General features: G+C 32.6%; 1 protein-coding gene across 2 annotated transcripts; it reads right to left on the minus strand.

Annotated features, from left to right (window-relative positions):
- Positions 1-32,352: 32,352 nt before the first annotated feature.
- On the minus strand, positions 32,353-80,841 carry LOC143052593 (signal peptide peptidase-like 2A). 2 transcript variants are annotated; one of them, XM_076225652.1, is made up of 16 exons: positions 80,716-80,841; positions 77,043-77,183; positions 71,798-71,980; positions 71,202-71,291; positions 69,900-70,045; positions 68,355-68,551; positions 67,536-67,629; positions 58,368-58,475; positions 57,517-57,598; positions 49,928-50,002; positions 45,365-45,394; positions 42,304-42,363; positions 41,630-41,729; positions 39,040-39,117; positions 37,018-37,178; positions 32,353-34,000 (listed from the first exon to the last, which is right to left on the minus strand). In XM_076225652.1, exons 1-16 carry the CDS (start codon positions 80,773-80,775, stop codon positions 33,854-33,856), a joined length of 1,752 nt encoding a protein of 583 aa, XP_076081767.1. In that variant the 5' UTR covers positions 80,776-80,841; the 3' UTR covers positions 32,353-33,853. The 2 variants fall into 2 exon arrangements, with proteins under 2 accessions (XP_076081767.1, XP_076081768.1); XM_076225653.1 differs by lacking the exon at positions 45,365-45,394.
- Positions 80,842-108,210: the final 27,369 nt, after the last annotated feature.

A 108,210-nucleotide genomic window follows, 5' to 3' on the forward strand; every position in this document is an offset into this window, starting at 1 on the left:
CGTTTCGTCTACAAAATACTCATCAGTGACGCTCGCATCTAAAAATGTTAAAAATGCCAAATAACGTACGAAGTTGGAGAGCATTTAGGACCAAAAACATTAATGATTTTGACAAATACAGTTAAGGTAATATATTCATGAGGTAGAAAAGCCCCAGTCTTTCAAAAATTTTGATAACATTTTAATAGGCTCGAGGGTACAACAATTTCAGAAAAGTTTTAATTTTTTTTTCATAATAAATTTTATTTCTTACATTACTAATTAATATTTCATGATATGGTACAAAATACAACCAAACAAATCGGTTGGTTTTGGTCCCAGAGGACTTTTAAAATGTTTAGATCGTTAACAAAATCTCCAAATTAACCCCCTTTGGTGCTGAAATGCCTCTTTTTCGCATAACAATTGAACTATCTTTTTTAACTCATCGGTAATCTATATGTTTTATTGTTATTTTCAAATAAATGTTATAAAAATCGGAAATAGGAGACAATCGGATTAGACGACTATTCTTGTACGTAAAGCTCTAAGACTAAGAAAACAAATCACTAGTAAGTGTGAACAGATACATCAGTCATCAATCTAAGTCTAAAGTAAATTTACAAAAATACTGAACTCTGAAGAAAATTCAAAGCGGAAAATCCAAAATCAAAAGGCAGAATCAAATGATTAAAAAATCAAACGAATGGACAACAACTGTCATAACTATTCTGTATAAGAGGCTTATGAAGTAAGTCAAGGATGAACATATAGGGAAAATGGTACTATTTATTCTGCCATAGGCGACAATATTAACATTTTCTAAATTTACCACTTTTTAAGATAAAAACCTGGAGAAAACAGTTATATATTGTGTTAGTACTTTATTATTCTGTTTTAGAAATTAAAGCCAAATAGTATCATGACCAACTTCCAACGGAGCTTGTTTATGTTATTCATGCCCACCGTCATTTTGCACCAAATTTATAAAATTTTGAATAGTTCTCTAGAAGGTATTTCAATCGGTTTCAAAATTTATATTATAAATATACACACTGCAGTCATTCATAGATAAATAAAAAGATATAGTGTACCTTAACATCCAATCCCAGCGCTCCTAATTTGACTTCCTTCACCTGCCTTGGGTACACAAAAGGCCAACTAATGCTGGGAAAATTTAATACTACTGTTTTCCTGTACGACCGTAAATTAGTAATTGAAGAATGAAAACGACATACGATGTGGCAGGTGATATATTTCCTGAAATAGGAAATTGACAATTGTAAAAGAAAAGGTAGAATCTTCACTTTTTTCAAAGATATTAGTTTGTGTTGATATAGAGAAAAGTACAAGTTATATGAAGCACAAATAATACAAAGTCTTCTTAAAGACAACCATAACGAGGAAGCTTCTTGAAATGTCCTTGATTTTCCCTTTTCAGATATATTGATAATGTCCCCTTACTAGATAATTCAGAATTAAGCGAATGCTTATATTGCATATATCTACACTTAATTTGAGATTGATAATAATAATGGCAATTGAAATATTGGTTCATAACTTGTACTTTTCTCTATATCAACACAAACTAATACCTTTTCTTTTACAATTATCAATTTCCTATTTCAGGAAATATATCACCTGCCACATCGTATGTCGTTTTCATTCTTCAATTACTAATTTACAGTCGTCAATTGCCATTATTATTATCAATCTCAATTACCAATATATCTACAAGAGAAATAAAAGAACATTTCAAGGTTTTTGTCTTTGAGAAGGTTCTGTGTGAGGTTACAAAAACAAAACCGCTTCTACACATAGCGTACCACATATCGAACATGATCTGCTTACTCTTCCGCCGCACCTGTCATAACCACTTGTTTTTGTTGGGCTCAAAGTTTAGTGTTTTATCTTGTATTTTGTATACTTCTGTTTGTTAATTCGTTGTTTTTAATTTTTTGTTTGCCATGGCGATCTCGGTTTGTCATTTACTTTATGTTTGAATAAACATTCAATTTTGGAAATTTTAACAATTTCTTTATAAGGAGTTAAATGTCCATAATGATATATAAAGACGCACACATATTGCCTCCATTTAACTGTGAAAAAGGCAAGTAGATTTGGAACGACACACCCGTATTGTTCTATGTCAACAAAGACAACAGTAGTATACCGCTGTTCGAAATTTATAAATCGATTGAGAAAAAACACATCTAAAACTGAGGGAAACACATCAAATGTAAAAGGAGAATTAAGACACAACAAAAACACAACATTAAAATAATTTATTAATTTATTTTTTCTTAATTTTCGGAACACGTTTTAGAAATTTAAATGTGACGTCACTTTGGGCGTTGCGTTGACTATGGGTAACAGGGCTGTGATTTTGTAATGTATTTGTTTTTATTCTTTAGCTAGTCACCACTTCAGTTTAATCATGTACATCAATTATATAGTCATTTTATTAAGTTTACTGTTTGCAAAACTATGTATTATTCTTGATAATAATGATGCTTTTGTCCTAGGCAGATTGATGTTTTTGTCCCGGGCGGATAAACCTAGCCTCACAACTTTTTGGAACTTTTGGTCCTCGGCGATCTTCAACTTTGTAATTGTTATGACTTTCAACTTTTTACATCTGATCATAGTTTTGTGTGGACGTAGCGAGCGTCTGGCGTATAAAAATATTGTTTAACCTGTTACCGTTTGATGGCTATTAATCGTTTGTTTCTCTGTACTATATTATCTCCTATTTATCTGTTTATTTATTGTAACTCTGTCGTGTAATATTGTCATTGTAATGTTATAATTAACACTGACATTAAAGCGGGAGGTTTGGCATGCCACAAAACCAGGTTGAACCCACATTTTTTTCATAAAATACCCTGTACCAAATCAGGAAAATGACCATTGTTACATTATAGTTCGTTTCTGTGTGTGTTACATTTCGGTGTTGTGTCTCTGTTGTGTCATAGTTCTCTTATATTTAATACGTTTCCCTCATTTTTAGTTTGTAGCCCGGATTTTTTTTTTTTTTTTTTTTTCCTCTATCAATTAAAGATTTTTTAACAGCGATACATGTATACTACTATTGCCTTTATTCAACGCCATTTCAGCAGTATTGTCCATATAGTTGCAACCTTAAGTTTAGATAGGAAAAGCGGGAATGGCCAAAGAGAAAATAAACATGCAATTCTAGGCGATTGAGGTTGGAGTCGAACGCACTTGACACGTGCTGTTTCCAACTTTAAATGGAAGCGATTGCAGGCTTATGCTACTATATATGAACGACATTGACCGCTTTGCAAACCCTTTGGTTTGTATTCGTCTTCTATTCAGTGCCTCAAAGTCAGGAATATGACAATTGTTTTTATATTTATTCCCTTGAATATAGTCGAACTTGTTATTTTGTCATGATTTAAAGGCTTTTCAGGTTTTTAATTAACCATAGATTTTGTTATTTTTTTTTAAACTGTTTTTCCTTTTCAAGCATTTGAAAGCTTGTTCGTGACCTTGTTAGACAATACACTAAATCGCTTAAAAATGCCGTGAGGAATTTATATGTCAACAAAAGAAAAGTATCTTTCTTTCACATATTTCACTAATGCACACATGAGAAAAATTCATTACCGAAAACCCAAAATTACAATTAGGAAAACATATTCCTGCAAACTTGAGTATATGAAAGTTTTTCAATTGTCATAAAAGTGTAAATCCGTATAATAGAAAAAGAGTCTTTCTTTGAATAATCCTTGGTTCCTAGTAAAATGTCACGATAAGCGTTTCATCGCAAACTTAAGTTATTGTACGACATTTGGGAACATGTCAGATTCTTCATAAATCAGTCCCATAACCAATGAATTATACTGCATGAGTGCCAATGAAAACGCAACACTTGTGTACATTTCCAATCTTTAAAAAAACATATATATTATATGAAATGATTACCTATATACATAAAATATATCGGTTTGAAAATGAATTGTCAGACTTAACGCTTGAATAATTTTAGAAAAAAAAGTTGGTTACAGAAAAGGGGAAGAGTCGATTGCACCACTATATTACGCACGAGTGATTTTCTCATGTTTGTTTTGGAAACCTTGCTTAAGAATTGAAATTTCCCATCCTTGTGTGTAAGCAACTACATAAACTAAGACTTAGATGCCTAAACTTGCAGACTACCAGATACATGAAGTTTGGGGCATGGTACAAGGAGACATTTAAGTCGTGAAAGTTCTCGCAGAATGAAGTGTTCGGCCTCAACAATAACCAGACGCATCCAATGATTCAACCACACTTGGTATTTGAATGATAGGCCATGTCCCGGAGTGCAACTACTGCCCAAAAGGTCCGATATATTCGTCTTCAGCACCTTCGAGATTGTTTCCGTACGACTGTCCAATCAGCATGAGAAATTGTCGGCGTCCAGGGGAGACAAATTGGAGCACACACGGTAAGACGCGGTTTGCCTAGCAGTGGGTTAAGAGCAAGGCCCTTTCTGTGGTAACATGCTGACAGCAGTACGACACCAAAATCGCCTTAGATGGACACAACAGCTTCAAAGATGGTCACACAGGCAATGGACAACTTTCTTATTAACGGACGAATAAAGATCCCATCTCCGCCGTAGTGATTGACGAACTCGTGTGTGGAGGAGCTACATTGATGAAGTTGTATGACCAACTGTTATACCGTTTATGGCTAGACATCGTGATGTTAATCTTTTTCAACAAGATGACGCTCGTGCACACTCCGCTGGACTCACAGCTGCGTACATCAATGACAACCATATTCAGACATTATCATTATCATGGCCATCTTTTTCGCAGGATTTGAGTCCAATTGAACAATACGTAAGACGACGACAGCCACCACCAGTTACGCCGCGCCAACTTGAAATTGCATTGTGGAAAGAATGGACAAACATTCCACAACACCGTATTCCACGTCTTGTAAGGTCAATGCCACGTCATTGCAGAGATTGCCTTGTAGCAAGCGGTGGACACATTCGTTATTGAGACTGTGAGTTAGTGAATTGTAGCGTTGTGTTGCATGAACATATTGCATTCAAATCGTGGTCAATTCCTGTAAAGAAACTATTACAATTAACTAAAAACAAAGTGTTGCGTTTTCATTGGCACTCAGTATATTAAATTTCATATCAACATCGACACATATAGTAAATGCATTTCAATTGGCTGGCATAACTGCAATGATACAATACATTACATAACATAAACACAAATCACACTGTACACTTTTCTCATAACACGTATACTATTTTTCCTAATTCTAATACATCCTTACCAACTGGAAATAAGGCACGGAATCAGATAATACATTTACCGAAATGAAATATTCATTATCAATTGTTAGACATAGCTGATGTCTTTGTGATGTGGTTATAGTCAATATCACAAAGGTAAGAGTATTATGATTGTTAAGAAGTCTGATATAATAAACACAATATGAATTTACATAATCAAGTTTCATATTAGTTGCAATCCAGTTTTGATATCCTTTTTGCTGCTGCGATACTAGATTGGAATCTATTACGTTCCAAAGCTTCCTCGTAACACTGATATGCTCTGTCTTTATCACCAGATATCTCGTAACATACACCAAGTATTAATAAGGAAATATACATATGTGAAACTGTAAATGAACAATTGTCTGTCACTATTAAATATAAATCACGTAAAGCCTGTTGTGTGTTGATCAAATCACCAAGATGACGAAAGCATAGATATCTTAGACAATGAGACATTACATCAGGTGGTACGTGTATGTCTTCATCTTCAACCTCCAGCTTTAGTTCTGATGGAATTAATGATGAGTGCTTTATGTATTTGACATTAGCTATAGTCGCCATTTTCATCCTTTCATTCAATGTCATTAACGAATGCACATTTTGTTGGTAACAATTTCTGTGTTTTTCACAGTTGTAATCATCGTCCTTACACATCATGTCAGGTGAACATCTTGATAGTACATAGTCAGTAAGTCTTAGTGTAACATTAAACTGTCCAGTTATATAATAAAACGAAGCGTATAGCAACCAACCCGATACAGCATCTGTCTTGATTCCATCCATTAAATGTTTATGATAACGTTTGTGTATGTTGTACGGGTTACTGACTGACTTTGCTGGGGGTAGTAATTGTGCTAAAATTTGACTGATTTTAGCATTATGATATTTACATACATCGGTTATAAATGTAGATAGTTCGGACATTATTAAAGATTCGGTAAATGATAGATATTTATGACAAACAGAAATATCATTAGGTACTGTCATTCTTTTTGAAATCTTGTAAAATAAACAGTCCAAAATAACGAACGAAGATTCACGTTTTGTACGTAATAGATAGCCGATCTCATTTTCTATCGGAAATAAACTTATTAGCAATACATCAATCCCTCCGTGCTTTATATTATCAAGAGCACGCATTAATGTCTTACTGTTACTCTCATTGATCGTTCCATCGAACATATTGTGTCCAGGTATAAAATAGTTTGGACAGTAGCATATTTTTACCCATGATATTAATTTATCAAGACAGAGTGAAAAACAATAAAACAATTTAGGTAATTGAAATGTTTCAATATCAACCTCCTCCGAGACCCAGAATAAAGCCGTCTTCAAAAAGTAGGAACACACTAAGTCCTTGATATCATTGTCTGCGTTAACGATGCGCTTAAATGTTAGTTTGAGTAGCCCATAACATAAAAGTTGAGTGAAATTAAACGAATATACAAGTATTTTCTCTGCTACAGAGAAAGAAAATCTCCATAAGTAAATATTTGATATAGTCTTAGGACCAATAGGAACTAACAAGCATCCGTAACTTATGATCTTGTCAATTACTACATTAGGCGGCCATTGCCATCGATGACGAGTTGCCCATGGAATGGCATCGTGAGGCAGATGTTTACTCCTTATGCAGTATGCAATGTCTTCAGTCTTACTTATGTTCGATATGCATGGACCGTGTATACAAACTTGACCGTAGAATTGCATATAGAATTCAAGAATTTCATTTACTGATACATATATTATACCGCTACATGTACAAAATGATGTATTTGGAGGACAGAAACAATCTACATTAAAGAAGGAATTGCGATCGGTTTGTGCTACCAATCTGATTCTAGTAAATCCAGGATGATCATTGTCTGTTTCCATAACCAATACATCACGGTTTATTGGGTGTTTGATATTCCTTTCATCCTGTACTAATTCTAACTGATCGATAACGTACATTGTGTCAATGTCACTGTCTTGCAAAGCCATTCCTTCTGCCAAACTTCCACTTGATATTTGTGTAAGACTAGGATCCATATCACATGCATTGAAGATTCTATCATATATGATACAAAGTCGTTGTTTGTTTCGTATATCTAGTTCTGTACCAACTATTTCTACTAGCTTCTCATATAAGTGTTTCTCCCTCCAGTTATTTCCAAGCAAAAACAACGAATCTATAAAAAATAAATTTGTATTTTTCTAATCACCTTCAACTACATGACGTTGGTACATGAATTATTATCACCCTTAGAATTATTGATTTGTTTCTGTCTGATGGGATCGCCAATAAGTGCTAAGGAATGGTCATTATTTATCGGTTGAGGGGCTTGTTTTAAATTTTTCACATTCAAAAGGTTTGTTAGCAATGCAAACTTTAATTGTGTGACCCCCCTCCCCTAAAGTAAACAAACTATTTGTTGATCGCAAACACACCATCACCCCATCTATATGAAACATTTTTCGAATGACCCCTTCAACTGATAAATAATGATTGTTCCCTTTTTTGCGTCGAATATGTTTAGCCAGGTATGGCAATTTAACCTTATATACTTATACCTTATATATCATAATAGCAATTCCGTTCTCGGTGTATCATCGTCCAAATTATTTAAATCTATTACTTAACATAACATAAAACAATCAATCGTGTGGCTGTATGTAACTAAATAGTAAATTGTTTGTCGTAAAAAGGTTGAATGTTGAGATGAAGTATCCTAAAATACTTTTATATTTTGTTAGTTGACTCTTAATCAACAGTTGAATTATCCTAAACAAATTGTTTTCAAAGCATTAGCTGTATTTCTACTTGAAATCTTGGATTTATAATGTGAGGGCCCTCATGGGGTTTTTGATTATGTGATTACTTGGCCGTTTTTTTAATGATTATTTGATTATTAAGCCAAATATTTCATGATTATTTGATTACCTAGGACTGTATTTTTAGTTTATGATTATTTGATTACTAAAGATAAGCAAATATTTAATGATTATGTGATTTTATTGGCAAAAAAATGGTGATTATGTGATTACTAGGACCCCCCCATGAGGGGCCTCTAATGTTAAGCGCTTCTGATAAAGTTTTTGTTAAGAAAAGCGGTTTAGCGCACTTAATGTATTAGGAGTTATTTCATAACTCGTACAGATTGTATTGCAAGCCTAAGTATTGATACAATTTGTAATCAAAGTTATTGTTGAAAATCGACCTATAATTTTTAATCTCATATCTAAGTCATGGTGTTGTCTGTTTGTCATTTCAATTTCTTGATAATTTTGTTGTCTTTTTAACAAGTTTTAGAAATTAATATTACAACTGTTTTACCTTTGTTATCGTCTGTACAATTTTGTAAGTATTCCAGATATTCATTTGAAGATTTATCAGGATATCTAAGGTTCATTATCCACTGTTCTCTAGATTTCCTTCTTTCTAAACATGCCTTATACGTTCGTTCAAACTGCCTTATTTTTAGTCCAATAACGTCATTAGTGATCATCATTCTACTACTAGTATCTAAAGATTGGTATAATAATGGTGTATATATAACCCCTTGAAATTCCGGCATAAGTCCGTGAACTTCGGCACGGGTTACATTAAAGTTTGTAGGTCTATAATTGACACTATGGCTGCTTTAAACGCAAGACCGTATAAAATATATATACAAATTTATTAACACAAGTTTACAGTTCGAAAGCTAGGGGAAGACTGCCCCAGCAACAGTTTACAAAACATAAATTAAGTCAAGGATAAGGGTATTAAAACATTATAAAAGGTTCTCATAAAATATACATTTTGTAAATATAATTGTCCAATGTTATGTAATAATAATAGGATTATTGTCCTCCGGCTCAACTTAGCAAAATAGCGATAATTGCTTCTTTTGAAGTTGAGTGTAAGTTTCGCACTTTTGACAGCCATCGGATTAAGTTGTAAAATAGTAAATCTATAATTAATCTCTTTGAGTATTTGAAATAAAGAAACATTATATTTAAGAATAAAGAAACATTATATTTAAGAATAAAGAAACATTTAAAACAAGAAATATTCAACTTAAAACTAAAATGAGAAATATTCAATTTAAAACGAGAGTTCATATATATATATATTCAATTTAAAATGAGAGTTCATCTAAAGCACTTTGCGAATTATTGCAAAAGTTCCTGAAGTCACTTTTCTTCCGGTTATATTCTCCACTACTTCCCCGAAGTGCTCGTCCCGAGCACAAATTGCTACATTTCGTATTTGGGTTGGTAATGTTCTTTCATCTGTAGGTAATTCGTCCTTGGGTAATTCGTCTTTGGGTAATTCGTCTATGGGTAGTTCGTCTTTTAATTGGGTAGTTCGTCTTTGGGTAATTTGTCTTTGGGTAATTCGTCTATGGGTAATTCATCTTCCTGGTTGCTGAAAGTGTGTACATACTGAAAACATCACGAACATAGAAAATGCACATATTGGACCTTTTAATAGATATACAAAGGGGTATGTGGAGGGGGATACACATAAATATACTAGATATTCTGAGGAGAGGGACTATCATAAATACACTAAAATATTCTGAAGATGGGGACTACTGACATGAATTTACTAATACCGTCTGAGGAGGGGGACTCCTGACATAAATTAACTATACTCTGAGAAGGGGGACTACCGTGACATAAGTATACTTACTCTGAGGAGGGGACTACTGACATAAGTACAACAATACTCTGAGGAGGGGGACTGCTGACATAAGTATACTATACTCTGAGGAGGGGGACTACTGACATAAGTATACTAACTCTGAGGAGGGGGACTACTGACATAAGTATACTAACTCTGAGGAGGGGGACTACTGACATAAGTATACTATACTCTGAGGAGGGGGACTACTGACATAAGTATACTATACTATGAAGAGGGGGACTACTGACATAAGTATACTATACTCTGAGGAGGGGGACTACTGACTTAAGTATCCTAACTATGAGGAGGGGTACTACTGACATAAATATACTGAAATATCTATTTCAACTTCACAACTCAAAAGAGCATGGCTCTATTATATGTATAGATATATAAACAACAAAGGGTGCTTTTATCATAATCATACAAGTAGAACTAAGTATCTGAGTTGTTACGGCCAGAAATCGCCTTTAAATTGTAGCCAACAAAAGACACAAATCAGTTATAAAAATTAACAAGATTTATTATACAAAAGTTTACAAGAAGTATTACACAAATATTACTGTCAACTTAACTGTCAAAATATGAGTCCAATCTTTTATCTTTATCTGTAACCGGATATCTTTCGGAATCCAATCTGAATATTACATTCACTACTACGGTCACAATCCAGTATGATGTTGTTTGTAGAATTAAAGTGTCAATCCAAATGCGGTGAATACTAATGTCTATCGATGTCTAAGTCTAAGTCCAAGAGTAAGAGTGAGAGTTTTACTTTAGTGTCTGTATATATATATATATATATATATATATATAGTTGTCATGGAAGATTCTAGAACAGTCTATAATGGAACATCCTGGAAAGTTACAACGGAAGTTTCTAGTAAAATGTAGAAGTTTATATAACTCATCTTTTATTAGGATTATTCTGGAAAGTTCCAATCATTCTGTAATTGTTCCAGTGATTTCTAAACTGCACAGTTCTAAGATTATTCTGTAAACAACTATCAGGCCACACAACACAAATCAGGCCAACATAAATAAATACAATAATTACAATATCATAACACCTCCCCCCTTAAAAGAAGTTTTAGTGTAACAAAAACTTATCATGAATAATATGAACAAAAATACATAGTATATACAAAGTGTTTTAATAAGCTCTAGATAAAGCATCTGCTATTACATTATCTTCATGCGCGTAGCTACGTTTACGTCAAAACGCCCGGGCGTACACTTGAATTTTGAAAATAAAACAAATAATCGATATAGAATAAGAAAAACTGGTCAAAAGCACACCAGCCTTGTGCTTCTTTTTTTTTTTTTTGGATTGTAATTTTGAATAAAAAGGGACTAAATTTACTCAAATAGATCATTTAATCAATTTGTTCGAATCTTTTGTAAAAGTCTGAATCTACTATGAATTCTACGTATTTTTCTTATATTTAAAGCAATTCACTATCTGGTCAGATTCCTGAGTCAGATTCGATATGCTGTTTGTATTTTTGTCGAGCCTGTGATTTATGTCCCAAAAGCGAGACAAAGCGGCGTCAATATTTAGGTTCCGAATGTGGACAAAGTCTTTTAAATGACTCTCCGTGAAATTTAACGAAAGTTGGACAGAAACTGTTTATGATCAAAAGAGTATTCAGAGCAATATAATAATGCAATTATGATATCTTTAATTTTCTCGCATTTTAAGGACAAAATGTATTTCGTTCTGCAATTAATAAATGGTCGCAGTTTGGGCTTACATTTTGATATTTCTCAATTACCATAACTACTTGTCGAACCTTCATCGAATTTTATGAAAATGCCGAAGAAGCTTTTTCTATGACTAATGTCTTAAAAGCTCAAATTTTGAAAGCATGTTCATTTTTCTGTTCTTTTCTGATAGACAGATAGCCGGACTCTTCTTTACGCAATTAATTGTTTTACTTGCTCAATTTATAAACCTTCATAGATTGTCGTGAAATATTCCAGATCAAGAAAAAAATATCAAAGGAAAATTTAAGATTTTTTTTAAATCCCTTTAAAGAAATGATAAATTGATTCACTTTTTGTGGGAAGAAATCCTAGATGTTCCAGAATTTTTTATATTGAACCTCTTAGAAATATTTTTTCCCGTGTTCATTAAAAGGTGCTTTTGTCGATTGTATGCCCACTCACGGCACCCTTTAAACTTAGTTAAACGTTATATTGGTTTGGACGTTTAGATTCTAAAATACATGTATGTTGCTATCAATGATTTTTTACTGAAAAGAATCATTACGGTATCTTATTTTCGATAGCTTTCGGGGGCTACGTCCCATTCGAACCCACTTCCAGCAGATGCTTTAACATTGAGCGGTTGGCACCCCTCATATCCCTCGCCAGATTCGGGCGTACACGTAAAAATGACCCAGCTACGCCACTGATCTTTACCCTTAATGTGTTTTACAATTACATCATATTCCTGTAACAATAAACTCCACCTAGTCAACCTCTGATTCTTGTTTCTCATTTTATGTATGAAGGTGAGAGGATTATGATCAGTACAAACAAGAATAGGATATACAGTAGGATTCAAATATACATCAAAATGTTGAAGTGCTGACAACATTGCAAAACACTCTTTTTCAATAGTTGAATAATTTTTCTGATGTTTATTTAATTTCTTAGAAAAATATGATATAGGTTTCTCAACATTATCATCTGTCTCTTGATATAAAACAGCTCCAATTCCTACATCGCTTGCATCAACGGCAAGTTTAAATTGTTTTTCAAAATCTGGAGTAATCAGAACTGGACTATTAATTAAAAGTGATTTGCTATTTTCAAAAGCGTTTTGACAATTTTCACTCCAGATAAATTTAGAATCTTTTCGTAAAAGATGAGTCAATGGTTGAACCACAGTAGCAAAATTTGAACAAAATTTTCTGTAAAATCCAATCATGCCTAAATATCTCATAAGTTGTTTTCTATTTGTAGGAGGAGGAAATTTGGAAATGGCTTCTACTTTAGCCATAATAGGTTTCACTTGACCTTGGCCAACTGTATGCCCTAAATAATCAACAGTGGCCTGACAAAATTCACTTTTATCAAGATTCACAGTCAAATTTGATTGTGACAATCTATCAAAAGTATCATACAAATGTGTTAAATGCTGTTCCCAGCTATCACTACATACAATTAGATCATCAATATAAGCATAACAACAGTTTAAATCTTTTATAACATTATTGATCATTCTTTGAAATGTAGATGGTGCACTTTTCATGCCAAACGGCATTACAGTATATTGAAATAAGCCATCTGGTGTAACAAAAGCTGATATTTCACGAGCTCTCTGTGTCAATGGAACTTGCCAATAACCTTTCAACAAATCAAATTTGCTCACAAATTTTGCTTGACCAATGTTATCAATACAATCGTCTATCCTTGGAATTGGATAGGAATCAGATTTTGAGACTGAATTTACTTTTCTGAAATCAGTCACGAAACGAAAAGTTTTATCTGGTTTTGGCACAAGGAGACAAGGAGAGCTCCATTCACTGTTACTCGGCTCAATAATATCATTGTCAAGCATATATTTAATTTCTTTTCTCATAGCTTCAAGTTTGAGTGGATTGAGCCGGTAAGGATGTTGCTTAATTGGAGAAGCATCTCCTACATCAACATCATGACAAACAGCAGTGGTTTTGTTTGGCACATCTGGAAAAAGATTTTTAAAAGAAAATACCAAAGCTTTTATTTCTTCTCTACGATCAAAAGACAGATGTGCAAGTTTTGAATCTAAATTTGACAAAATTTCTGAATTTTTCAATCTAACTGTCTCTTCTATAGTTTTACAACTAAAAGGTGGTTCAATTATATCTGGTTTGTCATGATTGTTCTCAAATTTAACCATGCCTAAAGTGGCAACTGGTTTACTCTTACATTCATTAGTACGCTCAAAATATGGTTTTAACATATTAATATGACACACTCTGTTTTGTTTACGCCGACCTGGAGTTTTTACAATATAATTCAAATCATTGATTTTACTCTCTATTGTATAAGGACCACAATATTTAGCCTGTAAAGGATGTCCAGGGACTGGCAAAAATACAAGTACCTTATCACCAGGCTCAAAAACTCTATCCCTGGCATCTTTATCATACCATATTTTCATCTTGTTCTGTACATTTTTCAAGTTTTTCTGAGCAATTTGACAAGCAGTATACAGTTTTTCTTTAAATCTAGATACATAGTCTAAAAGATTCAAGTCAGTATGTTCAGTAAGCCACTTTTCCTTAATCAATTTTAACGGTCCCCTTACAGTATGGCCAAATACCAACTCAAAGGGACTAAATCCAAGGGATTCTTGAACAGCCTCTCGGACTGCAAAAAGTAGAAAGTGAATTCCATCATCCCAGTCTCTGTCAAATTGAAGACAAAAAGTTCTAATCATGTTCTTCAATGTTTGATGAAAACGTTCTAAGGCACCTTGAGATTCTGGATGGTACGCACTTGATCTATACTGAGCAATCCCTAACTGGTACACGACTTGCTGAAATAAACCTGACATGAAATTTGATCCCTGGTCGGACTGTATAGACTTAGGAAGTCCTACTAACGTGAAGAATTTGATAAGAGCTTTGACAATAGTAGGTGTCTTGATATTTCTAAGCGGAATAGCCTCAGGAAAGCGAGTGGATGTACACATGATTGTCAATAAATAGGCATTTCCAGTTTTAGTCTTTGGTAAAGGTCCAACGCAGTCAATTAGAACTCTGCTGAAAGGTTCGTCAAAGGCTGGAATAGGCAGAATTGGTGCTGGTGGTATATTCTGGTTAGGCTTACCAACAACCTGGCATATATGGCATGATTTGCAGTATTTTGAGACATCATTTCGAAGTCTGGGCCAGTAGAAATGCTGCAAGATCTTAAGGCAAGTCTTCCTTATACCTAAGTGTCCAGCCAAGGGGGTGTCATGGGCAAGACCAATAATTTCTTGCCTATAAACTTTAGGCACCACCACTTGGTATACCACTCTCCATTCCTCCTCTGGGGTAGCATCAGGAGACCTCCACTTCCTCATTAAAATGCCGTCCTGATGGTAATAGCATTCGGCCACTTTGTCTGCTTCCTCCTGTGGTTGAGCCCGCTGGTTGAGCTGAAGAACCTCAGAGTCTTTATGTTGTTCTTCGAATAAATTCTTTCGGTCTAATGAATGGCTGTTTACGTTTGGCCATGGCATAATAACATTCTTGTTAACACTAGGTGGTCTTATTATGGCCTTTTCTGAGCTACCAGGACCTTCAATGTCAGCTAGGAAAGTGTCAGAAAGGTCCATGTAATCAAACTGGTCTTCTTGCAAATTCTCATCTTGTTGTTTTCTAGCCATCGCCCTAGTAACAACACAAGCTGGATAGAATTCAGCATCATCTTCAGGTGATTTAACATCCACCACTGGTTCACTGGTAACAATTGGTTCAGCAACCACTTTGTTCCTAGCTAGATCATTTCCTAGCAATAATGTAACACCCTCTACAGAGAGATTAGGACGAACACCTACAATAACTGGTCCAGTTATCAAATCTGACTTCAGATAAATACGATGGAGAGGAACATCTATACAACCTAACTCTACACCTTGTAACAAAACGGAGGCACCAACAGAAGTCTTCTCGGACAAAGGCAACACACCTTCTAACAATAAAGACTGAGAAGCTCCAGTGTCCCGTAAAATCTTAATAGGCTGAAGAGTGGTATCATCAACAATAGAAATAAACCCATCAGACATAAAGGGTTTATATTCCTCCATGTAATCACAAAAACTGGACTTAAAAGCCTGACTCGCAGGACATTCCAACGTACTGGTAATATAAGGTGTCGTACACGCACTGGACTTCGGCTTATTATCTCGTTCATTCTTCTTCTGGAGTCTAAAACAATCAGCCATCAGGTGACCATTCTTCTTACAATAAGCACAAATCAGTGACTTCTTCTCAAAAGTATCAAATTTTGGACTAGACATATTAAAACTGGACTGACTCTTATTCTGTGCAACAGGCTTACTATCAGTACGCTCAGTGCTTTGATTTTTGTAATTTCCACTTGAATTATTAACATTTTGACCCTTGAAACTTCTTTTATGTGAAAGGGTATAATTATCTGAAATTACAGCTGCATCATGTATTGTCCCAACAGTTTTGTCGTCTAAATGTGTTTTTAAGTCTAAATGAACACATTGTTTAAACTCTTCTAATAACACCAATTGTCTTAGGTTATCAAAATTGTTATCTGTTTTCTTTGAAGTAAGCCATTTATCAAATAGATCTTCTTTTTCCCGAGCAAATTCCACATAGGTTTGCGAATCAAACTTTTTATAAGATCTAAATTTCTGTCTATATGCTTCTGGTACTAGCTCATAAGCTGTCAAAACTTCCTGTTTCACCATGTCATAATCAGAACTTTTTTCTGATGGAAGTGCGGAGTATATTTCAGCGGCCTTACCCTCAAAAACACTTTGTAGCATCGTAGTCCAATACTGCATTGGCCATTTCAAATTATTAGCAATTTTCTCAAACTGTGGAAAATATTTATTTCACAAAATCTGGGAACCAAACGTATATTTTTTGCTGCATCAAAATATTCTGATTTCGGCTGGACTTTAGTGTTGCTTTCTTCCTTGACCATTTCAATTTTCATTTTCTCCATTTCTAGCCTTTCCCTCATTTCAAGTTCTTTTAATTTCTCCATCTCCTTCATTTCCAGTTCTTTTAATTTAAGTTCATGTTCTAATTCAAGCTGTTTTAATTTAAAGGCGTCAACATTTTCGACCTTAAGTTCAAGAGCCTCTTCACCTAAAATTTCTGCGTCAACTAATTTGTCTATTACCAAATTTTTTATAAATTTGTTTTCTCATAGATACTTTAAAATCTAATTTCAGATGTTTAGCAAATAACACTAATTCCTCTTTCTTTAAATTATCAAACCCCTCCAGGTCTGGCGTTTTCAAAAATTTACCGGCATCAAATGCCATTTTGTAGAATTTTGTTGGCTAGTTATACTAAAAATACTGAATAAATTTTGAATAAGATATTTTCAAGATCCCGGACGAGCCCCCAATTTCTGTTACGGCCAGAAATCGCCTTTAAATTGTAGCCAACAAAAGACACAAATCAGTTATAAAAATTAACAAGATTTATTATACAAAAGTTTACAAGAAGTATTACACAAATATTACTGTCAACTTAACTGTCAAAATATGAGTCCAATCTTTTATCTTTATCTGTATCCGGATATCTTTCGGAATCCAATCTGAATATTACATTCACTACTACGGTCACAATCCAGTATGATGTTGTTTGTAGAATTAAAGTGTCAATCCAAATGCGGTGAATACTAATGTCTATCGATGTCTAAGTCTAAGTCCAAGAGTAAGAGTGAGAGTTTTACTTTAGTGTCTGTATATATATATATATATATATATATAGTTGTCATGGAAGATTCTAGAACAGTCTATAATGGAACATCCTGGAAAGTTACAACGGAAGTTTCTAGTAAAATGTAGAAGTTTATATAACTCATCTTTTATTAGGATTATTCTGGAAAGTTCCAATCATTCTGTAATTGTTCCAGTGATTTCTAAACTGCACAGTTCTAAGATTATTCTGTAAACAACTATCAGGCCACACAACACAAATCAGGCCAACATAAATAAATACAATAATTACAATATCATAACAGAGTATTCAATGATTTGCGGAAAAAGAGCGGGGGGGGGGGGGGGGGGCAATAATAATCATTGACCCGTTTGTGATTCTAACAAAAACTACACTATACTGAAAGGGTTTCGGAAATAATATCAAGAAGTTGAACCGATTATCAGATTATCAGGGGCTATTTGTACCTTGTAAGCAGGTTTTGATCAAACATAATAATAAATTTTCTGACATGTAGTATACAGGTCGTCACTCCTGTACACCCAACGGAAACAAGACCACAAGACAGATGACGAGTCCATCTTGCATTCTTGTTTCGCATTAAAATTGTATTATAAAATGATTTTGTTACACCACCGATAATCTATGTATATACAATCTTACACGTATAAAGTCACCTACTTATAGCATGTTGTATTAAGTGATACAATAACGACAACTAAAACAATAATTGTGGTTATTTCAGTATACTATAGTCAGTGATCCTTTTTCAAAGCTACAACCTTCACTTGTGTAAAACACTAGGTTCTATGATACAACACGGATACACTGACTTTAGCTCGATCTATTGCTTATTTTCCAAATGTCAGTGACAAATATCCCAGAAAAAAAGTGAATATTCATAGTAGAATAATGAAGTTTTCTTACTGTTATTCGCAAATATTTCAACAACGTTGATGTTAACTAATCTTAGAAGTTTTCTTAATAAGATAGATTCCAAATGTGAAAATGAAAACCAAAAATAGAACCTATTCTTACATTTATTTTACAATCGGCTTTTGAACAGTCTGTATTTGCAAAACAATTTACAATATTCGGATTGGGGAACTATTTCTAGAATTTATAAACCTGTCTTTGGTTGATTTATATGGAACTTGTGGAACTTAGCACTACTATGATAATAATTGAATTTTCTTTTCTGAAGCATTTTATTTAAGGGGCGTTTCTGTTGTCTATAAACATGATTGTACATTGACAGGGGGGACATAAAATTGTGCATTCTCAAAATGTTCGTAACTATGACAGTATGTATCACACTTACCATTACTTCTGGGTTGGTTCTGCGGTGTAGGATTGTCCTTAATAGCACTGGTGACTTGGTCTGGTTCCGGTTTCGACTTCAACTGAATTGTCATGTCTGCTAGCAATGCAGCATCGATAGCCTCACTTATGGTAAACTTTTGTTTGAGACCAGTTGCGGTTACAAACGGAACAACAAATTCTGGTCTAAGTCATTGATATATAAAACGCTCCATAAATACGGTTTGACCTGCTAGAAACATAGTCTCTCAACCCTAGATATGAATTGTGAAACGGTTTCATCGTCTTTTTGTTTCAGATTGGCCGCTTCCTTCCAAAATCCAACTTTTTGCATACAATTTCTACCAAAACGGTCCTTGAACTTACGGAATAGTTTATCTTTGCTGTTCCTGTCTTCGTCGTCAAGTAGCATATACCATGCTAAAGCATAATTGTCTATGAAACACATGAATGCTCTTGTGGCTTGTACGTCATCCCACTTTGAAAATTCACACATTAGTTCGTATCTCTTTATCCAAACGTCTGCATTTTCTGTTTCGAACGCGTTAAAAAGTTCCAATTTCGGTAATTCCATTTTTAAATTTTCGTATACTGGGACTAGTTCATAAGTAAAACACTCGCTTGGCTGCAAAGGTTACGGTAATCGAGGGATCCTTCCCAATTATAACCCCGTGAAATTCCGGCATAAGTCCGTGAACTTCGGCACGGGTTACATTAAAGTTTGTAGGTCTATAATTGACACTATGGCTGCTTTAAACGCAAGACCGTATAAAATATATATACAAATTTATTAACACAAGTTTACAGTTCGAAAGCTAGGGGAAGACTGCCCCAGCAACAGTTTACAAAACAAAATTAAGTCAAAGATAAGGGTATTAAAACATTATAAAAGGTTCTCATAAAATATACATTTTGTAAATATAATTGTCCAATGTTATGTAATAATAATAGGATTATTGTCCTCCGGCTCAACTTAGCAAAATAGCGATAGTTGCTTCTTTTGAAGTTGAGTGTAAGTTTCGCACTTTTGACAGCCATCGGATTAAGTTGTAAAATAGTAAATCTATAATTAATCTCTTTGGGTATTTGAAATAAAGAAACATCATATTTAAGAATAAAGAAACCTTTAAAACAAGAAATATTCAACTTAAAACTAAAATGAGAAATATTCAATTTAAAACGAGAGTTCATATATATATATTCAATTTAAAACGAGAGTTCATCTAAAGCACTTTGCGAATTATTGCAAAAGTTCCTGAAGTCACTTTTCTTCCGGTTATATATACTTATTACGACTTCCATGGTACGGAAAACGTTCTACATCAGTACGTTGTTTTCTTTATGCAAAATAGATTTCATCGAAATAACTGTCTGGGTTGCTGATGCCTATAGAAAAGAAACGATAACATAGATTCACTAATGGATTAAAACTGTATATGCAATGAATTAAAAGTTTATGTTAATGTTTAAAAAAAAGCATAGAATACATACTTACATTATTGAAAAGTGACAAACTAAGAACAGGGACTTCGTTAGGTGTTTAAGTCAAGGCAACACTATTAAGTAATATCAAAACCAATAACGGTAAAGTTAAATCAGTTTAAACAAAGTCATGTCGTTTAGAGGCTTCAATAAATTGAAGCATTCGTATATGAAATATAAAGTATTTCTTGGTTAAAATTCTAGATAATTAGACATATATTTAAACAAAATATTGGTGGATTAAGAGAAAGGACGGGTGACCGACCCTCCCCATTTGTTAGACAAATTTTGTTTATTATCAAGGGACCAAAAAAGCATGACTTGAGACGGTCACCTCCTATGGCAGTCAGTGTGTCTCTTATGAACATTTCTAGATCCACTACTAAGTAGAGTGTTTCTGATTGAAACAACATTCTATCTTTTTCTTGAAACTTAAGGACTGCTACACGTATTTTAATTTATTATCATAAAATTATTATTATAAAACCAGGTTTAATTCATCACTTTTTACATAAGAAAATGCCTGTGCAAAGAAAGAAATATGACATTATGTTATCCCTTCGTTTGATGAGCTTGAGCTTTAAATTTTGCCATTTTCGAAGGGACTTTTCGCTTAGATTTGCCTCTGATATAAAAAAGATGTGGTATGATTGCCAATGAGACAACTGTCTACAAGAGACCAAAATAACACAGTCATTAACAACTATAGGTCACCGTATGGCCTTCAACAATGAGCAAAGCCCATACCGCATAATCAGCTATAAAAGGCCCCGATATGACAATGTAAAACAATTCAAACGAGAAATCAAACAGCCTCATTTATATATAAAAAAAATGAACAAAAAACAAACATGTAACACATAAACAAACGACAACCACTGAATTACAGGCTCCTGACTTGGGACAGGCACATACATAACTAATGTGGCGGGGTTAAACATGTTAGCCTCCCCGTAACCTGGGACAGTGGTATAACAGTACAGCATAAGAACGAACTATAAAAATCAGTTGAAAGCTTAACACATCAGATGGACAAACATACAAGTGGACGTGGCCGGGTACTTGTACATCCCGACAACAAAAAGACACTAGGAACAGACCTGAGAGTACTCGCAGTTATCTGACACCTAGTTCAAAGCCACTAACAGCTAATAAAAAAGCATGCATCTAAAACTAAACAATCAATCCGTACACATCCAACATCCAATGGATTTAGTGTAAATACGTCATAAACAGTCAGAGAAAAACATGACCTTGTCCAATGCCAAGTTAGTTCAGTATTTATTTTATTTTACTTTTTAAAAAGATGTACATTTTACCTTTTTTACTTGGCCGCTTGAGATACACTTGTTGCTTCACACTATCATTCGAATGAATAGAAGTTTAGAAAAGCTGAAACAAAGAGACAAACACTTTCTATTAAAAAATTTGTAAATACTAGTATAGATGCTATCTAATTTTGTTTGTATCAAAAACAGGATGAGCGGCCACTTAACAAAAGTGTAAAGTAAGATTACAAGGAAATCGAAACAGAACGTAAGTGAATTTCATATCTCTTCTCTTAATTCTAATACATATATTTCCCAGTGGTCATTTGCAATTGATAACGTGTACAATGCATTTACGTACTTTATTTGCGTACTAGTATATAAATGATTGAGGTTATGGAATAGTTTTTTTTACATTAAGTGTAAACTTATAAAAGACCGAACATATATAATTTGGTATGATTTCAAATGTGGCAACGAGACTGGTCAAGACTGAGAACTGGATGGTCATTTGTAGAGACCATATAAAGACTATGCCAAGATTATCAAGTACTCAATCAGACTTATTGAGTAAAGTCGAGAGCAAAGTCGAGTACGGTTTAGAAAGTTAAATACTGTCAAAATTAGGTAGAGTATTATCAAGTAAAGTATGTGCTCGAACTTACTTGTCGAGCACAATAAAAGGTCTTTTCAGAATCTGAGCTGTTTGTATTGAGACAACTTAATACCACTACGCTAATAAACAGTTTCATACTATTTTTGAAAGACCCCCTTTAAATGCGGACAGAATTTTGTCAATCTAATAGCCAATTCTTTCGTCGATCATGCAGATTAGACGGCAATATACCGTTGTATGTACGTAAAGTTAAGGTACAAGTTAAGTCACCCGATTTGCTATTCAATGTTATGGTCATTAAAGCAATGAAGGACTTATGATTTGCCAAGATCTCATCCTTGTTAAATTATATAATTTTTTGTATTTGGGATTACCTGATTGCTCATTTATTCCGAATTCGTTTTAGAGACAGTCGTAGTAATACGATTTAAACAAAACAAAATAATATTTGAAGCTTTGTCCGCAGGTACAACAACATACTTATCGTGAAGAGCTTTCACAGCCTTTTTGTCTTTGAAAACGGACTTATCATGGTCGATCGTTCACACATGTTTGAACTTATGAATGCGACGTTTAATCAGAGACCTGATTGTTTTGACTCATTCTGACAAAATATCCAGTTCGACTTCCAATCGTTTAGCTCATGCACTAGCTTAGTCCTCAATGGGATCCAAACTTTTTTGAAGGGTAAGTTCCAATTGATGGGTAAGATTTCTTTAAACTTACGATCATAAGATATCAACTTTCGGAGATGTTTGATTTTTCTACGGTTTATCAATACTTAGGGGACGACCATTTGATATTCTGGTGGGGCCAGGAGGATTTGTTTTTGATCGGTTATTTATTTTTGTAAACTAAGAGGACAGATTATTCATTTTCTGCACTATTGAAGCAAGATTTTTCATTTTCATTAAAGCAAGGGACTGATTATTCATTTTCACAACTATATTTATGATATTCAAAAACATACAATTTTTAAATGATTTGTTTATTATAAATAATACATGTATAGTCAAGACATTAATATGTACCATTTTAATCAGAATTAATCATCATCCTATGCAGAAATGAATCTTTTATATTCCCAACTGCATATACATGTATTGCATACATTCATTGTATTAAAGTTTGGTTGTAAGGCCTTTTTTAAAAGTATTGGCAAACATATTTCGCCGAGCGGAGCGAGGCAAATTTTTTAAAGGGTTTTGGAGCCACTGAAGGCCCAAGAAGCTATAGAACAAATGATGCAAAATCAAGTTTTCTGAGTGTTTCGAAGACCCTTTTATAATTTGAAAATGCAAGTTTTGTATTAATAACTTTTTGACAATATTTTGGTCTCAAAGCAAAATGTATAAATTCAGTGTAAGACTTAAGTTTCTAGGGACAACATCAAAAGACCAATGTGCATGATAAAGTAATAAACAGCTGCGCCATGAGCGCATGATACGCCCGACGTCTTATGTGGAAGTCTTATGCAATAATCATAAATAGTTTCTGAGAAATTTTTAAGCAATAACCATATATTGTTTTAGAGACACGGCGGGACATGTGAAACCCCCCTACCTGTTTTACAAAATACTCAATAACTCAAAAATAAAATTTTGAATAATCACCAAAAAGTATACAGATCTTTAGATTAATAGAACAAAGAAGTGTGTAAAGTTTTAAGCAACAATCATAAATCGTTTTTGAGATACGGCACAACGTGTAAAAAAAACCTCCCCCTTTTTTACAAAATACTAATAACTCAAAAATGAAATTTTGAATCATCACCAAAAAGTATACAGATCTTAAGATTAATTCAACAAAGACATGTGTAAAGTTTTAAGCAATAATCATAAATAGTTTTTGAGATATGGCGCGACATGTAAAAAAAACCTCCCCCTTTTTTTACAAAATATTCAATAACTCAAAAATGAAATTTTGAATCATCACCAAAAAGTATACAGATATTGAGATTAATATAACTAAGAAGTGTTTAAAGTTTTAAGTCATAATCAAGAATCGTTTTTGAGATACAGTGAGACATGTGAAAAAAACACACCCCTGTTTTAGTTATAAAGTGCCGTAACTCAAAAAAAGTTTAAATCTTATTTTCACCAAAAAGTATACAGATCATTTGACCATCATAAGAAACAACTATATTAAGTTTCATGAAATTTGGATAAGTCGATCTCAAGTTACGGTGCGACATGTTTACGACGGATACACAGACAGACGGACGGACACCGGACATTTGTATACCATAATACGTCCCGTCAAAATTTTGACGGGCGTATAAAAATGGAATTCACATAGTTAAGTCTGTGGCTGCCGTTTTTTTTTTAAACTTATGATCAAGTTCATAACAAAATTACTAGATTACAAAAAGAATGCAACACTAACAGAATACAGAAGGGCAATCAATGAACAAAAGACAAATAAATAAGAAATATTGATCCCGAAAAATCAGGGCTACGTCTGAGGGAAAACAGAATTTGCTTCTTGCAAGGCACTCGCTGTGAACACAATTTGATATGGAGACAAGTGTTTAGTTTGAAATTTCCTACATGAAGCATTTAAAATATGTTATAATAAGTGAGGTAAGGTTTCCTGAGACAAGATACCTCAAGTTAAATAAAACCAATTTTCAGACATATCAAGTATATTTAAATAATATTTATACTTTTATTATTAAAAAAATTTGGAAAGTGTTTCGCGATTATTTTTTTTTTTTTTAGGAAAAGATGAATTTACGAAGAATCTGGTGCCATCTCATACTTTCGATTAGACCTGCTGAGTTATTTATTTTCAATACATTGCCAGTCAGGTAATTTATTTTCAAACTACCACAGAACAACAAACCATTTATTTTTATGATTATCATGGCTGAGTTATCTATTTTCAAAATCCTCCCCCCCCCCCCCCCCCAGAATATCAAATGGTCGTCCCCTTACATCTCATATATCCAAGTGAACTTGAAATTAAGGGAGTTCGCTTCTCAGTTTCAAAGTAATTAACTTTTCAAAACACTAGTTTATATTGATAGGGGATTAATAAAGGAATACAAAGAGCTAAAAAAAATATAGGTCACCATGCTTGTTTTCGATTTATTGGCCATTGAAATTTTGGCGGGAAAATGTTCTTTCTTGAATTTTCATAGTTTTATAATTGACAAGTTTAAGTCCTTAAAACTATTAAAAAATAATAAAAATTCTATAAGACTTTATCAGACAGCTTATCATTATACATTTAAAAGAATTATAAAAAAAAATGGGGGTCACCGGGCAAAATTTGTTAAGGCATTAAAATGGATAAAACCAGAGGATTCCGAAAATCTGACCAAAATTCCAAAACATGCCAAGCAAGCTTCCTTAAGGATACTGTTGATACATGAAGGACTCCTTCATACGTTGATTTTATCAGCAATATTGACTTCGCAAATAACATATATGACAAACGAGACGATTTCAACTTCCCAATTATCAATTTTCCCCCTTCTCACGGTAACATACCCTCTTCCCCATCGTATGGTGTTTACATATCTCAGTTGATACGTTATACTCGTGCATGTTCACACTATTCGAACTTCATATACAGGAGTGTGCTCCTTACGCAGAGACTGCTCCAACAAAGTTTTGAGGAGAAAAGATGACACTCCGTAAATTTTATGTACACCATCACGAATTGGTTGGTCCATACGATATGTCTGTGTCTAAACTAACTAAGGACATTTTTATCACGTGTTATTGTGATTTACCAATAACGTCGTCTGGTCTTTTACGCACAGAACATGACTTATTCCCGAAAATGACTGTTTTGCTGAGTGTGAATTCGCATTGCTAGAAGACGTGTCACGGTATTTATTATCCAACATTCATGTATTTAGTTATAATATTGTATTTATAATTGATAAATGTCTTATCGTTTGTAGATGTAATTCTACTTTTTCTATTTTCTATTCGTATGTACAATTGAAGATAATCAATCACCCAGTTTATTTCTAAGATTTTAGTTTAAAGCAACTATATGTACACAATTTATTTGTTTTACAGTTCGATCTTCAAAAAAATACCGACATAGCTAGACAATACAATTTAAATTATCTAACTACTTAAACAAGTCTTGAAATTTACTTATGACGTCATTTTTGTGACGTTGACCCAGTCGTGTGAAAGACAGTTCGTAGTTCTGTTGTACTGTTTTGTGTGCTGTCCAATCTTGTTTTAAGTGTTCGTTTTCATTGTGTGGTTAGCATGTCAAAATGTACTAATGTATTGTTTAAGTATGTATTTCTCTGTCCTGAATGTACTTGCATTTATTTGTACTGTATTCTTGTCATGTAGTGGTGTCCTTTTAGTGTTATAGTTAACAATGCCATAAAAGTGCGAGGTTTGGTTAGCCACAAAACCAGGTTCGACCCATAGTTCGTGTATGTGTGTGTTGCATTGTCGTTTTTTTTTTCACTTCAGTGTTCCTGTTGTTTTCCTCTTAAAGTTGATGTGTTTCCCTCGGTTTTAGTTTGTAATCTAGATTTTTTATGTCTCAATTGATATGTGACTTTCGAACAGCGGTATACTACTGTTGTTTTTATTCGTTTTGGATTTTTGTTAGATCACCAGTATAATAACATGGCCAGAGGGGCTGAATAAAATATAAGGCGAGTGGGAACAATCAAATGTCAAAGGTTTTGTAAGGTATTGTGCTATATCTAGGTCCTAAAATGCTTGCTTTTACTTAAATACTTAACCTGCAATGGTTTGGTGTAACTGTAGATTACAATAGTAACAGACTGATGTTGCGAATAAATATTTTAGAAGTTACCTCCTTGTGATTGAAATCGTTGCTGATGTTGATTGCATCAATTTCTTTATTTGTTAAACTGAACAGGAGGGAAATTCCTCTTTTTGTCATGTAAAAGTTCCGATCTAGCTAGTTAAAAGAGACGAAAAAGAGCTACATCACAAGTTTTACTGACCAGACTGTATATCAGGGAAAATGTATTCATGCATCCTTTGTAAAGTGCATAATCTCTCAAACATTTTAGATTATTATAACTCAGTATGTTTTTTCTATATACAAAATAATGAAATAGTTGTGTTATTTCATTCCACAGAATATTTGCCAGTCAATAGTTTCAAAGACTATTACCCCGGTTAATAGTTTCATTATCATCTTTCCCGTAGTTTTTCATTCTTATTTTTCATTGGGCAATACAATAATGATGTAATTGACGATTCAGCTTGGATTGGTGTGCTTGGCAACGTCAAACTGATACTGATAAAAAATAAATATTATTATTCAACAAATGGTGAATAACTTGAATAGTTTTACATATTAATGGTTTTGATGATCTTAAAGATACTACTCAAGATTAGGAGTGCCAAAGGCGAAAAATATAGTTCAATGGGTTCACTTTTTCAAAGTATTTAACTGCACACCTTTTCTTATTACTGTCAATTAAAACTGAATGTTTTACGGAGGGGACCAACCTACATTTCCATGTAACCGTAGCCGGTGCCATTTTATTAACGTCTCAAATTATAACTGAATTAAAATATCTTGATTACGGTCTAACTGTCTTCCATTACTAATATCATAATAAAAAAAACATTTATTTAAACTTTAAGTAACTGTAATAGTAGAAATTAAGAAAAACTTGTTTGTAACTTCAACTTGTTGAAAACATAAACGTTTCTCGAGCCTCGTTAGTCGTTACCTTTTTATCGTATCATGCGATTTCTTTTCACATTATTTTCATTGGGGAAATCGTTTACCTGCATAAATTTGCTGAAGGAACCGCATAGAATTGATTCAAGAACACTTAACGAGTGTTTAAATGTGAAAAATTATAAAAAGAAACATATTACATATTCCTGGATAAGTTTTACTCAGTATTTTGAGTTCATTTCCAGTATTATACAGATACAGATACAGATACAAAAAAGTCGTATTTTTCTGTACCAGAAATCGAAAAGTCCGATTATTTATCGATTATTTTTACCTTTGTCTTTTTTTTTCTAACCCATATTTTAATTAACTTTTAAAAATATAAAATAAATCTTTGATTTACCCACTCCTGTAAATACTCCTGATTACCCAGTACGGGGTGTTCCTTAGATAGGAAGCTCATACACAAGAAAGAAAGAAAGTCCTTGTAAATCAAAAACAATTACGGTGTGATACGCGTCACAGATTCGGACTTAATATTTTACAGAATATGCGACTTTGGAAGTTAAATAATGCCGTCCTTTAGAAAACAGTTGTTAAAGTTTTAATCTCAATATTTATTGAAGCACATTGGGCTAAATCAAAGCACGTGTAGTATTATGTTACATTGTAACACCAAAGCGAAACAATCTTAAAATGACCTTGACATCGACCAACAAGCATGAAGGAGGTCATTTGCTAGATAACGGAATAATATTAACAAGACTACAAATGAGCATACATTTAAGATTACTGAATTAAGATGTTTTAAATAATCGCAATCATTTCAGACAAAAAACGAATAAAATGATTAATAATAAACTACCTATGTATCATCAGAATCCTCCCAATTTAAAAGGTACGTAAATTTCGTCTTCTATGTAATTTGAAATTGCCGCCAACTTATATCAGCTGATTAATAGACTACTGACGTATGTAATACGTATCGATGACAAACAATATTCCTACGACTTTTGCCATTTGGGAAATGTAAACGACTCATCTTTATAGATTTTCGGCGATCAAATATTTCATACAATTGTTCTTTGACATCTTAGCCAACAGCACAGGGGATAATAAACTATAGAAGGATTTCTATCGAGCACTACTTCCTATTTGCAACTTCAAAACTTTTGGGTAAATCGACGACCATTTAACGTTTTTATGGATATATTTTTTATATTCCAGAATAAAAAGTATGAAAAAAGTGTCCAATTAGTTATAAATAACATGATAGCCAGCCAGATAAGAAAAGTGGCACATATTTCAGCATTTATTGGGTAGAACATAAATCTAGGGTGCTCGCATAAAGCAGCTTAACTGCTTAAAAAACTGTATAGTAAATTAGTTCATCTTATGCATGTCAGGTTATGTGACATTTTTCATTTTTTTCAGATGATATATCTACACTTTTAGAAAATTTGTTAATTTGGTATATGAAAACACTTAATGACTGTATTGTTCAGTATAATAAAACACCTAATGACTGGCTGTGCGGGTAATAGCGAGTTTTTTTCCCTTCGCATACCAACTATTGCTCTCGGCTTTGCCTCGAGCAATAGTTAGTATCTCAGGGATAACAAACTTGCTATAACCCTCACACCCAGTCAATAGGTTTATAATATTAACAGGCATTAAATAAGAATAGTTATAATGTGAGGTAACCCTAATTGATGATGAAAATGTGAAAGAAAGTCTTCAAAGCTCCAAGATAGCGATCTAGATCTGAAAGACTTTTCTTACATTAGGCCAAATGTAATGTTTTTCTCCTGTATTATGTTACTAGCTTTCACGGGTGCCACATGTGGAGCAGGATCTGCTTACCCTTCCGGAGCACATGAGATCACCCCTTGTTTTTGGTGTGGTTCGTGTTGTTTATTCTTTAGTTTTCTATGATATATCATGTGTACTATTGTTTGTCTGTTTGTTTTTCATTTTTAGCCATGACGTTGTCAGTTTATTTTCGATTTATGAGTTTGACTGTCCCTCTGGTATCTTTCGTCCCTCTTTTAAGTAGTATTAAATAAGCTCAAGGCTACACTTGATTAACTAATTATGAAATGAATTTATATGCCCAAGGACAATAACTCATGACAAACAAAATCACCAGACGGTCTTGATCTCGAACTTTTCATGATAAAACTATATACACGTACATGTAGCAATTATTAAATCAATCTTTTCAAGCATTACAAATAAAATAGTAAAACTGTTTATTGGAGTGAAGGGCAATGACTCTGAACCAGATCAAAACGGAAAAAAATTGTAACTTGATATAACTTGTTTTGATAGAACCATTTAACAATTTTTAAATCTTTATCAAAAATCATTAAGCATGATAAAAAATAGAAAACTTATTTGCCAGACTTACAGATGGACAGAAGACAGATATGCGAAAAGAGTGTAAACCTACGTCCCCTTCTACTTTGTCCGTAGAGTACCTTTTGTGTGAGGTAGGGGCAGCAAAAATAAAGGTCAAGTATTGGTATTATATGAGTGGGAAATGATGGTATTTCAATTCAACCCATGTAAACATACAATATCATCGTCAATACTTATTAGTTATAATTATCACACCAGTAAGCTTAAGATGGTGACAATAAAATATTGGAAAATAAGAAAATTTTATATAGGTTAGATGGGGCTTCCAAAACGGTCATATATTTCGGACAATTGTATAATGTCCGGTAAAAGTCTGGCTGGGCAAAGCATGAAACAGTCATCTACTTTTAAGTTTTCAAGGCTTTTGTATGGACGGTCATTTTTACATAAATTGCGATCTTTTTGACCCAAGCTTTTGCCTTTAACAGCCACACATTTCCGGTCATAAAAGTGACATGATGGTTATTTTCTTACATTTCAGCGGTTTGTATCTAATTGATTTAGTCCAAAAGATTAAATTTATAAGAAATACGTTTATAAAAATGATTTGATGAAAAATTTAAAAAGGTTTTAAATGAAAAATCATCAGTCAGAATTACGTAGTATGAACTAGAACATGTGTGCTAAGACTAATTGGTTTTCTTGTTTGAATGATTTTACACAAGTCATTTATGCAGCCCTTTATAGTTTGATGTTCGGTGTGAGCCAAGGCTCTGTGTTGAAGACCTATGCTTTTTACAATTTGTGACTTGGTTGGAGAGTTGCTTCATTGGCTCTCATACCACAAAAATACCGAACTCTGAGGAAAATTCAAAACTGAAAGTTCTTACCAAATTGCAAAATCAAAAGCTTAAACACATCAAACGAATGAATAAAAACTGTCATATTCCTGATATGGTACAGGCAATTTATTTTTGATGGTAGTTGTTTATCATTATTAGACTTTGTATACTGTAAACCAACTTATTTTGTGGACACTTCATTTTGCCTATAAGCATTTCTAGCCCTCTTCGCGGTGACTTAATTTCATGATTTTTAAATTCACTTTATTATAGTAAGAAAAAGTACGATTCCAATTTTTGAATTTTCTTCTACTTATCGCAAATATAAATCAGTCCAAAATTTAGTAGGTTTACAGTAATTCTATAAGAGAAATACTATAGTTAAGTCTTTCCACTTTTACATGGAAATACCATTTGGTTTTGTTCTAATTATTTTTTTTTTCTGCCAAATTTTTTTCTTGCACTGTATTTTTTGTTTTAAAAATTGTAGCTTAGTTTTTTTGTATACAATATCATACAGTCTATAAGTTTTTGAATTGACCCTGTTTAACCAAACACTTTTCTTGGCAAGAGCTATCTCGCCAAACAGCTTTTTTGATATGAGATCTCCTTCGCAACCGTTCAAGAAAGCGACAAATTTATTTTTCCAAAATGCTCATTATATCCTCAGGATGTTACTTTTCATTTTGATCGAATCTATCTGGAGACTCCACATGAGAGTTATTACCCCTTATACATTAGATAAAAGTGATATGCATTTGTAGCTGGTAAACCATAAGTGATAAAGATATAGGGTCTATTGATTTCAGGTTCTTGGTCCAAAAAATAAAGAGAATTAGTTCAAGGTTATTTTTTTTTCCCTATTTTGGCTTATTCTCACCTATTATTCATTAACCTAACAAAATATCAACAACACATTTTTGTCATTTGTGACACGTCGAAACTCATAAATTTTGGTTGAAAGGGTTAGTAGACATATTTAAGTCCTAGGTTTTTTGAGTTGAGGTCCTTGGTTAATGATCTTAAAAATGAGGTCAAGGTCATATGTGAATTTGTCGTTCTAGATTTTGACCTTTGCTTAAAATTTGTGTTTATACATCATCAAGCCTTAGGATAATGTGCATTAGATTACAAGCCCTATGATTTTGATTTATGATTGCTGGTTGCTTAACGTCCAGTAGAAAAATATGTCATGCATGTTCAGGATGAATAAATGATCTTGAAAATGCAAACCTGAAGTGGCTTTTTTATACTTATTTCATGTAAAACTATATAGAACAGTATATTTTTAAAAGCAGTATCACATAAACTTTCATATAATATCAGAAGTGACACTTTCAGACAGGAAGTAACAAATTACCTCACTTATTTCAAACAAAATTGTATAGAAACCATATGTTTTTGGAATCCGCACACAATTTGTATCCTTTGACACTGGCAATGACATTTTAAACTGAATTTTAATGTTATATATTTTATTTACCATTTGAAAAACTTTTAAAATTTCAAATAATATGCATGATACAAAATGAAATATATTTATCATTAATACCATACAAAATGAGATGGTGTGCAACCAGCGACCAAAAAAGTGTGGATTTTAGCAGATATATGTCACAACATCCATACCCTTATGGCAACAGAACAATGCTGGAAATTATTGTAAAATTCAAGTACCTTAAAAATCATAAATAGAAATTTCCACTGTCAGAAAGAACCAGTTAAGCAATAAAAAATAGAACTTAAATATACAACTTTTAAAAATATATATCTCATATCTCAAGTTTAAAATAAAATGAACATAAAGACAAAACAACATACAATTAATTGATATAAAAACTAGAATATTTAATAACAACAAACTTAAGATAATATATTACGTGGATTCAGTTATTTCAGTATTACCAATTTAGTGGAATAAGGAAAAATTGTATTTTTATTAAAAAAATTTTCATAGATTTGCCAAAGTCTGATCTATTTATTATAAAATTTATAAATCATTGAACATGAAATACATATGCATCGTTTAACTATTCCCACAAAGTCTATGAAAATCAGTCCAACACAAATAATAACGAATTTTCAGTCATACATAAAATAGAATATAAACAGAGATGTTTCCCATCTGTATAACCTAAACACAAACTTGAACATGTTTAACATCAGCTGATGTCAACATCAGTGTTATAATAGAACACCTTATTAAACAAAATAAACATGAACAAATTACTGGTGAAATTTATTAACAAAAATATAACATTTTGTATGATTGCAAATAGTTTAGTTTAAACATATTTAATTGTTCAAAAATGACAAATGTTTTAGACACAAGTTTGCAAATGATAAAACAGTCAGCTAAATGTTGAAAATTTAGGCAACTGGTTTATAGTTTTAAGTGTTTTCATAGTTTAAGTGACGCACACTTGGCCAATTTTGTTTCTTTGTTTGACAAATGTGGCTTTTTGAGAAGACAAATTCTTCATTTAAACAGAAATGAATGTTATTATCTTCATAAATTTTGACTCATTTCAATTAGTTATACACAATAAAAAAATTATTTCAAAGAAACTAATGGAGGGGTTTCTGCTATTCTATTGCCTTGAGTATATTGAACATCATATCTTAAAATTTTCACTAATATATTTGTCAATTATGCAAAATAAAAAATGTTATGGTAATAATAATATTAATATGCAGAATATGAAATATCTGCAGCTAAAATAAAGGTACACAAACCAGAAGATTATTATGAAAATAGAATTGACTAGTTGAACATTTTTCTGTGTATACTTAAAAAAAATTTAACATACATAATCTACAACAAATCTATTAAATATGAAAATGAAAGACATGAATAAAATGGATTAACTTCCCTCAAGTTTTAGTATAAATCAAAACCCACTAGTTATAATATTTTAAGTTTCCCATAATTCTTTGTTTCAGATTTGCTGCGACATAGTCACTTCCTGATTAGACTCCTGTTTTCACTGTCTATTGTGGATGTGCTAGACATTTCTTCATTGACATTATTTACAGATGCTGTATCAGGGCCTGAGGTAACAATGTCTGGTTGTGGTGGAGGACTCTCACTGTTCTCAGGAACACCCTATCAAAATGAAATATTTCATAAACAAAATGTCTTATGCAGCAAACTTAACAATTATTGATGCCAACTATGTTGAAGTAATCCCTTTGTCTGGATTTCCAGAACTTTTTGTAAGAGGCAAGGCAATACATAACATTCAAAATTCAAATCATTTTTCAGATAATTTCAATGACATTTTGAAGCAATCTATTTTTCTAGGGTCTACCTATATGATGATTGATAACCAATAGACAAACAAGAATGTGTCCATAGTACACGGATACCCCACTCGTACTTTCATTTTCCATGTTCAATGGACCGTGAAATTGGGGTCAAAATTTTAATTTGGCATTTACATTAGAAGGATCATATCATAGGGAACATGTGTACTTAGTTTCAAGTTGATTGGTCTTCAACTTCATCAATAAACAGCTGCGCCATGAGTGCATGATACGCCCGACGTCTTATGTGGAAGTCTTATGCAATAATCATAAATAGTTTCTGAGAAAGTTTTAAGCAATAACCATATATCGTTTTTAGAGACACGGCGGGACATGTGAAACCCCCCACCCTATTTTTTTTTTTACAAAAAACTAAATATTACCAAAATAAAATTTTGAATCAAAACCAAAAAGTATACAGATCTTTAGATTAATATAACAAAGAAGTGTGTAAAGTTTTAAGCAATAATCATAAATTATTTTTGAGATACGGCGCGACATGTAAAAAACCCTCCCCTGTTTTACAAAATACTCAATAACTCAAAAATAAAATTTTGAATAATCACCAAAAAGTATACAGATCTTTAGATTAATATAACAAAGAAGTGTGTAAAGTTTTAAGCAATAATCATAAATCGTTTTTGAGATACGGCACAACATGTAAAAAAAAACTCCCCCTTTTTTACAAAATACTCAATAACTCAAAAATGAAATTTTGAATCATCACCAAAAAGTATACAGATCTTTAGATTAATATAATAAAGACATGTGTAAAGTTTTAAGCAATAATCTTAAATGGTTTTTGAGATATGGCGCGACATGTAAAAAAACCCTCCCCCTTTTTTACAAAATACTCAATAACTCAAAAATAAAATTTTGAATCAACTCCAAAAAGTAAACAGATATTGAGATTAATATAACTAAAAAGTGTTTAAAGTTTTTTAAGTCATAATCAAGAATCGTTTTTGAGATACAGTGCGACATGTGAAAAAAACACAACCTTGTTTTAGTTATAAAGTGCCGTAACTCAAAAAGTTTAAATCTTATTTTCACCAAAAAGTATACAGATCATTTGACTATCATAAAAAACAACTATATTAAGTTTCATGAAATTTGGATAAGTCGTTCTCAAGTTACGGTGCGACATGTTTACGCCGGACAGATGGACTGACAGACGGACGGACACCAGACATGTGTATACCATAATACGTCCCGTCAAAATTTTGATGGGCGTATAAAAACTACAGTGAAAATAATGTTGTTAATGTCGATTCAGATTGTGTTATTATCACCGCCATCTTCTTCACATTGGTTACGATAAGAAGTCCGGTTCTCGTCGTCTATTTAAATATAAACAATGTCAAGCACAACTACCAGAAGTTCTCTCGACCAATCATATTAACGGTTTCCCCAATATGCAAATCATATTAGAATTATTAGAAAATATTTGTGTCTTAATTATTGAATAACAAGAGTTAAGTGATCATGACTGTAAATATTGACTCAATTTTCCTACTTAAGTAAAATGTTTTCATTTCATCCTTGGAGCAGAAGACATTTATTTTTTTTAGGAAATCACATATAACACCAGGGGTTAAAAAATCCACTAGCCCGACGCCCGGGACTAGAGCCTTTAGTCCTCGGGCAACCAAAACTTGTAACTCAATATGCCCGAAGGACTAGTAACAAAAAAATATTGGCGCTTCCAAAATAGAAAGTGAAAAATTCCCTCATCACTATTATATCTTAGCCAATCAGATTCGACTACGTCATCTGGGATTCCCAGAATTTGAACTGATTTTGTATAAGGATCCCGTACTTTCAATATCGATTTTTCAGTACAGGGGGTATTGTACATTGTTTATGCAAACACAGAAATATTTTGTAACCAGATTTTACCTGCTTATGAATAATTAATTGCAATATAAATGTGAATCCCTTTGAACAGCAGAAACCTGACTTTTGTCAGATATATGCAACATGTTTTTGTTTTTTGTTCTAGAACTATGACCTAAACATAAACAACCTTCAGAAATCTTAAATTTGATTCAATAATATTTCATCAGTCATGGTTATCTTCATTGATATTCAAATGAATTTGATTTTTTAAAGGAATAAAATTTATAACAAAAACAATTTCAGTTTAGAGACTGTGCTCGGTTTGTAATCTATATAGAGCCCACAATTATTGTACCTAATATGGATATTACTGTACTTCGTTTATAAAACAATTATAAAAGACACAAAGTATGGATGGTGATATTTATTCACATAAATAGGTCATTTGATTTATTTTAATAAATAGGATTTTAAAACTGAAAACAAATATGAGCATTACATAATATAACCAGCTGATATTTCTTTTACACAAAAGTGATGATGTATCTGATAAAATTACTCCAATCCTTTTATGCAAGGCATAACTTTTAATAACCATGTTTAGACGTGGTCAAAACTTATACCATCTCGGGATTTGGTCAACTCATTATTATAGTATATTTAATGAATATTCAATTATCGATTAATTGAATAGATCTGCTAACGGGATATGTTTTTAATGTAAGTTCTGGGTATCCAATTTGAAAAAATCTACTGTACAACAGATAAAAATTGATATAAAATTCATTGTATATTGCAGTAACCTCTGAATTTTTCAGGCATATTTCAGTCTAGTAGGATAGCTTTGTTGGGCTATTAGTTCTTCCAACAGGGCTAGTAAAATCCTTCTACCAATAAGTCCTGGGCTAGTGAGCTATAACAAAATTTCTTAACCCCTGAACACTCAGTTCAATATAGACTTAAATAAAAATATTTTACCACTTTTTTAATTCCATTCCATAACAGTTTAAATTCTCCTCTGATACAGCCAATCACAAAAGTTGTTATAAGTGTACAAGGCACAAGGTACAATAAAGCTGGTTGGCCAGTCTGCATCAACTCCAAGGCAACAAATGTGATGATCATTCCTATTCCATAGGCTGTAAATACATACATACATTTATGGTACAATATTAATCATGTCTATAAAATTACATTACATGTATATTTCATTATATTACTTTATTATGATTGGCTAACAGGAATCTCGTGTGATGCTGAAATCAACCTGCATTTCAAATTTAAATGTAATTTATAATGACACAAGCTTTTGTGGTGTTTTCATGATCGTAGCAAAAAATGTAGTTATAAGAATTGAATGCTTCTTTTAGTAATTTTATAGGGTGGTAAAAGTGTTGACTGTGTGTCAATTTGTTTTGTTATTGCAGAAAGACTTTCATGCAATTTTGCAGTTAGGAATCTAATGCATAATGGGTAGTATTTTCAAAAGTGTACATAAAAACGTTGTGATTGGTGGAAGATATCCTAAGCAATGTATATTCGACAATTGATAGAATTACCCCATAGTCCTCCAGATTTTGAAACAGCAATTGAACTGATGTATTACTTTGAGAATTCCTGAGTTTTAATGTTAATTATCAGACATCACGTGCACGTAACACCACACAGCATTACACAGGCTTTCTAATAGGTGTGCAGTGGCGGATCCAGAAATTTCAATAAGTGGGGGCCCACTGGCTGCCTAAGAGGAAGCCCGATTTCGTCATGCTTCAGTGATTCCATATATAAGCAACCAAATTTTTTCTCGACAAGAATGTGTCCAAAGTACACGGATGCCCCACTCGCATTATCAGTTTCCATGTGCAATGGACCGTGAAATTGGGTAAAAAATCTAATTTGGCCTTAAAAGTAAATTGATCAACCAAAAGGAACATGTGTACTAAGTTTCAAGTTGATTGGACTTTAACTTCATTGAAAACTACCTTGACCAAAAACTTTAACCCGAAACTCACACTTTTAATTTCTATGTTCAGTGGACCATGAAAATGGGGTCAAAAGATTAATTTTGTTTTAAAATAAGAAAGATCATATCATAAGGAACATGTGTACTAAGTTTCAAGTTGATTGGACTTTAGCTTCTTCAAAAACTACCTTGACCAAAAACTTTAACCTGAAATGGGACGAACAGATGGACGGACGAACAGACGGACAGACCAGATGGAAGGACGCACAGACGGAAGGACGCACAGACCAGAAAACATAATGCACCTCTACTATCGTAGGTGGGGCATAAAAATCCGCCTCTAGTGTGAATTTTTAATGGAGTGATTATTGCTTAAGCATATATATTATTGGTTTTCAGTGATCAACCAAACCATGGGAGCAATCAGTCTTATTGTCTTAAATTTAATGCTGATTTTACACATCAATGGTTTAGGGTACATATCAAATGTAAGAAAAATCTATGGTTTAAATAAAAAATTTTAAAATAAGTTTGGGATGATTTGGTTTGAAATGTAGATCCATTGATCAGAACTGTTTATTATGTGAAACAAGTTAAATGAAGAAATTGTTTATTAATATGTGAAAAAAACAACTTCAGACCATGTTTTCAAAGGTGCATCACATTAATCTTGACTCGCCAGAAAAAAAACTTGGTATTAACTTAATGCAAGTAATTTGCAATCTATGGTTCTTGTCAGTTTTTGCTATAATTTTTAAATATCAATACTCTGTAAATCGTCAATCCAACCAACAAATTAAGATGGAAATAATGAAAATATTCAAATATTTTCATTTTTTGTATACATTTTTGCTGGGGGAGTAAATCTAAATTTTGGTGAATCATTAATAATTTCATTCTGCACTATATCATTGTTTCTTTCTACGAAGTAATTAGCTAGGGATGATTTTGAACATTTCATGAGATCGCAAGATTAGTGAAAATAACCTTGGCCCTAACTATGCATGTTTACAGCAAGACATCAGGGTTGAACTTACCTATTACTGTAGCTATGTAATATATCTTTTTACTTTTGACGTTTAAATCTATTCCGTGGTTATAACCAACCAATAAACCTGCAATACATCAACAAAGATTGGATGGATTAATATATCAGTAATGTACAATATATTTAAATGCATTACTCAATAAATACATATTTAGCCTCTCATGATGAATTTTGATTACTTTTTTTTTACTTCTTGTGATATTTCAATGGCAAATAATGTTTTTATGAGTAAGGCCAGGGTTTTTTAATTTGTTGGTTTACGGATTTTACCAATGAAAAAGTTGGGTCAGTCGGTCAGCAAAAAAAAGAAAAAAAATATGCTATTTTGTCATCATTTCTTAGATTTTAGTTCGATGAAATCAGCTGTCATAAACATCGCATGACATTCTAATAATTTCCCGTAAACAAAAAAGTGGACGGGGACTGCACGGATATCGTCATTTCACAAACATGAAAAACAGATTCGCGTAACTCTTAATCAATTCCCGATAACTTGGTGGGCTTGGTGAATTACGATCTTCAAGCACGAAAACTGATAAGGAAGAAAAAATGTAAAAACGTCGTACGAAAATAAGTTTCAACACACATGTCAACAAACGTAATGGACTCGTCCACTGGAAAAACGAGAATATCGGATTAATCTGTTGTCATGCATTCCCGTTTTTTTTGGCCAAATGGACGATATTTTTTTATGATCTATGAAGCAAGAAAATTTCAAATGATTTGTTAATATTTAGTACTTTAACTTGACGTCTTCTACCTGTCCACATTTGGACAAGTCTATTTCTATCAGATGATGCATCTTACGGACTGATGACAAATACAGTAAACGAATTGATTTTGTAATTGGTTTTTAACACAGGTTTCGTTTCGCAAAATTATTTGCGCAAACCACATTTCAAGGTCAGTTATAATTGATTTGTCTATTTTTAGAAACGTAAACTGGAAGTTTTATTTTTTTCACTACAGAAAGTAGTGTTATCAATTTTAATAGTGATTAATGCATTTCATTTCATAAAAAAACGAGTATTTTAATTATTTTTTTAGGGATAATGCATTTGTTATGGTCGGCGGGAATAAAAAAGCATGAAAAGTGAATTTTATTTTTATTCTGGAAATCGGCAAAATCGGATCGGCGGATCCGTAAACCAACAAATTAAAAAATTCTGGCCTAAGGTGTAATTTTTTTTAATTTTTGAGATCTTTCTGTAGTATTATGACTTTGTACATTCATAAACATTCTCACAAAACATGTCACATTCAAAATTGATTAAAGACTTTGAAAAACATTAAAAGCTCTCAAAATTTTATATATGATAATTTGAATTTGACTTTGCACATATTTAGTTCATGTGTTAAAAATCTTTTTGTGTCAGGTAATGTGTTTTCTTTTATCATGTTTATTTCTGCTGTTTACTTGATATGAGCTGTGTTGGATCTACCTTATGCAAATGATTATCAGTAAATCTGTTTACTTTTTCAAAGTGAAAAAATCCTCTATGCAAAGTTTGTAACTGTTTGAAAATTGAAGCGATATATAGGTTGTAGGAAATCTATACAAAACATGCCAACAATCACCTTTATATTTCATATTTGAATGTTCCAAAATTAACCAAAGTTTTATCAATGTTCATATATACTTGCATTAGGTCCATTTCTATCCTAAGCAGCTCATATATTAAGGTGGTACCTTACACTACAGGGAGATAACTCTGTAGAATCAGCAAAACGTTTAAATTACGTTGTATTGTTAAGGAAATATAAAGCTTCTCAATGATCAAAATTAGTGTTTGTCAAACTGCTATGTAACCAGCGTAAATTTTCTGATAAAATGGTTGGTTCAAATATTTTGAAATTTTTATATATATATCAAAGGATCAAAATAAATACTTTCTTTTAAATAATTTTATGAAAACTAAACAAGCCAAATTAATTTCAGCCAAGGTGTTGGGTACCACCTTAATTACAAATATTATGAAGCCAAATATTTTGCTAAAATTTAGACTGTTAATTGCTGCTGTAACCTTGACATATCCTGGGGTCACTTCTTATATATATACAAGGTGATAGAACATGCTGCTGGAAAAAGGCCTTTTCAAGTTTGAAACAATGTGAATAGGTCGGGAAAACTATTAATAGTATATGATTAGGTCAACAAAGTTCCCATAAATTCTTTGTCTGTTATCTTTCGGCTGTTTTTATCAACCAATTTTTCTCTTTTGACACTTTGGTATTCCACTCTTACATTACAGACAATTATACACCACATGAAACCCACACAATATTAAAGAAGGTTACATTTCTACCTACCCAATATATGAAAAGGTAAAAATTTAAAAAATCTAAATTATATGAAAAGGGTCGGGTAACAGAACCCAAGGGGCACACCCTATTAATTAAGTATTGGAGTATATAGAGAGCCCCGAAAATGACTAGTGTAAAAGAATTTAAACAGTAAACCAACAGTCTAATCTATATAAAAAAATGAGAATGTTAAACACTTCAGCTTATGAACCACATCAACAAACAACAAACACTTGTTCAGATAATAAAATTACTTCATTACACATAATTCTTACCTGGAACTATCACATCTCCAAATCCTAACATGGAAGGCTGATTTAAACAGGAACTATAGGGAGAATAATTCAACTTTGGTACAACAAACACCATCGGCAGCTGAAAAATATACCAATATATGTCATTGGATACTAAACCACAAACACTGTAGGCAGCTTAAAAATATATGAAAATTGCCTGGCAGATGTGAAGATCAGGTATAAAATTTCAACAAATGGAAGTTTTTAACCACCTTGACTGGCTATACAGCCCTTGCACGGTGGGCATTAAATGATTTAATTTTTACCATGTGGTAATTGACATAATTTAGAATTATAAAATTTCAATAAAATTATCAACATTTTGTAAGACAATTGGCAATATTTGTTTGACCAAACCAATATTTGCCTGACATTACTAATGATAAGCATACTGCATGGATCGTAAATACTTTACCTTACTACATATCAAAATACTGATCTTGTGGGTAGTTCACAAGGTAAAAGTCTATGAGAAAACCTAGAAAACATTTCAAAAGCTTGGCAAGCTTTACTTTTCTTTCAGTTTCTAAAGTTTATACAAATACATTTAATTTTTTTAGTAACACACATATATTTTATATGTAACTTATATAGTTCACTTTTTAAAGTGTTGTTGTCAATCTAGCGGTAACTTAAATGAGTAAATCTTTTACCCTTTCTTTGGATTTTGATGCTCCTCCAGTAGCAACTTTAACCATTATACTTTCACCATTCTGTTAAAAATTAACATAAATTCAATATACATGTGATTTTAACAGTCAAAAAGTAATATAACATATCTAAATATAATTATCAACAGATGGAAAAAAATAACAATGTATTTGCTGTGCACAATTCATTTATATAAGTTCTTATGCCATAAATTTGAGCACCCATGATTCTTTTAACTCTGAAACAGCTGGTACCAATAAAGATAATAGAAATGTGGCATTTCTAAATAGATATTCACTCATGACAGTATGACTATAACAGAAAAAAAGTTATCTTAAAGTTTATTTAACAAATTATAATTTTGATCTTGCACAATGAAAAAAAAAATAATCGTCTCAGACTTGGGACATGAATTAAATTTTATTCAGTTATTTGACCTTTTTCACACATATATAATTCATTTAAAGTGTAAATTTTATTTTTCAAATGTCTTTTGCATTTTTTTTCTGATAAGATAATACAATTAGAGTCACAGGCCATTGCAAATTACAAATGCATTAAATGTCAAATACAGCTTTTTAAGAATAACTTATGTATTATAATACATGTAGGTCTAACAATATAAATAAAATGTAATGTTACAAGTCTAGTCATCTCTATCATGGCTTTGCATGTGAATATTATGGTATTCTACACTCAAATGCAGATATATATATATATATAAACATTCTATATATCATGTATATAAATGTTATATCATTTTTATTCAAAGGTAGCAAAATAATCTATATTCCTCCACAAAAAGTTTGGTAGGATAAAATACCAAAGACATACCAGTACAACTTTTTGAGCTCTCAAAAATAAAGTTTCGACCCCAAAAAACTATAAACTAGAGGCTCTAAAGAGCCTGTGTCGCTCACCTTGGTCTATGTGAATATTAAACAATGGACACAGATGGATTCATGACAAAATTGTGTTTTGGTGATGGTGATGTGTTTGTAGATCTTACTTTACTAAACATTCTTGCTGCTTACAATTATCTCTATCTATAACAGTACTTTCTGTGGAAAATGTTATTGAAAATCTTCAAATTTTAAGAAAATTGTTAAAAATTGACTATGAAGGGCAATAACTCCTTAGGGGGTCAATTGACTATTTTGGTCATACTGACTTATTTTTAGTTCTTACTTTGCTGAACATTATTGCTGTTTACAGTTTATCTCTATCTATAATAATATTCAAGATAATAACAAAAAAACAGCAAAATTTCCTCAAAATTACCAATTCAGGGCCAGCAACCTAACAACCGATTATCCGATTCATCTGAAAATTCCAGGGCAGATAGATCGTGACCTGATCAACAATTTTACTTCCTGTCAGATTTGCTCTTAATGCTTTGGTTTTTGAGTTATAAGCCAAAAACTGCATTTTACCCCCATGTTCTATTTTTAGCCATGGCGGCCATCTTGGTTTGTTGGCCGAGTTACCGGACACTTTTTTTCACTAAATACCCCAATGATGATTATGGCTAAGTTTGGTTAAATTTGGCCCAGTAGTTTCAGAGGAGAAGATTTTTCTAAAAGATTACTAAGATTTACGAAAAAATGGTTAAAAATTGACTATAAAGGGCAATAACTCCTAAAGTGGTCAACTGACCATTTTGGTTATGTTGACTTATTTGTAGATCTTACTTTGCTGAACATTATTGCTGTTTACAGTTTATCTCTATCTATAATAATATTCAAGATAATAACCAAAAACATCAAAATTTCCTTAAAATTACCATTTCAGGGGCAGCAACCCAACAACGAAATGTCCGATTCATCTGAAAATTTCAGGGCAGATAGATCTTGACCTGATGAACAATTTTACCCTGTCAGATTTGCTTTGGTTTTTGAGTTATAAGCCAAAAACTGCATTTTCCCCCCATGTTCTATTTTTAGCCATGGCGGCCATCTTGGTTGGTTGGCCGGGTCACCGGACACATTTTTTAAACTAGATACCCCAATGATGATTATGGTCAAGTTTGGTTAAATTTGGCCCAGTAGTTTCAGAGGAAAAGATTTTTGTAAAAGTTAACGACGACGGACGCTGGACGCCGGACTCAAAGTGATGGGAAAAGCTCACTTAGGTGAGCTAAAAAGAATCCCAAAAATGTTGTAAATGGTATTTTCATATACCTGGTACGTAATTAACATAAGCCACACAATATTAAATCATGAAGCAGATGGTCTTCTTGAATATCTTTAAATCTAAGGTTATTTTATTTCAAAATATAGCATATTACTGGTACATGCTTAAGAAAAATTTAAGCAATGAAAAAAGTTGCAATGAATCTAAAAAAATCCATAGAAATAAATAAAAATTCAACATCATAAAACATTACTAAAAAATAAAAATACCATTTAAAAGCTTATTTTCAAGTTCACCAATTTTGATTCTGAAAGGTTTGTGATATTCATATATTTCTAAATCAAGTCATTTTTTGCTTGAATTTGAAAATTTGAAAATTAAGAATAATAAAAAATATGTCAGGAAAGTCCATGAGAAGAATGAGAAAAGTGATAAATTGTCTTAAATTATTATCTTACAACTTAAACCAGCCTAATAAATTATTATTAAATTTCTTCAAACCATCAATCTGATGATCTTGACACACCCAGAATTCATTAAGATAGGAATTGCCAGTAAAAAAGGTTATAAATTTGCTTATCTAGATTGTTCTTCAACACACTTTCTGTTTTTATTTTGTATTTATTCATTTCATACATATACCATGTATACATGATATATGCATATTTGGACCTATAATTCAGGTAAAAAATATGCATGAGATATTTGCCACCAGACATTTAATAATGAGTTAATTGAGCAATCAATTATCAGAAACAGTGAAACCAATCTGAATAAATGACCAATATTAAAAATAATCTGACATCTTTATTTAACATTTCGAAAGTTTGCAAAAGCTTAAAAAGTAAATGCTATTCCAAAATGAAAACTAGTGAACTTGAAATAAATCCTTTTTAAAGTAATCCCACATGCAGATATAGAAAGCCTTACTCTTTTAGTCACATCAAGAATTTCTTCATCCTAATCAACACAAAAATTAATTTAATTAAAGGTTCCATAATGGACAAGGGTTTCTCTTCTTATAAAAATATCTAGAAAGTATTTGGGCAGCTTATTTAAAAGTTAATTTGTGATTGTGAGCTTTCAGATATTTATATTGGAGTCTGTAACAAGGCAAAGTTAGAGATGTCCTGAAAGGAGTAGGTCCAGTAAGACCCCTATTTGGCTCAAAAATAAAGCAGTTTTACAAAATTGTTAAAATGTAAACTTTAAGTTATTTATTGGAAAGTAGAATGCATCTGCTTCATAAATATGGGCTGTTTTTCACAATACAATGCACAAATATCAGATACTAGCATCATTAAGTTATGCTAAATTACTGAAATCTTCACAATTTGAAACATTTTAGTTAAACTTATGGCGGTTTCCGTCTTAAAGACAAATCCTTCTATTCAGATCTACCAATAATATCTTCTTTATATTTTATTTTTACTTTAGGCTAGGTAAAAACTTTAAAATAAGCAAATAAAAAAATGGGGTCACCGACCTCGTTTTCGATTTAAAACGCCATCTTTTTCACGGAATTTGGAAATTGGGACTTCTAGTCAATAGCAGTGTAATATTTTTTTTTAAAGTCCGTATCCAATAAAAACTTGTCTGTTTTGTTAACCTAGTTGTTAATACAAACTATTTTGATAATATCACCCTTTACTGAATGGAAAATAATAATGATAAGTCGCTATAATAGTTTTCCCGCCTTTTTTTATTGTGAAATACCTATAAAAAAAATAAGTTTAAAAAAAATTAACCAATAATTTCTCCATGAGTCTTCAATAGAATATGCGTTGTTTATATCTAAACAAAATAAGGAAATAAAAAGATGGGGTCACCGTAATGGAAAAAGAGATATTTCAAAAAAGGGGTTAACAATTTGAATTGGCGGGAACACATTGCGCCAATTCTAAAAACAACGTCGAAAAACGTTCGGCCGTTTTAGGCTATATTCTCACAAATTAGAGACAACCCAGTTCTCGTTATTTGCTGTTTTGTTGTTTGTTTGTTTTAAACTACGATAAATTCACAGTAATCTACACATGATAGTACTTAGTTTTCAGTCAGTATCACAGACACGTAATATAAATGCGGTGGTTGGAAAACAATGCGTTGTACAAAAGTACACACGAATGCTTCTGTACATTTCATTTCAGGTTATTCATAGTGCTTACGTGTTGAACAGAAATTCTTTTTAAAATAGTGAAGACATTTTATATAATATCATTGTTCAATCAAAGTACATCTGAAAGACAAGACAGAATTTTGCTTCCGGTATCATGAATTTTAATTTCGTTTAAGAATGTTGTTCCTTTTTATTTTGATGATAATTACTTAAAATCATTAGAAATCTAAGACTCTGTTTCCAATAACAATAAAGATCGATCATTTCTGAGATCGCCGATCTTTAGTATTGCAAAAATGAAAAAGATCGATCTTCAATCGGACGTAAACAAGCCATCCCCAGACGTAGTTTTAAAAGAACGATTTTTTTATGAATCGATTTTTCTTCAAGTGAAAACCTTTAGATACATCGCGATCGACTTTTCAATCAATCAATCGATATAAAATTCCAAGTGTTTTATGTAGATATGAAAATAAATCTGCGCATGGTCAGTTTAAAAATGTTTTCAGTGTTTATTCTCAAATGATTTGACAAAACGTGCCATGGAGATAATAAAAACCAAATTAATATATTCGACGTTTTTTGAGTCATTCTTCTGAAAATATATTAATAAAAAAAGAAAATGTGGTATGATTGCAAATAACACAATGCTCCACAAATGACCAATTGACACTGGAAATTATTAACTATGGGTCACCGTACTGCCTACAACAATGAGCAAATCCCATACCGCATACACAACTATAAAAGGTCCCGAAAGGACAAATGTAACACAATTCAAACTAGAAAATAATAAAAAAAAAAAAAAATAATTAATGAAAAACAAATGTGTGACTCTTTTGCAAACAACAACCACTTTAAATTACATACTCCTGAGTTGAGACAGGACCCGTTACAGCGCTCGACTGATACCGTTACTTATTCGTTCCTTATACGTTGAAACACATTGCACCTATTACGAAACAAATCTTTTCAATTGTTTTCTTGTCTCTGGTGTTAGCTTTAGGTTCTTAAAAGTGAAATATACCTATTAGCGCGTATGTTCCAATTTTAGCGTTAGACCGATGACCTGCTACTTATTCGCTTACAATATGCTTGTTATAGGTCGCACCTTTTTTGTTCTTGTCTCTGATGCTATATATTGGTTCTAAGAGATAAAATAACCCTATTCTAAGGCGTAAATACTCGTTTCAGTGATCGACTGATGCCCTGTTACTTATTCGTTCCATATTCTCTTACTATACGTGTGATATTCGGTGCACCTTTTTAAAACAATATCTTTTCAATTGTATTCATTCAGTATTTTTTTTTCTGTAGATTACTCATCTTCAAACGAAATGAGCGTTATAATTAATTTTTTTCTGACATTTTTTTTTTTTAAATACTTATGACATATGTAAATCAAATATAATATTAATAAATGCAGAAGCATATAATTATCTAATGAACCAAATATTTCCTTATTCAATTTTTTACGATTTTTTGTCAACGAAATGGTTAGGCTGATTATTTAAAATATGCAATGTATACTAAATGTAAACGCACAAGTTCTTTTAAAAAGATCGAAAACACGAGATGCTCTTCAGAGATCGATTTTATTTCAATTCCGTTCAAGTGTTAACGGGGTCTAATTAACACCATTTCTGTTTTGATCACTCATCCTTAGTCATCTATGAATATCGAAATATTCCGTAATGTTGCTAGAAACTCAGTCTAAGTATACTCATACAGCTGTCATACCGTGAGTATGAATAAAACCTAGTCCGACCTCTTTTCTCAAATCTCCTTTTAATTATTTTTTTCCCATATGCATTCTTCTGTAATTCTTCATTCCGACATCTTTTTAACACAGACACGATTATGTTTTTTTAAACAAAAAATGCGCACCTTATACATAAATATCAAACAATCGGGACAAACTCGGAATGGTCATATATAAAAACCTACAATGTTAGAAGATTATATGTTAACTTCTCTAGATGTACTTTGTTTTACATGTATGCGTCATTAGGTTGAAATCTAATTACCATATTCATGTAAAAATGTAAGTGCAGTACACATTCAAAATACGTCAGTGCAATTTGCCATATCCATACCTATTGCTAAAGATACAGTGAATTTTGAGGACATGATCAGAAAGATTGATGATTTTCGTACTTTCTAAATGATTTGTAAAATATCAATGTAATTAAGAACCTACAAAAGTCTCTACATGTAGAAAATTAAGGAAAAAAGTATTATATTATAATTTGATTGGCTCATCTTGTTGTCGAGTATCCAGATTCTATTTCGTTTCTTTACGGTCATTTTTGTGTATTTTTTGTTGTTAGATTGCTGTATAGTTGACTCTCTTTTCATTCTCATATTTTATCCAATTCTGGAACATGTCTATTATTTAAAAACAATTTTCATTTTTTTTTCTCGGCAAATTAACCTATCAAAACGATTGTCACTCTCTCCATCGGCTCAAAGAGGAATAACTCTAATAAACGTTTCCAGTTCGCGGAAACCGCGACGTCATAAACCACTGACGGCATAGTACTGTTGCGCTTGTATATGCGCATAAACAATAGAGGGATTTGTCTTTAAATGAAAGTGGTCGCATTTGTGTTCATTCTTAATATTGAAATGTAACAAATTTTGGCATATTTGATAGAGTTTTCATATTTAAGCTTGAATCGGAGCGTTTTTAAAGACTAAATCAGTTAAAATCTTTCACTTAAACTAATTAAATCAATTGAAATAGACACTTAAGTGTTTAAAAAGTGTCAAAATTGCATCAGATGAACCTGAAATTTGAGGCCAAAATTGACCCTTACCCAACCAACTCCTTTGATCTGAGGAAAGTGATAACCTCTTAGAATTTTTTTTTGCGCAGCATTTTTCTTGAAGAAAAGGTCCAAATATGCATTTGGTCTTTCAAAACAGACAAAATTTTATCAACAGACTTTTTGAATTAATAATCTGTATTGGAAAGTTTTTAAATATATGATATCCCTCTTGAACCTTTATATTAAATAAATTTGAACTGACGAAACCCAGTTTGGCAAAAAGAATCATTAGTTTTTCTTAGCATTTTACACGAATTTATGTTTCATACCAACTACTGTAAAATTCAGAAATTATTGCGTGCACTTATTATTGCGATTTTATCATTTTAGACTTAAATGTGATTTTAATTTTTACGATTTTTAGAAAAATCCTGTTTAATTCATATAAAATATTATATTTCAAAATGCGAGTTTAAGTTATTGCGTTTACAACTCTGTCGCATTTTTCGCAATAACTAAAACATTGCAATAATTTCTGAATTTACAGTATTGATAAAGTGTTATTCTGGACAAGTGAATAAGCTGACTTAATTAGCCATATCTTACCTTAGTAAAATAAGGTGTGATAAATACAAAGAAAATATCATACAGGAATAACAGTATCAGTAATATTGAGCAGATCTGTAAAAAAATAAATAAACATTCAATTCTAACTCATGATCTTAATAGACATTTGCGGAAACTAGGTCTATGCATAAGATTACACTTTAGACTTACGATTACAGGTGAAAAAAACAAGGGGTCATCTCAAAAAACAAAAACAAACGAACAATACAGAAACAAAATATCAAATGGTGACTTATATATAAAAAATAAGATATAAGCAACACGTTAAAATTTTATGTGTCCGAAGCGCTTTTCTGGATTTATCATCAGGACCATATATATTATCAACAGGAGCAATATACTTTCCCCACTAAACAGGGTACTTTTAATGCAATGGTTAGTATACGAAAACCAGCAAAAATATTGTTCAGAGGATACTCTACAAACTGTTTCATTTGAAATAGTACTGTAGGTTTCGTTTTTGTTTTGCACGATTACAACTTTGTATCCGTAACTTTTGCCTTGCCGACTAAATCAGTTTGTGATTATTTTTAACAATTTCTTCTCGCCTGCTACACTTATGCATTGTTTATCCCTAACAATCAATTGAATAGATTTGCGTATAAACTTTGTGTTGAAATGAAGAACGTCGCAGTGAGAGATCACCCCTTTTCTTGCCGATCCTTGCTTTTGAATAATGGCATATGGTCTGATCCCCCCTTTTATCTTTGGTTGGAATCCCCTTTTAAAAATTGCTGGATCGACCCCTGCGTCGTCAGTACACTCTATATTACAATTCCATGAAAAAAGTACCAGTCTCAGATGTTCGGAATGGTGATTAAGGCTCATGTTTCGAGCATACCACTACCACTCATGTTCATGGGGGGTAATTATCGACACCGTGAAAAAATCAAAGCACCAAAGGCGCTGTAGGCAGTTAAGTAAAAAAAAAAGGAGAGGCAAACTTGACAGAAGTTAAGACGAATATTGTTGAAAAATTGGTGAAAATATTATCTTGGCTATTTCTCAAGTATTGAATAATGTTTGTACCCTAAAGTTTTCACTATCCAATCCTGCCACTTTCAAAAGTTATGTCCAATTATTTTTTTTAATATTTAATATCTGCGATTATGCACATACTGTACACTGTCACATGTAAGGGAAGAGTTAAAATTGTGCCTGTCCATATTGAGGACCCAGTAATTTGGTAATTGTTGCTGTATATCATATCCATTTTTCATAATTGTTTTGTACATAAATCAGGCTGCTGTAGTTTTATTGTTTTACATTTGTAATTTTCTGGTCTTTTAAAGCTTACTATGCAGTATACATGTAGGTTTTTCTAATAGTTACAAGCTGCATGGAGGATTATTCTTATCAGATTAATAATTTCAATAATGGGGTCCAGCAGTGGTGTATGGTTTAATTCAACTATATTCTAAAGTATGAATATGCCATATTAGCAGTTTTAGTTGCATCAGTTGGTGCGCCTACATTGTATGTACAATCATCAAATCATAGCTGAAACTATCTTAAGTGGTGTAATTTTCTTGTAAGTTATATTACAATAAATGCTGATGTTGTTATAATGGCCTAGCAATGATACAACATTTTTTGAAGCCTGTATCATGTGTATGGTTGCCTAACTATAATTGCTTACTTTCTTCATTTATTTTGGTGGATATATATATAGTTGTCTCATTATGATGCATTGGCTATCATTCCACATACATGTATTCTTATCTTTATAATAATTGTACATTTCTTATCTATATATATAGCTATAATCAGCTTTTAATACAGAGACATGTTTTGCCTATTTGTTATTTTGATAATACAAATAATACAATTAATATAGAAATGCATTAACATTACATGTAAAATATATTCAAAGACAATGATCCATGTACAGAGCTGAACAATCCCTATGGAAATAAGATGTGCAAACACTTATACAACTGCTTACCAAATAACGTTGACTTTTCATAAGTTGTCCCCTTTAAACAAACCCTAACACATAGATTACTGGTATCTTAAACTAACATAATTATAGTCAAAGTCAATAGATCATGCATATGACCGAGGGGTAAGGACCAAATATCCTCTATGGAACTGAAACGTACTAATGCTTCTTCACCTACATGGCAATCATCATTGACTTACAACGATTGGTTTCCTTCATAGTAAAATAATCAAAAGCTTTATGAAATTTCAAAGTAACGTAAGTTTCCAAGTAAAAAGAGAATAATTTAGGGGGCAGGGTCAAATATCCTCAATAGAAATTGAAAGTGACAAAGTTTAAACAACTGCACACCAAATATCATTGACCATTCACTAATGGTTCCTCAATAACTGACCTAATCAAAAACTAATACATGTAAACTAAGTTTCAGAGTCAATTGACTATGACAAAGGGGGTGGGGCTAAATATTCTGGTAATCAGGTAATGAGATATACCTATGCTAACACAACTGCGTACCAAATATCATTGACCTCCCATAAACTAGATCTAATCACACAATCACAAACTACATTTTTGTAATACATTGTTGATGCTGACCATGCTGACAAAACAACACAACTATATATACATGTATGCCTCTCTTTTTGACTCTGTCATCTTTGGCAAGACAAAAATTCCAACAAATTTAATACAAATATTTTGTCCATCTTTTTTTTAATATTTCTTTATTCTTAATTTCTTAAATAAATCAATGCTGCATTTACACATAATTCGATATCAATTTGAAACGTTTAACATGTTTAATGTCTACTTCAATACGTGTCAAAATCACTTCACTGTCCAAATGAGCTTAATTTTTAACTCAATTAATAATATTCATTTGTTGTAACTGCTGGCAAGTTTATAAATAATTCCTGTCAGAAAGCTGAATCAAAACTTGTTGTATTAGTTGACATGATTACACCTGGCAAAAACAATCTTCAAAATTGATCATGTATGTAGATTAACATGTAGGTATATGTAAATATTTTCATAACATCGTACATGTAGTAGTCTAGAGTTTCATTGTTGTTGTGGAACTATAGGGGTGAATAGACAATCCAGTTGCTACAGAGAATCATGTATTGTACATCTACATGTACATGTATGCCTTGCCTCTTCTTGTATTAGCCATTGCAAAAGATTGGAATCAAGCTGAAATAAAAACAAATACAAATAGGTATAATATTCATTATTGCTTTAAAATTTTTACATATACAATGCAGCATAAAGGCTTCATGTCACGTCCACTTGTATTTTTGTCCATCTAATGAGTTAACCTTTTTCAACTGATTTTTATAGTTCGTTCTCATGTTGTACTGTTATACCACTGTCCCAGGTTAGGGGAGGGTTGGGATCCTGCTAACATGTTCAACCCCGCCACATTATTTACGTTTGTGCCTGTCCCAAGTCAGGAGCCTGTAATTCAGTGGTAATCGTTTGTTTATGTGTTACATATTAAATTTGTTTTTCGTTCATTTTTTTATATAAATAAGGCTGTTAGTTTTTTCGTTTGAATTGTTTTACATTGTCTTATTGGGGCCTTTTATATGGGGTATGGGCTTTGCTCATTGTCGAAGGCTGCACGGTGACCTACATGTACATTGTATAGTTGTTAATGTCTGTGTCATTTTGGTCTCTTGTGGACAGTTGTCTCATTGGCAATCATACCACATCTTCTTTTTTATATATTCATGTCTAAAATCTTTATGTATTAGTTTTGTCCATGTTCATGTTCATTGAGGCCCTTATAATTACATTTGTAATGCTTAAATTCTCTAGGGTCCCAAGTCAGGATCATCTGGCCTTTGTTAGTCTTGTATGATTTTCAATTATAGATTCTTGTGTATAATTCTAACTTAAGTTTAGTATGACATGAACTCCATAATCATTGAACTAGCAACTTTTGTTTAGGGGTCAATTGAAGAAAGCCTTCATGTTTGAGAGTTTCTCGCTGCAATGAAGACCATTTGGTGGCCTTCTGCTGTTCTCAGCTCTTTGGTCGTGTTGTTGTCTCTTTAGCACATTCCCCATTTTCATTCCAATTTTATTTTGAATTGTTAGTGAAATATCTTGATCACGGATTCGCTGTCATCCATTGCCAATGTTATAATAAAATAATATATCTGTTCTATAAATAATTGATGTAGGAATTAAGGTAGCACAATACAAAGATTTTTTTACTTCCAATCACTAACCTTTGAAATGCTGTAACTTTCTTATGAATGCATAAAAAATAATAAAAGAGGTATATATTGATAGATAAAAGATTAATCTTTTAAATAAATGCAATATTTTTATTATGCAATCATTATGTAATCAATTATTATGTAATTAGTGGCAAAATCTGGGTAAGTTCACTTGAATGATTTTAGCTCTATCATCTCTTTAACTATACAGAAAATTTTAACGAAATCTCAATCAACACATAATGGGCTTCAAAAGGGTGTCTCAGATTGTCTCTATGGTATTCCATTCTCTCATAAATCTCTAATTAGTGTAAACATCCTAACCACATAAAAGAAGATAATGTTTAATTAGGTGTAAAATTTGTTCTATACATTCTATCTGAAATCTGAGACACCCTTTTGTAGATAATGGCCATAGGAACAACATATAATAAAATCAACCCTCAAGGGATACATATGTAGAAGCTAATTTCATTTGAAAGTGGAAATTTGGTGAAAATTATTTTAGACACAGTTAACATTATAATTGGTTACATAATTGTTGCATAATACTAGCATTGCATTTATCTGAAAGAGTAATCTGTTAGCTATCCAAAACTACCACTTTTATAAATTTTCAAGCATTATTAAGAAAGTTACAGCATTTTAAAACTTGGGAGTTGGAGTTATAAAATCTTTGTATTGTGCTACCTTAAGAAAAATACTGTTTGTAACTTGTTAAAAACGTAACTTTGTAACGCACAACGTTACCTTCTACAGGCTTCTTTTCGTACCATGCGAGTTTTATTTCACAGTAATTTCATAGAAAAGTGGTTTACCAGTATCAAGTTGCTGAAGGAAATGAAAAGTTATAATTCTTGAAAATTTCACGAATGCTTTTAAAATATCCGGAAAATGAAAAGTGCTTGTAAATCCAAATCAATTACGGCTTGGGAAGCGTCACAAATTTCGTACTTAATATTTTACAATTATATACTTTTGAAGTGAAATAATGCTGTCCATTAGCAAATTATTGATAAAGTAGTAATCTTAATATTTTTTAAGCGCCTTTGGCTATATCAAAGCACATGTAGCAGTCTGTAACACCAAAGCCTTAATTAAAACACGATGAAGGAAACCATCTTAAAATGACCTTGACATCGACAAAATCTATAAATACGTATTCAAATGAGGTCCCGATTAAAATTGCAAAGGCCCTGATCGAGTATAATGTTTGGGGGTTTCCACGATACATAGCAAGTACGGAGAGACACGATGACAAATAATAATAACATCAGCTTGCATTAAATAATTAAATAAAATACATATCTTCATACAATGTAGAAATAAAATAATCAAGTATTCTTACAAATTCAAGACTTATACAGAGAGGAAGTAAGACAATGCTTTTAAATATTTACCTTTATTGGGATGGAATCCACCAAATTCAACGGCGTCACTGATTAAAAATAGCCGCAAAATTATATCCATGCACCATTTGGCAAACTTAAATGCCTTCATTACAACCATTTTCGGCAATGAAATTATTCTTACAATAGCTCACTTACATCTTCATCAAAAGCACAGACGATAAAAAGCTATGCTTAACTTTTTAATTAGCACTTTTTCAAATGGGGAACATCAATTGTTTTGGGAAAATCGACGATCATTTAAGGAAATCTTCCTTATATTTATTGTTTTTCATAACAAAAAGTGTGAAAAAAATGTCTTATTAGTTATAAATAATCTATCAGACCTGCCAGATCAGAGAAATGTCACTTTTTCAAAAATTCCCAGAGGGGAACCAAAATCCAGGGTGCTCGCATAAGGCAGCTTAACTGCCTAAAAACGTTCATACTTAATGATTCCTAAGATTTCTATTGTAATAATTGCATAAAAGAAAAACAGCTTGGATCTTGTTTATCATTTTTATATGTGTTGCTGTTAAAAACATAGATAGCAGAGTTTTAACTATTTGAGTACACCTATTCTTAAATTTCAATTGAGTCTGGCGAACATTCTAAAATATATTTCCGACATAAAGAAGTTCGTTGATAACTGGTTTTCTTTGGGGGTTTTTTCTCGAATACTTGTGATTTTTTTTCTATTGAAACCAAAAACGTAGACAAAAGTGTTTGTCCTTTTCAGGAAACATTAAAAGATCTCAGAATTAAACCGAACGGCAAAAGAAGTTTCATGAAGAAAAAATAGCTAAAAAAACACCCGTTCGCTGTATTTCCTCATTCTCTTTAAAACAAAATAATAGAGAGAAAGTATGTCTTAGAATAAACATGCTAACATGATCCATGGTTGATTGCACCTTTCCTAACAAAGTATTACTGACTTTTTTCAGCAATTGTCCCAATCTAGCTACTGCAACGACAATATCGACATTTTGTGTGTCTCATGTTAAATTTATTTTTAGAATAATGTGAGTTCATTCTATTGTACTTGGTACAGTTACATCATTTTCAACCTGGATAACACCGTATACAATAATGAATGTTAACACATTGCTGCAAATATATTAGAAAAAAAACTACTGAAAAACATCACTATCGTTACATAGTTTTTGATCGACAGTTTATTTTTACACTTTGAGAAAGCCCAAGATTTAAATGCTACTTTTAAGTGTAATTGTAAACCTAATCGTAGGTGTATGACAGTTTCCGCAAATGTCTAATAGTACAAGATGTATTCATAATGTATTTTACAGTTTATAAATGTATAGAAAACACGGTTTCCATGATATAAATTATAACAGTTTTAAACATTTGCTGTTTGATTGACAGGTATAAACATTGGGCTATTCCATTATATATGTAGGACGGTAGGAAAAGAAGTTCAATTATTGAATGTGGGTCAAGGGTCTTTTTTTCAGTATGTGTCTATAACCATTATGCAAAATTATCTAAAAAATGGTTTCGTTTGTAGGAATATTTTAAAGTCCCTTCCTACCCTCACACATACATTCTAAGGTGGTAGACCTTGGTCCAGGGAGATAACTCTTTAAATCAGTTATGCGTTTGTAAAAGTCAAGTTTCATCAATGAATTTTAAGCATTTACCTGAAACAGATTGGAAATAATCTATGTATCCAAGAAGCTTAGAACATATTTATGAAAACAGCTGACACAAACGTTCTGATGACTTTAAGAGTTATTTCCCTTAACCTAGGACTACCTCCTTAAGGGAATAGTACTTATAAAATTAACATATTTAGTCTTGCATTAATTATTTAAACTTCAGTGATTCTGAAAATAGTTTAAATTTACTTTCATATATGAACACCTTGTTTGCAAGGATACTTATCCAATACCAAACATAGGGTCAAAATAAATTGTACAACTGAACAAATTATAAATGATGAAACTTTTGAAAAAATGTATAAAAACAATACCAGCTTTTGTACATACTCACCTTTAAATTGGGTACTTGAATAGTTTTAAGCATGTTGATACAGAAAGCCAAACCTAATATGTCTTGTAATACCCAAGCATAGCTGAAAAATATTTGAGCACATAAATTCATACAAAAAGTAAATATGTTATCATAAATTAATTGTTATATAAATAATTGGACTTCAATTTCATCAAAAACGTCCTCGACCAAAAACTTTAACATGAAGCGGACAGACAGACCAAAGAACGAACATCGATTGGACAGACAAACAAACAGAAACACAGACCAAAAAACATAATGCTGCTAGGTAGGGCATACAATCTTGTATTGTACATTTTAATAGCATTATTTGTATACAGTGAAACCTGTTTAAACCAAACCTCTTCAAGACTTAAGATTGTGTTTGGTTTGGCCGATATTTGGTTTTATCAGGTTTTATCAGGCTCACAATGCATGCAATTTGATATGACGGTGCTTAAGAACATGTTTGGTTTAGACAGGTTTTCAGTTTATGCAGGATTCGGTTAAGTCAGGTTTCACTGTACAATCTTTGTTAAAATCCCAATTATAAATCTCTCATTAATGTTCACCAATGACAACAGTAAATGCATGCAACAATTCTTGGCTTTACAATATTAGTCTTTGTAACAATCCTATAATCACAATCAAAATTAGTGTTTGTCAAACTGCTATATAACCAGTGTAATTTTTCTGATAAAACAGTTGGTTCAAATTTTCTAAAATTTTTATATTTTTGTCAATGGGTCAAAGTAAATACTTTGTAAAATTTTTAAGAAAATTAAACGAGCCAAATTAATTTTAGTCAAAGTGTTGGGTACCACCTTAAAACATTAGCTTGTTATTTTTACCTTTCATGTCGTTCTACAGCCCAAACAATGGCGAAAGTTAAACATAAGGCATATAATATCAAATTCTTGACCTCTAACTGACTTTTACAACATGGTAACTTTGGTGTACTACAATATAGAAATAAAAAATATATAGCATTGTTTTATTTGAGGCATTCAAAATTTAAAAATATGGGATTAAGGGCATGGTAGGTACTTTTATTAGATCCTAATTCAATCTTGAATAATATAAAGTTTCATTATACTTATACTTCTTTTGAGATAATTTAAACACACCCAATTTTATTCACTTGAATACTGTCATTTGTAATACACCTTATTGCTATTTGTCCGCCATTGCTGGATATCACACAGGTTCCCGTACTATATTGACATCATAAAACAAAATATCTGACGCCACAATGGAAAAGTGATTGTTGTTGACGTCAAAAGTTCAAGCGGCCGGGTGAGCCGGGATTAGAGATAAGGTGTATTATGTCCTTGGGTTGAGAAATCATTGACATATACTTCAAATCTCCTTATATTCATATTGCAACAAAAAGAAACATTTAAGCTGCCATATTTTTTAAGTGCCTGTCTCAAGTCATGAGTTGCCTTTGATTGGTTCATGTCTGTTATATTTGTTTTTCATAAATTGTTTTGATATAATTTAATTCTGGATATAACGCGTCTTCTGATTGGCTGACGTTATTTTGTTATCAGCCCATAGACATAATTGAGTCATGTGACCGTGACGTCATCATCGTTTTTTCATGGTTTTCTACGGTTTAAAATGGAATTTAGAATTAAATTATAAAAAATGACTTGAAATATTTTTTCTGTCTATTCGAAATAACATAAAAAAATGTGGTGCACACTGTTAAATAACCTGCTACGCGGGTTATTCAGTGTGCACCAATTTTTTTATGTTATTTCTTCATAGACAGAAAAAATATGACAGTCATTCCTTAAATATAATTATATTGTGGCAATATTGGAATTAAGAGTTATTTATTAGCTCCCTTTTTAGCTTGAGCATATTTACATTTTTATATAATTACTATTGTTTACATGAAAACTTTCACCTGTGTTTATGTACACAATAACTTTACTCCTTTTCTAAACCGGTTATTAATAGTTAAAGGTAAGATTGTGTTGGTTAAATTGCAAATCTTATTTCAAGAAAGTACCATTTGTTAAGTCATTTAGTTATTAATTATATACTGAATTCACATTTTATACAGTGTCCAGAATTCATACTTTCCTCGAAGGTAACTATCAGTAGTCATTACAGCCATGCTGTTTACTATTACTGTTCTGGACCAATTCGTCTCTTAAATGTTTTGGCTTCATTTTGGGTCTTGGGTATGAAATGGTTTAAATGAAACAGTTTAAAATCCCTACTTAAAGTAAGACATTTCCCCCACTTTATTTAACTTCTGTATTGTTGTACAACTAACTGCCATAATATTAGAATGAATATCTATTGTGTATTTTGGTATGAAATAAATATGATTATTGAGGTATTATTTCTTTAAGACTTCTTTTCCTAGAATGCTGGCTTATACTTGCCCAAATCATTATCCGGTCAAGTATTAGCTTTGTCCTCCCAGAGAATTGTCCGTTATGTCGGTTGTTGTAGACACTTGTCCCCTAGTGTGACAAGGTGTCCAGGGCAGAACTGGTCTTCATTGTTTATGTAAAGAACCTGGGTTTATTTGGTATTTCGTGGCTGCGCTAGCATTAAGTAAAAAGGTATCCGGAAAACGTTACTTTTACTTGAATGTTAGATCAGTCCGTTCACATTTTGGTGCCGTGACCATACAAATTGCCCTTAACTTTTCTGTTATTTTGTAAAATGGCATATTCAATGGATTATGCAAGCGGTATAAGCCAGCATGATAAAGCAAAAATTGAGCATTCTGATAGATTTTCAGATAAAGATGAAGTTAAGTATAGACATGAAAAAGATTTCAATTTTAGTACTCCATTAAAATCATTTGTTACTTTATCTGAAACCTATGATGATTCTGTAAGGGATAAATCTATATTGAAACATCCAGATTATAAAGTAGATAGAAAATTTACTCCAAAAAGATACCAAGAACCACATTTTAGTAGGAGACCAAGTTATGAATTGTATGATGATAGGGATAGATTAAATAAGAACCAAGGATCAGATTATCCCCCAAACAAGAGATATGTTGATAAGGATACATTTTCAGAGGACTATCAATCCTTAAATAGGTATTCAACTGACAAATACCCCAGTTATGATTTAAATAGGCATGAAGGGGTTAAGCACACATCTTCTCTTGCTAACTTGCCAAAACCTGTTACCTTACATGAAAAACGTATAGTAAGAAGAGAAAAAGAGCCTCAATCATTTGATGGCAAAACTATTGACTGGCAAGACTATTTGGTTCATTTTGAACAAGTTGCAGAATGGAATGAATGGAATGATTTAGAAAGAGCTAAACAAATTGTTATGAGTCTAAGAGGTCCTGCTCAGAAAATTTTGAGTACTTTAAGTAAACAAGACCTTGGAAATTATAATAAAATTAAAGAAAGTTTAAATAATAGATTTAATCCGAGAGAAAGAGAAGCCGCATATGTTTGCGAATTTGAAGCAAGAAGACATTCTAAAGACGAAACTGTTTCTGAGTATGGCCAAGCTTTAAGAAGGTTAGGTTACTTGGCTTTTCCAAATGAAAAACAAGATTCTGAAATGATGGAAAAAGTTCTAATAAATAAATTCATTAGAGGACTAAATAACTTGGATTTACAAAAGCATGTCCAGTTTCAGCGTGCAAACACGTTGGATACTGCAATTTCATACGCAATTGAATACGAAGCATTTATTAATCCTCAAAATAATATGAGAAAGCCAATGCTAACTAGCAATGAAGTCCCCATTCAAGCAATTAAGGATAATAAAAAGGAAAGTACAGAGTTATTAACTCTTGATCAAGTTGCTAAATTAATTGATGAAAAATTAAGTCAACTTAAACATTTAAATACAGAAACCGAAAATAGGAACGGATATTATCAAAATAGGCCTCCTAGATTTAATAATAGGGGCAGAGGAAGGTTTTATAGGAATCAAAACACCACGACTGACAGAGTCTGCTATAAATGTAATGAGATAGGACATATTCAATACTATTGTCCATTGAACAATCAGGGAAACGATTAAAAGCTGATTTAGAGGCCAATACTTCAGCTGTTAAAAATTTAGAAAGGCCACAAACCAAAATTGAAAGTTTGATATCAGATCCAATTAAGAGAGTTCAAATAAATTTAGTGAATCAAAATTGTCTTTTTGCTTTTTGCAAAATTGATGAAATTGATGTTAAATTTCTCGTTGATACTGGATCACCAGTTTCTCTGATTTCTTTTGATACTTTTGAGAAATTAAAACTAAGTTCTCAGTTGATTAGCCTAGATAGTATTTTAACAACTGCCAATGGCAATGCTTTAAGTGTTAAAGGCAAATGTATTTTGAATATAGCAATAGGTCCTTTATTAGTTAAACAAGAAGTTATTGTAGCTGATATAAAAGGGTCATCTGGGATCTTAGGAATGAATTTCTTTGAACAAAATGAAATTGATATTCAAATTAAAAGCCAATGCTTAAGTATCAATGGTCAGAGTATTCCTCTTTTTAAAGAAAATAGTTCCCAGTGTTCAAGAATACAGATAGCTAGGCAAGTTTCAATTCCTGCAAATAGTGAAATGATTATTGAAGCTTCTAAAAGAGATTCATTTGTAGATGGTATTGGCATTATTGAACCATTAGAATGGGTGAAAAGTAAAGGTCTTTTAGTGGCAAAAAGCCTAGTTGATACAGAAAATACAATTTACCTAGCTATCATGAACTTGAATTCAAAATCAGTTAAACTTAAACAAGGTGAACAGATTGCACACTTGATGACAATTGAACAAGTTTTTGATGAGGATAATGTTCAGTCACAAACAGATTCAAAATATAATGACATATCAGAACAAGTTAATACTGTAAAAGATGTTGACATGCCCGAGCATTTAAAATCTATGTTAGATAAAGTATCATCAGACTTAAAAGATGAAGAGAAGCAAAAACTGTCTTCACTTATACACGAGTATAAAGATATATTCGTTGGTCCTGATGGTTCTCTTGGGCGAACTGATAGAGTAAAACACTACATAGATACTGGTGATGCAAAACCTGTAAAGATATCTCCACGAAGAGTAGCTTTGAAACAGAGGGATGTTCTTGAAGAAGAATTGAAAAAAATGATTGACAAAAATTTAATTGAACCCAGTTGTAGTCCATGGGCAGCACCAGTGTGCCTTGTAAAGAAAAGGGATGGGTCTATTCGATTCTGTGTGGACTTTAGAAAATTAAATGAAAGAACAGTAAAAGACGCCTACCCTTTACCGCATATTGATGACACTCTTGATACCTTGAGCGGCGGAAAGTGGTTTTCATGCGTTGATTTAGCCAGTGGTTATTTTCAGGTAGAGGTTGCCGAAGAAGACAAATACAAAACTGCCTTTTCGACACATAAAGGCTTATATCAGTTTCTTGTAATGCCGATGGGTTTATGCAACTCTCCCGCAACATTTAGCCGGCTCATGAATCAGGTTTTGGGTGGTTTACAATGGCATCGTTGTCTTTGCTATCTGGATGACGTCATAATTTATGGAAAAGACTTTGAAACAGCTTTTGATAATTTGAAAGCCGTATTTCAGTGTTTTAGAGAAGCAAATCTTAAACTGAAACCGAGTAAATGCTCGTTTTTTCAAACAGAAGTCAAATTTTTGGGACACATTGTCTCTGCAGAAGGCATTAAATGCGATTCAGAAAAAATTCAATCAGTTCAGAATTGGCATACACCATCAAATGTCAAAGAGTTACGAAGTTTTTTAGGCTTCGCGGGTTATTACCGCCGTTTCATACCAGATTTTGCAACTATCGCTCATCCTCTGACACAGTTAACTCAAAAGAATAAATCATTTATTTGGAATGATAAATGTAAAATCGCGTTTGAGACGTTAAAAGAATGCTTAACAACTGCACCAACATTATCATTTCCAAGTGAAGATGGCGCTTACATACTAGATACAGATGCTAGTCAAACAGGAGTCGGAGCTGTTCTTTCGCAAATCCAGAATGGTGAGGAACATGTCATTGCATATTCCAGTCGAACTTTAAACAGAGCACAAAAACAGTATTGTACCACAAAACGTGAACTGCTAGCGGTCATTATTTTCTTGTGCCAATTCAGACATTATTTATATGGCCAGAAATTTACTTTACGTACAGATCATGCGTCGCTCAAGTGGCTAAAAAATTTCAAAAACCCGGAAGGTATGATCGCGAGATGGATTTCTATCATAGACACATACGACATGGAAATTCAACACCGCAAGGGTTCATTGCATACAAACGCAGATGGTTTATCGCGCACACCAAAACGGAAATGTAAACGAATCAATTGTCCAGAATGTACCGAAATGAAAACAGATATAGAATATTTTGAAAATGTCAAAACTACGGATTGTATTGATGACCTGAATACCGTCAAGGATGGCCATGCCTCCTGCTTAAGTATTCAATCAGTTATCAATGATACGGAAACTGACGGCGACACTGATAGCGTCAGAGGTTGTCTTGCGACCCATTTAGCTATCAGACCGGTCAATGTCAATACAGAAGAACTTAGTTTTGACATAACATCAAACTGGCTCAGTTATTGGTCGAATTCGCAATTAAGAGAAATGCAAGAGAATGACCAAAATATAAGTTTTATATTGAACAATTTGTTACAATCTGACGAAAAACCCCAAAAGTCCGAAATTCAAAACAAATCAAAAGAAACAAAAATTCTTTATGGGTTATGGGAATCCTTGACCATTCAGAATAACCTGTTATGTAAATTTTTTGAAAGAGAAAATCAGGGGCTGGTTTATCAATTTGTAGCTCCGGAACAGATACGAAATTTCATTTTTCAACAGTTACATTGTACAAAATATTCAGCTCATTTTGGAAGAGACAAAACTTTAGATCTCATAAAGAAAAGATTTTATTGGCCAAATATGTCAGATTCTATAAAGTTATGGATTAATAGTTGTGATCTTTGTGCTAAAGGGAAACCTGGACCAGGGAAAGGGAAATCACCTTTAAAATCCAGTGTTTCTACGTATCCTTTAGACAGAATAGCAATTGACATCATAGGTCCTTTGCCCATTACTACGGGTGGAAATGAATACATTATGGTAGTGGAAGATTATTTCACTAAATGGACAGAATCTTATGCAATACCAAATCACCAAGCTCTTACAGTAGCTGATAAACTTGTTACAGAATTCATTTGCAGATTTGGCTGTCCATTCCAAATTCATACAGATCAAGGCCGAGAATTTGAATCTGGCCTATTTGCCGCCATATGTGACAAATTAGGAATTGACAAAACGCGAACATGTCCATACAGACCCCAGTCTGACGGAATGGTTGAACGTTTCAATCAAACTTTACAATCAATTCTACGTTTATTTGTTAATGAACATAGAAATGATTGGGACGATCACATTCCATTCATTAATATGGCATACAGAGCCACTCAACATGCAAGCACAAAATGTTCTCCAAATCTCTTGATGTTTGGACATGAATTAAGATGTCCAATTGATGTTATGTTTGGCTTACCTCAAGGATATAAAAGTATACCTTGTCCAATTGCATATGTTGAGTGGGTTCAAGAAGCTCTTAGAAATGCATTTCAGTTAGCACATACACAATCTGGTTTAAGTGCAAATAGACAAAAGGAAAATTATGATAAAAATTTGAAAATAAGAAGTTTTGAAGAAAACTCATTTGTTTGGAGATGGTATCCTCCAGAAGCAAATAAGAAGCTTGGATTAGGCTGGACTGGTCCATACAAAGTTATTAAGAAAATTACTGATTTGACATACAGAATACAAAAAGACACAAGTACTAAACAATTAGTTGTACATGTAGATCATTTGAAACCATACCAAGCTGCACATACTCCAACTGAACAAGAGCAAATCGTTACACCACACGAAAATGTACAAACGTTAACTCCACCAGTGACAACTCGCTTTGGTCGTGTTATTAAACCCCGACAAATATTAACACTGTAATTTTGTTTTTATTTTTTCGCTCATTTACTGTTAGTACTTGTCTACATTACTGTTTGTGATGTTGTGATAGGGCCCACACGCCATCATAAATGGTATTGTTAGAAGGTATGCATATATACATAATTTTTGTGTTTGTATATAATATATACCGGAATAATGAATATTTTTTCTTTACTGTAGAGTTTTGCAGATTGAAGTCAGTGACTTAGATATATATAAAAATATATATATATTACTGTGAAAAGATTTATTGAAAATAGACAAATTTATATGTTTATTAATTATATATTTTCAGAATGGAGTTACAATTACATGTGTGTGATAATGAATATAAAAGTTTTCAAAATGATCACTTGAGAGATTTATGGCCAGCTGTGGGGGCGTATTGTAATATAGAAGAATGTGGAAAAAACCAATTCTTCCGCTCATTTAACGAGTACAAGTCACACTTTGGTAGTGTACACAAAGAAAAGCTGACCTTATATACCTGTCAGATATGTGATTTGTCTAGAAGGAAATTACAGGTACTGAAGAAACATCTCGTTAAGGACCATAAATGCTCTGAAGATAGATATAGATGTATAGAGGTTGCCAATAAAAATTTCATTGACCCGAAGGATGTTTTGCCTTATCGAGTGGGAGACGTAAAGGAAAGAGAAGAAGCAAAACAATTGAGGGAGAAAGTTGAGGAAAGGAAGCGAAAAGCCAAGGAAGAGGCTCAAGAAACCCGTAAACAATATGTTGAGAAGGGGAAAAAACCAAAATTAGAGGACAAATACTATAATTCGAGGGACGAACATTTGAAGTTTAATTTTGCGAAGAATACTCTGACAAGGACAATAATAAAAGCGAAAAAACATTGACATTAGGTGAACAATTTTTGTTTATATTCCGTTTATATATTGATGGATATTTTGATGCATATTTTTTTTTAATATTTTGATACATATTTATTGAACTTTTGTATACATATTTATTGAACATTTTGATATATTTTTTTTATATACATGTACTATTACGTTTACAGATTGCTTCATATATTTTTGTTAGATAAAATGATGACATTTGATCTTTAAGTGGGGAGGAATGTGGCAATATTGGAATTAAGAGTTATTTATTAGCTCCCTTTTTAGCTTGAGCATATTTACATTTTTATATAATTACTATTGTTTACATGAAAACTTTCACCTGTGTTTATGTACACAATAACTTTACTCCTTTTCTAAACCGGTTATTAATAGTTAAAGGTAAGATTGTGTTGGTTAAATTGCAAATCTTATTTCAAGAAAGTACCATTTGTTAAGTCATTTAGTTATTAATTATATACTGAATTCACATTTTATACAGTGTCCAGAATTCATACTTTCCTCGAAGGTAACTATCAGTAGTCATTACAGCCATGCTGTTTACTATTACTGTTCTGGACCAATTCGTCTCTTAAATGTTTTGGCTTCATTTTGGGTCTTGGGTATGAAATGGTTTAAATGAAACAGTTTAAAATCCCTACTTAAAGTAAGACATTTCCCCCACTTTATTTAACTTCTGTATTGTTGTACAACTAACTGCCATAATATTAGAATGAATATCTATTGTGTATTTTGGTATGAAATAAATATGATTATTGAGGTATTATTTCTTTAAGACTTCTTTTCCTAGAATGCTGGCTTATACTTGCCCAAATCATTATCCGGTCAAGTATTAGCTTTGTCCTCCCAGAGAATTGTCCGTTATGTCGGTTGTTGTAGACACTTGTCCCCTAGTGTGACAAGGTGTCCAGGGCAGAACTGGTCTTCATTGTTTATGTAAAGAACCTGGGTTTATTTGGTATTTCGTGGCTGCGCTAGCATTAAGTAAAAAGGTATCCGGAAAACGTTACTTTTACTTGAATGTTAGATCAGTCCGTTCACAATATAATAGTGTTGCCTTTTGTCTTTTTCCAAATTATGTCCATGGGTTGTCAACTCAATGACATACCTCAAAACTACTTTTGTTCATATTGTTATAAGAAACATTTGGCTTAAACAAATTTTGTAGACATACCTTGTATTTATAGGAATATATTTCCAGACTGGCTGTATACAATAATACAGTCCCATACTTCCAGCTATACAGAACAAACTTATGATAACATATACTGGAAAATATAATACAGTCATAAATGGTCAGACAAACTAAACAGATAAAATATGAAACAGTTCTATTTATGGGGATTTTCTTGATTTACCTAGCTATCAAGTATAATCAAGAACCCTCAAACCTAAGCATTTTTAAGAATATGATACAGTGTCATCTACTGAAGGCAATGCTTTTAACAAATACTGTAAATTCAGAAATTATTGCGTGCATTTATTATTGCGATTTTGTCATTTCAGCCTAAAATGCGATTTTAATTTTTGCGCTTTTGAGAAAAAGCCAGTTTTATTCATATGAAAAAATTAAAAATGCGAGTTTAAATTATTGCGATTATAATCCTGTTTTTTTTTTTGCAATAATAAAAACATCGCAATAATTTCTGAATTTACAGAAGCAACAATAATACGTGTTCCCTACTAACAATTGCAGTGAAGTCTTTTTGTGTTCCCTACTAACAATTGCAGTGAAGTCTTTTTACTCGTAAGCTTTTTGTGAAAGAGCCGTTGCCTTAGGACAGGCACATATTGAAAGTGGTCTCATGTATTGTTTTAACTGATAGAATGATCCGGGGGTGGGTGGGGTTTAGAACCCATCTTTTTTTTGGATGATCAATGCATTTGAATGGGGACACATGGTGGGAACCTCCCTTTCATCTGGGTTGCAATTGGGAAAAAGCTGGATCCGCCAATATCTACAAGAAGACCATTCCAAAATTTTCATCCTTACCAAGATAGTCATAAAAGAAGTATAGCAGTACTAAGAAAGCACAGACAAGGACAAAAAAGACAATAACAGCTGGTACAGTAATGTCTAGATGTTCTTCATCCTCTTTTTCATCATCTGTTTCATCTTTTCCCTGATCAGATGATTGTACATATTTCTTCTCTCTTTTCTTCTTCTCTTTTTCTTCTTGTTTTTTCTGCCTATTAATCAATTATAAAGGCATAATAATAAAGTTGCTTTGTACACATAGCAATCAAACAAAAAAGCCTGCTTAAGTTCATTCTCTATTTTTGAATTTGAGTTAGCTTTCTTTGGTTTGTCTTTATATTGTATACTGTAAATCAATTTGAATTTACATATTGAGGAAGAATTCATTTTCTTTTCTTGGGGGAGGTGTTTGTTGTTGTGTATGCATTTTTGTAAATAAAATTGAGTATGGAAATGGGAATGTGTCAAAGAGAAACAACTTAACCAAAGATCAGAAAACAGATGAATGCCACTAATGGGTCTCCATTACAGGGAAAAAATACCCCACTTAGAGGTGGGCCTCAGCAGGCCACTAAATAAAATGTGTATTACAATGTACTAGTTCAGTGAAAATGATCAACATAATGAAACTTAACAAACGTTTGTGTGTACTTCTATGTATATATTTGGGTTTAATCCGTAAAGAAATATATGTGGTAATGTTGTAAGACTTTATAAATGTACAATGCATGGGTCCATTTAGTGTACATTCACTGAGTCTTAAATTGGGATTTCTAAAACATTTTTTATTCATATGTTGAGGTCCTTTTTTTTAAATCCTGCACCCTCCCCTTCCCCAGTATATCAAATGGCCATCTCTTTATACTGCACAACATACATGTACATGCCAAGTGAAAAAGTTTTGCACATGATTGGTTCAGATTAGTAATTTTATTTGTATGTCCATTTGATGTATGCAACATCAATTTGGAGATTTTGGTAGTCAGTTTCTACCTCTCCCTCTTCTATTCTAATGAGGGGCCTCAATGACAAAGTGGTCTAAGTAGTCAAAGTGTGTCAAACTACTGTATCACTAGCCTGTTAACAAGGATTTTGAGAGTTTGAATCCAGCATCTGGCCTATGCTATTGACTCCAATCTTAATTGACTAGGATTTTCAGCTTTCCTCCTACCACAAAGTATCACAAAAGTGTTGATAGTGGCTTTAAAACTCAAATCAATCAATTTATTATAATGATATAGCCCTAACATGTATGGTCAGATTATACATAGATATAGGAAGATGTGGTGTGAGTGCCAATGAGACAACCTTCCGCCCAAATAACATTTATAAAAGTAAACCATTATAGCTATAGGTCAATGTACAGCCTTCAACATGGAGCCTTGGTTCACACCGAACAACAAGCTATAAAGGGCCCCAAAATTACTAGTGTAAAAAGAATGTGTTTTCCTACATCATATGATTTCGTACTATGGATGCTTTTTCAATGGAAATTGTGATGTCACAATGCATACTTAATAGTACGAAAACCCATGAGACAATGCTATTTTTATATTTTACCTCTCAATCACTGTAAGTCCTGACCAGAATCCTCCGACAGCAACACATACAACAGCCAGCAGAAATATAACCACCATACACGGATCAAATAATTTGTCTGACACTTCTGGAGCATAAATCATCATTTCAATAGTCTTCCCAAGTTTCTTAAAAGAAAATAAACATCATTAACAAATAAGTGATAATTGAGAGTTGCATATATATATACATCTCCATGCCTTATATATCATGTACTGTAGTACAACGCTAGATTAAAACTGACGTGGAAAGGTAACACCCGGCCACTGAAAGCTTCATTTTTATGAAGCCCAGGTGGTCGTGTGGTCTAGCGGGACGGCTACAGTGCAGGCAATTTGGTGTCACGATATCTCAGTCGCATGGGTTCAAATTCCAGCGAGGGAAAAACAAAAAATTTGCTTTTTACAGATCTTACATTTTTGGGTTGATGTTTAGACGAGTTGTATAAATATGTATATATATACTGTTGAATTGATATCCTTATTGTGCTGGGCTTCTAAAATGTTGTAAATTACAAATTATTCAAGAAAAAAATATCTTACAAACAGGCTTTGAAAATTTTGGCAAAATGCATGCTTCCAAAATGTTGTATGTGAACTTGAACATTTTTGTAAATAGCAGTGAAATAAAAACTTTGACATTTCTGGATTAACCAAGAACTTAAATTATTTTCACAAAAATAAAGAAATGTACAATTATTTTTTTCCCAAAGCCATTCTACATTGTACAACGATTTTCAAGTTTTCATACAACATTTTGGAAGCAAACTTTACAAACAACTGACATTGGCAATTTCGTAATATGTCTTATTTCACACATTTTGATTGGTCTAACTGTATGCTATTTTGTAATACCAAAGATTTCCTCCCGCCAAACCATTGGTGTCAAAAAGTATTTTTAGCCAAAAAAGTCATACATGTATACAACATTTTAGAAGCCCAGCGATGTTATTTTTTGTGGGATACCAACTTTCCTGGGTACCAATTAACCACAAATTGAAATGTTAAAAAATGTACACATCTTTTATAAGTGTGTATGCAGAATTTTTCGAAACAACAAAATAAATTATCGATTGCAATTATTGCATTAATTACATTAAATCATCATATTTTTCAAGAATTTACAATAATAAATGCACACATTAATTTCCTAAATTTTCAGCATACAAATTTTAGTGCAAACACTTCCCTTTCTCAAACTGATTGCAATGAACAGGATGAAGAATTATCAAAATTTAGCCTGATCTTTCACCTTTCTACAAACTTTGTATAATATATAACTTACCTGTATTTTGATGAAGTCTGACTTGAGCATTGTTCCCGATGGAATGGTAAATCTATGTATATCTGATGTCTGGTTAATACCTGGCGAAACCTATAGTGACAGAGAGCAAAATTAACAATGATCATTAACACTATTTCAATTCTACAACTGCTGATTCAAATTTTTGTGAATTTCTTCACAAAAGGTTAAACATAAATTTGAATGTTCAATGAATGACAAATGTTCTATTGCAATATGTAGGTTGTATGTAGACATACTTAAAAGTATTGGTTTTGCTCATTGTTGAAGGCAGTAATGAGTATCATGACCTATAGTTTCTCAAATGCCTTTAATTTGGTATTTGAGTGGATAGTTTAGAAAATTTTAATGTATCTCCTTATCTTATACTAATTCCTTTCTGCAATCATGCAATCTTTTCCAATGGCATTATATATATACCCATGCATATTTAAAATTTACAATTTATGACAAAGTTAAAGCATAGATTAGATAGAAATTGATGTATCAAATTGCTAAGAAATTAATAAATACCCTTCATCCATCTACTGGTAATAAAAAAAAATCCCCTAAAAAAATATAAAAAATTAAGAACGTACATATGTACTTGATACAACTATGACAGCTTTAGCCTGGTGTTGTTCTGCCATGTCTGTTTTCTCTACAAATGTACAGTTGCCCCTAGCAACAGCTACAATTTTGTTAAGTGCGCTTCCACCATCATACGCTCCGCTGTCATCACAACCATAATCTGGGGTGAAATCTTTGAATAATCCTCGAATCTGGAATAAACACATGAAGCATGTAAAGTTTTCAATTTGAAAATAAAAATTTCTTATTTCCTTGAGTTATTTTTGCTACTAGGACAATACATCACTAGCCATATGAATTATTTTAGATACCAGAAGTTGATTTCATAAAAAAAAACCTTAAAACTAAGATTGATCATAAGTACGAAGTATACCATGTATACTGAATTGTTCATCAAATTTGATAAAAAGTGAGTAAAATAAAGTGCCTCAAGGTTTTATTTTAAGTCCCCTGCAGTTTTAATTTTTATCAATGATTTATCACTTCATGTTAAACAATACAACAGGGATTTATATGCTAATGATTTAACATTGCAATTTCATGATAAACAAGAATGTGTCTAAAGTACACAGATGCCCCAATTGCACTTTCATTTTCCTTGTTCAATGGACCGTGAAATTTGGTAAACAAGAATGTGTCCATAGTACATGGATGCCCCACTCACCAGGGGTTTCATTATCTTTCATGTTGACTGGTACTTTCCACGTTTCTAGGTGGTACTTTTCAATTTATTCCATGAATATCTTATATAAAAATTCCTACATTTAAGTGGTACTTGTCAATAGCATAGGAGGGTAAAAGTACCGGGTACCGCCTCCTAATGAATGGCCTGACTCACACTATCATTTTCTATGTTTAGTAGACCATGAAATTGTGATAAAATCTCTTATTTGGCATTTAAATTAAAAAGATCATATCATAGGGAACATGTATACTAAGTTTCAAGTTGATTGGGCTTCAACTTCATCAAAAACTACCTTGACCAAAAACTTTAACCTGAAAGGAGAAGGTCCGGTAAGGACCGATTTTGGCCTCAAATTTCAGGTTCATCTGACGAAATATTTTGACCACTTTTTAAACACTTAAGGGAATACGATACAGTAGCAGGGGCAGATAATAACGTTTTCAAAACTGTTTCGCGACGTTGGTAACCAGAAGGTTGTAATTTCGCGATGTTTCTAATAAGAACGTTAACATTTCGCGACGTCGCTTTAAAAGAAGTCATATTTCGCGGAATATTCACTGACGTAATTAATTTCGGTTGCGCGAATTTCAAAAAAGTACCTGCTAAAAAAGTGGCCATTTCTAAAAGACGGAGAAATCCGCCGAAAAGCAGTGAGATTAAAGGAAATACTCGAGATGAACAAAAATAAATCAAATACAATTTTGCATAACAAAATTGAAGAAATAGTATAACATGGAAAGACGGAAGAAGAATTGTGGAGCTTTTTAGTCTGGTACCAAATAACTGTCAAAACTGCACGGCCCAGCGGAATCTGCTCAACGTAGAGAAAGAAAAATTGCAAGGAATTGGGGTCTATCTTACTATTCGTTGCTTAAACTGTAACATGCTGAAAAACATTTTACCAATAACACAATTCGGAACAAAACGACCTGCAATAGCTAATTATGAGTATTGGTAGCTGCTTAACGTCCAGCGGCAAAAATATAATTGCACATTTATGACATCCAAATGTTATTTTAATGAAACTTAAAGAAATGAGAAAACGTATGAACCCGTGATTCATGTGAAAAAATTAACAAAATCTATATCGTGTAGGGTGGCCGAATCGGGTCTGGTGTTGAAATTCATACACAAAAGTCATTACTACGGCGTGTTGTACAGCTGTGCAATATTTTTCATGACGAGAAAAGTTATTTTCATTTATTGATAATGAATTCGAAGTAAATAATACTATCTTGAATTGAAAAACATCCGAATCAAAATAGTTAAGTTTGTGTCTTTTTTTTCTTTTCTTGTTAAGCATTTGGCAGTCTCCAAATTTTACGGAGAATTGTCATTGTAAGGCCAAATCTAACAGACTATCAACGAAAAAACAAAACCGACTTCATGTGCGAGACCCTCATTGGTGGACAAGGTCGTATAACACCCCTATTCGTAAATAAAATAATAAAAAAGAGATTGCCCCATCCTGTTCTGGACTTGAAATTGGTACATAAAAAAAATTGCCGATTTTAATTGATATTTTAAAAACATATAATATTGTATGTGTATGTAGAAAAACTGTCAATAAAAGTCCGTTAAAAAAGAATTCAAAAAAATATATTGGTGTCGTTTTTGGTTTGAATTTAAGCAAAATATTACCAATAGATGCAGAATTGTCACACGTTAGTTTGTTTAATTGGTTGTATTCTTTTTGTATATGAAACTGGATGTAATAGACCAAAACAAAAAAAAACGCCCGTACACATGCTGTTAAAAGGGCTTGTAATTAAATGGTGTCTTTTGGTATTGTTCATCATATTTGTATTTTGTTCATTGTTTTGTACTTAAATCAGGCCGTAAGTTTCCCGTTTGAGTTGTTTTGCATTTGTCATGTAGGGGCCGCTTTCATAGCTTACAATGCGGTATGGGTTTTACTTATTGTTGAAGGCCGTCCGATGTCCTATAGTCGTTAAGCCATTTGGTCTCTGATTGAGATTTGCCTCATTGGTAATCATACCACGTCTTCTTATTTGTATTAGCAAGTCCCTATTGTACTTCAATGTACTGAGAGATAAAAATTGAAGTATCGGCAAATGTACACTAATTGCAGACAGACAGATCAGAAAGTGTACACACGTTAAAACTCGCCGTATAGTTAGACGATCGGGCAGACGAACAAAGTATTTTCAATATAGCTCTACTTCTAGACAAACAAGTATGCCAGTATTCATACGTATACGCCGTAAAAAAGGTTATGTAACTTATCTATTGATAAAGACATCGTTCAATATTATTATCTTATACCAGCTGCTGTACTTCCTATGAAATATTATATTACAACTTCATTTTCTGTCGATTGAGGCAATAATGGCATGAGTTAAATTGCACGAAACAGCTCTTATTATAAAACAAGAAGTACTGCTTATAATTTAAATTTGAAAGATGATTATCTTTTGAATGTAAAAAAAAAAATCAAAGTACGTCGGGACCTTTTAAAATTGACGATACGGTATCGGTTTTGTCATTGTTGAAGGTTATACTGTTGTCAATTTATGGTATCGCCTCACTTAATTTATAGTTGGTTCACATTTTGTCATGTCAATAATGTTGTCTATCCTCTTACAGTACATGAAGTAATTTAGAACTAATGTCGGACGGAGATGCACCTTTATAATTCTATCAGATTTTCTTTTTTGTCGTACATCTGACAAAGCAATCTGCTAGAATCCTTTTTCATAGTCTTTTTTATTATCATGAAAAGGTTCCTGTCCAAATTTCGTTTCGTAAATGTTTAACACAAATGTTTTTCCATTTTATGATTTTATGATAAGTATCAACGCTTTGAAAAACACCTACATATACTTGACAGCGAACTCGTGTACGGCGGGAATGATTACACGACGTTGTTGCGATTAAAACTTAATTTAACGTAATTTAGCGCCATACTGACAGACGTCGTAAAAAATTAAGGTATATGGCTTTTATTGAAAAAACAAACACATGGACCCCATTTTTTTTCTTTTGCAATCAATCAAGTACTGTTTCAAGAACACTCTGCCAAAATTTCAAGAAAAAATCAACGATCAAATTTTTTCTGCACTTCCGAATAGACGCAAAACTATGGTCAATTTCTTCATTTCGCATGGAGCAATCTTAATTCGGAATATAATAATTTGGTTTAACCTTAAACTTGTTTCAGGATGTTGATGCCATGGATCAAGGGAACATTTTACAAAAAAAACGGATTAGTTATGACTTTTCGTTCAAAAGTATTGTTACTTTCTTTAAAAGTCCTTATTTATGAAATTTCAAGGATTTTCTTCCAAATTAATATGCAAATTTCGAACCAAATTATCTCAAAAAGTAAGTCATGAAGGTACTTTTTTCTTTGCATATTTGAAAAGTACACATTGAAATTGACCTTCTATCAAGATTTTAAGAAAAAATCAACGAGGGATCTCTACTGTATCGTATGCCCTTAAATGTCTATTTCATTTGAATCAATTAGTTTATGTGAAAGATTTGAACTGGTTTAGTCATTAAAAACGATCCGATTCAAGCTCAAATATGATAAATCTACCAAATATGCCGAAAAATGTCATTTTTCAGATGGTTTTTGTCAAAAATGAAAGTGGCCGCATCCGTGTTCATCCTCAACCTTTACATATGTTATGTATTATCAAAAAATACAAGTTAACTTACATTTCAATATTAAGGATGAACACGAATGCGGCCACTTTCGTTTTACACGAAAACCGTCTAAAATTTAACTAAAATGCTAGAATTTTGAAGATTTCAGTAATTTAGCCTGACTTAATGGTGCTAGTACCCAATATATGTGCATTGTATTGTCAAAAAGAGCCCATATTTATGTAGCAGAAGCATTCTACTGTCCAATAAATAACTAAAAGTTTACATTCTAACAATTTTGTAAAACCGTTATATATATTTTGGGGCCAAAATGAGGTCTTACTGGACCTACTCCTTTGCACTCTCATTTTCTACATTCAGTGAGCTGTGAAATTGGGGTCAAAACTGTGATTTGGCATTAAAATTAGAAAGATTATATAATAGGGCACATGTGTACTAAGTTTCAAGTTGATTGGACTTCAACTTCATCAAAAACTACCTTGAACAAAACTTTAACCTGAAGCAGGACATAGACATAAGAATATGTAAGTTGTCCATAAACAGGAAATTGAGAAATCATTGTGGTATTTTGGGTTTTTTTATTGGTGAAGAAAGATGAAGTGCCTGGAATGAACCACAGACCTTTGGTAGGATTTATATAAAGGACAATTCAATTCAATTAAGATTGAAGTCAATTGCACCTGCCATGTGAGGAATTCAAATTAGCATTCTAAGTGTTGATAGGCTAGTTGTCTCATTGGCAATCTACCATACATGTATCTCCTTATTTTTATGACTCAAAGCGACTACACAGAACCATAATCTGCTCATTATGTCATTTGGTCTCTTGTCGAGACTTGTCTCATGTCGAGACTTGTCTCTTTTGCAATCATACCACATCCTCTTTCCTATATACACACAATCGAAAATCTGTATCATGTGACCTTATTACTTACAGCATATTTTTCCTCTGTAGGAAGAGGATTGTGTATACTGAGGTATTGAGGATTATATGTCAGACAGATGGGATCTGACCATTCTGTTTTTCCTTCCTGTCTTCCGTATACCAATCCAATGTTATTTACTGATGCAGCTGCCTGAAAAATAATAAAAAAAGGATAAAAAATATTATAATTTAATATGAAGTATGGACATGATGGATAAAAATTAATGCAGATTCATTGACACATTGTCCATGTCGTTAGTAGTATAATGAATTTAATCCGGAAATTCCAGGCCATTTTTAATACACTTCAACTGTGTATAATCCTCTGGTGGTAAGAGCACCTCTGAACACAAATAGACATAACTCAAATTTTGTCCATTCTCATTATAAAACTACGATTATTAACACTTATAGATTTACTCAAGATCTGTCTTGATCAACATGATCTATCTAAGACTGAAGAGTCTTCACTTTGTATCTTTATTATATTTTATCAACACTTTGCAATAATAAAAAACCTCCCAATAATTTCTGAATTTACAGTGCCTCATCATTAGCATGCCAAAAGAAAAAAAAGAAGAGATATGCTGTGACTATTTCAACATTAAACAAGAATGTGTCCTCAGTACACGAATGCCCCACACTCACTATCATTTTCTATGTTCAGTGGACCGTGAAATTGGGGTAAAATCTCTAATTTGGCATTAAAATTAGAAAGATCATATCATAGGGAACATGTGTACCAAGTTTGAAGTCGATTGGACTTCAACTTCATCAAAAACTACCTTGACCAAAAACTTTAACCTGAAGCGGGACAGACGGACGAACGAACGGACGAACGAACGAACGGACGCACAGACCAGAAAACATAATGCCCCTCTACTATCGTAGGTGGGGCATAAAAATCTGGTTGCACACTTAATTTCCCCATAAGCATGATAAGATTTTCAAAAGTTGATATGTTTGCTTTTAATTTTCAAAGGAGGAACCCTCTTGTTCGAATCCGAGTCCGTTCACGCCCATTCACGTTGGCACCCTATCACATTCGCCCCCTTTTACTTTCGCACCCTACACGTTCGTGCCCAATTTTTATTAGTTTTGTGTTTAATAACTTTAAAATCAAGTTTTGGCGAGTGTTTTCCTATAAGTGTATTTGTTGTCATTGTCCTAAATTAAAGTGAGACAACAAGGTTTTTTTGTGTTGAATCAATCTTAATCTTGTTTTGGTTAATGTCAGATTGCTAACTTTTATTTTATAGTTTCAAAATTAAGTGAGACTATGAAAACGTATTTGTTTGTGTTGAATAGATTTAAATCATGTTTTGGTAAGGGCATTGCTATGATTTTTTGTTTCATTGTTTGGGATCAAAGGGGCGAAGCTGTTAAAATCTTTTGAGTTTTTCATTTATTATCTTCAGCTTTTACTCATACCAAGCTAAATACAGTATTTACATTAAATCAATTAAAAAATGCAATCTTGATTTTCTAATTATTCAACTGGAATTTTATCTAAAATTGGATGCGAACAGACCTTGGGTGCAAATGTGCGAGGTGCGAGCATGTAGGGTGAGAAAGTGTACTGGGCTCCAGGGGTGTGGAAATATTTGTTGTGAACTATAAATTTTACTTGTCCGGAAAAAGTTACTTGCCCTGATGATCCCAATAAATATTGTAGTATTTCTTGTGAGCTAATATGTGATTCTTACTAAAGCCGTCCCTTTTAATTTACCACTTCGACAATAAGGCCAAAAATAAAATATTGTTTGTTTCCCCTCACACGACCGACCCGGTAAAATCACCGCGACCCGAAAATTTTTATTGGCCATTCTTGTCCACTATTTTTTTTTTTTTGCTATGTTGGTTATTGGTGTTATCTTTCCGATGCTGTAGTCAACCAATATCCGTTGCAGAGTTCATATCCGATCCATTCATGCTCCGCAATACTGCACTAATATGATCTATCTACTTTGTCTTTGAACAGGTTGGGCACAAGTCAGGAAATGTGGGATACATGTATTCCCTGCTTTCAGGGAACGTCCCTGTTTTCTGGTGTAAAAAAAAACCAGTTTTAATGGGATTTTCTTTTTCAATTTATGGCATGAAAATTACAAAAGGGCACGTTTTAATGTTATAACTGCATCAGTAGAATTTGTAAATACTTATTAAAAGTATTTTAGGAAATACAAAACATGATTATAAAGTGAAGCCTTGTTTCTATTAGAACTCGAAAAAACATACAAATCTTTGTTTAGGAATCATTGACCAAGCTGCATGATCCAGGTGTAACTGAACATAATTAAATTATGTTCACTTCTATCGAAAATTTTATTCATTGAATTTTAATTCCCAAGTGATTAACATACATGTATCTTTTTGTCATCTCATAATTGATGATCAAGGTATGAATTGACTAAAAACCACTTGCTATCATTAAGCATTGTTATCACAAGTAGAATGTGCGCTTTTGTAGATTTCATTACATTAAATGAATAGGAAAATAAGGAGGTCCCTGTATACTGGTTTTTTTTAACACCAGAAAACTGAGGTGTACACTGAATTAGAATACAGGGAATATCCCACTTTTCTTGACTAGAGCCTTACCTGTTGAATTTTATACAAATTTAGTATATAGAAAACCATATCAAGGAATAAAATAAAATAATTTGCCTACCTACCTACCCATACCCTAACAACCTCAGTCGGGTGAGGGGAAACAAAGATATTTTTAATGTTGGCCTAAATGATATTGACCTATCATCAGTAAATAAGACAAAAACTTAATTTATTTTGCTAATTTCCATCCTAGATAGCCATGGTCAATCTGATATCCACAATGTCTGAAATTCTCTGTTTTTTATTTTAAATACTCTGTGTCCTCCATTTGCGTTTTAGGTTTTCTACTCGACTCATTACTGTTTTTGTCATGCTTGCCCGTCTTTTTATTAAGTATTTATCAATCTGAATATCAATACAAAATTTAAAGAAATGACACTTCTGGTAAATGATGAATAAAACCTAATCGATGATCCCGGGTCAATTGACAAAGCCAATGCAATTTTACGTGACTTGGGTTTGTATACTTATTTTAATTCATTTGGTAATCGATCTATTTCCGGTATTATGTAATATTTATCGTCAAGAACATTGATACTTGCTGACCATTGGTTTCTTTTACATAAATTAAACATGTTTATACGTTTTTGAAATCAATTTTATATTTTTGTTGGAATTGAACTTTGTTTTGGATGTCTTTTTACTTGTCCACGGGCAACCAAGACAAAAATAATTACTTGTCCGGTTGTTCAAATGTACGATTCGGGCGAGTTGGGCATAGCATTTCCACACCCCTGGGCACGAACGGACTTGATACCCTCTGGTTCTCTCTGAGTACGTTTATGTACTTCTACTTCAACCTACTCCACTATACAATAATAGACTTCCCGGTGTCCTTTATATTCCCTTGGTGTTGGGTTAGATATTTTCTGTGGTAGAAGGTAGATGTGACACATCTCCATAATAATTTGATCATTAAAGACATAATTTGTACCGTTTTTGTACAGGAAATTTCCACTGTACCCTCGCAGATCTCAAGAAGTGCTTGGATAACGGAGAAATTGTATTCTGATTCATACATATTCATAATAGAATACAAATATCTGTTATTTTAAGTGTTCATACTTTACCTCTGACAAAGTAATGTAACAGAAAAGTATGAGTATTTTCTTCATATTGTCATAATTCATTTCTTTTCGTTGTTTTCGTTTTCCAAATATTTATAATAAACAAGTCGAACTCAGGAACGGATATGATTAACAGTAACATTAATATTATACGTCATCTCGTACCGTCGCTAACTCGTACTCAACCATCTCGTACCTTTGTCACTGTGACCTTTGTTTACCAACGGGTACTTCTACTAACTCGAACCTAATGTTTTCTTGCACATATTCTGTAACATCACTTTGTTAGATCTACTTCTCAGTGACCAATGAAGAGGGTATGATTCTGATGTGGAATACTTAAGCATACCTGGCCAACTTTTCAAAATGTCCATGGGGGTTTTATGTGCAAGATGGATTTTATAATCCTACAAAACCTTCAAAGGGGCCTTCAAATATACTCAAATGTTGTTGTTTTTTTTTTTTTTTGCTTCTCCATATTTACATTGATTTATAAAAACCTATAGCCATTGTAAAATTAATCATTTTGTTTACAATTGTGGACAAAATTGCTCATTCAAGTCTCCATTTGGGAGCCTCCATTGGGGAAATCCCCCGGAAAGAGTCACAGTTGGCAGGTATGCTTAAAAGCCCCCTGGTGAAGAGCGACCACTCAGTATTGGCATTCAAATTCAACTGTTACATTGAAGAAACAAACTCAGAAAGGATAAAGTTCTACTATGATAAAGCAGACTTAGATGGACTAAGGACAGATTTGAGCAACATAGACTGGTACAACATAATGAAAGAAAAGTCTACAAATGAACAATGGATATTTTTTAAAGACAAACTCCTGGAACTTCAAAGTTAACCCATACCACATAAAAAGATAGGACAATTTAGCCAAAAAAAAAAATAATAAAGCTGTAGATCCTCAACCAAGAAACATTGAAAGCAATAAGGAAAAAACACAGATGCTGGACAAGGTATATGGAAACAAAAATTAGCGACAAATATAGTTAGAGAATTCTGTAAAACCAGAAACAAGGTCAAGAAACTTACCAGAAAAGCAGTCAAGATGAAAGAGAAAGAAATTGCCAAGCAAGTAAAAAATAACCCGAAAAAATTCTGCCATTATGTAAAATCAAAAACTAAAACTAGAACCGGAATATCCGATCTCTTCATGAATACACAAGATGGTAATGATGTACTAACAACCAACGACAAAGAAAAGATAGAAACACTTTCGAGTTTCTTTCCCAGCGTTCAAAGAAGGACGATGGCGACATTCTAAAATGTAAAGGACAAACTGTCAAGGAAGCCATGAATTATCTCGTAATTAAACAGGAGAATGTTAAAAAAACGCATGAAAAACCTACACATAAACAAATCACAAGGACCCGATAATATTCATCCTGGCTAGACTATTACGTGTGTGATGCACTATCAACCCCAATAACCATCATTTTTAATACGTCGCTGAAAGAAAAAAAAATATACCACAAGACTGGAAAGAAGGATGTATTACAGCCATATCCAAGAAGGGCAACCGAATTTCGAAAACAGGCATCACATTACAGGCCAGTAAGCTTAGCGTGCATACTTTGTAAACTCCTAGAAACATTTGTCAGAGACCTTTATGGTGTCACACGTACATGAGGCTAAATAAACTATTTAGAGATTACCAGGTCGGATTTTTATCAGGAAGGTCGACTACATTACAGCTACTCCATGTTCTTGAAAAATGGACTAAAGTTCTTGATAACGGAGATTCCATAGATACTATATACCTTGATTTCATGAAGGCATTTGACACTGTCCCCCACAAACGGCTGATTGGAAAATTAAAGAGTTACGGAATAGCAGAAGAGATAATATCATGGGTAACATCATTCCTTAGTGATAGAAAACAACAGGTACTCAGAATTCAAACAAGTGACAAGCGGCGTCCCTCATAACAGTTTAATGGGTCCAATATTGTTTTTCATCTACATAAATGATCTACCAGAAATACTCGACTCAGATTGCTACATGTTTGCTGATGATACCAAAGTCTTTCGACAAATTCAAACAACAGATGATAGTGATGCACTTCAAACAGACTTATCTCATCTAGAAACTTGGTCAAATACTTGGTTGCTGAGATTTCACCCCGATAAATGTAAAGTCCTAACAACAGGAAAACAACATGATAACAATCACAAATACAACCTGTGTAACACCACACTAGAACATGTTGACAAAGAAAAAGACATAGGAGTAACCATTAATAATTTACAAACTAAATTTTGAACAACATATGAATGAACAGATAAATAAAGCCAATAGTATTATAGGAATAATTAGAAGGACATTTACCTGCCTCAATGAGGAAATGTTCTTACTACTGTATAAAGCATTAGCAAGACCAAACCTTGAATATGCCAATGCTATATGGAGCCCATTTAAAGTTAAAGATATAACAGCAATTAAAAATTTTCAAAGGCGAGCAACGAAAATGATATCAACATTGAAAGATCTAAAGTATGAAGAACGGTTGAAGAAGCTTAAATTACAAACACTTAAATACAGACGCATGAGAGGTGACATGACAGAAGCTTACAAATTAACATCTGGAATATACGACGAAGCTAACCTACTAACATACAACACCACTTCTGCAACTAGAGGACACAACAAAAAACTGACTATCCAGAGATGTAACCAAAATATGAATTGTAACTTCTTCACACAACGAATTGCACCAATATGGAACAGCTTACACAGCAACGTTGTAAATGCACCTACTATTCAGACATTTGAAAGCCGCCTAGATAAATTTTGGACAAATAGTGAAATGAAATATAACTATAGAGCAAAAGCTGACACAGGAACCGGAACCGCAACAAGTCAGCAAATTACTGAAGATCTGAGCATAGTGGAGTGACCCAGCGCTCAGTTACAGACTATGTAAGACTATGTAAGAAAATAACAACATACAGTTAAATTAAACATAACTTTGATAGGTAACATGATACGCTAATCTTATACTTATGATAAATTAAATTTCAAAAAGAAATCCATTGACAAAATCGAAAATGTACAAAAAATTGTTGGTTTGTAGTAGGTATGTTCCTGTTGCCATACGACAGTTGTTGATAGACCTTTTCACCTCAGCGACTGATTACCTAATAGATTGCCAAATTTGATGCGGTTTTCCTATTTCCACTTGATCTACACAGAGATGTTTCAGTGTTGATTTATTGGCTGATTTGTCTTTATAGGTTTTTGACCAATAGTTATTAATCGCTATCTTATATTGATGTTTCAACTGTAGTTGGAATTCTAGATTGGGTAGGTTATACAATTCCAGTGTTTTGGATACTATGTTATAAAAACTTCCTGGGTTGTTGATGTTGATAGAGATCTGTCTTTGATTAAGTTGTTGTATACTTTTATTTTCATTGTTTAGAAGGCTATATAAAAAGCTCAGTTGACGTCTGTGGAGCTCTGCTTCTATGGGTAGTGCACCAATAAGTAGATAGACGGCACAGACGGCTGTTCTTTGAGACAGTGATTGGAATTTTCTTATGCAGTTTATGTGACACTTTCTAAGGCGGTCAATATCTATTTGTTTAAGTTGTAGTATTTGAAGTCCAAAAAGAAGTTTAGGTATTACATATCTCCGATATATTTGGTAAGAGGTGATGGGATTTAAGCCATTTGATCCATGAAGTCCACAGTAAGTTAAAGAGTAGAGTGTTCTGCGAGCTAGGGACAGTCTATCCTCTACATTTATGTTATTTTCTTTAATTTCAGCTCTTATTGTACCTAGATATTTAGTTTGATCGGTTTATTTTTGAGGACATATCTGTAAAAAGATCTTTGACTATGGACCAAAGCTTTGGATGTATGCCACATTCATACAGTTTATCTAGAATAATGATGTGAGAAACCACGTCAAATGCAGTTTGACTGTCTACCACAGTCATATATAACGGCTTTAAAGTTACGTATTTGGATTCTGATTTACATTTTGATACGAGATAGGCAGCTACAAGAATAGAGACCCCCCTTCTGTAAAACCAAATTGCATGTCTGCTTGGATAAAGTTTTTGTTAAGACGTGGTAACAGAACATATTCAAATAGTTTGGTGATTGTTGGTGTCACTGTGATACCTCTGTAACTTTCTACTAACGTTGGATCCTTCAGCTTTTTAGAACTGGGTTGGTAATTCCAGTCTTAAAGAAAAGCGGTATTTTTGGTTATGATTTGATTAAAGCGGTTTTGATATGTTCTGCGGAGATGCCAAATTCATTCGTAGCTTTGCCTGTGCTTACTTTTCCTATTGCTTAAAAAATTTCGGTTGCTGATAGTGGTTCTAATTCAATGTTCATGTTGACATATATGAGGTCTATGGCATTTGTTCTCACTGTACTTAATTCTAAAAATGTATTATCATAGTTGTTATTTTTTGGTACAAATAAGTCTTCCATATATTGTGAGAGGCGTTAAGCTTGTTTTTTTCGGATCAGAAATATCACAATTGTAAATAGTACAAGAGTAAATAGTAATAAAATCATTAAAACGATTCAAAACAAGTGTGAGGACAAACAGCTTTTCAGTAAGAATTGCCAAATTGTGGATCCAATTGCATGGTCAATTTACCTTTGTTTCACTTTCACTATTGACATTCTTTTCCTATAACCATTTACTCACATACTTCACGTGTTATCCATCTCTACTTAAATATTGTTAAAGGGATAAATTGAAGAAATTTGAACGCGAATTTAATGATGTCGAATTAATGACTTGCAAGTGAATAATACATTATCAATGTTTCTTCGCTTATTTTGACTAAATTGAACCATGTTGGCTGCTAAAAGCGAGTTATGATTTCACTATTTCCCTTTCATTAATGATTGACAAAAAAAAATATTTCAGATTTTTGATACATCTCGTAGCTAGTGTCCCTTTGAAAACACGCGACAATAAGCCTAAATCAAAATTTGAATTACAAGACCCTAACATTCTTTAACTTTGATATGGTTAACCGGTTCAATTACACATGTTACACTTCACACTTATATTAAATACAGAAGGGCACATAACCATCATACGATTCACTGTTACGGTAACGCTTTGGTAAAAATTAATCAAAACCAAATAAAACGAGCAATTTGGACAAATATATTTGTCGCTTTCTTTTACAATTGCAAAGCAATAGTAATGACAAGAAATCAGTGTGCACAGAGATATCTTACAAAGAAAAGTATTCGGTTAAGCGGTGTGGGTTTCAAATGCGTATGAACTGATCGATATCATATATATCAAGTACTTAAGTAACATAATTTGAAACACCAATTCAGACAACAACAAAAATTAGACGGATAATATTTTGTTTTATTCTAAGCACAAAGGCTAAAGGTTTGTTCACTGAAAATTAAAAGTCAAACACGTGTAGATTTGAAAATTATCGAATTCACCAGAACTTACTTTTCATCTATAAAATCAAATTTTGTTTATTTTGATCCATTAGAGCCTAGTTTTGCGAAACTCGGTTATTCGAATATTTTGTGTAAAATTTTTTCTCCTAACCCTAATCATAGATGCTCTTTTCTATTTCCAGGTATAATTAACATGTATAAATATATTTTTTTTTCTTTTTGACCCGCCCCCCCCCTCCATTTGCATAAATGAACTTGGCAATATTTGGCACTACATATAAATGATCTATTGATGCTTAACGTGCTTATTTATGACTTCTTTTGGATGAGCACCACTGATGTTTTTTCTTCAGTAGAAGTAGTGAACATTACTCTATAAGATTTGTGTGTATGAGAAGTTTTAATTATACAACTGTTAATCATTCTAAATAGAAACTAGGACAATACAAGCAAATATCTTAGACTGTTTTTATGTTAAATTAAAAATCATAATAGAAATCGTGTATTATATGTTTATTGTCTTACATATATATTAAACATACGTTCCATTGACCTAATTTTATATTCATTTCATTGTAGAACAACATTTTTATTATCGATTCGTGTATAATTGTAAAAATTCTCATTTCTCACTCGATTGTATGTGATGACCAATAGAACAGACCATCAGTATGACATACAGAATGTTTAACATTCTGTGGATGTTTGGACTGTGTCCTCTGCTTATTAGTTGAGAGCTAATACAACATCATGAACATACGAAATGTTTTACATGTTGCGGACCTTTGGACTGTGTCGTGTTCTTATCAATGTACCTAGTTGAGAGCTCATACAACATCATGTACATACGGAATGTTTTACATGCTGCGAGGATTTGGACTGTGTCCTGTTCTTATTAATTTTTCTAGTTGAGAGCTCATACAACATCATGTACATACGGAATGTTTTACATGCTGCGAAGATTTGGACTGTGTCCTGTTCTTATCAATTTACCTAGTTGAGAGCTCATACAACATCATGTACATACGGAATGGTTTACATGCTGCGGACCTTTGGACTGTGTCCTGTTCTTATTAATTTACCTAGTTGAGAGCTCATACAACTTCAGGTAACATACGGAGTGTTTAACATGCTGTGGACATTTGAACTGTGTCCTGTGCTTATCAATTTACCTAGTTGAAAGCTAATACAACATCATGGCATATGAAATGTTTAACATGCTGTGGACATTTGGACTGTGTCCTAATCTTATCACTTTACCTAGTTGAGAGCTCATATACAACTTCAGGGTAAGCAAGTTAGAATTAGACTATTAACTAGATTTCTAATAACATAAGCAATTCGATGGGTGCCACATGTAGAGCAGAATCTGCTTACACTTCCGGAGCACCTGAGATTGCCCCCAGTTTTTGGTGGGGTTCGTGTTGCTTAGTCTTTAGTTTTCCATGTTTTGTCTTCTGTACTTTTATTTGTCTGTTTGTCTTTTTATTTTTTAGCCATGTCGTTGTCAGTTTACTTTCAATCTATGAGTTTGACTGTCCCTCATGATCAGGTATCTTCCGCCCCTCTTTTAGATTAATAAAACACGACAACTTTTTTCTGGAGTATAATCATATGGTAATTCATAGACTTCTCCCATTTAACAGTAAAATAAAGAAAAACGAAACCAATTTTACTGATACATAATGTACATTTACCAATACAGTCAAACCTGAGTAAACCGGACCCTGAATAAACCGGATTCCTGTTCATTGCAGCTGAAAATTAAAGTCCCATTTTTTCCTTCAAAGTCTTTGTTAAAATATCCTTTGTAAACCGGACCCTGTTTATTCAGGGTCCGGTTTACTCCGGTTTGACTGAATATGATATTTAAAGGAAACAATATAATGTAAAAGTTTTATTACTTCTTATTTTTGTGTTTTTAAGAATCATCTACATTTGAGATTGCCTGTACCAAGTCAGGAATATGACAGTTGTTGTCCTCCGTTTTGTGTGTTTTATCATCTGATATTACCATGTGATTAGGGACTTTCCGATTGAATTTTCCTCTGAGTTCAGTATTTTTTTTTTATTTTACTTTATACATACAGCATTGTTCAGGTGGATTAAACTTATTCTAATATGACGTCCTCTTTTGTTTTGGAAACAAATTCATGCTGTAATAACAATAAATCATTCTCTCATTGTGTGATTTACAATGATGTTTTAATAACACAATGAAAATATAACCTTAAAGCATGAAACAGCATCATATACATCTAGATATTATATTTCTGACAATTTTGTACACTTTACTGACTTGATAGAGTTTAAAGTAGAGAATTAGAGTAACAAAGTTTGAAAAAAATGCATATTCGTTATCAAAATTTCAAAATTAAAAATCAAATGCTAAAGGGGAACAAAAATAATCAAGTGTCGTTAAATGGAGAAAAAATAATGAAACAAAAATGCTAAAATTGACTGCAATATTGGTAAAACCACTTGAATGTGAGCTGACACATTGTGTGTTAAATTTTCGTTCTTATTAGTAAAGTCACTTTTAGAAACATATAGATGCAGAGAGAGGAAGACTATCTTTATATGGGTTTAAAGTCAGCCATTGATATTTATATATTTTGTTTTGGTTTGACTTCAAGTTTCACTTGTTGCACCCCTCAATTATAATTTACTTATTGAAAATAACCTAAATAATACTTTCGTCGAACGCATTGTACATCTTTTGTTTTTTTTTTTATATAAATTTGATAAAAAAAAAACACTATATAATAATACCAAGATTTATGATACATATGTTTGATATGCGACTCATCAAATTGAAGATGTAAGACAAAGGAAAAAATACTTCAGAAATAAATTTAAGTATATTTCAAAATATGATGATACACAATATTACTGATTTTGATATCATTAAGACAGTACATGGTTTTATCTGTTTATAAAATTATGACGGAAATCAATATCACATCTGTTTCAATATGATATATAACGAAATCAATATAAAAGTGTTAACAGGTTCTTTTGTAATCTCCGAGTAAATAATATCATGAAGATATATGATTAGGTATAGGAAGATGTGGTATGAGTGCCAATGAGATAACTCTCCATCCAAATAACAATTTATAAAATAAACAATTATAGGTCAATATACGATATTCAACACGAAGCCTTGGCTCACATCGAACAATAAGCTATTAAGGGTCCAAAAATTACAAGGGTAAAACCATTCAAACGGAAAAACACACGGTCCAATCTATATAAAAAAGTATGACTTCCGTTGGAATAACCCATCATTTGACATGCGTAGAATAATCCTACTAAATGAGTCTAAATGGTCCATCCATGTGTTTCTCTTTTTCGAGTACCAGTTTAATTTTCAGCTTCCTTTGTCTCCGGTTCTAGTTGACCATTTGCAAGACCAGAAATAATTAATTCAATGACTTACTTTGTTCTCATACCGTAAGGCAACACTAAGCCACTTATCGTCAGGCAACGACACTTTATTAGTGGGGTTCGTGTTGCCTAGTCTCAAGTTTTCTATGTATTGTTTTCTGTACTATTATTTGTCTGTTCGTCTTTTTATTTTTAGCCATGGCGTTTTAGTTCATTTTCAAGCTAAGTGTTTGACTGTCCCTCTGAGATATCTTTCATCCCTCTTTTATTAAGTTCAACATTTTATCGACATTAAGTCTCAAGTGAGAAATATTCAAATGCTTATTTTTAAATCAAGATTTAAAAAAATTAATATGGCATGCTGCCAGTATGGCATATATTTGTCTCTGGCAAAGTTTCATGAGTTTGCCTTGATTTTTCCCAGGGTTGTCAGTAGTAGCTTTCTAATATTTGAATTTTTATTCGAGAAACGTTAGCAAAACTTACCTTTCTCACTTTTTCCTGTGCATCTTATTCTCATCGAGTTTAAGGAGGTAGACCTTGTTCAGGGAGATAACTCTTTAATTCAGTGATGCGTTTGTAAAAGTAAAGTTTCATCAATGTATTTCAAGCATTTACCTGAAACAGATTTAAAATAATCTGTATATCCGAGAAGCATAGAAATATATTTATGAAAATGGCTGACACAAACGTACTGATGATTTTTAGAGTTATTTCCCTTAACCTAGGCCTACCTCCTTAAGGAGCGTCAGGAACTTTAGTATGGGTAATTTATTGTCCGTAGCCTAAAAGGGCAATAACTTAAAATACACACTATCAAACACTTCATACATATCATGCTTTTGAACGTTTTTCTGGATTTATTTCATCAGGAACTCCAAAACCTGAATATTCGAAAACCAGACAAGCGCATATGAGAAAAATTTAGGAATCTATCGGACATAAAAGGACCTAAATATATGAGTCAACTCCTATAAGACATACTTTGCTTGATGGATTTGGAACCTTTTTCTTTTAATAATTTTCTAATTTATGAACGGCACCTTTATAAAAGAATATGTCATAAATCAGGTTATAAAGATATTGACAAATATAATAGCTTCCCATGTTAGAATTAGTATAAATTGCTTCCCATGTTAAAATAAGAATAAATTGCTTCCCAACGTTAAAATAAGCATAACATCCTTCCTATGTTGAAATGAACATAACGTATTGAGTGAAAGACTTTTTCTTTAACAAAATGAATATAAATTGGCGCACATAATAAACCGTTAATTGAAAACTACTGTGGTTAGTAAAGATTTATTGTGACGACACTTTAACGTTTGTTTTTTGTAGTCGTTTGTCATCTCATATCATTTTTTTTTTTGTAGTCGTTTGTCCTCTCATATCATTTGTTTTTTTGTAGTCGTTTGTCCTCTCATATCATTTTTTTTTTGGTAGTCGTTTGTCCTCTCATATCATTTGTTTTTTTGTAGTCGTTTGTCATCTCATATCATTTTTTTTTTGTAGTCGTTTGTCCTCTCATATCATTTGTTTTTTTTGTAGTCGTTTGTCATCTCATATCATTTTTTTTTTTTGTAGTCGTTTGTCCTCTCATATCATTTGTTTTTTGTAGTCGTTTGTCCTCTCATATCATTTGTTTTTGACAAAAGATAAACCAGAAACTATTATCGAATGATACACCTAAAGACCTGTTTATTATCTTGACATAGAGAAAGTGGAGACACAATACAAAGGGTGCCATGCAACAAAATCACACATATACTATAAATAAAACAGTAGTAAACAGTTACACATTTTTATTGTCATTATAAAGATATTCACAATGTACCAGTTGCCAAATATATTATCTAAACGAAAACAATATTTTCTGAAAACCTAAATATGATATTTATAAAACAAGAGACTAACTTGTGATCTACCGAATAACTTATTTTTACCTGAGTTATGATAAAAGAGGGACGAAAGATACCAGAGGGAGAGTCAAACTCATAGATAGAAAAAAAAACTGACAACGCCATGGCTTGAAATAAAAGAACAAACAAACAAGAAATAGTACAGTAGACACAACTAAGAAATCTAAAGACTAAGCAACACGTAACCCACCAAAAACCTGGGGTGAACTCAGGTGCCCCGGAAGGGTAAGCAGATCCTGCTCCACATGTGGCACCCGTCGTGTTGCTTATGTTATTAGAAATCCGGTAAATATTATAATTCAGTAGGTCACATTCGTGAAAAGGGAAAGGGTATTGTAGCTTCGACATAAGGAACATATCCGATATCACCTGTGAAACGGTTATTCCATAATGGTAAACCAACTCGTGATAGTGTCCGTAAAATTTACGAAGGGATAATAAGAACTTCACCATTTTAACTCTTGGTTTAATAGCTTTCTTGTGCGGAGCAATCCTCTTTCAAGGAAATCATGATAGAAAATACAAGCCCGGGAATATCGTATCAATTGGGAGATATATACTCCGTATGCAGGCGCTGCTGGAATGTTGCTACATAGAAATGGAAAGTTCACAATTGGGAAACTGAAATCATCTCTTTTGTTGTAAAGTTTTGTTTTTACCCACCCTCATTGTTTCTAGATGTAAGTCAAGATATGAAGCAGACTTAGCTGTATCTGTAATATCCTTTATCACCAGTTCGGTGGGATAGATTCGTTCAACATAGTCACCAAAATTTTGTATTATTTATTGAGAGAACATCATCTATATATCGGAACGTAAATAGTTATCAAAGGTACCAGGATTATAATTTAGTACGCCAGACGCGCGTTTCGTCTACATTACACTCATGAGTGACGCTTAGGTCAAACTAGGTATAAAGCCAAAACAAGTACAAAGTTAAAGAGCATTGGGGACCCAAAATTCCAAAACGTTGTGCCAAATACGGCTAAGGTAATCTATTCCTGGAATATAAAAGCCTTAGTTTTTCGAAAAAAATCTAAGTTTTTGTAACAGGAAATTTATCAAAATGACCATATAATTGATATTCGTGTCAACACCGAAATGCTGACTACTGGGCTGTTGATACCCTCGATGACGCAACGTCCACCAACAGTGGCAACGACCCAGTGTTGTAAATAGTTATCAAAGGTACCAGGATTATAATTTAGAACGCCAGACGCGCGTTTCGTCTTCATAAAGTTGAAGGATATTGCTAAGATAACACGAACAACCCGATGCGGGCCACATGTTGAGCAGGATCTGCCTACTCTTCTAGAGGACATTTGTTTTTTTATGTACTATTGTATGTCTATTAGTCTTTTTTAGCGTTTCATACCCCTCATGAGTTCGCCTCTGTAATATGAATCAATCATTTTATTATTGACTGTAAATACAAAGTTAGCACGAGATTGAATCGAAAAGACTATGAATCCCCTGTACTTCGTGCTAAAGACCATTTTAAAAAGCACCCATAAATTTCTTCTCTATCGTAATACTGTATATATTTTTTAAATATTTCAATACAGAAAATTAACATTAAATTGAAAAAGATTAAAATATAATGAATATTGTAATATAGTTTGTGACTTCATGGAAATATATGATATTGTTCTTTATTATCATAGATAACAGCTGAAATCTAGAAATAAAGTTTAAATGCAAATAATGTCTTCCTTCGTATTCACATTTTTTCTTTTTAAAAAAAACGACCCATTTGTTAAAAACAACTAAGACATCTTAAAATTTGCCCTGTAAAAACCAGGGCAGTGAAAATGCTGAATTTTTAGTTAAATTGAAGGAAATAGTTTTGGCCTTAAATATGTATATTCAGAATAAGATCAACTGTCATGAATAAATAATAAAATTACGTTTATGTGTTTGAGCTTTTGATTTTGAACTTTTCGTTTTGAATTTTCATCGGAGTTCGGTAATTTTGTGAATTTATTTTTTGATATGTGATTCATCAAATTTAAAATGTAAAGGAGATGACAAAATACTTCAGATACACATTTTGTATTTTTGAAAATATGAAAATCAACATTTTAATTTATCACTAAGACAGTACATGATTTTATCTTTTTAGAAAAAAACCAAGGAAATCAAAATCACCTCTGTTTCCGTATGAAATATCACGTAAAAACTGTTCATAATATTAAATCTATATGAAAGTGTTTACAGGTACTTTTGTATTATCTAAGAAAGTGATATAATTGCAGACATATGCTTGATATTACTGTGTAGGGATAACATATCAGACCAGTTAATATACGTAAAATAATCCTTTTAATGAGTCTGAATGGAGTTACAAATTACAAGGTCATTAAGATGCAATTTTACAAATTGTTCGATCTTTCAAGAGACAGTTTCAAATTTACGCTATGTTTGTTTCGGGTTCTAGTTGAGACATTGCAGAACAGACATAATTGATTCAATGACTAAATTTGTTCTTTACCTGAAAATGCATAAATATTTTATCACTAATCGTTAGGCAGAAATTTGTCACTAACTGCTAGGCAACCACAGGCAACTTATCGTCCGACAAAAGTTGGCTACAATTCGTAAGGCAACAATATGCAACTTATCGTTGGGCAATTATTTGCTACTATAGTTAGACAAGAATGTGTCACTTATCGTTTGGCATCAATGTGCTTCTTATCGTTAGACAATATACAAATTTCTTAGGCAACGATGTGATATATTATGTAAATTATCGAAAGACCACAATATGCTACTTATTATAAGGCAACAATTGGTCACTTGTCGATAGGCACAAATGTGTCACATATTGTTAGGCACAATTTGCTGCCTGTTGTTATGCAACAATATGCCATTTAACAAGTTAACTATGAACTATGTGATATAGATACAATGGATAAGCGTTGATTCTTGAAAAAGAAACCATGAGCCCGCAGGGCGAATGGTTTGTTTTTCATGAATCAACGCTTATCCATTGTATCTATCACTTAAACTATTGTGATAAATAAATGTCTTATGGAAATTAACGCCTATTCTTAATTAGAAAGTATTGTAAGTGAGTTTAATTAACCATGATATTGTATCAAACGATCCATTACAATAAATTAAATATCACAATTAAATGGTTAAAAAAATACAAATATATTATAACACAACACGTCTGCCCTTAAAGATCTTCATATCATCAGACATCCGAATGTTATCTGTTTTTACAAAATAAGACATATTCGAACTTATTTCTATTTGAATTGATCTTAATGGATATGGAGAATTTGTCAAAGGGATAACAACCCAACAAAAAACATTATATATAGCGCATATAATAAGTATGTTTCCGAAATTTCTAGCAATAAGCCTAATTCAAAACAAATCACGATTTTCTAGCATAGGAATTTTCGAATTAAAATTTGTAAAATTATGTAGTAAAACAGATGAAATCATATAATATTAATTAATAAATAAAAAATGGACCAATATTATGCAATCCATTTTTGTTTTGTTTGAAACATTTGGAATAGCCAACCATTATCCGATAATAAACGACCAAAATCGCTTTTTTTACACAAAATATCCACAATAACATTCAAAACAAAGAACAAAAACTGGAAATCTAGACTATTGGAACAACAAAGAGAATTCAAGGATTCGACCCTAAACAGACAAGTCCTTAGCTTTAACTCATTTATCTTAACTACGAAACCTCGTGGCTACCAACTCATACTATACGATTACCTATTATGTATATATAAAGGTACAAGCCCTGTGTGTCTGTTGTACCGATGTATATCATATATTCATTTATAATATAAAATAGACTTTTAAATCGTAACCGATTGGTAGCCCAGAGGTTTCGGCGATATGTTAATGTCAGTAACAAATTACACAACTTATAGACGGGTTCGATTCCCAGTGAAGGCATATAGAAATTACAAAAATGAAAGGTAAGTTTTTAAAAATAATTCCATTAGTGAACAGAAATCAGGAAATTAGTCAATTCAAACTTAATGATATTAGGCACACAAGGAAACAATAGAATATAATCTGGTGAGTCCATTTCAGCGACGGATTTAGGAAGCGTTGATTCTAGAAAAAGAATCAACGGTAAATGAATAGGCTGACGTCATCACAATGGTTTAATCATGTACAAGTGTTTATGACGGAACATGCTGAAAATTAACAGTATGATTTTGAATGGATTATCACAACTTGTTTTTCTAGTTTTGTCTACTTGAAAAAAAAACATCTGTTTATTTATAATCAAAATTGCATGAGGTTCTCATATTTGAATTAGCAAAAGCTGCACATACGGAAACTGTCAATTCTATATGTTTTATGAGTGTCTGACATTAAGTTGTACATTTTATAGATATTCGATATTTAGTAAGAAATATCCAAATGCTTATTTTAAATTCAAATCAACGTTATAACCTTTCTTCCCTCTTTTTTTTATCGTACCTCATCTTTCTCTCTCTTTCCAGTACACCTTATTCTAATCGAGTCTCAGTGACATTACTATGGGTAATTTTATTGTCCGTACCCCAAAAAGTAAATAACACCAAATACACATTATTAAACACTACATACTTTTATTGCCTCGAAACGCTTTTTCTGGATTAACTTTCACCAGGAACTCCAAAACCTAAATTATGAAAACCAGACAAATGGGCAAATGCGTAAAAAAGGACATAAACATATAAATCAAATTCTTCTCAGACACACTTTGCCTGATGGATTTGGGACCTTCTCGTCTCAATGCTTTCTTAATATTTAAATGTTATAAATCAGCTCAGTTTTAAAGAACTAAAAACTGAGCTGATAAAATCATCAGAAACCAACAGTCCACCAGCAGTGATATGGACCTAGTAAAAGACATAACATTTGAACATTTTTGTTCTGCCGAATCGTTTTATTTTTAATTTTAAAATTTCGATAACGAATATGCATTTTATCTCAACTTTGTACTCCAATATTCTACCATAAACTCATTCATAGGGTACTAAAGACATACAGAGGTACATGGTCCTTAATTTATCAATTATTTCAAGGTAGATATGTAAAGGTTCTGGTCCCGACCTCACCTATCATGATGTATAATTAAGTCTTTCCACTTTTCTGTGGAAAGACTTATTGTTTTTGTTCTGATTATTATTATTATTATTATTATTAAGTCTTTCCACTTTTCTGTGGAAAGACTTATTGTATTTGTTCTGATTATTATTATTAGGTCTTTCCACCTTTCTGTGGAAAGACCTATTGTATTTCTTCTGATTATTAGGTCTTTCCACTTTTCTGTGGAAAGCCTATTGTATTTGTTCTGATTATTATTATTATTATTTTTTTTTTTTTTCCGCCAAATTTTGTTCTTGCGATAAATGTTTGTTTCGCAATATGTCGCTTAGATTTTTTTCATATTGTATCGCATAGTTTATGCGCTTTTAAATTTCACCCTGCTAAGCCGAACCATTTTCTTTGTAAGAGTTATCTCCCTATTCACTGTTTGTCATGTGTGTGCATCTCCTTCGTAACAAAATAAGAAAGCGACAAAATTCTTTTTACAAATTGTTCGTTACATCCTCAGGAATTTTTGGCTAATTTGGATCGAAGCGATTCGATGAAATTTTATAGGAGTTATGTACCTTTACGGAATAAATTTGTCGGTATGTTTTTTTAACTCATTAACCGTTAACCGTATAACCCTGGAATGTTTTTATTTGAGTCCCCTGGGTCCTAACTTAGAAAATTAGGTCAAGGTCAAAGGTCAAGGTCATATTTTAGATTTTCATATGTCTTTGATTTCCCTATAATTCTTGAATGGTTATAGATACAGAAAATTTAAGCAGTGAAAAATGTTCAGTACTTCAAGGGGCAACTTTGTTACATTATGACTGTATTAGTTTTACCATTATGTAAGGGACATAACCCCCATTGATGGTTTATAAAAAGCCATTATTAGGCAAAACTCTTAAACAAAAGGTCCTTGACCCATAGGGTCTTTTGTAATGACATTGTGAAGCAATGACCTTGACAAAGGTCACAAGGTCAAAGGTCAAGGTCATGTACATATGTGATTTGGGGCACGACTTGAAGAATTTTATGTGTGTTTGCCAACCAACCAATCATGATCAATCAATAATGATCAATCAACAAATCATGATCATGATCAATCAACCAATCATGATCATGATTAATCAACCAATCAATCATGTTTTCGTCTCATGTGTTTAATATAGGGTTCAAGATCTCCTTTGTTTCTTTTTCGCTGTTTCAATTGACCCTTTCAAACGTGTTTAACCAACCAACCAACCAACCAACCAACCAACCAATCAATCAATCAATCAATCAATCAATCAATCAATCAATCAATCAATCAATCAATCAATCAATCAATCAATCATGATCAATCAATCATGTTTCCGTCTCGTCTCGTGTGTTTAATATAGGGTCCAAGATCTTCTTTGTTTCTTTTTCGCTGTTTCAATTGGCCCTATCCAACGTGTTTAACCAACCAACCAACCAACCAACCAACCAACCAACCAATCAATCAATCAATCAATCAATCAATCAATCAATCAATCAATCAATCAATCAATCAATCAATCAATCAATCATGTTTCCGTCTCGTGTGTTTAATATAGGGTCCAAGATCTTTTTTGTTTCTTTTTCGCTGTTTCAATTGGCCCTATCCAACGTGTTTTACCAACCAACCAACCAACCAACCAACCAACCAACCAACCAACTAATCAATCAATCAATCAATCAATCAATCAATCAATCATGATCATGATCAATCAATCATGATCAATCAATCATGATCATGATCAATCAATCATGTTTCATGAAAAATTGAAATTTAATATTGTTCTTGCGTCACTTCTGAAAAAAAAATCCACATGTACTCTGAAACTACAAATACAATCGACCTCAAAATTTGCAGTCAGCAGGGCATACATGTACTAAAAGTTTATAAAAAAACTTGGTGCAGATATCTCTCAAAGCTTTTCCTAGAGAAAAGAAATTGCAATGCCGTAAAAATTGCTTGCTAGGTCCGAAATTTCAGTAAAAGCCTACAATAAAATGTCCGCTCCGAGATTGAAATACTAATCTGTGTTACAAACAGGTGCTGAAAAATGTACATTATCAGAAAATAATCAATAAATGTGTTTTAAAGTTAAACCGGATCAAATAAATCCAAATCATGCACTGCTTGTAAACTGTCATCAAAATGTCAATTTCCTACAATGACAAAAGAAATTACATTGTGTGCATTCCGTCTCTATACATGTTGTCTGTTCAAAGTCCCCACCTAAAAAGGAATAAAAAGACTATCTTTTCGTTATTATAAACCCGTGTCACGTGATGTGGCGCGCGCGCTGTACCTAAAATAAAAGAAAAACTTTCCAAACTAAACATGAAACTTCTCCGGTAACAATAATATAGACCCCATACAGAAACAAACAAACAAACAAACAAACAAACAAACAACCCCCCCCCCCCATTCAATTAATTTTAAAGGGGGAAAGACCCCCTACAATTGCTTTTTTAAAGCAATTGATTTATATTTATTATTTTTTTTTTTTTTTTTTTTTTTCTTCCGCCTAATTTTGATATTGCGACAAATGTTTGTTTCGCAATATGTCGCTTAAATATTTCTCATATTGTATCGTACAGTTTATGCGCTTTTACATTTCACCCTGCTAAGCCGAACACTTTTCTTTGTAAGAGTTATCTCCCTATTCACTGTTTATCATCAGAGTGCATCTCCTTCGTAACAAAAAAAGATAGCGACAAAATTCTTTTTACAAATTGTTCGTTACATCCTAAGGAAAATTTGGCTTATTTGGATCGAAGCGATTCGATGAAATTTTATAGGAGTTATCTACCTTTACAAAATTATTTTCTCAATATGTGTTATTAACTAATAAACCGTCAACCATATAACCCTGGAATGTATTTATTTGAGATCCCTAGGCCCTTTATTAGAAAATGGGGTCAAGGTCAAAGGTCAAGGTCAAGTTCTAAATTCGGAATTTTCCATGTTTTTGCATTTTCTCCAACCCTTGAAAAGGTATGTATTAAAGAACAAGTGCAAAATGATTGCTATATAGTTATGAAGATATTTTACATTTGGTCTGATACAATTAAATAGCATCTAATAGGAGTTAGTGCCCCTGAAATGTCTTGATATGAGGTTATTTGATTATAACTTCAACTAAGTCCATTTCAATGGCATTTGACCTTGTGCAAAAGTTTGGATGACAAATGACCTTGAAAAATGACTACCGGAAGTGACCTTGAGAAAATTGGAAGTAACCTTCTTTGCAATTTTTTCGTATAAAAGTACTCAAAATCCATATATTTTGTCATATAGATACATAAACTGATTACTGAAGACTAAAAATGACTTCCAACAAACCGGAAGTGACCATGCATCTCCCATTCTAAATACAAAAGTATATAGAAACTATATATTTTTGGAATCAGTGTGAAAGAAGCTGTCATATTAGACCGGAAGTGACATTCATTTCACCGGAAGTAGCATATTATCTCCTTTATATCACTTAAAAATATGATTAAACCATTATTTATCGTATCAGTATGAACAACTATCTTCTTATCAAAATTTCTTTGATATGGAAAGACCTTCAATTGTTCTCTGAACAATTGGTTTTTAATTATTATTATTAAGTCTTTCCACTTTTCTGTGGAAAGACTTATTGTTTTTGTTCTGATTATTAAGTCTTTCCACTTTTCTGTGGAAAGACTTATTGTATTTGTTCTGATTATTATTATTATTATTATTATTATTTTTTTTTTTTTTCCGCCAACTTTTGTTCTTGCGATAAATGTTTGTTTTGCAATATGTCGCTTAGATATTTCTCATATTGTATTGTATAGTTTATGCGCTTTTAAATTTCACCCTGCTAAGCCGAACCATTTTCTTTGTAAGAGTTATCTCCCTATTCACTGTTTATCATCAAAGCGTATCTCCTTCGTAACAAAAAAAGATAGCGACAAAATTCTTTTTACAAATTGTTCGTTACATCCTCAGTAATTTTTGGCGTATTTGGATCGAAGCGATTCGATGAAATTTTATAGGAGTTATCTACCTTTACAAAATAAATTTGTCGGTATGTTTATTTAACTCATTAACAGATAACCGTATAACCCTGGGATGTTTTTATTTGAGTCCCCTAGGTCCTAACTTAGAAAATGAGGTCAAGGTCAAAGGTCAAGGTCAAGTTCTCAATTGTGACTTTTGCTTGTTTTTGCATTTTCTCACTCACTTTGAGAGATACATATAAAAAAACAAGTGCAAAATGTCTGCTTAATTGTAATGAAGATATGCTACATTTAGTCTTATACAATTAGATGGCATCTTATAGGAGTTGTCGCCCCTGAAATGTCTTGATATGAGGTTATTTGATTATAACTTCAAGTAAGTTCATTATAAAGACATTTGACCTGAAACAAAAGGTTAAGTGACAAATGACCTTGAAAAATGGCTACCGGAAGTGACCTTGAAAAAACCGGAAGTAGCTTTTTTTGCAATTTTTTCACATACAAGTACTCAGAATCCATATATTTTTTCATATAGATACATGAACAAATTACTGAAGACTAAAAATGACTTTCAACAAACCGGAAGTGGCCAATTATCTCCCATTCTACATACAAAAGTATATAGAAACTATATATTTTTGCAATCAGTGTGAAAGAAGCTATCATATGAGACCAGATGTGACATTCATTTCACCGGAAGTAGCATATTATCTCCCTTATATCACTCAAAAAGATAATTAAACCAATATTTATCGCATCAGTATGAAGAAACTACCTTCTTATCCAAATTTCTGTGGTGTGGAAAGACTTTCAATTGTTCTCTGAACAATTGGTTTTTAATTAGGTCTTTCCACTTTTCTGTGGAAAGACCTATTGTTTTTCTTCTGATTATTTTTTTTTTTTTTTTTTTTTTCTTCCGCCTAATTTTCTTCTTGCGATAAACATTTGTTTTGCAATATGTCGCTTAGATATTTGGTATATGATATCGAACAGTTTATGCGCTTTTGAAATTTACCCTGCGTAAACAAATACTTTTCTTTGTAGGAGTTATCTCCCCAAACACTGTTTTCCTTGTTAGCGCATCTCCTTCGCAACCGTAAAATATTATGACAAATTTATTTTACAAAATTGCTCGTTATATCCTTCGCATGATTTGTCCTATTTTGACCGAAGTGATATGAACGCTCCATATGAGAGTTATTTCCCCTTATGCATTTGATATAAGTGATATGCATTTCTATCTTGTAAACCATAAGTGCTAGAGACCAAGGATCTTTTGATTTGAGGTCCTTGGTCCAAAAAAATAAAAATTAGGTCAAGGTCAAAGGTCAAGGTCATATTCTAATTTTTGAATTTGGCTTATTTCCACTAATTTCCAGAAACCGTATAAGATATCGACATATTATTTTTTCTAAATTGTTAGTTGCGACATGTCGTAACACATACATTTTGATTGCAAGAGTACGTTAAACGTAAAAATGAGTTTTCTCCCCTCTTGTATTTAAAAATACGCGTTTGGTGATATAACTGATTAACCAAATATTATTAAGACCTATGGTCTTTTGATTTGAGGTCCTTGGTTTATGACCTTGAAATTGATCTCAAGGTCATAGATTAATTTGACGTTCTAGTTTTTGACCTTTGCTTTCAGCTCATATAGCCATGAGACTTTTGGCAAAAGGTATCAAACCATTTAACCTTGAAAAAAACAACCGGAAGTGACCTTGTGTAAACCGGAAGTAACTATTTTTTGTACTTTATTAATAAAAAAGTATATAGAACCAGATCATTTTGGAATCAGTGTCAATTAAATATTCAAATATTATCGGAGGTAACATTTTTCAAACCGGAAGTAACAAATTATCTCCCTTATTTAAAAAAATATTGTATAGAATCCATATATTTCTGGAATCAGCGTACAATAACCTATCAGTTGACGATTGAAATGACATTTTAAACTTAATTTTACAACTTTCATATTAAAATACATTGTTTTCAATGGAAAGACCTTCAATTGTTCTCTGAACAATTGGTTTTTAATTATTATTATTATTATTTTTTTTTTTCCGCCAACTTTTGTTCTTGCGATAAATGTTTGTTTCGCAATATGTCGCTTAGATATTTCTCATATTGTATCGTATAGTTTATGCGCTTTTAAATTTCACCCTGCTAAGCCGAACCATTTTCTTTGTAAGAGTTATCTCCCTATTCACTGTTTATCATGTGTGTGCATCTCCTTCGTAACAAAAAAGATAGCGACAAAATTCTTTTTACAAATTGTTCGTTACATCCTCAGAAAATTTTGGCTAATTTGGATCGAAGCGATTCGATGAAATTTTATAGGAGTTATCTATCTTTACGGAATAAATTTGTCGGTATGTTTTTTTAACTCATAAACCGTTAACCGTATAACCCTGGAATGTTTTTATTTGAGTCCCCTGATTCCTAACTTAGAAAATTAGGTCAAGGTCAAAGGTCAAGGTCATATTTTAGATTTTCATATGTCTTTGATTTCCCTATAATTCTTGAATGGTTATAGATACAGAAAATTTAAGCAGTGAAAAATGTTAAGTACTTCAAGGGGCAACTTTTTTACATTATGACTATATTGATTTTACCATCATGTAAGGGACATAACTCCCATCGATGGTTTTTAAAAAGCCATATTTAGGCAAAACTCTTAAACAAAGGTCCTTGACCCATAGGGTCTTTTGCAATGACCTTGTGGAGCAATGACCTTGACGAAGGTCACAAGGTCAAAGGTCAAGGTCATCAAATTATGTGGTTTTGGCACTATTTAAACAGTTTTATGTGTGTTTGAATTTCAACCAACCAACCAACCAACCAACCAACCAACCAACCAACCAATCAACCAACCAACCAACCAACCAACCAACCAACCAACCAACCATCCGATCAATCAATCAATGCATGTTTGCGTTTCATGTGTTAAATACGGGATCCAAGATGGTTTTTTTCGCTTGTTTAAATTGAGCCTATCTAACGTGTTTAACCAGCCAACGTGTTTAACCAACGTGTTTAACCAACATGTTTAACCAACCAACCAACCACCCAACCAATCAAGCAATCAATCAATCAATGCATGTTTCCGTTTCATGTGTTAAATACGGGATCCAAGATGTTTTTTTTTCGCTTGTTTAAATTGAGCCTATCCAACGTGTTTAACCAGCCAACGTGTTTAACCAATATGTTTAACCAAGGTGTTTAACCAATATGATTAACCAACGTGTTTAACCAACGTGTTTAACCAACCAATCAATCAATCAATCAATCAATGCATGTTTCCGTTTCATGTGTTAAATACGGGATCCAATTTTGAGCCTATCCAATGTGTTTAACCAACGTGTTTAACCAACCAACCAACCAACCAACCAATCAATCAATCAATGCATGTTTCCGTTTTATGTGTTAAATACGGGATCCGAGATGGGTTTTTTTCGCTTGTTAAAATTGAGCCTATCAAACGTGATTAACCAGCCAACTTGTTTAAACTACGTGTTTAACCGACATGTTTAACCAACGTGTTTAACCAACCAACCAACCAATAAATAAATCAATGCATGTTTCCGTTTCATGTGTTAAATACGGGATCCAAGATGGGTTTTTTTTCGCTTGTTTAAATTGAGCCTATCAAACGTGTTTAACCAGCCAACGTGTTTAACCAACGTGTTAAACCAACATGTTTAACCAACGTGTTTAACCAACCAACCAATCAATCACTTAATGTATGTTTCCGTGTCATGCGTTTAATACGGGATGCAAGGTCTCTTGAGGTCTTTTTCCCCTTGTTCTAAGTGACCCTATCAAACGTGTTTAATCAACCAACCAACCAACAAACCAACCAACCAACCAATCAATCAACCAACTAATCAATCAATCAATATGTATGACTGTTTATTTATGACAGTTTATTGAAGGAACAAACTCTCAATTATTCAAGAAAATTTTTATTTTATTATTGTTCTTACGTCTCTTCTGAAAAAAAATCCACATATTCTCTGAAACTACAAGTCCAATTGACCTGAAAATTTGCAGTCAGCAGGGCATACATGTACTGAAGGTTCATAAAAAAACTTTTTGCAGATATCTCTCAAGACTTTTCCTAGAAAAAAAAAATGGCAATGCCGTAAAAATCGCTTGCTAGGTCCGTCAATCTCAGTAAAAACCTACAATAAAATGTCCGCTCCGAGATTGAAATACTAATCTGTGTTACAAACAGGTGCTGAAAAATGGACATTATCAAAACATAATCATTAAATGTGTTTTAAAGTTACACCGGATCGATTAATCCAAAACATGCACTGCTGTTGAACTGTGATCAAAATGTCAATTTCCTACAATGACAAAAGAAATTACATTGTGTACATTCCATCTCTAGACTTGTTGTCTGTTCAAGGTCCCGACCTAAAAAGAAATTAAAAGACTAAGTTTTTCCTAATATAAACCTGCGTCACGTGATGTCTCCGCAATCTTGCGCGCGCGCTGTATCTAAAATAAAAGAAAAACTTTCCAAACTAAACATGAAACTTCTCCGGTAACATAATAATATAGACCCCATACCAAAGCAAACAAACAAACAAATAAACAAATACCCCCCCCCCCCCTTTTCCAAATCAATCAATAAAAAAAAATCAATTATCCATTCATCAGAGGGGAAAGACTGCCTAACAATTGTTTTCAAAACAATTGCTTTATATTTATTATTATTATTATTATTTTTTTTTTTTTTTTTCCGCCAACTTTTGTTCTTGCGATAAATGTTTGTTTCGCAATATGTCGCTTAGATATTTCTCATATTGTATCGTATAGTTTATGCGCTTTTAAATTTCACCCTGCTAAACCGAACCATTTTCTTTGTAAGAGTTATCTCCCTATTCACTGTTTATCATCAAAGCGTATCTCCTTCGTAACAAAAAAAGATAGCGAAAAAATTCTTTTTACAAATTGTTCGTTACATCCTCAGTAATTTTTGGCGTATTTGGATCGAAGCCATTCGATGAAATTTTATAGGAGTTATCTACCTTTACAAAATAAATTTGTCGGTATGTTTATTTAACTCATTAACAGATAACCATATAACCCTGGGATGTTTTTATTTGAGTCCCCTAGGTCCTAACTTAGAAAATGAGGTCAAGGTCAAAGGTCAAGGTCAAGTTCTCAATTGTGACTTTTGCTTGTTTTTGCATTTTCTCACTCACTTTGAGAGATACATATAAAAGAACAAGTGCAAAATGTCTGTTTAATTGTAATGAAGATATGCTACATTTAGTCTTATACAATTAGATGGCATCTTATAGGAGTTGTCGCCCCTGAAATGTCTTGATATGAGGTTATTTGATTATAACTTCAAGTAAGTTCATTATCAAGATTTTTGACCTGATACAAAAGGTTAAGTGACAAATGACCTTGAAAAATGGCTACCGGAAGTGACCTTGAGAAAACCGGAAGTAGCTTTTTTTGCAATTTTTTCACATAAAAGTACTCAGAATCCATATATTTTTTCATATAGATACATGAACAAATTACTGAAGACTAAAAATGACTTTCAACAAACCGGAAGTGGCCAATTATCTCCCATTCTACAAACAAAAGTATATAGAAACTATATATTTTTGCAATCAGTGTGAAAGAAGCTATCATATGAGACCAGATGGGACATTCATTTCACCGGAAGTAGCATATTATCTCCCTTATATCACTCAAAAAGATAATTAAACCATTATTTATCGCAACAGTATGAAGAAACTACCTTCTTATCCAAATTTCTGTGGTGTGGAAAGACTTTCAATTGTTCTCTGAACAATTGGTTTTTAATTAAGTCTTTCCACTTTTCTGTGGAAAGACTTATTGTTTTTGTTCTGATTATTATTATTATTATTATTATTATTATTTTTTTTTTTTTCCGCCAAATTTTGTTGTTGCGATAAATGTTTGCTTCGCAATATGTCGCTTAGATATTTCTCATATTGTATCGTATAGTTTATGCGCTTTTAAATTTCACCCTGCTAAGACGAACAATTTTCTCTGTAAGAGTTATCTCCCTATTCACTGTTTATCATGTGTGTGCATCTCCTTCGTAACAAAAAAAGATAGCGACAAAATTCTTTTTACAAATTGTTCGTTACATCCTCAGAAAATTTTGGCTAATTTGGATCGAAGCGATTTGATGAAATTTTATAGGAGTTATCTATCTTTACGGAATAAATTTGTCGGTATGTTTTTTTAACTCATAAACCGTTAACCGTATAACCCTGGAATGTTTTTATTTGAGTCCCCTGATTCCTAACTTAGAAAATTAGGTCAAGGTCAAAGGTCAAGGTCATATTTTAGATTTTCATATGTCTTTGATTTCCTTATAATTCTTGAATGGTTATAGATACAGAAAATTTAAGCAGTGAAAAATGTAAAGTACTTCAAGGGGCAACTTTTTTACATTATGACTATATTGATTTTACCATCATGTAAGGGACATAACTCCCATCGATGGTTTTTAAAAAGCCATTTTTAGGCAAAACTCTTAAACAAAAAGTCCTTGACCCATAGGGTCTTTTGCAATGACCTTGTGGAGCAATGACCTTGACGAAGGTCACAAGGTCAAAGGTCAAAGTCATCAAATTATGTGGTTTTGGCACTATTTAAACAGTTTTATGTGTGTTTGAATTTCAACCAACCAACCAACCAACCAACCAACCAACCAACCAACCAACCAACCAACCAACCAACCAACCAATCAATCAATCAATCAATGCATGTTTCCATTTCATGTGTTAAATACGGGATCCAAGATGGTTTTTTTCGCTCGTTTAAATTGAGCCTATCTAACGTGTTTAACCAGCCAACGTGTTTAACCAACGTGTTTAACCAACATGTTTAACCAACTTACCTACCAACCAACCAACCAACCAACCAACCAACCAACCAACCAATCAATCAATCAATGCATGTTTCCGTTTCATGTGTTAAATACGGGATCCAAGATGGTTTTTTTCGCTCGTTTAAATTGAGCCTATCTAACGTGTTTAACCAGCCAACGTGTTTAACCAACGTGTTTAACCAACATGTTTAACCAACTTACCTACCTACCAACCAACCAACCAACCAACCAACCAACCAATCAATCAATCAATGCATGTTTCCGTTTCATGTGTTAAATACGGGATCCAAGATGTTTTTTTTTCGCTTGTTTAAATTAAGCCTATCTAACGTGTTTAACCAGCCAACGTGTTTAACCAACGTGTTTAACCAATATATTTAACCAACCAACCACCCAACCAATCAATCAATCAATCAATGCATGTTTCCGTTTCATGTGTTAAATACCGGATCCAAGATGGTTTTTTTTTCGCTTGTTTAAATTGAGCCTATCCAACGTGTTTAACCAGCCAACGTGTTTAACAAATATGTTTAACCAACGTGTTTAACCAATATGTTTAACCAACATGTCTAACCAAACGTGTTTAACCAACCAACCAACCAACCAATCAATCAATCAATGCATGTTTCCGTTTCATGTGTTAAATACGGGATCCAATTTTGAGCCTATCCAATGTGTTTAACCAACGTGTTCAACCAACGTGTTCAACCAACCAACCAACCAACCAACCAACCAACCAATCAATCAATCAATGCATGTTTCCGTTTCATGTGTTAAATACGGGATCCGAGAGGTTTTTTTTTCGCTTGTTAA

Source organism: Mytilus galloprovincialis, chromosome 11, assembly GCF_965363235.1.
Source record: "Mytilus galloprovincialis chromosome 11, xbMytGall1.hap1.1, whole genome shotgun sequence".
Classification (NCBI taxonomy): Eukaryota; Metazoa; Mollusca; class Bivalvia; order Mytilida; family Mytilidae; genus Mytilus; species Mytilus galloprovincialis.

Excerpts from the sequence above, each read along its gene's own strand:
- LOC143052593 (XM_076225652.1), bottom strand. The coding sequence starts at position 80,775 with ATGAATTATGACAATATGAAGAAAATACTCATACTTTTCTGTTACATT. Across the intron at positions 77,184-80,715 it reads GTTACATTACTTTGTCAGAG|GCAGCTGCATCAGTAAATAA; the intron begins GTAAAGTATGAA and ends ATTATTTTTCAG. Across the intron at positions 42,364-45,364 it reads TTCTTGATGTGACTAAAAGA|AATGGTGAAAGTATAATGGT; the intron begins GTAAGGCTTTCT and ends AATTTTTAACAG.